Raw genomic sequence first — 128,701 nt, forward strand, 5'->3', positions numbered from 1 at the left:
TATTATGAAGTACTGCATCTTCCCTAATTTACCAATATTTAGGTTTTTATACTATAAAAAACAATATCCCCTCCACCCAGCCCCACAATACACCACTTAGCCTTTTATGGATTCAGGGGGAGCTGGAACCAATTACAATTACATTTGTAGAAATATTTGATGACCATATGGTTTATTGTTAATATGTGGAATGAACAGGTGGGAGGTTTTTCATGTTTTTTAACTGAGAGAGACGAGCACATGTCCTCCACTTATCTTAATATCAACTCCCTGTTCTACACCTGTGGAAGAAAAACAAAGAAAATTCCCATTGTACTTTCTCTGTGGTTGCTGGTGCTTTTATCCACATGTTTTTTTAGAGGCCTCAAGCAGCTTACTGGGTCAATGACATGTGGCTCATAACTATGTACGTACAAGTATACTGCCTCAAATAACGACTTTTATAGTGTCATTCAATCTGCCCCTGTCATCACAATCAACCTTCACCTCCCTGAGGTTTTCAATCAACCCTGACCTGAAAATGTTATTAATTTGTGGCTAAAATATTGGTTATAATAGTTAAATGATTCTTCATTCACCAATGAAAAGGGTCTAATAACCACTGTGTTCATATAAAATAAACATTATAGCGCTGCCTTTAAAAAAAAAAAAAAGTAAACATCTAACAGTGCTTCAATTTGCTTTTTTATCTTCATAATTCCAAAACATTTACCCTTGGAATGTATTTGGAGACTGTTTTGGATCAGTCACAAAATGAATGTAGTGATGTGAACCAATGCGTGTGATGATGTCAAAGTCCCATATTCATAAAATCGATAAAACCTGACTTAAATGAAGAAACAGCAATAACTCTACTCAACAATGACCTTGGCTTGGATGCCTTTTTGTTATATATTAAGACTTAAATTTTCTGGAGCTGGACTAAAATATTGCACAAATGTTTTTTTCCCACAGGCATTTTAATGTCAACATTTGAAATAAATAAATAAAAAAAATGCTCATTATGTTGTGATCAGAAGGCTCACAATAGTGTTTTTTGGGTGAAGCAGGCTAAGTTCAATTTCTGTTTCAACACAATAAATATCACTGTTTAAAAAAAATGCTATGGATTTGCTAAAGGTTCAGTGTGTAGAATTTAGTGACATCTAGCAGTGAAGTTGCATGTTGCAGCTGAATACCCCTCACCTCAACCTCCCCTTCCAAACATAAGAGAACCTGTGGTAGATTTCATTTGTCATAAAAACTCAAAGGTTTTTAGTTTGTCGAGTCTGGACTACTGAAAAAAAATACTATGGCAGCCTCCGTAGAGAGGACCTGCTCCTGATGTAAATATAAATGTGTTTCTGCCAATTCAATTTCTACCAATAGATCCCTTTCACCTAAATTGTACACACTTGACTTTTAACAATTACAAACACTAACATGAGACACATTGTTTTGAGCACATTACTACACAAAAATGCCTTCTTTATAATAGATTTACTGATGAAGTTAGTTTCGCGACTGAGATACCGTCACATGTTGGTGGACAAAAGAAAAGAAAATCTTTTATAAATCTCTGGCACCTCTTTGCTAATAACAAACAACTGTTTAAAAACATTTTTTAACTTATTAGGAAAAAATAGCGTGATACAAGGGCGCCATCTAAAGGCCATGGTATAAAATAACACTGTTGTCGCTTCAGGCATGAGCGTATCATCGTCATTCGTCGGCGTGCACTGGACAGAAACGCTCCTCATCCTCCTTCTGGTCGGAAGAAAAATAAAAGGCCGCTCTCAGTTCAGGTAACAGAGAGTTCCCTTTCCTTCAGACGTGATTAATCACTCACAAATGACACAAAGGATTCTGGGTAAGGGGCGAGCAAAACCATAACACAAACAAGATAAAAACACTGCAAAGCAGCCACACCTTTGGCACGACCAGTCAGTCACAGAGCAAAGGTACCTCATGTTTTTTCATGTAGCATCTGTTGAAATGAACCCCAGTGGTAAGTGTCCCTTTGTCGTCGCTAACGGTGACGCCTTCTTCCCAGACTGAATCACTGTTGCTTTTCCAAGCTCAGTCTTTTTATGGATAGTGCAAATTGAAGGAGGACACATCCCTCTGCTCACATTAGAATAGAACAATGAAGTGACCGTCAAGATGCTACCTGTCAAGAGTTTCTCCAAAGCTTGGTCTCCATGTTCCATCCACTGAAGAATATTTAGCCAGATAAGATTTGACAAACACAAAGCAGAATCCCTTCATAACCTTGAATCCAGATGATGCTGTGACTGAAGTGTGGAAACCAGAAGATATGCTTGATACTACTTTCTTCACTCTAGAAGAGCATCTGGACTTCTATACCAGGCTTCGGGATATTTACATTGTCAGAGATTTGTTAGCTCAAAGCTGAGAAGTGTGCACGGACAGAATGAATATTACCAAGGCTTTCAAGGGAAAGGCAAAACAAACGTGTTTGTCTGAAATCTTATCTGACGCGACACAGTGGAGGTCTTTGGCAACTCAGGAGGAGCAGAGGAACCGTTGGATAAAGAGGGGGGGGGGGCTAATTATGAGTCAAACACTGAAATCGGTTCTTGAAGAAGAGGAGGCCATTTTTCGTGTGTGTGGCGTCAGAGGAAGCCGGCGGGTAACGGAACTTGGCGTAAGTCTTGTCGCTGTCTGACTGGCTGACCCAGGGCAGTTTGATTTTGGTTGCGTGATTTACAATGACGTCGTCACAAGAGCCCACATGGAGGGATCCCAGGCCGTCGATGAAGAACTCTGAAATAAATTAAATGCAATAACATACTCATTAAAACTCAGTCAGTTAATCAGTTAAAAAAAAAAAAAACGGATTCACATTGTACATCAGTTTAACAAAATAAGATATAACAATAAAATCTAGAATTACCACCCTGCCATTGTATGCCTCTACCAACCAGTGCAGCTTTGAGAGGCCAGCATGACCTTCAACATTGACTTTTCACCACCTAATTGGAATCAGTTCATCTGTGTGGCCAGCTTAAAGTTGGTGCCAAATTTGAGAGAATTTCTTTCAAGTGCTTCTAAGATATTGTGTTCACAAGGAAACACATGTGTCATGTCCCAGTGACTTAGACCTTTGACCCCAAGTCCATCTTGAGTCCTACTGAATGTTTTGTCCCAAAATTAAAGAAATTGCCCGAAGACTTTCGTGAGATATTGTGTTCATGGCCACTGGCTGTCAGTGGCCCAGAGGCAGAAAAAGTGTGTCAAAGACTATATGGGTTTGATATTTCACTCAATATCAGACTCTCATAATATAGACAGGAAGAAATAAGAATATCAACGACCCTAAAAATTTGTGGATGAGAGGGGGAAATTTGTAAATTGAATTTCCATTAAAGTAATGCTAATATTTAATTATAACCGTAGAAACGTGTGATGTTGGTAGGTGTGGACGAGAAAATATCCCAGTTTTATCAACTTTGTATGATACAATCTCAGTAGTTAAAATATGGTAAGGCTCTTTAAAGCATAAATCACTAACAGTGTGGACTGATTACATTAATACTTTTCATTACCCTGAAGGAACTCCAGCTCTTATCTTTGTTGTTTGTTTTTTTATCCTTATATCTTTTGATGTCATATGATCTGTGCTCAGGCTCACAATACAGTCTCTTTATTCTTCTGCCGCGCCCTGGGGGACTTTTTTTTTTTTTTACCTGTTCACTCTGCCTCCAGTTTTAAGTGACAATAAATTGTGTTGGTTCACCATTTTACACGTGTCAGAGTTCTGCGTTTTGGGTCTAGTCAATTATAACAGATCCTTTCAGATAGTTTAGTGTAATGTCGACCAACCTTTAGATGGAATGTTATTTATCTCTTTTTGTCTTTGTTTCTCTTTTCATGTGCTATGAGAACATTAAATGTGCCTTTATTCATGCTTACTTTTCTTTCTTTGAGGGCTTTCCATCATTTCACACCTTGTATAATTTTCCTATTAATATGATGAAAAGGTAAAGCGAATGCTCTATAGATTCATTAAGTAAAACTGTATATTGCAGGAAATGTGTTAGCGTGGATTAGTGTGGAATTGGGATGCCACGATTGCTTTCGTCACTATTTGATTATTGATCAGTTATCATTTAAGAAATGCTAATAAATAAAACACAAGTCACTTGCCAAATCTTTGCAGTGTGTTTATTATGGAGGTAAATGCTAGTGTTTCACTGTACTCACCAAGGTGAGCTACTCTGGTGAGCCGCGGGTCAAATCCGACCTGCTGGACTTTGTCGGTGCGAGCCAGAAAGAAGTTGATGACACCGTCAGTGACGACACAGTTGGGGAAGCCTTGGATGAGTTGATGAAATCCTCTCCTCAGGTGTAAACAGTCACCATCCTCCTCCCCTGGCTCGATGGAGATGGTCTGTCTGTAGGTGGCAGTATACCCTGTGGCCTCCCGCACTGCACCACCCACCTTAACACACGCACACACACACATACACAATGATGTCACGGACATCCCTGCATAAGCACCACCGTCGCAGTCATTGAGTTATTTTGTCTGTCTCTCACCAGATCCAGCGTGGTCTTCTCTAAAACATCCACCAGCTTCTCCAGCTTGGTGTTAGCTGTGAAGATGAAGTCGTCGTCCACCCACAGCAGGTACTTTGTGGTTACCTGGGAAACGGCCAAGTTCCGTCCCGCGAACCAACCCTGCGACACGTGACACCAAACATGAGTTTCAAAGAGCCTCGAAAGAAAGAACTGGGAGATGAAAAGCAGTCCTCACCTTTCCAAAAGGCATGATGTAATGCTCGATGTAAGGCCCAGAGATGGTTTGTGGATTTTCGCTGTCATCAGCAATTACTATGGTGACAGTAGGATAATATTTTCTGATGCTGTCGATAAGATCTTGAAGCTTATCGTAACGCAGGAATGTCTTCGTAGCTATGGTAACGAGGGCGCTGACATTGTAGTCTGCAGGGATGGAGAATAGATAGAGCAGAGAGAAGAAAGTTTAACTTTTAACCAAACAACAATAATATGAAAAATAGCTATGACAAGTGCAGGTGTTGTGTTTTACCTCCTCTGGATCCAGTGTTGTACAGTTTAGGCGTGACACCGTGACGGATCTTGATACTGAAGACAGCTTGATGACCCTCTGTCTCAAACTGCACTAAAAGACACAACAAAAACAACCTCATATAATCGACTGGTGTAACTAGTTATAACTTATCTGCTCCACAGTTGTTAATATGGGGTTTGCAGTTTGACATCCGCAAGTGTTGAATCTCTTATTCATGCAGCCTACTAGCCACAATAGATTCATATGAAATGAGCAGCTGCCATATAAAGGCAGGTTTAGTCTGATTTGAATGTTGCCTGTATGGGAAAACACGAATGTCCGTCAGTCGCTCTTCCTGCTATATATATTCTCTGCTTATGCACACTATTTCTGCTCGTGTAACTGCCAAGATGACATCAGAGCCACAAATCTGAGACTGTGCTCGTCTCACCCACCAAGAACTCGAAGAGGCCTTCAGCCTGTGTCTTATTTCCTGGGAATTTACTATTCACTCAGTTCACACACATAGTTCACACACACACACACACACACACACACACACACACACACACACACACACACACACACACACACACACACACACACACACACACACACACACACACACACACACACACACACACACACACACACACACACACACACACACACACACACACACACACTAGTTCAGACAAAGACACACATACATGTAGTTCAACTCTTCACACACACACACACACACACACACACACACACACATACATACACACAATAGTTCAGACAAAGACACACATACATGTAGTTCAACTCTTCACACACACACACACACACACACACACACACACACACACACAATATTTCAGATAAAGACACACATACATGTAGTTCAACTCTTTACACACACACATCTCTTCACTGCATCTGCATAAAAAGCACACGCCTGCAACTGTTTATTTTTCATTCCCTCTCTTTATTTCAGAAGTCTCGCCAGGTTTGATGTTCATCACAACTGCTGGTACAAATTAAAGGAAAAATGTCTGGAAAATTCCCAGCGAGCGAGTGGGCGTGCAATGTTGTTTCTGAAATGTTGCCGGAGTCGAAGAACACAAATATCTCCTCTTTCCACTCCTTTGCTGGTTTTGCAGCTACATCCCAATGATTGCTGTATTGTAGTGAACCATCAATGTGTTTGAACCGAAACTAAAAACACTGTACTTCCCGCAGTGGAATTAATTTTTCCTGTCCTGCTTTTCTGGTGTTCTGAGCCTTTTCATGTTGTCGTGAACATGTCTGACCTGGACAATCTACTGCTGCAGTCTTCATATGTACAAACTCCAGAAAGTGCCCAATTTTCCAGATTATTTCTTCTAAAACTTGTGTTCACTTATTACAGTTTCTCTCTTAAACTATGTTGCTAGACAAAACAGTACTTGTTGATGACGTCCTCATCTGTAGCACACACAAGTAGCAAGTGCTAAAAGAGAAGATATTCCAACCACAACCCTCCATAAAACCAGAAATCTTTACGCTTCATATAAGTAGGGATAAAACCAATGACTCATGATGTGTTGATGTGACGTGCCAATGAGTCGACTTTCAAGTCAGGCCATCTTTTTCCTCCTGTTTCCAGTCTTCATGCTAAGCTAAGCTAGTGGCTGCTGACATGTTACACAGCACCCAGCATTTCACTGTTTACATGACAAAGCACTGAAAAAGCCCATCCTAATATTTTAAAATAAGAGAGATGATACCATGGACTGTAAAAAGAAGATGGACTGCTCCTGAAAAGGGAAGCCAAGGCGTCTTCATTGCCACCTGGTGGCTTGCTGCAGCATAGGTCATAAATCTTGGCTCATCCGTGTTATTGGATGGGACATGGACTAACTAAGAAGTCCAAGTAGCCTAAATTTTAAATAAATGTTTCTGTCATTTTAGGTATATCTTATTATATGTTCAAGTGCTCATTTTTCCTGCGACTCCCTCCCCCGATCGCTACAGACTCAACATGCACAGGATGACAACGTTCGTATCGCTTCACTTGATAGTGGGATCAAGTGGAGACGCATCGCCCATCTTTATAAACAATCTGTGGATGATACAAACAACATGAGCTGTGTTTGAGGCCTCACCTGTGTCGGCCGTGCTGGGGTGAAACAGAGTGTTTGTGTAGGTGACAAACTGCAGCTGTCGGTTCAGGTTCGGCAGGAGGCTGCTCGACAGAGTCATGTGCATCTCGCCGTCACCTTTGACTTTCACCCCGTCTACGTCTGCTGCCATGTTCAGTGTTCCCAGTGTGGCAGTGATGTTTATCTGCAGCGACGTGGAGGGAAAGTAGATTAAACGAAAAGCCTGGGGAGATCTGAAACATGTGGACATATTGAAATACTCACCAAGTGACGGTCTCTGGGAATATCGTGTAAGGCCAAGCCTGGAAGCATATGACAACAATTCACAGACTTAGTTGACCCACTTCCTTATACTGACAGTTTTCACATTAGCCACCCATTCAAAAAAACTCCAGCTCATTGGCGAGAAGTGTATAGTAACTTTCTAAGTGATGCGTTTGCCTGGTTATCAGCCGTTTTAGAGACACATAAATGAATGTATCACATAACTGTGTATTAACACTACTTTGTGATCGTCTTGGCTCATTGATGGTGAGCAGCTGAAGTTAAACAATGTTAAAAAAAAAAATTATTTTTGAAAAACTAATTTTGAAATACTCTCTAGGCTTTTTAACTGTGTTGGTCTGTCTTAAATTGTATTTATTGTTGGACAATGATATAAAGTATCATAGAAGTCTTCTGCCCTCCTTCTCCGTCTCTGACGTCCTACCTGGGATGATGATTGTTTTCAGGGGCCGGACCTCCACCCCCTGTGTTGGATACTGTAAGGGATTGTTGGCCTCTGCTACAATGAGAACATCTACAGCTGTCTCTGACCTGAGGAGACATGTTCACATGCACACTGAGCATGAAGCTGCAACAGCAACATGCAGCCACAAACACAACCGAATAAAAGGACACAAACTGCTGGGAGTGGGTTTAGCTCTTGGAAAAGATAAAATGACTTGCTATGAGTTCTGTCGCAGCTAAAAATAAAAGACCTTGTCACCTTCAGTTTTTGTTCTTGACTGAGAAAAATCTAGTAGTTTAATGTAGGGAGGAAAGAAGATGAGCAATAAAGCCTTTCTTCTTTTTGATCTTTTTAAAAGCATCGCTGTTGTGTTCTGGTTCTATCAGAGCCATACAGACAATTATTTAAATGTTTTTTACATATGTGGGTTTTACTCTGTGTGCATCACCATTCTTCTTCTCTGGCTGTATTGTTTTACAGTGCTGCTCACCTCTTCTGGAAACTCTTGTACTCTTTGGCCCGTCTCCTCTTTATTTCCTCCAGCTCAGAGGCCTCAAAGGCAGTGTCCAGCGGGTGAGCCGACACCCGCGGGAATAAGAGTTGGGCGAAGGGCAGGTTCACTCCTCCACTCTCACCCTCACATAGGCACCCATTACGGGCCAACAAACTGGATGGATCAACAGAGACACATTTATATCAGGGACATCAGGTTTAAGCTCAGGCTCAATCTATAAAATAAATTAGCTGGTCCTGTTTGAACAATTACCTTGCCACAGTATCCCTAACACGAAATGGGATGTTGCCTAATCGGGGGTCTGGTTCTGGGAGCCTCTCCTCCAGGCCTGGTCGCTGCCACACATCCACAGTGGTGTAGGCCCGGGTGGGCCAAGAATGAAGGAGCGCCAGTACCAGAACTATGGATGCCAGGATGGCAAGCAGCACCGTCTTCTTCAGGGACCTCATTCTTAAAACTGGCAGAGACAAGGACGATAAGTCATTGATAATACCATTTTCACATGCCTATATGTATGCTAAAAGAGGTCATGAGGAGATCTTTTCTGAGCACACAGGGAAGATACAAGAGATAAAAACATCACTTTTGTTGAGATTTAGTCACTACAGTGTGCAGTGCAGCTGACATCCCTATTCTGAACCTTGTTGTCTTACTTCAAACATACTATCAGTTTCCACATGCTCACACAGAGGGATGTTGTCATGCTATATCGGGGATTAAACACAAGCAGCTTGTCACTTTCCTGCTGGGGGAGCAGACTGAAGTTTCCAACCAGCTACATGAACCCCAGGGTAAAGCTCAGTTGCAGGAGCAGGTGCAGTAAAGAGCGGAGCATTCCTTATTGTCTGTTTAAGCCCGAGAGACAATTCATAAAAAACCCCAATAACAACTCAGAAATACAATTTCTTGAAGAAAGAAAAGGAGATAACATAATGAACCAACATCCTCTTCAGGATGGTTCCCTTCTGTCTGTTTGCCTGTCAAGTCACCGTCAGGGCGAATAAAACACAAGCTCTTGCATGTCATAGATGACAAGCATCATAGTTACTGTCAAGACCAGAACAAATTATCCGGAATGTCGCAGTTTCCAAGCAAATTGGGCAAACTATGTTGCTGTTGTTTAAGTAAATTGATAAAAAGCATCACAACACAAATAATGTTCTAGGTTTAAGTTTACACTCTTGATCTGAGTCTGGGTGCCCTACAACACCCCATTCTGACTGAGAAGATGTTATGCTGGTTTTGAGGTAAGTGAGCAGAATGCTAAAAAGCTGAAACCAGACAAAGTAAAAATTGCATGTGTTCAAACACGTATATTCTTCTTCCAAATGAGAGCAATATGACATCTGGATATCTGTCGGGCTTTCAGAATAAAAATAGAAAAAAAGAAAATGGATGCTATCAAGACTTATTATTACATATGCTTATTTACTTACCCGTGATTTCTTCATTCATAATCAAAATTGCCTAAACTTGCATGTTCCTATTCACACATATGAAGATTCCCTTTTGCTTTCATCTGGAATTGCCTCTGCTACGAACTGCAATGGCACAATATATCAATTTATTTTTCTAAAAATAGTTTTACTATAGAAAAACATTTCCACATCTGCCTGTGTAATTATAAGAAGTATTCAAAGGAATATTTACCCAACTGCCTCTATCCAGTCAGTGAAAGGGAATCCTCTGTGGGCATCTCCAGGGACCATGTAGATAGTCACAGAAATTGGTGAAGACCTTCCCCATCTGAAAACAAGTTGAAATCAGCTAAGTTAGTAGATTCAAATACAGAGGTAATAAAGGGGTTAACTCATAAAGGCATTTAAGTCATCACACGAAATACAGACAAGCTTCCATATGGTGCCTTGTCAGCTCTTTGCAGTCTTACAGCCCCCAGGAGAGATGGTATCCTATAGGGTTGGGGGGGTTGACCACTGGTGTTATTGTGGCAAGCAGGAAATAATCAATACATGGGAAAGATGAAATGAGAAGCCAATCAACTCGGCTGTTTTAGACTCTCTGTTTTAGACATCCTTTAATACACTATAAATCACATTCGACTTAAATGTCTACAATTACAACCAGAAGTCAGAGAGTTTGAGAATTAAATTTAAAATGACCAAGAGTTACCAACAAATGAATTACTTACTACTTGGATGGTGGATGGTGATAAGAAGCCAAAAAGCCGAACTTTTATGAGCTAAATATGAACCCGAGGGACATGGAGACTGAGCCAGTCATTAGTCTGAGTGTATTGTCCAGTGGACCAAACTGTCATGGACGTAATATATGCAGGCAGCTTTCCACTAAGACCCTTATAAATAATCCAACACATGTGTAAATCAGGCCTCTCAGACAGTGCGTTACCAAACCTTTTGGTATAGGATGCAATGATAACTGTGTCATTTAGTGTCGCACCCAATGTCACCATTATCTCCATTTAAAACTATGGTTGGTTATTGTCCTTGGAATACTGTAATCTGTGATTCATTATTAAACAGAATGAATGAATAGGATACATATTGCACCCAGATACAGCAGGAACAGCATTGTATAAAAACAAAGAATAAACAGAGCAGGTCCAAGGACTGAGCCATGTGGGACACTGTTTGCTATTTGAAAAACATTCAGATTTTATAGAACCTATTGCAACACATTGTCTGGATAATTCTAAAAACAATTGTATGTAATTTCAGCAAAATCAATATTATTAAGGTTTTCTTGAGGAAAAAACATAATAAACTAAGGTAAACCCCTGAAAGATCAATAGCAAATGGGGTGCAGTGTTTCTTAATATCTCAACAACATAATTGTGCAATAAAACACCGGAGTGGTGGCAGAAACAATACTTTGCTTCTCTCTAAAACCTGATTAGTGTGTACTTAAAACAGAGTGAGATTTAAGAATTGAGTTTAGATGGAGATTCCGTAATATTGGCAAGGCATGGTCATTTGGAGATAAACATATTTTTACTTGTTAAGCGTAGCTGTTTCACCACCTTCATGTAATGGAGTCTCATCAGCATCATTCCAAACCATGCAATCTGTCAGACACATACAAAATATCGGGGAGGCATGTTTTTAAAAAGCAAGGGAAAAGTGTATCTTCCCCAGCTGAATATCTCAAGTGTAATGCCAGTAATTAGCCATTAGTCATATCACCGGAAGAGAAGAGATGTTGTTCCCTCAATAGGATGAATTCATTCTGGACTATTAAATTGCCAGATGCTTATTGTGTAATATCCTTAAAAATAAGAAAATGTCAGAGCAATGTATTCAAGTGTCCAGATATCCGGGCCAGCGAGCTTCAATGGCCGGCTGCATATGTAGCTAATAAGCTTCATTGGACCTAGGCCTTTCATCATCATCCTACCTTTTGGTGAAGAAGACTGCAGGGGAAAAAAAAATATCATTCACACAAATCTTGATCCCTCACGTGAAGACACGCATCTCCTCTGAATCAAAGATCCGCTCCATTAAAGCCTTTTACCGACTCTCCTCTTGCCTCCAGAAGAAAAGCCCCACGCCTTTCTCTCCTCCTCACATTTGGTCTGCTAGTCGTCAGACGTTCAGCCCCAAAGCCGGAGGAGACGGATCTGGCCTATTATGGCAGCCCAAAAAAAATCACATGCAAGGGGGGGGGGGCTCACCTCAGCACAAAGACGCGCCCTGTAAAGGCTGCTTCCAGCTCCCGGGCCGCTGCCTGCGAGGAGGTCGGTGTTTCTGGTGAATCTGCTCCTGGGAGCTTTTTACGATGTTGGATCAGATGCGGGGGCATGCGGCGGTGAGGAGGTGCACCAGGCGGCCGCACATCGCAGCGGCACTGCGGGCTGGGGACGGACGCCCCCCCCCCCCACCCCCCTGCAGCAGCTGCACCACACCTCCACCCAGCACACAGCGGTCAATCACCGGGCTCCTCCGTGCGACTCACAACAACACGCAGTCCTCCTGAACTGCACATGACCTGCAGCACCACTCCTGTGCGTGTCTATTTTGTTGTGTGTTGTGTGAAGAGGTCTGGTGCACATGTGTGTCACGCGTGGGACTAAGGAACGTCCTCCTTCTGTTTCTTAACGAAAAACCCTCAAGTTCAGTCTCACATTCCGTTCTATCAATAAATGAATACTGTATTATACTCGTGAAGTGTGGCTGTTTTATATCTTTAAAAACAGAAGGATGCTTTTACCAAATAAAACCCGCATACTTATTTGGTCAAATTAACCACTGCCACTCCCTCATCAATCGGGCCAATGCCAGCCCGGTAACTGTCCACTACGGGTGAGTTTGTTTTGGGGCTCAACAAAGCTGAAAAGCTGTAATATTCGCTTTTGTACACCAGGGCACCGCCCATCTACTGTGTGCCGGTGTTAAAACCCAGCACACCCCCCCGAACAGCAACACTGCTGACTGACTAAAGAGTCGACCAATGGCAGGGCGGCGCTTGTGGCGTGGACCAATCAGCTGCCACCATGTCAGGCCTGTGCTGTGTGTTGTTGCTGTCAGGCTCGCAGTGGGGGGGTGAGAGGAGAGAGAGTCGCTCATCATGGCCGCCTCCTCAGCTCGCTGGCTCCAGAGACTGTACGTCCTCCTGTCGCTGTGTCCCCTGTGTGTCCCCGCCTTCCTGAACCTGGAGGAACTGAACGAGATGAAGTACGGGATCCAGATCCTGTCCGACCCCGTCATGCTGGGGCAGGTGAGCGAGCGGGGGGGGCGGTTTGTTAACAGCTAGCCTGCTAGCTAGAAAGTAGGCTAACGTCAGCCAGCGTTAAATAGCTTCCTCTTGAAGAGTAGCCTGCTTCCCGGCTGTGGCTCGTAATAAAGAACTGAAACTACATGTAGAACATGTAACGCTGGGGTTACAGCTGGAGTCACCGACACAGGCGCGTCAACAGCTGTCACAACACAACTTAGTTTCCCTCATGTCCACCAACCTCCTGTTTCACTACATAAACAATAACGAACCCAAACCATAATAGCAAAACCAGTGAGTTAATACACTGGCAATTACTTGAGTGTCTTTCTGCTAATGTGTGGCATTGTCACTTGTTGTTTTCCTTCAGACCAAGGCAGAGGAGGTTATGATGGTGTCCAGTAAGTACAAGCAGCTGTACGAGTGTCGCCTCCCGGCCCAGGCCGTCAGGTTCCACCAGGATCCGGCCTCCGAGCCGGACTCCCAGGGGTACACCGGACCGGACATCCCAGACCTGCTCGGTCCCATGCACAGCGCCCCCTGTATCGTGAAGGTTGGTCCTCGTCTGCTTATCTGAGAGGTCCACAGGTCCACTGCTGAAGCTCTTTAGATTCATTACACTTTAGGGTTCAGTGTATACGGTTTAGGTGAAAGGGATCTATTGGCAAATTTTATATAAATGATCCAGTAATGTTTTCCCTACTGTGTTTCATTTAAATTGTACGAATTGTTGTTTTCTATACCCTCAAATGGGCCCTTTATATTAAAATACTTTATATTTACATTGAGAGCAGGTCCTCTCTAGAGAGGACGCCATGTTTTTTTATAGTAGTGCTTTAAGTTTGAGTTTTTATGGCAACTGAAGGCTACCACAGGTTCTCTTTCACTAACATGTATTCAAGTGACTGCACCAAAAGCATATTATGGAAGTAATCCGTTCAGCCACATTTTAAGTTTTATGTGATTTAAGGACCACTGTGGTTTGAAAGATAGTTTGTGTGCATTAGGTCACTTCAGCTTCCCAACGGTAGATTGTGTGCTCATCAATCCAGGTTGTGTACAAGGGCAGGACAGAGACAACATACATAAGAATAATACACAGTAGACACAATCTAAATATATATCTGAATACAAGAGTCAAAGTTTGAGCAGCGTCTTGTGTGGCCATCTCAGTGTAGAGACAATCCTGTTACTAAAGACATGTAGTAACTTCACTGCACTGGTCACAGTACAGATGTGAAAGCAGGAAATGGTTACTTAGAATGTCCCGCACACAGATCATGATCTTTTCCAAAGAAAGAATGCAAATGATTCCTTCTCAGCTACACAACAAAGTGCAGCCGATGTAAACTGAAGTTATGCGAGTATGTGGGGGAGGTAACTTGGCTGTGGTTTGTTACTTAACCCACTTCCTAATGACCATTTAAAAAAAAACCAAGAAAAACAAGAATAACAAAAGACTCTATTTTGGTTTGAGTGTCGACTTTAACTCAGCAAAAGTAAAGAACGCAACATTCAGTGGTTTCTACACAGTTTTACAGCACTGGGAGCACTACCATCGCAAGAAATTAATGGAATTTTAAGAAATAAAACATCAAGATTCCTTGAAAAAAGCAGATGCGATATTTAAAAGCAAAAGCCTTCAATATTAAATGAGTGTGGTTGTTTTGAATCTTTTAACTGAACAGGTCATGAGATGAGATGTCTTAAGATCAACTCTGCTGAATAATTTTCTGAGGGAAACTTAAGTGTCATCATAACAGGCACATAACCCAGTCTGGACTAGTTTCTGCTGTATCACTCACACAGACATCAGCACAAATAAATATCTGTTTATTTTTGACAATGTTAAGTGAGTAGCCTAAATACATCGTAAATTTAAAAGTGAATTACAATATATAGAAATGTTCGCTGTCTGTGTTTCCTGCAGACGAAGGACTGGTGGACATACGAGTTCTGTCATGGTCAGCACATCAGACAGTACCACCTGGAAGGTACCACTGTGTTTCTAACATTGTATTTGAATGTATTACTTTGACACAGGAGTTGTCTCTGACAGATGTTGTTCTTCTCTCCTCAGACACAGATATCAAAGGGGATGTACTGTTTCTCGGTTATTATGATTCTGAATTTGATTGGAACAATGAAACAGCAAAGGTAAAGTTGCCTCAGTTATGTGGTTGCATTTTCTTGAACTTCAGCTTCCTGGCATACATTAAAAATGAAACCGCATGATTGTAGATTATGAGTTGAACCTCAGTCGTATGTGGCCTTGTCTAATTGATGATTTAATTCAGTATAAACCTTATAACATTATAGTCTTTGCAAAATAATGTATGAACCTGGTCAGTACGAGCTTATTGTTCAATGGTTTGTGACTTTTGAAGTAACTCAGGTCACTAACATGTCTTTTCCCTCAGGCCTCCAAACAGCACAGGCTAAAGCGCTACCACAGTCAGACCTATGTAAACGGCTCCAAGTGTGACCTGAATGGAACTCCCAGAGAGACGGAAGTCCGGGTGAGTTGTTTAAATTAACGAGACATTTATAACGCATGCTGCCTGTGTGGTTTTGTCTGTTTTCAATGTTTTGTTTAATTTTTAATTTCTGTTTCAGTACTACATACAGATATAAAGTTAAAGTAAAGTTAGTTTGCATTTTGTACTAAATGATGTATCCTAGACAGACTTGGATAACTTTACTTCATCACTTCCAGTTTGTTTGTGAAGAAGGCTCGGGGGACTACGTTGCCCGAGTGGATGAGCCTCAGTCGTGCCGCTATGTGCTGACAATTCACACCAGTCGCACCTGCCAGCATCCTTTCTTGCGGCCACCATCCACTACCAAGCCGCAGGGTATCGTGTGCCAGCCAGCACTAAGTGCGCAACAGTACATGGATTACGTCAAGGCCCAAGTCTGTGAGTTAAAACAATAAATAATAATTTGACACAGCATTTGGAAACTGTCACAACTTATCACTTTGATGTTATTTCCTGTTGAGGCTGGATGCTGGAGCTGAACATGATGTGGAAAAAAGTATTTAAAAATGTAAATCAATGGTGACAACAACTAGGCAGATAAAGCTGTCCAACATGGTTAACATTTTGTATTTTGATTGTGTATGGTTTGAGATGTTCTGATATCAGCATTGGAAATGCCTCCATTACTGCTCGGGCCTCGGAGAATACGCAAATTTATGTACCACCCCTTTAAAGTATATTTGTTTCACCCCTATAAAACAGCAATTTTCTTTTCCCGGAATTCACGTCTTCTTTACCTCTCCAAATTACCAGTTGCACTGCACTGCCACTGGAAAGTAGTGTTTTTAGAGCGGTGAAGAAGTGTAGTGTGAGCCAGAATTGGCTAAATGTCAATTTGGCAATATTTCATGCTGACACGTCAAATAATAAGTAAAGCAAAATGGTGACATGTACCTTATGCAAGACTTTAGTTTCGAGGAGCACTAGCCATCTCATGAAGCATATGAAAGGGTTTTACCTGAACCAAGACACCACTATAGTGATAGCAATCATCAGCTGTTAAAATATGTTGTATAGTTAGTGTTTTTAAAAAAAATATATAGTGGTATCAGATTGGTACTCGGTATTGGCCGAATCCTAAAGTCCAGGTATCTGAATCGTCGTCAGGAAGGGAAAAACTGATATCAGAACATCTCTGTGTGGTGTATGAAATACCGATGTGTGATCTGAAATACAGTGATGTATTTCACTGTGTGATTTTAAAACCATAACAAGTACACGTGTGGGTTTTCTTCCCTCTTTCATTCTTCCTTTCCCTCTTCCTCCCTCCATCCTGTTTCTAGCGGACACAAAGCGTAAAGTAGAGCAGATCTCCGAGGAGCTGAGGAGTCTTGATGAGATGTTGGCTGCTAATGAAGGGGCAGATGGGGCCGTGGAAGTTACCGCTGAAGAGTCATTAACTGTATCCGGTGATGATTCAGGGCCCTCAGATGGAAAAGGTGATTATTTGGACAGTTAATGGGAAAATTACTACAATTGTAGCAATGTATCAGTGCACCAAATAAATGTATTCACTGAGTTATTCTTAATCTCTATCATGTCAGGTATACAGATTTCAAAAAGCCTTTCTTGTGTGACATGAGCTGCGAATTTATTTTGAAACAGACTCTGCTGATGTATCAGAGGATGTCGGGTCCGAGGAGGCAGAGGACTCTGATTTCTGGCAGGGAGTGACAAAGTCAGAAGATTCAGAAACAACTGCTTCTCAACAGGAGAGTCAGGTACAGAAACACTAACAACAAAATGTCCATTAATTATAATCTAAAGTCAATAATATTTGATATATGATAATTATATAAAGTGTTTTAAATTTAAATTTTGTAATCTTATTATAACTGAATGTGCTGAATGTTGTAGTTCTTTTTTATCTATATCCTCTAAGACTAATCTTAGAACTAAGAACACATACACTTGCAAGTATATTATTTTTTAGTAAGTCTTAAGTGAATGGTTGAACCGAGGAACCTGGAACCTCTGTTCAGAGCCCAAATTACCACCAGAGGGTGCTGGCCAACAATTCTCAGGTCAAAATATGAACCTGCTTATCGCTTTTTCTCCACAGACTGCAGATGATGACTATAACTCACTTACAGACAATGAAGTTATTGATGATGTTGATGAAGGTAATGCAATTTAACCGCTTTTGCTTTCTCTAACGCGCACGCACACATGTTTGTACATCTATCTTAGTGAGGACATTCATTGGCATAATGCATTCCCTAGCCCCTTACCCACACCCTAACAAACAAAACTAAATGCCCAACCCTAACCTTTACTCAAACCCTAACCTAAACCTAACGCACTTTCCCAAAATGTCTTCACGCTGTAGGTTGTAGACTCAAAATGGTCCTCACAAAGATATCTGTACAAATCCACTAACACACAGACACATACAATTAGAGGCTGAGGTTATGCCACAATTGATTTGATTATCTTTTGTTTGTTGCTTCAAATAGATTACAGCATCTTATGTTTGCATTATTGCTGTTTAACCTGCAAAGCAAACAACTGTTTAGTGTGTGGACATTAGTTATGCAATTACTTATGTGTGCTGTTGCTCAGTGTTGGACTGTCTTTGAAATAAATCTCCTTTAGTAGAAAAGTTCAACTTTAAAATCATCACTGACCCGGCAGACCTAATGAAGTTTGTCCAGCACCTCAAAGAGAGTAATAGGAAGGTTAGTATTTGACAAGATGTCCATGTAACTTTTTTTTACCATTGTCTTAGAGTTCATTTATTTTTCTTTGCAGTGTTGAATATTGCAGCTCAAGGCTGATTTTTGTGTTTTTAGAAAGATCAAAACCAAGCCAGAAGTCGAGGAGAAAAACCAGCATTAGACAGGGTGACGGAGAAGCTCGGCCAGGAAGAGAAAGAAGAAGATGAACGCATGCTGCAGGATTTCGAGGATAAGATAGCTGACCTCTCTGTGCCGTCTGATAAGATTGAAGAAATAAAGGAGGAAATGCAAAAGGAGTTTGACAACATCATAAATGAGGTTTCTGACCACATAAAATATTTAATTTTGACACAATATTAACCAGATCTAAAACTTAATGTAATTCTTTGCTTTTCTCTGTCTTGTAGGCCCAACAGGAATTGGAGACTGAGGGTCTGAAAGGAGAGTTTGATCGCACACAAGCAACACAAACACTAGAGACGACATTAGACAAGCTCCTTGATCATTTGGAGGAGAAAGACATCCAGGACCAAGAGCAACAAATGGCAGGAGTTCAAAGTACCAGTGATCCGACCAGGGGCAGCCCTAGCCTGGCTCCAAAACAGCCAGGTAACCTCGCTGTCTTTATCTCTTTGGTTTCTTTGTCCACCTCCATCCTCTTCATATCTGATCCATAAGTACAGTAGATGTTTGTCGAGGCATCCTCACACATGGTCCTAGTTTGATGCAAATGCAAACAAAATTGATGTGGTTAGTTAGTGGCCTTTCCGCTGCTGCCTTTGTTGTATCTGTGGGTGATTTTCTGTAATTTAATCAGAAAAGAAATAAGTGAAATCACTCACAACAACAAATGTTATGCTTATAAGAAAGTGTTACCGATTCCACAGTCTTGGCTTTTACCTCCTCCCTCCTGTGGTCCTGCTTGTTGGGTTTTTAGTTGAACTGTGTTGTTTGTCCCTCTTTTGTCTCGTCACCCCCCCAGACCAAGCGGCTGAAGACCATGTTAAGATCAAAATTACTAAGTATAAGACGGGCAGCAGCCCCGATGGGGAGGTCAAAGTTCAGGAGATGGGCGAAGGAGACCCCCAGTGGCAGCACATAAAGGACGTGGTTAAAGAGCAGCTAGAGAAAGCAGGACTGAAGGCCGAAGGTATGAAGGGGGAGTGCCCGAAACACTCAGCGGCCTTTTCTCTCTTTCATCAGTTATCTTGAACTCACTGCTCTGTATTTATATTCTCATCTTTGTCAAAAAACACACAACTCTCATGTTTTTCAAGGTTCAGCCATTCAACAGATACAAATATCATGCTAGTAACATAAAGGGTTTCATATATTTTTTATGCTGCAAGAAAATAAACCCATGCATTTACTGAAGACCAAAATTAGTAGCAGGACATTTGAACAGCGAGCTCTTACGTTAGTTATTTTTTCTTTGAGGGAATTGCAAGATTAAAGGTCATCGTAACAGAAAGCTGAAGCTTATCTTAAAGTCGAATAGAAATGAAAGCTGTCTCATCCATGTGTATTCTTTTTTTTCATCAAATGTTTTGTCTTTATCATTATTCATTGTGATTTATTTGTTTAAACATTTGGCACACATTCTTATTTAGAGCAACATTTGGAAATATTTAATTCACAAGCCTCCTTTCACCTGTTTTTCATACCTTTTTTTTATTTTTCTAGGTAAAATTGAGGTGAAGATCTTGACACGAAAGAATGCAGAGGAGGCAGGTGATCAGTGGTTGACTGAAGAAGATACAAAGTCCTTCAGGGAGCTCCTCATTAACCTCTTGGTAATTTGAGTTTTGATAAATGCGTTTTCTTGGCTACAGGAGGATCTTTGTGGGCTGTAGTGTTTGCTCAGTAAACACGAATTACTTCAGACCTCAGTTCAGTGCATACCTACCCTATCTCAACTCAGTCCATATGAGTCTGAACATGAGTTATTGTGTATTTGTTTAAATGCAAATCTATGTTATGAATAGGTGAAGTCAGGAAACATTTCCAGTATTCTGAAAGATATAAGTTTATAATAAGGGGATAATGTTACACTCAAGTCTCATTTGGCATTCAAAGTGTTGTGTAGGAGTCACTCGAGTTGGCTGGATTCCACTGAAACTGATCATTAATGCAAATGACTCACAGTGTGAGTGCAGTGTTGTTGTTGGCTGCTCACAGGAACCTAGAGAAGTTCAAATACTTGTTCCTTCAATGCAAACTGGAAACAAATGCCAGTGTGTTTCAGAACATTTCTGTAACTCCCCGAAACCAACCATGTTCCCCGTCTGATAAAACATCTTTACAAAACTGGGTAAAACATGTATTCTATGGGGTTACTTGTCTTCACTTGAGACATTAAGGAACAAATGTTAGTTTTTGACAAGCTCTATGTTGTCAGACACAACTGACTTACTGAACTTATTTTAACTCTGAAAATTTAGTTCTGTTTTCTTTCTGTAGTATAAACCAAAAAAATGACCACACAATGTGCTTGATGACATCAACGATGAAAATGAGTAAACTGGTTTTCCATACATTGATTTATATTACCGTGATTTATATTTGCTTCTTAATATCATAAATTCATCTGCCTGCTATCTCAGAATTTCCATTGAATAAGTTTTTGATAAAATTTGCAGTGGCAGTGTTTCCATTAATAGCTTTTGGAAGCAAATCAACTATTTAAATTAATGGTTTTTAATGTAGAATTGAATAATGGAAAATATGTGTTAGTGGCAGTCCTAAAGTGGATCAGTCAAGGTTGTGGTTGATGTCTGATATCCAATCTCTTTATTCCCCAGACTGGAGGCACAGAAGAGGTTTACAAGGAGCAAAAGAGGCAGCAGGAGTTAGAAAACAACTATAGGTTTGTGTGGGGAGAGTCCCAGGAGGAGTCCCAATCATCCAGCACCTCTGACTCTGACGACGTGGACATCTGAGCTCGTTCAGGACATTAGTTGGACCTTCTGTGAATGTGAACTCCTGTTAAGACCAGGGGGAAGAAAGGACTCTGAAGTGCAGCAGCAAATTTAAAAAAAGAGCTGTCATGATCAAATCATTGCTACAAAATTTGGCAGAACTCACCTATTTGCACATTCAGAAAATCTCTCTGTGTTTTGAAAGAGACAATATGTGTCTTTAGTAGGAACCATTTATATGTTGCACAATGAAGCAGCAACGTGTCAGCTGTCCCTGTGCAGCCATATGCAGTTATGCATTTTCCCCTTTTGATGGGATTCAGTTTTGATAGATGGCTCGAAAAAAGCCTTGTGAAATACAACATGTACCTTTTTAGAGATATGTCAGTGAGTTCTACTGAATATTTGAAGTTCTAGTTTCTGTCTGACCTGATACAGCTGATGGAGGGTGGTGGTGTATGCCTCATCAAACTGGATGAGTCATTTCACGGGTGGATTATACGTGAAAATGGAAAAAAGGGACAAACACTAAAGGGTTCATTTTTCAGTTCCTGCTTGTCTTTGAAACTTTCTGACACACTGTGTTTGGTGGTAATATTATCAACAAACAGAACTGTAGATTAAATACGTGTTTGTAAATATGCTGTGGCACTTTATATTTTTTAGAAAGACCAAATTTAAACATCGTTTGATTCATGTTTTGGTTTTCCCTCGGGGTGTTGTGTGTGATTAAAGGGATTCAAATGAAAAACTCTTAAAGGGGTGTCAGGAAGAGAAATCTTTTTTGTGAGTACCTTGTTATCCTTTTGACAAATACTTGCCTTTATTTTATTCACTTATATTTAATTTAGCAAAGAAAATTTAAGAAAGCTAGACAGTCAATCACATTCAGTCTACGAAAATAATGAATCCATGCAGAGCTTCTCTAAGGATCCATCAGAGGTTGGCTTCCAAGGGCTGAATTTGTACAGTTTGAGAATAATTATGGCTACATTGAAACAAAACCTGTGCGTTATCATTGTGTGAATGTGGCTTTGAATGGATTTGTTGTATATCAGCAAAAATCAAGAGGCCCTTGAGTGTCCGGAGTAAATATGTTAAAATTTGTTACGTCACAATCTTGTAACTTAATTTCACTGCAGGAGTGAGTCATATACAAACAGCTTCAGGCATCTGACTGAGGCATTTGTTCCTAATGTCTTCATTAGTGTCAAGATGGTGCATGAGTAAGCAGAACAACATATTTATTCACTTGAATTCGTCATCCAAAACTTTACATTGTTCCAAAGTTTAGTGGCAAATATGATCTGGTGGACACTACTGAGTTATCCAGCAAACACCTTATTTTCAAACCGTGATATCTAACACCAGAGGCATAAAAGAAGATTTATTACCATATTCTTGAATAGGGTGGTTATACTATATTTTTAAAAATACCATGATTTTCTTCATTATCTGACTAAAGTCCATTTGAGCTGCCTCGTACATACATTGGGCAATCTTTGTTTTTTATTAAATAAAGAATACCACTGAGGTCCTCTGTACACCACCCAGCTATTTGTCTTCATGTGTTAATGTTGATATTATTTGTTTCGTCGCCTGTGAGAGCTGAACCCTTCGCTCAAGCCTGTAAAGGCAAAGTTCGTTGTGTTACTAACATGTGTTACTCATGAGATAGCAACTGGGTGTGGATGTTTTTATAGCTCAGTCGTAAGTTTTCTTAGGTGCTGGTAAACCTGGTTGAGAGAGTGACAGTTACAATTATGATGTTACGTGGGGTTATGGTAAGGGTTTAAGGTAATTGTATAGCTGCTAGTTTGTAGCAGTTGAAAAAAAAAGAAAAAACACAATCATATATTTAAGTAATCTTTCTTTTTTTATGCGATAGAATAATATACTACCATGATTTTAGTATTAGAATTATTAGAAAATTTGGTAGAATTTACAGTTTACTAATCAGATTATGACGAGGGATTTCAGTTATTCTGGATCTGCAAATAATAACTATCCCTTTAAAGGGGACTGGTTACTATCCCACCGCTGTAGCTCTGCATATTTAAACACTATACAGGGACACACAGAGTTATAATAACAACTTAAATGAGAATACACGTTATTTATATAGCACTTACAAAAATACTGTTAGACAAGTAGACATTTTGTATCAAAACACTATAAAACATTCCCACTGGATTTTAAACAGTTGAACTTTGACTGCCCAGAGTTGTGTGTGTAGATCCGAATAAAAATGTGGATCTGGTTACACCACAAGTGGTCATCACACCCGCACAGATCGCCTGCTGGGTGTCGGGCCATAATAATGAAAACGTACAAATCGGCCTCTACCGAGGCAGCGGCTCTGCAGGTGTACACAATAGACTCTAGGTGTACACGTGTCCACTGTCCGTTCTGCGCTTTTACTTTGAAACGAGTGACCGGAAGCAGCGGTGCCCCCGGTCCTGCGCTCCGGCAGGAGAAGTTGTGTGTGTAGCGGTGGAGTCTCTTCCTGTTGTCGTGTCAGGTTTCACGTTGTTCTCCTCAAACTAGATGACTTGTTGATGGTCAACTTCAACGTCGTCCGTTCCAGCCGGTCGGGAAACTTCGTGACGCTTCCGGTAGCTCCGTTGTCACGTCAGGAAACCCCCCCCGCTAACTTAGCACTGAAGTTACCGTTAGCAGCGTCGGTGAGATAATGGACTCCCATGTTAGCTAACGCCCGCTGCCCAACACTGTTCCACGGGGCCACTAATGCCCGACGGGATGATTTAGTTTCCTCCCCCTCCTGGTTGTTGTTTAGCGGCTGCTGGGGCTAAAGCTCGCCCGCTGTTTACCACGGTGAGTGTTAGCAACAGGCTAGCTGAGCTAAGTTCCCGTTTAGATGAAAAGGAAACCGCTGCGTCCAGAAGGAACGGACTCTTCCTGTGATAGTTGACGTTTCTCTGAATGATGGAGTAGCGGGTCGCGGAGCTGCTATGGTGTATGCGCTGCCATTGGTGAGTAGAACCACACCTTGTAAACACAGGGGAGTGACAGATCCTCGGCTGGCTCACCTTCACACCGCCATGTCCGGTCTGAGAGTTTCCTGTTTCTTCTTCTTCCTCCTCCTCCTCTTCTCTCGAACCCAGCACCTGCCGAGTTGATCAGCTGACAGCGAGACACCCGATCCAGCATGCCGGGCGTCGGGTCCAGACTCTTCTTCTCCGCGGGGTTCGTGGTCGGGACCCTCACTCTGTACGTGTTCCTGCGGCAGGTGTCGTTCCAGTCTTCCGCTCCGCAGGCCGTCAACTCGGTCCGGGACTATCAGCTCGGGCTGGCTGAGGAGCGCAAGATCTGGAAGAAGGAGGGGTCTGCTCTGCTCAACCTACAGCACCCCCATCAGAAAGGTACTGCTCATCATTACGTCCTGATCCAACAAGATGTTCGTGGAAGGCTTGATGGCCAAAAACATAAATAAAATAATAAATATAAGACATGTTTTTGATCCCGAGTGGAGGTTGTGGTTTTGCCATGCATGCCATTATGTTGATATATATTTAAACTTTTAGTTATATTGCTATTGATTAAAATAAAATTGCAGGGATTATTGTTGTATTCTATTGCCCGTCTTGTGTGGAATCCTGAATCCAGAAATAAATGCATTAGTAAAATAAGACAACAGAAACCAGGGAGTCATTCTTATTCATCATTAAGTCAGCAGCTTTCCTGCATGTTCATCTCTAACTCGTCACTGTCCTTTTTTATTCCCTCACTTCCTCCAAGTTGACAAAAGGAGGAAAGTCAATTACAATGAGGAGGTACAAACACTGACTTTGCTCTTTAAAAGGAGATGCTGCTCTTTCACTGTCCCGTGCTGGACTATGCCTTATTCTAGGGAATTGTTTTTTTGCTCCCAGCGAGATTTTGTGACTAATATAAGCTTATTATTTGCATAGATACCCAGCCAAGTAATACTCCCAACAAGTTTGTTGACAATCACTCTGTACACAATGCCTCTCGCTAAGGCATGTCGAGTATAATAAGCCTCACCCTAACAAGTTCTCGGATTAACGGCAGATAAGGAATCATGTGGTTGACAGGCTGTTGACAGATGCAATCGGCAGCTGAAATAAAATATTCTGATGTACCTGCCGTGAATCACTGCTTCTCTTTTTATATCATTACTAGATCTGTTTTGGAACTGTTGGTCTGATAAAACAAGAATAATAAGACTTAACATAGATATAAGGACATTCTGACGGAAGAGAAAACCGCCCAACCCTCATGTGCACTTGCGATGGCATTTCCATAAAATTATATGACCACTGCACTCCAGTGTTTGAATGCACTAGAGTTGATTAGGTGATGTTTATGTTTTTCTCCATTTACCAGGTGAGGATGGCCGTATTGCTGATGAGCTGTACAAAAAGGTGCGCATTCTTTGCTGGGTGATGACTGCACCAAAGAACTTGGAGAAAAAGACTCGACATGTGAAGACCACGTGGGGTCGTCACTGCAATGTGGTGGTCTTCATGAGCTCCGTGGATGACCCCGACTTCCCCACTGTGGGATTGGGTACAGCGGAAGGTCGGGATCAGCTGTACTGGAAAACAATCCGGGCCTTCCATTACGTCTATGAGCATCACAGCCACGAGGCAGATTGGTTCCTCAAGGCAGATGATGACACATACGTTATTGTGGACAACTTGCGTTGGGTTCTTGCGAACCACACGGCAGACGAGCCAATTTACTTTGGACGACGGTTCAGGCCCTACGCCAAGCAGGGCTACATGAGTGGCGGAGCAGGTTATGTGCTGAGCAAAGAGGCTCTACGGAGATTCATAGAAGGTTTTAAAACCAAACAGTGCACTCACACTACCTCTGTAGAGGACCTGGCAATGGGACAGTGCTTGGAGAAAGTCGGGGTGCTGGCAGGAGACTCCAGAGACAATGAGCACAGGGAGACATTTCACCCCTTTGTTCCAGAGTCGCACCTCATCGGCAAATTCCCCAAGAGTTTCTGGTATTGGAGCTACTGCTACTACCCAATCATAGAGGCAAGTGAAGCAACTTAACCTTTATCAGTATTTGAATAGGCTGTCGTGTTAGGATGACGATCACCTTTGTTACTCAGTTAGTTGTGAAACTGGTTTGACAGAAGGGGCATGTTCAGGTGGATGCATCGTTGCTTGTCCTGAAAAACCTTTTTAGGCGCACCCTGGAGAAACTCTTTGTTTCTACAGTCAGTTTGATTAGATTAACACTCTTGAAATTTGATTTATGTACATGGAAAATGTGACATGTCGTACAACCACAAACTGTTTTTTGTTGTTTTTTTCAGGGTCCATTCTGCTGCTCAGACTTGTCTGTGTCTTTCCACTATGTTGATGGATCAGCTATGTATTTATTGGAGTACTACACCTATCACCTGCGTGCCTTCGGCTATATACATCGTTACCAGCCCCCCGCCCCAAAGCGCTACAGTATCGAGCATTCAGGTTCGGCTGGAGAAGAACAAAAAGAGCTGGCTCCTCAGGTGAAAGGCAAAGGAGAAGGCGTTGATCCGCCCAAGATGGACATGAAACAGGACGCAGATCAACATCCTGCAGCTGGTGACGATCCTCCCATTGCACCAGAGATGAAACAAAAGTAGGACTCTATGGTTGTGTGAAGGGAACATTGTCATTAAGAAGATGCAGAATTGTGTGTTTTTAATCTTTGCTTATTCATTCATTATGAAAATTTTGGCTCATATTTCTACAAAAGTAGAACGGTCCACTTTGATCCGAAGTGTCTTGAGCTGAAGGACTGCTACTAACTTCAACTTGCGACTGCATTTTAGGCTCAAAGTGGCCCTTATTTTTCCAGATTTGTAAGGTGGTTTTTACAATTTTAAAGTTGAGCAATTTTCTGTAGGCTATAATCATTTAAAACCAACCAATAATTATTTCCCAGAGCTACGTTTTGTCGACCACCAAAACCTGATCTACCACTCTTGACTCAAGGCGCAATGAAGTTGTTGACTTAATTTCACACATAGTGAACTATGTGCCTGCTAATGACAATAAATGATGTGTCTTGAACTTAATCAAGTGACCAAGAGGTGAGGTTTGCTGCTACTCCATACATTTTCTGATTATTGAACAAGATTAAAAAAAGATGTTAGATTAATATCTGTGCACTCATTAATTTTCTATCACACTTCAGTGTAATTGTATTGTTACGTCCTTGTTCCATATATAGGAATAAATCAATTTTATTCGTTTAAATGTTGTGGTGCTATTATGAAAGTCCCATTTAATTTATATTAAGCTTTTTCGAAAAATTAACTTAACAAAGAAAGCAACTAATGGTCCTTTTCTTTACCATTAAATACAAATTATATTCTTGATAACTTAGTTTTGTTTGAAAATGTAAAAGGTTGAAAATAGTAAAAATATCTTTGCATTGAAAAAGTCCTAAATTATTAACTAACTATCACTGTAAAAAAGAAGCTAGGTGATATTACATGTGTTTGTTTGGAAAACAAACAACAATTATATGGTTATCAAAACTATTTGCACATTGAGCCACTAGTCAATTAATAATCTTTTTATTTATTTTTATTGACATTTGGGTGAGTAAAGTTTTCTATTAGATCATGTGAAAGTGTAGTAAGAGTATTTTTTTCTCATCACATTTATTAAGCTGAATGGTCGGAGCACAGTCAGCTATGATTCTGCAGCGCTGTCAGTTAAATATAATGAAATATCACACTTATCCTCAAAATAATCCAGGAAAAAAAAAACAATACAAAAACATGGGCTAAATTTCCTTAGCAAGGTTTTTGGATTCCTCTCTATCTCTTCATGGCTAACATAGAGAGGCATTCATGTGACCACAATGCTTTAAATGATAAGTCCTGATGACTGGATTTGAACAATGGAGCCAAAGATTTCCCTCTGGGATGAGACCAGACTGAGGACGCACGGACACGCTGTTATCTGTAAACACCTTGAAGTTAATGCAGTGAATGTTGGTACTTCCATATTGTGTATAACTGGTGTTTTATATGTTCAGTCATCACAACCTTTTATTTGATCTGGGATCCAACGATGGTTGTTAGACGCACCTTCAGCTTGAGAACAGGAAGTCAGTGGGCTGTAGTCAACCAAAGAAAATCTTCCTGGAGTTGTTACTTCTCTTCAACCAATCCATTAGCCTTGAGTAGAAAAAAACCGGTATGTTATCTCTAGATTGATTAAATTGGCCACAGTGCACCCAACCGGCAATAATCCGACTAATTTGATTTTTGTTGGATGATGTTGCATGTTTAAAAGTTGAGTGTCAACCAGTCAGTCAACCACCTTCCTTTCCTTCTTACCCATCCATGGCACATGGTTTTCTATTTGTTTTTTTCTGAAACTGTCTCTGGATCAACACTTCACACTTCCCTGTATCTTCTCCTGGTGGACTCATTAGCTTGTGCCTTGTACAGTATATTGAGATTGTTTGAGTCAACAGCTGAACACATGACTTTGCACTGTGACATGATCATAATGAGAGTGACAACTTTCAGATGGAGCCTATTGAATCCTTCCAATGTATAGAGCATGGCCTTTGCCAGTGGATTACTTGTTGTTCAAGCAAGATTGATTTATTTTATACAAATGTACTTTCAGTAATGTGTATTTTCTAAATGCTGGGCGCGTTGGGACAGAGCCTTTTCTTTTTCTACTCAGTATATTGGATTTATTAAAAAATAATTCTTCCCAGTTTCTTTACTACTTTGTAGCCAAACAAAGATTAATGTTATGGCGGGATATTCATTAATTACCAAATACAGAAGAATATAAAATGAAAATAAAAAATGGCCTCAGGAATCAGGCAGGATTTAGTTTTATGTAAAATTGCATTTGAGTGTTTTGGGGGCTTTTTGGTGCGTTTTCTTTTTAACCACTAAAACCTTTTAATTTCCTTTTGAGTTTACACATGTATGAGGCAACTAAAGCCTATCTAATTTCCAAAAGCCTAGTTTCTCTGTGTTCTTAATCCTTCAGTACATGAGCACAGAGCAAGTAGGAAAAGTCCAGTTTAAACAAGTTTAAACAAATCAACATGTTTTATAAAAATTATTATCTGTTTGATATGGGTTTTTGGTGTCCGATACCAGTAGTATAAATATTCCTAAATGTCATTAATCACTTATAATATTTTCAGGTTAACCATAAACTTTATTTTAATAACTAGAAATGAGTTTGAAAATATTTTTTTACATTAAATGCATCATAAACACATTTTTAAATGCTAATACAGAAAGGTCCACAAATGGCTCATATGCGCAATATTTCCAACCCAAAGATATATCGGTCGGGTTCCAAAAATATGTTCACCCTTGTTTCCAAGTGAAATAAAAGATTTTGGACTGATTTTGACAGTTGCCAATTTTTTTTGCATCACCTTCACTTGCCCAAGCAACTCGTTGATAACTGCCCCATCTTATTTTGGGCTGTCTTCTGCAACAATTTTATCAAAGGGAAAGTTGTACAGTAGAGTATTTATATTTTAAATGTCTATGTTTATATTGACGTCTGAACAGAGTCAGTGTTTGTTGCTTGTCTTTACTTTGTGAGTGTTTGAACACATGTGGGCAGGGTGGTTTTCTGTGAATGGTTCTTAAATCACTATAAATAAATGCATATTTTATTGTACATCCTGTCTTGTTTTACATTTTTTAGTGTAGGTGGTTAACATGATTTTTTGTTGCCTCTGGTTATATAACATAACGCTCTGATTATACAGTAGCTGTTGTCCGCAGTGTGAGAGAAGTTTAAATGGTGGAGCTGCGTCATCTTCATTCGGGGGAGTTGTATCCTGAGTAGAAAGAACAAAATTGGTCAAAAGATGTATCAGCAACTATTTATCTTTTATTTAGGAAAGGATGCAACTTTCAGTTTTCTCACCTCTGCCTCTCAGGATTGAAGAGTCAGCCTCTGCCCCTCTGTAAAGACTTCTGTGTACACACACAGTCCTTTCCTGTTGTTAACAAGGCAGATAATGTGTTCAAACAAATATCCACTCTCATTACACAGTCAACTACTGCCTTTAACAAATACTACAGCAGAAGTCATGTACAAAGGCCTGTCATCCTACTGGGGCACTGCTCCTGCTGTTAGTCTGTTAACTAAGTAAATATGCTTTACCTTAGAGCCACATTAAACACCAATTTGGATTTGGCACTAAAGAACTTCCAGCAGAGACAATTGGGCTTTTACCAGTCGGCCTGCAACTCTACACACTCTGTGTTGCAGCACTTGAATGAATAATGTATAGAATTTGACTGATTTATGTATAAGCTGATATTAGTTTGTCAAAGCTTTAACTGTAATGTGGTTTATGTTGGCCAATAGGCAATGAATTACAGCACAAAAGGCCTCGTATGAAATGGGTGAAGATCTAAATATTGGTGTTGGCGAGTACACACTTCTTCCTCAGCTCCACGTTCTGTAGATTAAAGGCTATGCCAAGCGACCGCATTGTGTACGGCCCTTTTGAGAAAGTCAATAAAAACCTGTTCGTAATAAAAGTAAATGAATAGCCAGTGTGTCAACATGGTACCTTAGTAAAACCCAGAGTCTGGCAGCCCCACTGAGTACATATCCTGGTAATAACAGCCTTTAAGAGACAGGAACAGGGCCGGGTCTAGACAGGCATTTATGAGGGGGCAGCCACAAATCTTGAGGGGGCATTGTGCTTTATTATATTATTATTATTATAAATTGGGATTTAGTTTGAGGGGGCACAACATTTATTTGAGGGGGCGAGGCCCCCTCTTGCCCCTGCCTAGACTATCTTTAAATGCCAAGAGATTATGAAATGTTTTTGGCTCCAGCATAAATATTTGACGGCAAATTGAAGGGAACATCCCAAGCCTCAAGCAGGTTATAAGGTTTGTAGGGAGTTTTTATTGCTTCTGTTACTGATAAAAATGTATATCTTACATGTATTAATTCAAAATTCAACAGCACACAGTGAAATAGTGTAAAATGTTTGTAGTATGTTTGTGAAGTCACTCACTTGTCCTCCGCCACAGCAGATCAGCCAGGATGTCATCCTTCTGTCCTGCATGAGAAGACCACAGCTTTCATTTTTATACCATCCATCGTTCCATCCTTATCTATTTTGTCCATCCATCCACCCCAGATGTGTTTTTGAAAGTGTGCAGTGAGTGATATATCAATCGGGTACTGGTTAAACACTGAATTAAACTTGAGGTTCTTACTTTTTCTTGACATTGGGGCATTTCTGTGTCCTGTGAAAAGAGTTGCATGTTAGAGGAAGATAAATCCAGTCATGGTGGAAGTGTTGTGGATTTTTTTAGTATACAAATAACTCACTGGTTGTTTGAGCAGTACTTCTCCTTCCCATCAGACTCACAAAGCTGTCGTAATCGATGTCATCAAACCTCCTTAAGTCCACATCCTCACAGCACTCTGTGTTAGCCTGAAAGACAAGGTGTCAGCTGTGAGTCAGGTCTGGAGATGGGGGTGTTGTCTGTGTTATTTGAGCCTTGTTGGTCATACAGTACCTCTGACAGGGATCTATAGTTGTCTTCTTTACACCAAGACCTCACAGGAAGTAAGAGGAGGACGAGCAAAGCGACCAGTGAAGCAAAAGTGCAGCAGATTGGAGTTCTCTCCATCACTCTGAAATAGGAAGAAGTGCAAAAATGAGGAAGCAGAAAAGGTGCTCGTAATAACCAGTCTGAGAGTTTGTTTCTAGAGATGGGATCAATGGCAGAACACAGTGGATTGGATTGTTTTTGTAACTTGATTTATAATCTGGAATCGGAATCATATAACATTGTAAAAGGTCTGCAGCCGTTCTTACGCTCTCTGGTAACAGGTTTGATAACTTTGAACGTCAGAGCTAAGGGAGTGCCTCCTTATCCTTCTACTAACCAACATGTGAAGTAGCAATTGGAATTCACATTTGAACACAGAGAAATCCTTTAAGAAATATTTTGTCCGCCCCATGTTTATCAATTAAGTTTAAAAACAGAAGCATCTCTGTAAAATGTAATGCATTTGTGGTGTCGCAGCACTACAAATGACATCTTTCAGACAAACATATATAGATTTATATAGCTATAGGACAGTTTCAGCAATGACTGAACAACCTAATTGAAGAAATGCTTATTAATTATTATTAATGCATGTATTCTCTATCAAGTGTTGTCAATCAGTTTCCCTGATTCTTTGATCTGTAATTCATTCTGTAGTTTTATCAGGCTATACGTAAAACAAGCAGAGGCAGTAGGTTTTAATTGAATGATAGTCTCGAGCCTTGAATTGTTATAAAATTATGCAATTTTTAAACAAAGAAGTATTAAATTTAACATGTATGAACAATAAACTTGAGTTTAAATGGAACCAATCATTCACGGAAGTTCTTGTGGAAATCAACAACTGCTTAACTAAAAGTAATTTAGTTTCTGACATGGCCACAGACACTGTAATCTGAAGCAGTATGGAATATATATATATTATATTATATTCTGTGTGTCTATATACATGTGTTTTTTTACATATATTTATGTGTTTGTGTGTATAGGTGGCTTTGCAGAGAAGCCCCCTCGTCAATTAGTTTATTCATTCATGAAATAAATGTGTAATTACTACTTGTCAAAAAGAAATTAAAAGTAAATCAACATCAAAAAGTTAAAATAACTCAAAATCTTACCTGTTAATGGCCATTAGAAATCTGGATCTGATCCAACCGGTTGACTCTGTGATAAAGCTGCTCTGTCCTCAGAATGCAAGTCTCTGCTCAGCCGCCTCTCGTCCCAATTATTATAGTTCCTCAGCTCATTTGTAATCCAATTAGAGCGCCACCCACCACCCAAACCCCCAGCCCTCACACACATACACACACACAAACACAGACACACACACAGACAAACACACACACAAACACGTTTGTACATCTGTCCTAGTGAGGACACTGATTCACTTAACCATCAAAACTAAATGCCTAACCCAAACCCTAACCTGAACCTAATTCTTAAAGTCTTCAAACAGCAACAGCCCATTAAAAGTGGGTCAGAGAGTGAGGACCGGCCAAAATGTCCTCACTTTTGAGGTTGTAGGTGCAAAATGGTCCTCACAAAGATATTTGTACAAGTCCACACACGCACATACACACGTTGCTTATTAGGATCCCACATAAGGAGCTGAAGCGTATCTCTACCTCCTTTATCTTGAAAGTTGATTTGAACAACTTAACAATACGATCCAACATCTTCAGGATAAAAAGAAGTGAACAGATCAAGAGAACACATGTCGGTTGCAGTGCTGTTAAACTGTCAATAGAGAAATGATGAAAACAAGTGTTTCAACAACAAACTGCAGCCTCCAGAATAACCATAAACATGTAATCAGTACATCTCTCAAACGATTACAACACAAACTGAACATTTTAATCTTCCTTAAAAATATTTTGTGTTAACTGGTTGGGTTTGTCGACACAGTCTTTACACTGGTGCCACTTCATTGGTCAGCGATCCTCCTGTGTTTGTGTAAATTACATTCTACTTGTGTAGGCTTGATCACTACCCGGACCCAGATAATTACGCCGTAGGAAACACTGTAGATGATCAAATCATGGTGTGCATCTACATCTGAGCTGCCTTGAGAGACACACATAATCTTATATTCTCAGCAGGGTGGGTGCACGTATGTCCCAGGAGAAATTGGGTGTGTAATGTGATTCTATGAGTTAACTTGACTTGGGGACTGCAAAAAGTCCTGCCAGCGGATATTGCAGCCCTGTTGGTTCTCTGACTGGCTGGTGTGTCAGAGCAGAGAGCCAAATCACTCCCACACTGTCTGAGTCAACAACCTGTCTCTCCTCCACAAATGTTGGAACCCTTGTGACCTTGTGAAGCTTTTTCTTCCAAACATAAAGACTTGCGCTGTAAAACTATCAAGGTGGTTCAACTTAAAGACCTTGGTTCAAGTTAATATGACATCAATTGATGAGTTAAAAGTTACATTATCCATTCAAGAAAGCTTACCTTCTATTAACAATCATACAGTTCAAGACAATTGCCTTTTCAAGTTATGTAACATAACTTGTCACATATGTTTTTAAGGCAGCAATTGAACTTCAGTATTTAAATTATGTACACTGATATGTGTATCCCTTATTTTGACTAATAATGGCAAGTTTACCAATTTCCTTAAACATCACACTGAATAAACTTAAAACATTCAAAAACATTTATTTGAATTGCCTCAACTCATAGGGTTTGTTACTTCGGGGGATATATTTGAAATACAGATAGCATTCACAACCATCTACAAGCGAGAGTTTGTATCTGGAATAGATCTGCCTCATGTGCCAAGATTCAACATTTATTTATCATGTACAATTCTGAGTTTTATGACACAAACTGCATTTAATCGAACGGTAGACTTTTCATTTCCAACTGTCTAACTGGCTTGGACCTTGAGTTTAGTTTGAAATGACACTGGAACTGAATTGGACTTTAGAAGCAGATGTCTGTTTGGAGAGAGTATCCTGTGGTCAGAGATGATATTTACTTTGCATAGCTTTGCACAAGAGAAACTCAAACTGGTTTGTGTCCATGCTTATAATGAAGACTGGAAACAGAGCCATTTCAGTGCGGCTCTGACAAATACATCAAAAACACCTGTTTACTAAAACAGATATGGACATACCTGTCATTATTTTATAAAAATGTTTATCCCTGATTAACACCAAATTATGTAATAATTTACCAAGAATTGATATGCTAACTATATTTTTTAACATGTTACATCATGTTTTGCTTCTCTGCATTGAGCCATCCTCCTTTAAAACACTACTCAAAACCCATTTTCAGAACTTTGATTATATGACATGTATCTTATATTTGTAGTTATTTGTTTTCTTTTGCCTTCAAGTTTTTATGTATTTGAGCATAGTAAAAGTGTCATGCAAATAAAATGTATCAGTATAATTTCCCAAAACATTGGGAATGTTTCATTACAATAAAAAGTTGAAATATAAACACAGACCCTAATGGGGATGGGTTGATTCTTTATTTATTTATGTTCAGCGAGGAGTCAGACATGATAATTGCACTGGGATGATCAGTGTGGTCGTGAATCATGTCGGTGACGCACTAATACTCTGATGGTTAATCAAACCGCGGCTGTGAAAGGAGCAGTCAGCTTCTATCGGCACATTCTGAGGATTATTGATTGGACTCTGGGGACTTATTCCCATAAAATAATTGGTGTCAGTTCTACTCAGTTCCCAACAGAGATACATGTAAACAGTGATATAATTAACCTTCATATTTTATGACTCACACACCGGCCAGTGTGGTGTGATTTTACAGACGATTAACTGTATTAACTGAAGCCCAATAGGCTGCTTCCTCATATCAAATCTGGATGAAACAGATGAGAACAGAAAGCAGGTTTGATGGCAGGCTTGTGCTTTATTATCTGGCTCTTTACTGTTTGTATCTGAGGCCCTCTAGCTATCAGTCAGACCTCCTTTCCTCAGTGTTCCGACTCCTCCGTCTCCAGCAGGGGACAGTGAAAGAGCGGCTTCTCCTTCTAAAGAGCAAGGTCAGTGTTTGAGAGCAGACAGAGATGAACAAACAGTTGACTACATGATGAATGAAAAACACTCTCTTGTCTCTTATCTTAAATGAATGCATTTATTTATGGATTCAAGATTCCACATTAGAGAGGCATCATTTAGTATGTGCTCAACTAGGGCTGGACAATAAAACGACACCAATAACTATCGCAATATAATTTTCATCAATAGCAATATAACTAAAGGCTCAATATATATTGAAACATTGCTTATGCATATTACAGTGAGGAGGTATACAACATAATTGCTTTAAGTCAGATTTAGAAAATGTTTTATTAGGTGTTTTTCATTCTCTGCTAAAGGAAGATAATCAGTATTTAAACTTAAAAGAAATAATAATGTGACATTTACCCTGATAATTATCAATATCTACTGATTTGAAATGAAATTTTGGTCATATTGTCCAATCCAACAATCCAACAATTGTTCAACTATTCTTTCCTCCTCCAGCCTCTTAATCAATGACTTTACTTGCTGTTGTCAAAGGTTATAGTGACCCTTTAAAAAAGTTTTTAAAAAATTGATCAAAAATGAAATAAAAACATCCAGCAGTCGGCCACCACTGTAACAAAATAATCATGAAAGGGATTATTATCATTTTAGGATAATGAGTAAGAACAAGCAAGTTGCTTTGTCTTAACTTGAGAGAATCTTAAGTTAAATACTTAGAATGGGAAAAAAACTCATAGGCATGCAAGACTTTGATTCTAATCATGTTTTTGTGCTACTATCATGAATCTTCAATGCCTTCTTTGCCTCTGTGGGGCTTTTGTTCATTAATGAGCCTTGTCCTTCCAGTTTAAAGAGAGGGGGAGAAAAGAAACTCTTGAGTAATCTCCTGGAATAAAGCAGTTTTTGTGTCAGGGTTTGTGTAAAAAAGACTGTGAGTGGAAGGAAGTGAAAGGGAGAGAGGTGTAGTAGAAGTGGGAGGAAGCTGAACTGCCTTATCTTCATATTATCTATTGACAATAAAGTTCAGTTTGTTATAAATTATGACCCTGAAAGACAAAGTTCGACTTTTTTTGGTGCTCTGATGCCACCGAAATGGACTTGACTTGACATTTCTGCAGTGTGAGTAAATAAGGCCTCGTGGGGGTTAAATAGATTGATTTTAAAATGAAGTTCATGAACACAACGAATGCTGCTTTAAAATATAAAATAAGGGAAAACTTATTGATAAAGTATTCCCTATCTGTGCATTTACCTCAGATAGCCCCCTTTTTCCTTTCACTTCACTTCAAAAGCTATACAAGAGAAAGATTTGCTCGCGGCATGAGGGGAGATTTATTTCAAGTATTTGGGTCAAAGACAAAACCTACCGACTGCAGAGAGAGAGTGAGTGTGTGTGTGTGTGTGTGTGTGTGATGGGGGGGGGGGGGTTGGGTGGATATCAGGACAGGACAAACAAAACGGCCTTGGAACGCATGGACTCTCCCCACGTGAATCAATATTCAGGCCCTGATCTCGCTGTTGAGCAACAAGGCCAAAGAGAGGACGCTGCTGAGAGGGGGGGGGGGGGGGGGGGTAATCATGTGTAGAGAAGAAGACTCTCATTGGAGGCAAAGAGAAAGAAGATCGTTATGCTTGTTTTTTGGGTAAAGGGTGGGGGGGGAGAAGAAAGAGAAGAAACCAAAAGCATCGTACACACGAAGCCATCTTGGTTGCACCGCTGCTCTCTGGACTGCAGGACTCTTTTCATTAAGGTGGGTGCAGGACAAATAGCTGTCAGGGGATCAAAAGATGCAGTTAGATTATGAAGTTGTGGGTGGTAGAACGTTTATATTTTTTTTATTTGTATTCGGTGAGGGAAATGAGGACATGCACAAATATTTCAGCTTGATGGAAAGGCTCCATATTGGAATGATGCACTGCTCATTCTTACATGATGGGAATTTTTTTCTTTTCAATACAGGTTTTATTTGTTTGTTTGCTGCTTCTCTACTTCTATCATCAAATTACTCAATTGCTTTTTCACTCAATGGGGACGGACGATTCATTTATGAATTCTCTTTATTAAGATTTTATGATATGGAACTCTAGTACAAAGATATTTTTATTTTAAGCTTGTAGATTTGAAGCAGATTGATCCCAAATTCTTCATTTAAACATCAGCCTATAGACAAATAAGTTATTGTGATACTGCAGAGTAATGGCACGTAAAAACAAAAAAAACTCCTGACTCCAACGCCACTGTTTATTCAAAACATAGGTATTATGCTCTCTAAATTCCTTTGTACACAATTATTATTATTGTTGTTGTTTTAATTTTTATTACCACTTTTGATTAAATGTTTCTTTTTGTTTATTATTGAAACCTCGGCTCCTACATAAGCTGCTTTCGGACATACACTGAACTCCTACAGTGGCTCATTCACCAATGCCGTTGGTGTGTTGATTTTCTTTATATTTCAGTGTCTGGTGACGTGGCTCCAACAACAGTGGAATTATGTTCTCCAAGTCAAAGTGGCTGATCGTGATCCAGCTCCTGTTAAATGAACACGCTCTGTGCAGAGTCCCACCGCCTCTGACTCAGAGGAACACGTTGCTTTCAGAAACTGACCTCCGTGAAGCGGTAGAGGAAACCGGCAAACAGGAGCATCGGTATCTCCTGGGATCCCATCTCCAGCTTAGTCTCTCATCGGCTGAAAAGACCTATCCTGTGCCAGTGGTTGTGCATGAAGAGGAGCGAGTCCAGTCTGCCAAACATATGATATCAGGTCTCAGGGCGAAGCTTCAGGTGCAGTTTCAAGATCATCTGCAGGCTCAAGGGAACATCAGCTGTGAGGAGCTGATGTCTGCCAGCACCGTGAACGACCCTCTGTCCTCCATGTTCCCCCAGGAGCTTCTGGGTCTCTCTCTGGTTCCTGTGCTGGTGGTGTCAGGATGCCCCAAGGAGGCCCAGGCCCTGGTGCTGAAGCTGTATGACCTGCTGGGTGTGGCAGATACAGAGGAGCTACTGAAGGAGGTGCAAGATCTGATCGAGAGGAGGTTGAGCAAGTCAGCATCGACATTAGCTGCATCTGCAATGTCGTCTTCAGAGAAGGATCAAGCAGGGCGCCGCATAGACGCTGTGATGTTCAACATCGGGCAGCTGGCAATGGTGGGAGCTGAAACATCTGAGAAGGGGGGACATTGTGAAGATTGGACCAGGGTGAACAGAACCAAGCTGGTGGGGACAGCTGTGGAGGGAGCCACAGGCGGACTGGAGGAGGCTGTGCACAGCTGTGAGAGACTGGGCGCCCTGTGTGCAGGCGTGAGCAGCAGTGGAATGCTCACACCAGGCACGTACAAGGCCGTGCTGAAGAAAAGCAGTCGTATCCTGCCCTCTGACTCTGCAGGGTCTGAATGTTGGATCCGTCGGTGCAGTGAAGAGGAGCGTGCCTCCATCCCTGGGCCGCGGATGAGACGCAGCGCCCAGAGAAGCTGCACTAACAAACGTGAGGAGCGCGTGTACAACGTGGTGGAGTGGATCCCTGCAGTCAGCACCCTCTACAACCTGGGCACAGCGGTGTATTACGCCTCAGTGAACTGCTCCGAAACAGCCAAGGAGAGAGCCATCCTGAGTGCTGTGGACCTGGGCACAGACGCTCTCATGGTCGCCACAGGGGGCACCGCTGGGGTGGCAGGTTACGCTCTGGGTGCAGGGGTGAAGACCGGAGTGAAAGCTGGAGTCAGGTACCTGCTCAACTCCATGAGGCAGGAGGACGACCTGCTGGTAAACCAGTTCAGCTGGGAGGAGGGCGTCACATTCCAGTAGAGGGAGGGATCAGTGACTCAGCCTGTTAAGTTTTAATTAGTTTAGAAGGATCCGTGTTTGTTAGTTGACATGCTGAAGAGTAACTCAATCGGTGTACCAGATTTAATATAATCTAGATTATATGTGAAACAAGATTACACTGTATTGTATGACTCAGTGGATTATCAGCATCACATCTTCAAAGGGGAAAAAAGCTTTTTCTGTTTGTGTGAGTGTGCGTATAAACCTCACTCTGACACAAGTATTCTTTATTGAAGTTAATGACAGCAACTTTCACTAAGTCTGTTGTTTTAATTAAATTACTAGTTTCAAAATTATCTAACCTACAAAATGAAATTGGGTAAAAAGTAGACTACCTTTTGCATTACAGCAGTTGTAATGAATCTTATTTAACCCCAGAATGTGTTAACTTTAAACTGTTGGAAATATATCTCCCTACAGTAACAATTTATCGCATTAAGCAGCAGCATTTAAAGAACAGCAACATTTAAATAGTTTAGATATGGTCTCAGGAAGCTAAACCCTTAAACCCTTTGACTCTGGCCTATATAGTGTCTCCATCCAGTATCTAGTCCATGGCAGTGTATTGGGGCCATTGCAGGTAAAATAAATTAATACAATATAGAGCAGGGTGACTTGGCCAAAATATTATCAAACTTTAAAATCACATTAATGGATTAATATTTATTTTAAGTTTAAAAAAGATTTTTCATCACTTTGTGCAATGCACAAGAAATGTATCAATATTTACATTATAACTTTTGTTATAGGCTATTGCTACTGATGGCATTTATATTATGATTATTCCTTTTTGGTGTTATCACCCAGCCCCAGGTCGGGACGATAAAAATGTAATTCTTATTCTTTTCTCCAGATATTATCAGTTTAATTTTCAGGTTTATTAATGGCCCCATTACACAGTCACACTAACTGGCCATCCCACTTATCTCTGTTATCTGGCCTTCCTCATTCCCGCTGTGGTCTTCCCCCCCATCAAAACCAGGTTATAGTCAGGACAGAAGTCTGGTTACTAAACTTTATTACTTCATATGTTTTCTTTAAATGTCAATAAATTGGATATTCAATGTGTGTGTATTTTTAGTTTGGAAGAAAACTCTGAATAGACTTGTAAACATTTGATTTGTATAGCCCATATTGACAAATCACAATTTGACTCACAGGGCGTGTTCTAACACTGATTGTTGCAAAAGGATCTATTATTTTAATTGCAGGATGCCTCTCAGTTGAAGGCAATTCCTGAAGGTGAGATATTCAATGCACAAGGCAAAAAATGGGTTTGTGAGGTGACAGCGAACTTGATCTTCGACCACTAAAATCAAATCATATTGTGAGTCCAACTGAACTTGGACAAAATTTCAAAGAAATTCCCTCAAGGTGTTCTTGAGATATCCATAAATAAATCCATAATCTACAATATTTGATTTGCTAAAGAAGGTGATGTAGGAATGTGAGTATGATTTTGATCAAATAAATTATAGGTGATCTTAACACAAAACATTTGTCATATTGTATCATAATATCGGACAGTATCATTATTTTCCAGAGAGGCATCAATGTCGACATTATTTTACCGTATTAATAAAAAAATTGTACATTACTGTACAAAATTGGCTGTACTTTAACAGCAATTTGTAACATGTATTTGTATGTATTTATCTATTTTGACCAGCACACTATACAACTGATAAGTTTCTCGCCAGCGATTACTTTGGGCTAATCTATTGGATGAGCAATAGTTGAGAATTCCTAGTCTTCTCTTCGTTTTATTGGGGGGTAGCAGCCAAAGTCAAGGTGCATTACGGCCCTGTACTTGGTCTGTTTGCTTCCCTTCTTCCCCTCCAGCTGAGAAAATTATCACAAAATCAAACTTCCTCTTCTTTGTTCAGTTTTTTGGTAGGTGGCCACCAACATCATTCTTCTTCTTTTTTGATCGGTTCTACTGGTGTGGTTGGATGGAGCAAGCCCCTATACTTCTCCTCACTGTTCCCTACATCAGTTTTTTTTTGTCTAAATAATAAAACAGCCAACATGTACTTGTTGTTCCATGGTCAACATGTTTTGCCATTATACCATTACAATTATTTAGAGACAAGGGCAAATTCCTTTGATGATGCCAAAGACCATAAAGGTACTGCAGGGTTAGATTTCAAAGGAGAAAAAAATGCCTGTTCTTTTTTCGGTAGGTTGCCACCCGTCTGTTATTACCTTTACACAATTACCTTGATAGGTAGGTTAAACCAAACTAAGCCAATAAACTGAAACAAGACGAAGAAGTAAACAGGTTACAGTAGACAGAAAAGACTTGGAATTCCCAAAACTCATTTAAAAGCACAGCAGTTCATTTTAAAAGAACAAGACAGAGAAAAAGAAAATGGAGGACAAGGTCGATGAGACAGATGTGGAATCATTTTTGGCCCGGCCAGAAGTTGAAGATTTCAAATTGCCAGACGATGTGGATGAATATCTCACAGAAGAAGATGATAAGGGCCATGAAAGCCCTCAGCTTCATCATACGTTCGATAGTGAATATCATATCAGAAACGAAATACATAAGATGAAGATATGCTTACATCAAACAGTCGACGTTGCTCAAACCTGGAAGACAGTGCTGAGAAATTCTTATAATTACGACCTCGAACTGATTGCGATGTGTAGAAGAGCCTCTGTGAAAGAGCCATCTCACAGAGCCAAGTGCTGCCAGTTGAGAGAGAAGAGCAGGGTACTGGAAGGGTCACTGATACAGCAGTTTACTATCCTACGGGAAAGAATCTATGTCATCGCGTCAGAGGTGAATAAACTCCACAAGGAGAGAAGAGATTTGCTCACACAAAAGAGAGTTTGTGACACCGAACATCTAAAAATGCTAAACACAAAGGACAGCTTCTATCTTCCAACAACAACAAAGACAACGAATAGGCAAGCTCTTCACGTTGACTGCATACCATACCCAGAGAACCGGTTCCGTACGATGTTAAGTCAACAACTGCAAGTGAAAAACAATCAATTGAGAGACAGTTACGTGCGCTTGGAGAGGAAGGATGAGTTATTAGATGAAAAGGACAGGCAGTATGCGGAGCTGAAGCATAGAACGTCTCACTTGGTTTCTGCAGAACGATTAGTAGAGCTTCCAGAGAGCAAGTTGATAATCAGGGAGCAAAGCAAAAAAATCCAGGATTTAACAGCACGTGTTGGTTTGTACCGACAAAAAGCTGAAGACCACAAGAGCGAGAACGAGAAATTGATTCAACAGCTTGAAGCCACCAAGGAGTTGTACCTGAAAGAAAAAAAGAAGAGCTTTCATACATCATATAGCGCACTTCTCCCACCGATTCCCTGTAAATGTAAGCCTTTGGTCGAAGCTATTCCCAGACCGATTGTTCCTTCACCATTACCAAAAGTGTTGTGCTTCAATCTAAAGGATAAATCAGCCCTATATCCCTGTCAACCAAAATGACGAATTGTGATACTAAAGGCAATTCAACGCATTTTTTCTCCCAACCATCTCCCGTATAATGCAGAGGAGGCAGGCTGGAGCTAAAGCCATGATCTCCATGGCTCTACCTTTCGCCAGAAGGATTATACCTTAGTCTAGAGATTATAAGCCTCAACAATTCCAAACAAAAAGGCCCTCAACTCAAATGTTTACACCAGAAAATGGTCCATTTGTGGCTTGTGTGTACAACTAAACCCATGTTATCCAGGGTATTAGAGTCAATCCACATCATCAGAAGGATCCTGGTTCTCTCAATCATCTCTAGTAAATCTCAGAGGCAGACCGCAGAAAATAGAGGCAACATAATTTTGACAGAGAGAATTTTTGGGTTTTCACCAGGTGCTCTGACTTCCCCACCTTAAATTCTGATTCATGCTATGCTACTTGACTAGTTAGTCGTAGTTAGTAGAGGTGAAGATATTTTTTTTAATAAGAATACAAATAAATACAATAAATTAAATTAAAATATTAAAGTTGTATCCTGTGTTTCTGTACCATTGTCAAAAATATGTCAAATATAAAATAATAATAAATGTAACAGTAAAGGAGTTTAAATGCACCAAAACAAGGCTGGAGATGACCTTCTCAGAGTCCTGAGACAAATCTATATGGGCTGTTGGATCATCATTAACAACAGGACAGAAATGGACACCAAAAGATGTAACTCAACAAGCAAAAGCAGCACTCCAATACGCTGACAGTGTGGCCCACGTTCAACAGGGAAGAGGAGGTTTGGGCCTAGGTCTGAGTAGACCCCTGTATAACAAAGCAACTCCTTCACAGTGGCGAAAATTTTTGGTCCTGCAAATCTGGCGTCAGGAAGAGGTAGCAAGGTGTGCAAAAGATGTTATTAAGCCAGACAGCGCAGTGGATGAAGAGGGAAAGCATAGAGAAAAGAAAGATCAGCTGGAAGGACCAGCAGGGAATGAAAAGCAATAGTTTGTCCTGTGGAGGTAGGCTGCAGGGGTTTCCTTGCAACATTCACCATCAGGTTGCTCAAAGATCCTTGGACAAGCCCTACGCCAGACCATAACAGAAACATCACACACTGCAGAATGCTGCAGCCAATGGCTCTGGATCAAGAGGAAAGATCCCAATTGGGCACCAAGTTGCTTGGGACGCACCCAGATCTGATCACCCTGCCTCAAATGCCATGTCTGCATACCACAGCCTTTTCCTATCATTCACTTTATCAATGGACACATTTTGTCCCTTGAACTGTCCCATGAACTGCAATTGAAACCTCTTCCCTGTTGACGCATACTTGACAGGCTTTTTTTTGCCTGTTGAGTTGTTTATTTTGGTGTCCATTTCCATCCTGTTGTCAGAAATGGTCCTACAGCCTGTATAGTACGGTGTCTTGGGACTCAGAAGAATTCATCTCCAGCCTTGTTTTGGTGCATTTAAACTCCTCTACAAGACTTGAGATAGGCAGCTCGAGGGTGCCATGTCCACACAGGCTGATGTTGCTCAGACATCTTGGGACTCCAAACCACTTTCTCACAGGAAATTGATCATTCTCTACATGTTCTAAACTCTTGTGAGGGGAGCATTGACTACTGTAAGTGGCCACATCTGTTTGGGTAAAAGTCCAAACTGTAGGCACCAGGGCTTCACAACCTCAAAACGAGCCAATCATTTTTTTGGATCATTTTTGAAGATAATTAATTATCCATTGATTTACTCCCACTCAGTACGAATTGTGTTGGCTTAAAAGCTAAACAATGGTTTATATCCAAATTATGAAAAAAAAAAGTTTGATATAATCAATAGGGGTCCAGATTTGTTATACAGCGGGTAAAATAAGTATTGAACACATCACCATTTTTCTCAGAAAATATATATCTAAATGTGATATTGACATGAAGTTTTCATCAGATGACGGTAACAAACCAAGTAATACATACATTCAAAGAAAACCACACAAATAAGTTCAGAAATTAAGTTATGTGCAATAAAATGGAATGACACTGGGAAAAAGTATTGAACTCGCTTACTGACATTTATTTAATACTTTGCATAAAAGCCTTTGTTGGTAATGACAGCTTCAAGACGTCTCCTGTATGGAGAAGCTAGTCGCATGCATTGCTCAGGTGTGATTTTGGCCCATTCTTCCACACAAACAGTCTTCCAATCTTGAAGGTTCCGTGGGCCTCTTCTCTGAACTTCTGATAATTATTTTCACTCCTCTGTCAGAAATCTTGCGAGGAGCACCTGGTCGTGGCCGGTTTATGGTGAAATGATGTTCTTTCCACTTCCGGATTATGGCCCCAACAGTGCTTACTGGAACATTCAGAAGTTTAGAAATCATTCTGTGACCAATGCCATCAGTAGGTTTTGCAACAACACGGTTGCGAAGGTCTTGAGAGAGCTCTTTGCTGTTACCCACCATGAGATGTTTCTTGTGTGACACCTTGGTAATGAGACACCTTTTCAGATGCCTTTTATAGGCAAACCAGCTGATATTAATTCACACTGACAAGGGGCAGGATTGCTTTCTAATTACTGGTAGATTTCAGCTGGTGTCTTGGCTTTCCATGCCTTTTGCACCTCCCTTTCTTCATGTGTTCAATACTTTTTCCCTGTGTCATTCCATTTTATTACACATAACTTAATTTCTGAACTTATTTGTTTGGTTTTCTTTGTATGTATGGATTACTTGGGCTGTTACCGGATTCTGGTGAAAATTTCATGTCAATAGCACATTTAGAAATATATCTACCAAGAAAAATGGTGACGTGTTCAATTCTTATTTTACCCACTGTATATTATACAGGTATTATCATTTTTAAGCTTTTGATCACTTGTTTGTTTAACTTTTAAGACGAAGATGTTTTAACAAATAAATAACAGACCAGACTGTATACGTTTATGTTTATAACATAATTTAGGAAATATGGCAATTTGATGGCCACTTAATTACTCACTTGTTGAAAAAAGAACAATTACACCAGCTCAGTGTCCAAGTGTCATTTTCTCAACTCTACATGTCTTTCAGGCACTTGCAGATATTATCATATATACTGTAATTTTGTCTCTATGGTTAGGCATCCATTTTAATGGAGCACTGTGTAAAGAGACAATTTGGCCCTAAAGCAGAAAAATAGAAAAAATAGAAATATATATATATATGGGTAGTTGACAAATAAGGGTGAAACAGTATTTTTAATTAAGTTCTAATGAGGATTACAGTTGTATGAAATTATAATGTTCAAATGCTGAATTTTTTTAAACTGCTAGTGTTCCGTGGATTTTTTTTTATAATTTCATTGTGGTGTGACGGTACGTCACACCACAGGACATTTTCATCCTTGTGAGTCATTGCTATACAAGACTGACCTTAGCTATTATGCTAACTGAAGAATAACACAGTTTAACCTTAATATGTTTAATGAAATTTTTTTTTACACTTTTTTTTTTACAAATTTTTAACTACAGCCTTCACACTACAGGACTCTCAAAAAAATCACACATTGATTGTCTGACAGAAAGAGTGAAATTTATGAAATTAATCACAGGTTAACAGTCACCTTTCAACATACACAGTACATTCCAACATCTGGGGGGCTTCCTGGTAGTGGAATAAACTAAGGGCCCCTATAGTTGAAAATGTATCTGCCGTTTCAAAAATCGGATTTTCCATGTCACGCCACAGGACAGCATTTGTGTTACGAAAGTTATTTTGCTGTAAATACTAATATACTAGTTTTTTGCATATTAAAACCTAATATTAATAAAGTCATTCTATACAATATAATGCCAAGGCAGTTATTACTTGCTCCAGATAATTCTGGTTTATTTTTTTAATATGTAAGTTTAATGCTTCACCTATGTTACGGTCACACCGCAGGACATTTTGCGTATTCACCTTAAAATATAATCAAAACATAACAGATATTTCATACAAAATCATAAGTTTAAAACAAAGTACCATAATATGCATCACATCCATGTGTTGTTTAAGTGGTAAAATGCATCTAAATAAACATTCACACTTAATTACAGAAAAATCATGCGTCATGTCATCCACCCATATACAGTATATATATATATATATATATATATATATTTGGATGCTAGACATTTCTTTACCAAAAGTCTTTGGTGGAATACATGTATAGATGCAACTATTTCTATATGATCTTACGGGATTCTCCTGAAACTGGAGATACAAGAGGCTGGAAACAACAAAGGTATCTAAGTGTATTTAATAAGGGGCTTTGTGCAGAAAGGATCAACACAGGGAGTCACAAAGATCTCAGAGTGAAGATGCAGGACAGTCAAGTACAATGGTCTTATATAGGAAAACTAAGGCTATCTCTCTCAGCCAATCCAGACTGGTTCTGTAGGCGCAGGGAGAGAGCTATCTCAACACAGACAACTGATTTACATGTTGTTCCTTTGGAGATAAGCACACATACATTCAGTTCCTTTGGAGAATAAACAGACACTAAAGAAGGGTCTGTCTTTAGGTCATACACAGTTCTTACAATTAAAACTGTCGGGGCCATAAAACATTTGGACATGTTCATAAAGTATTTAGAAAGGTTACATAGGTATCTAGACATAGGTCATGAAACATTCAAACAGGTTACTTCTCAACTATAACATAGGTCTCAGCCACATTTAGTAATTTTTCCACTACAATTGATGATGGAAAAGCTTTTTTGGGGGCTTAAATCAATTGTAAGTTCATGTTTCAGTGACTCAGTATGTTAGAGCCTGAATCCCTGCAGAACACTCAGTGTGAGGTGTGTAGTTCCCTAGTGAGTCCCTGTATGATATCACAGACCTAAAGAGAGAGACATAATAAGAGATGATACAATTTCACCTTTTGACCTACATCCTCCAAAGTCACCACCAGGGAACTTTTCAGTTTCTAAGTCTAAGAAATTACTTTCTTAAGTAAATTTTACTGCCATAAAATTTGAAAAACATTAAATAAAGCAAGATCTTTTATATTGCTGTCTGCCGCCATCTATTGGAAAAAATGTGAACATGTGAATGCCAAAGATGGTTCTTCCTCTTCCTCTCTGTACTATAGTCTATAGCAAAGGACTAAGAATCTGTACTTTATGTACTAGATCTTTGCACAATATAATTTCGAACTGTAACAACCCTTCTATATTTTCAGCAGCAATTTCTTAAAACAATTTACCACTTGAGTCTTTATTCAAAGCATCACTTCTGCTAACAAATCACAGGTTTGTTATCAGCATGACAATATTTATGTAAAATTGTTTTTTTCGCTCAAATTTTATACTAAATATTCATATTAACTTGCGTTCAAACTTTTCAATTTTGTTACAGATAGACATTTTTTCATTTATCCAAAGTAGGTACAAAGTTGGCTTCAACAGACATAAAAAAACAATAAAGATTACAGTATAATGGCTTGAAGAGCTGTACTTCTGTCTAATGATTAGATTGTAGAACAGAGAGACTGTTCTTTGTCTGTCTGTCTTTCTGTCTTTCTGTCTTTCTTGGGGGTTTATTGTTGTGTTCCGGTGTCTATACAGACACACACTTACACACCCACACACAACACATCACAGACTGGCCTAATCACTTTCCCTACGTCATTTCTGGGAAATGTTCACACCGACTCTTCAGTAAGTTTCTATTCTCTCATCACGCCCCTTATCTATTGATTGACGTGGGGGCCAAGCAATAACGCGTGTCAGTCTGGGTCCGGCTCGACCAATCAGCTATTGGCCCCGAGCGCGTATAGAAACTGTAGACACTAAAGCGGCCATTACGGCTCGTTGAGCGTCTTTACCTCTGCACATCAGAGCCAAAATGGCGTCCGGCGTTCGCTTCTGAAAGGCGACCAGGGCGGGATAAGAAGATAACCAATGAAACAGAGAAAACAGAGGAACTAACATGCACGCTGGTGCTTGTTGTTTTGCTTCAGCTTCATTCTTCAGCAGCTACAGACAGGAACACGGTCAGAAGCTAAAAGTAGCCATGCTCCTGTTTTAAATGAGGCACTTCTGACTGGACCAGCATCATAAAGTAAGGTGAGCAAACATAAGTGTTAATATGAGTACATGTTGGTAAATGACTGTCATCATTTAAACTGGGCCTCAACTTGCGGTAGTGTGTTACATGCATAACAGCAGCATATGCAGCCATTACATATTATACAGTAAGTAATAGTGAGCAGCCACTGGTCATAACTTGTCTAGTGGTTTGCACCTTGCTCCCTCAGCTGTTGATTACAGACGTAGTTGAACTCACCACAGGCACACCCACTGGTTGTGATATTCTTAGATTACACTCACACAACACACAGTGTGATTTGCCTTTTGTCGTTGCAGTGTTGTTATTTGTATGTTGTGTCCCTGGTTCACCTCAGCATGGCTCAGTGGGACAGACTGACGCAGCTGCCTGCTGGTCTCCAGCAGCAGCTACTGGAGCTCTATGACAAGGAGGCCTTACCTATGGACGTCCGGCACTACCTGGCTGCATGGATAGAGAATCAGGAGTGGTAAGGCAGCTCTGTGTCTTTATGTTGCAGCTCATGTGATCTGCCAACATCATTTGTTTCATGAGTCGTGAAAGGAACATATTTATGTTGTTATTTTTTCTACAGGCAGCGAGCAGCGACGGACTACAACCTGGCTGTGGTGCTGTTACAGGTTCTGCTGGATAATCTGGATATCCAACACAGCCGCTTTGTCCAGGAGGAGTCCTTCTTACTGCAGCACAACATCAGGCGCTACAAACAGAACTTTCAGGTTTGTATGAATGAGACATATTGGGTCAGTTTGCAATACAAATATCCTGAATAAGTCACATCTTTGTTTTGAAATGTGAGGACATCCAACATGATGACATTTTAATCATTATTGTCATATTTGACATTGGTCTAATAACTATTTAAATGTTGTGTGATTCAAGGTAAATGTTCTTGATGAGAGAAATTAAATAAGAATTATCTGATCCAACTGTATTTTGTGAATTTATTGAAGTAGGAAATACAACAGAGAATATAATACAAAATAACAAAAGAGTATAATCGAGAATCTATCAGAATATATCAGAGTCTATATTCCGCTGAATAGGACAGAGTTCTTAACATCACAGTGTGATGCAGGAATCTGACAAAGAGGAGTTCACTCCTTTGGATATTTATGATGTTCTGGTCATACCATAATCGTCAGAAAAGGAAAACACCTTTCATCCATGGTCCCTCCTCCAGCTCCCACACTGCACAATCAGCACTGAATCATCGCCAGTACTTCTGGGCGCAGATATCTTTCTTCTTACAAGGTCAAGGGAGGTTCATGCACAAAAGGTTAAATACAGTTCATGCAGTAGAAAAGCATTACATACCAAGTATTGCGAACAATACAAATTTCCATTACAGTTAAAAAATAAAATAATGTCTGTTTCTTTCTGTTTCTATTCAGAGAATAAAACTGGACCATATATTACATTTAGTTTGTTTTGTGAAAATAATTATGTATTATTTAAACTGTATCTACATCACAGATTTGAACTCTGATATCTATGTGACCCCCCTTCCCTGACAGAAGTACCTCAAAGACCCGTGTGACTTGGCGAGCACAATCCTGTGGTTTTTGCAAAAAGAGAAGGAAATCCTGCAAAGTGCTGATCTGATCAAACAGGTTGCGTACAGATGAGACACACCCTGCTACACATGAGCAATAACACATGTATTATTGCAATAACAGATAGTACAACACCTGGTTTAGCTTGGAATACCTGTGAATTTAACATGCAAACATTTTATCAACTGGCCATTTAGTACAGGAGTGGTAAAGGCACATTTTTTCCATAGAATGAGTGGTCAGTTCTGTGTGTGTGTGTGTGTGTGTGTGTGTGTGTGTGTGTGTGTGTGTGTGTGTGTGTGTGTGTGTGTGTGTGTGTGTGTGTGTGTGTGTGAGAACAGATATCTTGATCAGATACCTTACAGAGTGAGGAGATTTTAGGAAAGTTAGGATATTTTGGTTGCGTCTCACTCTCTGACCGACTTTCAATGGGCTGTTTCAGGACTTAGACCTTATTTTAAGATTACGGTTAAAATTAGGTAGAGGTTAGGTTCAGCGTAAGGGTTGGGCATGTTTCTAATGGTTAACAATAATTGTCCTCACTAAGATAGAAGTGCAGGGTTGTATGTGGGTGTTTGTGGTCATATGAAACACTGATTGTCAGTTATTTAGAAAAGACCACATGCAGTGAAAAACAATCAAAAGGAATCAGTGTGTGGGCTAAATAGTGAACATTTTCCACCAGGCAATGCCATTGCTTTTAACTCCCACTTTGACTCAAAGTCATTCTTTGCTCTGTAACATTTTTGAACACCCTTGTCATTTCCTTTGTTGCAGGTCCAGCTTTTGCAAGTGGAGCCCGAAATCATGGAGATTAGCAGCCAACAGGACCTTGAACGTAAAATGGCAGGCCTAAGGAATGAACTGCAGGTCCAGATTATGTTGTTTATGTTATTATCCTGTGCTTTAATTAAAGTTATAAAAGTCAATATCTTTTACCCCGTTCTCTGTTCCTTTTGGATATAGTGCATGGAACATACAATAGTATGTCTGGAAGAGCAGCAAGATGAGTTTGATTTTAAATTCCAAACTCATAAAATGGAAGGTAAGTGGATAAAAAAGTTCTGATTATATCTGTGTGCTCCCATGATGAGCGGTAATAAAATGGCCTGAATCTGTTTCACATCCTCTTTTGTTTTTGTTGCTCTTGTATGGAAACTCGGAACCCCCCTGTGGAAACTATTAAACAGCTGTTGCAAATGAAGCCGCGAAGAATGCTCAACTCAAAAATCTTCAGTTGCTTGTCAATAAACTAGATGAGTGTAGAAAGGTAACAAGTTCTTCAGTACCACTTTTATTTCTTTGCTCCAATTATTTTCCTTCTTTTCAAAAGACATTTTGTCTCATGCAATTTCCTCTTTAGAGCACACTGTCGGACCTTAATAAGATCCTGGACAGAGCTGAAGACCTGATCGACGTACTGGTGAAAAAGGAGCTGGTGGAGTGGCAGAGGAGGCAGCAGAAATCCTGCATTGGTGCCCCAGACGATGTTTGCCTGGATCAGCTGGAGAAGTGGTATGTTCACCTTAACCTGCTCCACATCAGTTTTAATTTTTGATGTTCACTGTGAATTAATTGCTAGGATGGAGACAAACCTGCAATTATATTAATTTGATTAAATAAAAAAATTAAGACACATTTAGGACTTCAAGTTTCACGCAACAGTCTCCATTTGTTGCTGTTTCAACACATTTTTTTCCCATGGCGCTTGTGAACATCGTCTTTTTTGCTCTCTTGGGTTTGCAGGTTCACCTGTGTGGCAGTGTGTTTGTTCCAGGTGCGGGAGTTTCTTAGTAAGCTGGAGGAGCTCGTGGGCAAAGTGTCCTATGAAAATGACCCTGTGAAGGCCCAGAAACCTGCACTGCAGTTGAGAGCAGATACTCTCCTGAACAACTTACTCAAAAGGTCTCTCTTCAGTTCGTCACTATCTCTTGTTCTTCAGTGCTTTCTTGTACCTTTTGCTGATTTTAGTTTTTCGTTTCTTGTAGTTCCTTTGTGGTTGAGACGCAGCCATCCATGCCTCAGGGTAAAGGACCTCTGGTTCTTCGCACAAATGTCCAGTTCTCTGCCAAGACCAGGTCAGCGTGCCGCTCCTGTCAATCTGTATGTTTAATCTTAACCAGTATAAGTATCAACCCACCAAAATTATATTTATTTGGCTGTAGTGTATTGTGACATTAACATTAGAGCAGTCACAAATAGGTCTATAAGGGTGTTGTTGCCATGTCACTGCAGTGTTTTGCATTAATTCAAATGTGTCCTGCCACAGTTTCATATTATGACTTTAATCTCTCAAAGTTATTTTGGTTCAAGATCTAACCTTTTTTTGTACATATTCATTTTTGAATTGTAAAGTTTCCAGTTTTCCTGTTTAAAAGTCCTAAAACCTCAAACATGACTTTTCAGACTTCTGGTTAAGTTTCCTGAGCTGAACCACTCCATGAAAGTAAATGTTTCCAAGGAGAGGTGAGATACCTCTATTACCTTCACTTCACACAAACAATGACGGCATGTCAGTCAATAGAGTGAGATGGTTTGTTGCTCTCCTGTGGTCACTGCTTTTTTTTCTCCCTCTTAGGGAAACTCCCCAAATCAAAGGGTGAGTGTTTTAAGATATGACTTTAACTACAAGATCAGCCCGTGTTTACAGATTAACTGTAATGAACTTTCACATGCGATGTGAATATGTTCTCACGAGACCTATTGTCATAGATATCGTCGTTTCAATGTCCTGGGAACCAAAACCAAGGCGTTGAACATGATAGAGAGCCAGAGTGGAGGCATGGTGGCTGACTTCAGACATCTGGTGAGTAATGATAAGAGAAAAAAAAATTAAAGGACAACTGAGAAATAATTGTACAAAGTACAAATCCTGTACGAATTTTCATTTCATTTGCTTTTACTTCTTTTCTTTTGTCTTTATTGCTTTTATACAGGTTTATGAAATATAAAGCCTTGATTACTTTGTGTTACTATTTGTAGTGTAACTCCTCTTCATTAGGATTTTTATCCATAAGTTTTTTTTTGTCAACAGTGCTGAGATGTCGTTATCTTAGACCCTAAACGGTTTTCCCATTTCCCATTAAACTCATCTTCTTCACAAAAAATGTCCCCACAAATATTTTCCGTCTGCATCAAGTCACTTTCTATATCACTTTTAATAATTACAAATAACAACACAAAACAGTGTCAGCAACAAAGTAGAAACAGTGCTTGGAAGATAAATTCAGAGCATTCATACAGCCTTGTTTGACGTTGCAAATGTATTGTCTCGTACACTAATATCCTCTTTTTCCCCTTTCTGTCTAATTGTGGTCTCTGTAGTCTGAATATATGAGTCACTTTTCCATTTAGATTTCTTCATTGATTCGCAGTCATTAGTCATATGTTGGCGGCTCTGCCGTTTCACAGTTTCTTGTAATAGCCATTTTACAAGCTAACAAACTTACAAATAGTATTTTAACTAAATATCTGTCAAATTCTGCTACACTCCAGTTAAGTTAAATTACACAGATAAAGTACTGTGCATCTCCAGGGATCAGAGAATTAGTTGTAACACTACACAAACTATTTCCCAATTCAGATTAGTCACCTACATTAAATGATCCAGGCTCTCGCCAACATTTCTGTTGTGGATCAGACTGCTTGAGGCAAGGGCTCAATAAAATTAGGAAATTGAGCAGGTGATAAGCAGCAACCTTCATGGATCTTTGCAGCCAAATTGTATTACTCTGGCTCAGGGGTCTTCATATAAACTGTAAAATGTACAATAGTCAGTCTTTACTCTCACAGGGCAATATGGTTATTTTAGAGTAATTTTGTGTGTTATCATTATTTGTCTGTAGACTTTGAAGGAGCAGAAGTCTGGAGGCAGCGGCAAAGGAGTCAGTGATGTGAGTGGACTCCCTGATGATACCGTCCTTGTTTCAATTCATAATTCATGAAGATGTGAACAACTGAATCACTTGTGTGTGTATTTTGGTGCAGATTCCTCTCTCTGTCACAGAAGAGCTGCACATCATCTACTTTGACACTGTCTTCGAGCTGAAAGGCTTGTCAGTTCAGTTGCAGGTGAGGTTTCCTGTTTCTTCTCTTGTGATGTGGCTTATTTTCATAAAAGAAAATCTTTAACCGACATGTTTACAGTAGAAAAACTGATCATTTGTCTACATAATGTTTTTATCTGATACTCAACATAGGCCGCCTCCCTCCCGGTTGTCATCATCTCCAACTCCAGCCAGCAGCAGAGTGCCTGGGCTTCTGTCCTCTGGTTCAACATGCTCAGTCAGGACCCCAAGGTGAGAGATTGTCAACATTAACACACACACAGGTAGTATTTTACAGTCAAATTCTCCTTTATTACTGTGAGATGGCAATCGGAAGTATATATTGTTAATATGCTCTTGTTTATCCAGGACATCAAGTTCTTTGCCAACTGTCCTGCAGCCACATGGCCACAGTTTGGAGAGATGTTGAGCTGGCAGTTTCTCTCTGCTACTAAACTTGGTCTGAATGATACTCAGCTGGAAATGATCGCCTACAAAATCTTTGGTAAATCCTGCTTTCGTCTTTTGGTTTATTATTTTGATTATTTTTCTGGTTGAGCTGAATTCACTAGTCTGTATGTGAAACATGAAATCAGGAAACACCCAGGGCAGATTTTTGTCAGATGTTGTTAAAATGCATTTTGAATTTTAAGACTAATTTGCCTTATAATTTTGAGATAAGAAAATACTTCAGCAAACAGCCTCAGCAGCACTTTCAATATCTAACATGGTGAGAAATGTTTGCTCTGTCATGCATCTTGGACGTTTTGATACTATTTGAAAGGAATATATTCTTTCACTGATTACCCTTAAGAAAAGAGAATAGAAATTGTGCCCCAACTATTTCGAAAGGTGGTAAATTGATATTCTTTTACCATGGTCTACCCCAATCAAATAAAAGGATGCCCAAAAAATCTATTTCTTGCCTGACCACAATAGCAGGGCTTGCCTTAGAACCGTCAAAGTCTGTGACTGTGTGCTGAAGTTCCACCACAGACTGGCTGGACAAGTTTTTCTGTTTTAAAATTGTGTGTAAATACAGTGTTGTATCAAAGTGACCACAGAATAGGGTCAGTCTGGCTTCTGTCAGTCAATAGGGTCTGGCATCTGCCAGAGAATAGCAGGACACCCAGCATGAGGTGTTCCCAGATCACATTGATTTTCAGATTATGATTTGGATTGTAAGATGTAATTCAGCATCGTTTTTATTTTATTGTAGATTTGATCCAAAAGTGAAATGTACAATAATTGTTTTTGTCAAAGCAGGAAAGCAGCTGAATTATGACAACTGCAAAGTGGGTTGGTCAAAATTCAGCAAGGTAAGAATATTGAACTTTTGAAAATATTTGTAAGTATGCCTCAAGTGATTAACCACAGACCTCAAAACATCCCCTGAATTTCCCCCTTAAACTTCACCTTAAAGCTGACAGGTTCATTTTGGATGCATTACATTACTTTAACATTCCTGTTACCCCTCAAGTTGAATTGTTACCTTGCCTAACACAATGACCAAAACTTACAGATCTAATGATACAACCTTCATACTAATGTTCAGCCACTTAAAATGGCAAACACCAGCTAAACAACATCATGTTAATGATGACATTGTGACCATGGCAGCTGAGAGACACCTCCATCAACCACAGCCAGTTTTCACTATGAATGAACAGGATGAGAATTCCACCTTTAGACCCAGAGCCTCTCAGCACCACTAGAAGAGCTCTAGATTCTTAGTTGCTGTGTATTGTTTATGAATTCATTTTCATGGTATGTATCAATGATCTTTTCTTCCCTCTTTGTAACAGGAGAATGGTCCAGACACTTTCTGGATATGGTATGATGGCATCTTGGTGATGGTGAAAACATTCCTCGAGGACCTGTGGAGGGATGGGTATGTTCATTCTGGGATCATGACTGCCTTTTAGCACATGCACATAATTCCGTGGAAATGGGAGAAGTTTGTAGTTTGAACACGATTTTTTTTATATGTGCTTTAGACTCATCATGGGTTTTGTGAGCAAAGGCAAAGAGAATTCGCTCCTGAAGAAAAAACAGAGAGGCACGTTCTTGTTGCGCTTTAGTGACAGTGTCATTGGAGGAATCACTTTCTCCTGGGTGGAAATCACTGGAACTGGTGAGATAGTTTTTTTGTTCAAAATGATTCCCCAAAATGTGTTTTGTAAGACAAAAGACAAACAACCCACCTTTCTGCTAAATCAAACCCACTTTAAATTTTACTGTATATGATCCTGTGTCTATTTTAGGTGAGCCTTATGTGAAGACAGTCCAACCATTCACCAAAGATGACCTCAAGCAGATCCCCTTCCAAGAAATCATCAGGAATTTTCAGATCTTAGAGGCTGATAACATCCCAGAAAATCCTCTTCTCTATCTGTATCCAAACACCCCTAAAGACCAGGCCTTTGGAAAATACTACTCTGAGAAGAGTGGAGGTAAGAGCACCGTATTTCTTTGGAGATTCTTTTTTCAATCTACTAATATTCATTAATTTAAACTGCCAAAAAGCACAATTTACAATTTGTGGCTCATCTGCATTGAATGGCATGTTTGTTCGCAGTAGTAACGGGTAAATGTATTTATTCAGCGTTGGGGATGAAGATGACACATTACATCACATGCAAACTCATTCTCTTTCAGATGATAGTCCCTACATCAAGTACATCAAAACCAAGCTGATGTTTGTGTCAAAGGAGTAAGTATAGGTTCATTTATAGTTTCTTGTTTGTTTGAAACTAAACTGTTCTGTTTGTGTTTTTTTCATCTTCTTTCCAATTTTCCATCGTTGTTGTTACGTGGTTGTTGAGCGTGGTTATTGTGAGTCAGTTTGTAATGAGAGATAAACAATGCAGTACCAGACAGTGTCTGCACACATGCTCGACTGTCAGCATAAAGTTAATTCGTCTACCCCCCCCCCCCCCCCAACCCCCACCTCCCCTTTCCATCAGAAGATCTTTTCTTTTTTTCTTTTTTTTTTCCTTTATTCCCTGCAAGGTGTCAACAAACAACAGATGCACTCAGTTCATCTAAGAAGCAGTATACCCAGCAACTGGTTGTAATGACTGTTTGTGATTGGTCATGTAGGGACACACTGGAGACTAGGCCACCCATGTCCTCTGACATGGCACAGGGTGAAGGCCTGGAGGCAATGAATGGCATGTCTGGAGAGGCAGCTGGTGAGTCATGGCTCTGCTGTCCCACCCAGCTAAAAACCACGTCAAACCGACAAAGCTCTCTTTTATCACAGAGCTTTGTTACTATTACTGTCTGAGCCAATGACTGTATATGAAAATGGACGATGAGACAGTTTCGTAGAAGTGAATCTCGTTTGCCAGCAAGCAGCTGGCTGGCTGGAATATATAACCAGTGCCCTCTCCATGTTAGTGGATGGGACCTGGGTAAAAATCTCAGTACAGTTAAAATATTTAATATGATGCATGTTCAAGTGTTTTCAGGAATGTTCTGAGCGGCTGAGATTGACTTGTGTTTGGTCAGACAACAGCTGCATCTGAAGTACAGTGGGAAGAGGTGGAAACACGTCATCCATCTTAATATACGGTCATTGGTTTTTGGTCAGTGGGAAACATGCTGTCAACATAGAAGTCAGGAGACAGCTATGCAATTGTTGAACAAATGAACCCACTGTGGCACTTATAATGCATTATCTTAATCTCATGTTCTGGGTTTGTTGGCTGATTCTGCTGCATGCACTACATGTACTGTAGTCTGGTCTCCTGAACTCAAAAACTAACGGGTGTGGAAGTGATAGGGTTCTGCAATACTCTTTTTCTTCTACTTTGTTTTACCCTCTGTTGCTTGGTGCATCCACTGCAGATCACTATACAACTGTGTTAACAAAACCACTACTAATGCTCAGTCGTAGATATCAAAGATAGTTTGATATAATATTTTTGTATAATTATGTGGTAATAAAATGTCAACCTCTTTATTTTTCATGGCTTGAAAAAAAAAATTTGGGAAATAGTTTAATTTATTATTTTAATTATTACTTGTGAAACAGTAACAAAATCTACAGACCAGAACCTCTGTTTCATTTGCTAAATACATATAAAAAATGAAAGATCGTTCCCGTGGTTCTGTGCTGTATTACTTCTGGTCACGACAGGTGAGTTCTGGAAGTTTCCTGTCTCCTCAAAACTGCTCTGAACCAAAAAGAGTTTTAGAAGAATTGGTCATCAGATTTTGTTACCTGTTAACAGAGCCAGGCTGCATGTTTACAATGTTCGTGATTTGCTAAACTAACCAGCGTCTCACTGCAACCCGTGAAAGTAATCTGCATGTATTTCAGTTGTTTTAAAATTGAAATAATATGATATAAAAATAATGCATTAATGACCTTCATTTAATCTAACACTGCATGCAATTCAAAATCAAGTCCTGCTGTTCTGTACACTCATACAGAAACAGTCTGTGTATTTTTAGCTGCTGAGCCAGACTGATTTTTCTCACTCTCATTTCCACAGTGAAAACATGACCAGAAATAATGTATCTTCTTCCTCTTGTCCCCTTTTTGTCCCCTGTCTTTTTCTCTCAGAACAAAACGTGAATCTTCCTCCTCTTGATTCGACAATGGAAACCCAGCAGTCTGATCCCATGCTGTCTGACTTGGTCCCGCAGGAGGATTTGCTGCTGTATCTCAACAACCCCAACCTCTTCCCTGAATCGAGCATCTTTGAATACGAGCCGGAGATGCCAGATTTCACACTTCAAGAATTGAATTGCCTGTCCCCATAATCCTGTGGTATCATTTTCCAAAAAGCACCTGTTATCTGTATTTAACCAAACCATCACTCATCATCTGATTTACTCTCAACTATCTACGTCACAACATCCATGTCTCAGAAATGCACGCGACATAGCAAATCCACAGTTAACAATTAGGTCACTTTAGATACTGTTTTTATTTGAAATACAACTTTTCATAATCCTGACAGTCAATGTTAAGAGTAGCTTTTTAGAATAAAATATTTATAATTTATTTCATGTTTATTGTTGTTGGAAGCCATTGTGAAGCCACAGAGGATATCATTTAGTAAACTCACTGCATTAGTCTATCAGACACCTGCACTAGACCCTCCCACACACCGAAAAAGTTGGATTCAGGGTCCCTCTCTATTTTAAGACAGCCTAAAGAATGCTAGAAAACTGAAGGTTTAATTGTTTTAAGTCTTTCTGTGTTTTTTAATGTTGCTATATGATATTACTATCAAACTGCTTTTATGTCAACTTGCTCATTTAAGTCAAAAATAAAGGTTAATGGCAATACTACATAAATGGATGTTTTTATATTTTGTCAATTAATGAATATTGTTAATGAACACATGTGCCAAGTTGCAAAAAATATGCACTGATTATTTTTCATCAGGTGACCAGAAACACAACTTTGAATGTTGCTCTGTTCTGCGAGTTGGTAACTCGACATCAGAGTCGCATTAATTTTTTTATCAGTATATCACTAATATTACATAACCCAAGACTGATTATTAGACTGATTTGGTTTATGGTTGGTAGGTCAAACTCCATTTGCTTCCCGTGTGAGATGTTTTAAATAGGCCATAATGTTGGGGACAGCATACCCCTTCCTCTGCTGCCCCCCTCAGGTCAGACCTCACACTTCTGAACAAATATTCAGCCTGATGAGGTGGAATAGGTCTACATCACCAACATGAAGTAGGAGGCACTTGTCTACCAACTTCCTATTCACAAATTTACTTAATTTTAAGGTGCTATACTGAACTCAGAAAAATATCACCTTGACCCATGCGCTGCAAAAAGTTGCACGTGTTTTTTTCTATTTGCATGTGTTTTCTGCGTTGAGCTATCTTGGCCACCATGAGTCATCCACTGGGAGCATGTTAACACTCATTAAGAGATGAGTCACTGGTAAGAGTCATAGGTTCCTGTGGTTTTGAAATGAGGCATGTTGTGTTAGACGGGGACATCCAGTGCTGATTTAGTAACAGCACGGGTTTTTTGTGTGATGTAACAGACATCGTTGAAACTAAAATGGCAATCACGCCCAGGCTCGTTGCACCAAATTCTGACAGCAACAGCGCAACTTGACAACAAATTCAAAATTTTGTTCACTATATGAAAAACTAAAACCCTGCCATACTCTTTTCATTCATTCTTTCTACAAAATAAGTCTCACAACTTCACACAACTTAGATTTCAGACAGAGTAAAAGCCTTGTATTACACTAGAATGATATCATCCTGGGTTTTAATCAGGCAGGTTAACATTAGAGGAGGTCAGGATCTCAGAAGCTGTGAGCGGGTCCAGAGGCTGGTGAAGGGCACAGCGGCCCTGGTGAGCAGCAGATGGTAGGCCTGTCGAAACTGTCGGTTCATGACAGCATAAAGCACGGGGTTGATGCAGCTGTTGAGCCACGTGAGGTTTGCGCAGAACATGTGCAGTACCTGTGGGGCGCGGTTCTGTTTGTCGGCTATGTTGAGCAGAATGAAGGGCACGAAGCAGCACACGAAACACAGGAAAACGATGAAGCACATGCGGGTCACTCGCTTGAATTCGCTGTCATCTCCTGAAGTGGCTGAGGGGGAAGTTGATGCTGCAGCTGTGGATGAAGTTGGTGCAGGGGTGAGATTAGGAGGCCTGTTGACTGCTGATGGATTAGAAGGTGTGGCAGAGCTCTGAGTAGATTGGTTGACAATTTTGTAGGGGATAACATCTTTGCTTTGTGACAGATCTGCCTGGCTGCTTATCTCACAGCTACATGTGTTGGTCGTGCCACTGTCTACACCACTGTCATCAGTCCCTTGCACTGAGAAAGCTGGTTTCCTCCTGGACGACCTGCGGCTGGGCCTGTAGCGAAGCAGAGCCTGCGAGGCAATCTGGACACGTTTGTAGATGAGCAGGTAGAATACACCAACGCAGGTCAGACCAACAAAAAAGTAGAGAAAGAGCAGGATGGTGGTGTAGGGGCGACCCCTGGTACGATGGAAGCTGCATGTGCACACCTGTGGCACGAACACGTAGACAGACCAGAGCGGACCGAAGCTGGCCAGGCCGAGCGCCCATGCCGAGGCCAGGAGTAACATGAGACCTCGGTCAGAGAAGACACGATCAAACACAGTGCGCTTTGCAACCAGGAGATATCTGCTCACTGCCACCAGGCAAAGGGTGATGATGGAGACAGAGTTGGAGAGGAAGAGCAGCAGGCCGAAGACGGTGCACCAGAGCTCACCACTGCGCCATCTGAGGTGGAGGTAGGAGTCGACAGAGATAGGCTGCAGTATGGTGCAGTAAAGGAGATCAGCTACAGCAAGGTTGACGATCAGCACATTGAAGCGAGTCCTCAGACGTGGGTCTAAGGCGAAGGCCAGAATGGTCATCAGGTTCCCAACCGTTCCAGTGATGGTCACAGCACATCCCCACAGCACAGCGAAGTACCGGTAGCCCACCACTGAGGGACTGTAGCAGGAGAAGAGGTCGTCCTCTGTTTGGTTCGTGTGGTTCATCAGCATTCTGTCAACTGACAGGAATGAAAATATAGGTTAACTTCCCTGTAATGTGCTCATGGAAAGTTCAATTTAAAGAGAAACCCTGTCCTTCGTGTCCCCACTCTCCGAAGAGGAAGTTACTGAAGGCTGAGGTTTCCACTTCCTCTTGTACAAACTCTGACAAATGTCCACAAACCAGAAATAATTTCTAAACATCAGGCTTCATACTTGAATGAATGAATGAAAGAAATTAAATTAAAACTTTTTCTTCAAAATAAGTTTTGTCTTAAACTAAAAGGTGGCTGCTGCTGAGGGCTTAGGACTCTCAGTTAGTGAAGCATTGCATAACCCAAAGTTAGAGAAGCAGGAAAAACACGATTTAAAGACTAAATGCATATTTCTATTCATTCTATGTAAAGCCAAATAAAAGTTATAAAATAAATCCTATCATAATTTCCTCACCTTCCTTCTATTCGTCGATGTGCATCTGTTGTTCTCTTCACTTCACTTCTCAATCTCTGAATGTCTTGCTTCCCTGCTGATGTTACATTTGTTGTGCATCCCCCAGGTTGCTCAAATATCCTCTACATAATCACATGGTAAGAAGACGGGTTTTTCCATTTCATGTCTAAATTTAGGAAGAGACCTCTTGCAAATTTCCTTCAAAAAGTATAGTTTTTATATTTCAAATTGAGCAAAATGTATTCTGTCTGAGAAACTGGTTTTGTTTATTTTAATTATGTACTTTGTACTGAGTTTGTAATTTTCAACAGAATTCAAGTTTCTTGTAGGAAACGGGTGTAACTTCAGCCGTGCCGGCATTCACTCCTTCTCATTTAATTTATATGATATCTCTTAAAGCTGCAGTATCATAATATAGTACTTTTTACAGTTTTTATTACTTTAACTTTTTACTCATTTTATTAAATTATACTTTTTGTACTTGAGATATGAATCATTGCTACGGAAGTGTGTTGTACGGAAGCGTATTGCCATCATATAAAAAAAAAAGAAGTTCTGTTTGTCTGAGATAATTATCTTGCAAAATCCGGGATAATTCGGTCAGAAAAACTGAACTCCCCCCCCCAGTGAACACATACGTACACATGCTGTATGCTTGCCTTTGGTAATTAAATAAAAATTTTTAGAAATTTAGATTTAATTAAGAAGTTGAAGACATTAGTTTATGCTTCCAGTGTGACAGTAAATGGAGAACTATGATATTTTAAAGCAACTTACTGATTCTTAAAGGTTGTTCTTACCAAATATCTTTAACTGATCCTTAGCAAGTGGCTTCTCCATTATCTGAAATTGTGCCATCCCACTGAGTAAATAGATCCAAACTCTACCAACACAAACTGAGAACATCAGCAGCTCAAGTTCAATAGCAACACAGCTTAAAAAGTTTATTTTGTAGGATTGACTACATTTTTATTTTATGCCACACAAAGGTAAATACAACAGTCAATACCTGTGTGCGGTAACAAATGTGTAAAGCACAACTCTTGTGTGACGTTTTTTTAAAGTTGCTGTGATGAAGCGAAAATGTTATATCATGTTGGTTTCAGAAGTTATCAAGTTATTGAAAATAATAAGAATAGTTTAGAACCACAAAAAAACTATATTTGTTTAACTTGGGATTTAGGATTCAATCCTTAAACAGATTCTATTCCCATCTGCTAAGAACTTTTTTTTGTCTCTCAATAAACAGAGAAATATGTGGATTTACTTTCACTCCTTAAAACACACTATCAATCTTTGGGCTCCAGTGAAAAAGAGTTTAATCCTTCATTAATGATACAATAATGAATATATAAATCATTATTGATCTCGATCCATATGAAAAAAAATGTATTCCAACCAAACATGGGAAACATAAAAAGATTGAAGTTGTTAAAATGCAAAAAACAAAATCCTAACTTTTAGAAATTATGGGTTTTCCTGTGATGGTTTGAAAAGATTAAGAAAGCACTCAACCCATTCCTCACCACTGAGTGGCAGTAATGTGCCCTCTTATTTTCTCAAAAGTAGAATACGCACTTGAAATAATTTCAACAGCCACCGTGTGGTTCTGTGTTGAGGGATTTTCAGGACCCAAAATACAGACACAGGATAAAGTCTGGTAGGTGAAGGGAAGCGTTTTTAATAAGAATATAAAGTCTCTGGTATAGACAGGCAAACAGAAAGTCACAAATTGAAGAACTCCAAAAACAGAAAGAACTGAGCTGAACAACAAGGTAAACCTGAAGAGACAGACAGACAAAGTGACAGAGTGAAGTGTGGACGCAGAGACTGAAAAGACACGGGAGACAGGGCTGAAACACATCAGAGCAGAGACACCGATCACAAGAGCACTGACAAAAGAGAGGAGGCAAAAACAAACCAACACAAGGTCAAGGGCTGCCACGTGAATTCACTCAGAATCAGTAGGTGGAAGTGGAACAAACAAGACTGTGAGCAGACCTGAAACCGAGCTCCAGGAGTGTCAATCAACCTGGAGCCGCATAGTCTGTCACGAGGGGCTCGAAATCAGAATGGATCGTTTGAGTGCACGAGTGAGAGAGTGTGTTTTACTCATATTTAGGGAGTCTGTAAAGACACAAATTTACGTTTAAAAAACATGACAAAGTGCATTTTGCATGATATGGCCCCTTTAAAACTGAAAACAGGAAATAATGAAAGCTCAAAGAGTCACTGTAGATGCCCACACGGATCAGGACAGGCGTTTCTGAGATTTAAATCATGTCACACTGGAGTCACATTCAACTTGTGTCGAACAATTATACCAGTGGATGCAATCTGTTAATCGTTTTTATCCAACACATTATATCAGCATATGATAACATCATATGTTCAAACTGTATTGATTATCTCAGTTGTGCACGCACAATGTATTGACAGGCTCACATCTACATTTTGATAATTCAACTTTTAATTCATCTCTTAATCTTGATTGTTTGATTATTATTTTTTTTAACCTGCTGACCTCTGCCCCTCTTCCTGGCGACTTTTGTCTACCATCATATTTCATGAAGGTGTTGGGTGGGGCAGGGATAGTCGATGCCAGCTGATAACACCTGGGCCTGGTGTTCCTCTCATGCACATGCTCAAACTACCTGTTTTTTATGCTATGGATTTAAATATCCCCAGTTTGCTTGTATAGCACTCAAATGCTCTGTCCTAGTTCCCTCCCTCTTCCCTCCTCCCATCTTCCCAATTCTTACCTTTAGAACAGTTTCCTCATTTGGAGAATCCTTAAACAAGAACGCACATGTGCCACAAGAGCTCATTCGAAGCAGTGACCGACTTGTCCAAGTTTTCACGAACAAAGGCTCATTTGACCACGATGCCCTAAATAACTCTGCTCGTTTCATTGTCAACATCTGATGTTGCACACTTCCGTTGTGGTTATGTTTCCGTGTGTCGTGGCTTTTGCACTTACTGCCAAATGTGAAGCCACTTACCTGTGAACCTAAGTTGACTAAAGTGCTAGACATCACACTTACTAAAGCGTGTTAGTATTTTAACCGTCTGTGCTGTTCATGAGAATGTAGAGCACACAATACAGCTGTTGAGCCAGGTGAGGTTTGCACCAGAACACAAGCAGAAACCACAGAAAACCACAGAAACCATACCAGCCATCGGACTATCTGAGAATTGAAAAGAAAACATCGACATGCATTAAAAAAAAATGTACAGTGTTGAGTTTCTCACCTTAAAAAAGGATGATATGTGCCCGTCTTAATCCTTAGCTCATGTTCAACGTATTTCCTCAATTTGTTTTATCCCTCTGATCATCAAGCTTCCTGTTTTTTTTTTCAGACACTGTTGTAGCAGTATGGACAAGGAAGGAGGGGCAATGGAGATGATAAATTGGACACACCTGCAAGCCAAAAAGTAGGGAAATCAAGCAAAGGCAGCATGGAAGAGAACTGAGGCGTGAGAGTAACGGAAAGATGGAGATCATTGATTAGATGAAACCGTTTCTGAACATATTTGCTAAATGAGGACAAAAAAGAAACAAAATCAAAGTTGAACAAAGAGACAAATGAGCTGATCCCTGGAGCCTGATGACGTGGACTAAAACAAATCTGTTTGACCTTCCAGAAATGGGCCTTGATCTTCTTTGCTAAGTCGGTCCCCGTACTGAAACTCTCCTGGCTTCCACGATTCCCTTTTCCTCTGGATAATTCCCCCTCTCTTCTTCCACTCTCCCTTGAGATTAAAGGAACCCCCCCTCCCCCCCCACCCCTCAAACACACACATTACCTCAGTTTTCCACTCTCCTCTTTAACACGCACAGAGGCACATCGCTCTCCACTGATCAGACTATGAGAAACTGAACTGAAGGCAACATACAAATGTTTTTTTCGGAACACACACATAATCTCATACTACAGAAAGAACACAAATTAAGTGGATTCCATCTTTCCAGAGACACAAGACAGTGTGTGTGTGTGTGTGTGTGTGTGTGTGTGTGTGTGTGTGTGTGTGCTCTCATACATGTAATTATAAGAGAAATGAATTCATCAATCAACATTAGTTACAACCATAATCTCGGTTTAATTATTTCATTTTAACTGAACAACTAGGAAGCCCCAACATATACCTTTAATCATTATAATCTGCATTTACAGTAATGTTTCAATACACATCTCGTAAATAACAATTATTACATTTGTAGACATTTCTCTTTATTGCAGTTAACAAGAAAAGTTAGCAGGAGTGCTCAAAGTATTGCTACGGTTTCCATTTCCTAAAGTTTCCCTCTAATGTGTCACAAGCCATTATGACAGTCTTCACTGGCAGAGTCAGGATCATGTCGGGTCGGAGTACACAAGGTAGAGCAGACAAACTAAACATATTTTACTCCACTACAGGCCTATAATACTATCAAAAATCATGTGTTTTGCTGCTGTTGTGTTTTTTTAAGTATTCATCTGTGTATGTGGTCCTTTTCTGTTTCTTCTCTATCATAATGCTGGTGTCTTTCCCACTGTTTCCTCACTCCTCCAGTGTGATTGTGGTGAAACTGTGATCTGTATCAGCGACTGTGCACAGAATGCAAATATACCTGCTACTTAAGTCGTAAATGAACTATTGCCCTGCTCTTCTCACAGTGTTAGAAACTTTTCCATTAATACAACAAAGCCATTCTGTTTTGTGCAGTGTGCTGCGGATGGAAGAAAAATAATTATAATTTTAAATGTATTTACGCCTTTTAAACATGGATGTCTCACCTCTAACTTTTAATAACCTTGCATGTTTTTTTTCATCTCTTGTTCTGTTCTGTTCTTAATTCCTCCAACATTTCTCTATTGTGGACTGTGAGAGTGAACACTTCATCACAACTGCTCCAAACCACCAAAATTGTTGATGAGTGCATCAGCAGTTTTAAGACTTGACGTAATTTCTACACCTTAGCTGTTCCTCTTTGACTTCCTGCTTCTATCCCACTGAGGTAAATATAGGCCCTAGTGTGCACATACTGTACAATGTTTGCCGGTTACTGCAGGAACATTAAATTGTCGGAACTGTTTTCTCTTTATAGGCCACAAAAAAACAGAACTGTACAGTGATACAATCCACTATTCTGTGACGCCTACAGTATGATACTAGCTAACATCAGAGGCAGCTGCTATATCTAACCCAGCACATGTATTTGTTAACATGGATGCTTTTAATAAATAATGAGATGAACATTAAAATCATAAAAGAGGTAGGGTTTTGAGTCAGATAAAGTGGATCACATGGTAGATGGAGATATTTACGTTGCTGATGCTCAAGGAATCCCATTCTTGATTGAGACGTGTTTAAGTTCCTCGTGAAACTATCTGCAGAGTCAGTCGGAGAATTGTCAGACAGTTAAGCAATGAAGGGAAACTGGGGATGATGGGAACATATCGAGTCTGAAATATTTGCGATTTGTCGGTGGTCTGCAACTACAGTATGCGCCAAGAAGAGTCATATTTATGTCCACTGAGCCACAGCAGCTGATCTGGCTCTTGGTGGCACATGGTTGCAGGCCTCCTCTTCACAGTGTGCTTCTTCCTCGCTCCCCCTGCCATCAGTAAGGGGAGAACAGGATCGGGCCATGTGTGGTGCGCATGGGGCCTGGGGCCGGCCTCAGCAGGCCGAGGGCTGTTCCCTGAAGGAGGTGGTGATGATGGTGGGAGGCCGGCCCAGCAGAACGTAGGGCCAGCTGATTGGAGGTTGCTGCGGCTGCCATCGCTGCAGCGACAGCCAGGTGATTTGGTATAAGTCCACCCCCAAGAGTTTTTGAAAGTTCCTGTCAGAAAGTCAAAGAGGTTCACGTGTAAATATGACAAATAATAAGCTACTGGTACATTCAAGAGTTTTCTTTGAACTTAAATGATGTAGTTTGTATTAGAGGATGGAGTCCCAACTCGAGCCCAACAATTCTACAGATGGTTTTCAGTCGGGCTCAGGCTTTGTCATGTCTGCCAAACAATAGGCAGAGAAAATGTGAAGAACTATTTATCTGGGGTTTGTTTATGTATGACAATGCAACACATGGATATTTAAGGTGATAAATATTCATGGGCTACTTCTTTAGCTTGAGATTTATGGACGGCAACAGCAAACCACCGCTGCTGTTAGTATTCATCCCAGGAGTGCAACTGAATGCTCAAGGAAATGCAGATAGATTTGCATAATGTGTGATAAAACAATCAACCAATAGCACAAGTAAAGAATACTTGTTTTGTATGTATGTACAGTTGTATGTACAGTTGGACCACACATATCCACATCCTCCCACTGTCCACAAATTTAAGCCAAAATACCCGGGAGACAAACATTGTCATCTTGCTACAAAGACATAATTTGAAGCCAGTATATGTGCTTCAGCAATGATGGGATGGAACAGCCAATACATGTGCTCGACCAATCACGAGTCAGTCTCGGCTGTCAATCATGTCATCACCCCATTTTATAGCAACAAATAAGAAATTAAAACAAACTTAAAATGGTCACTTGACAAGCATCACTGCAATGAGAATTACTGTAAATGACAGAAACCATCTTTTTGAAAAATGTAACTGATCCATGTTCTACAAACCGCCAGCCACTAGGGGGCAATCTAGTGGATTTGGCTTCACTTTTTGAGAGCTGTGATGTTATCCATCTTTATACACAGGCCATGAAGTGAAGCAATGACTGTTGAGGGTAATTTAAAAGGTCCACACACATCTGTATTCAGGGTAAAGAAATGCTACGGCCATAGTAACAACAACTGCATTACATCTGTGGAGGCTTGAGTTGGGAACCTGTCATGTTTTGGTTGTACTCAGTGACTATTCACCCTGACTCAGGAGATATAAGCTTAATCTTATGGGAGATAATTAATAAACATGGAATATGAAACAAACCGAGGCCTCACCATAAAGTCTGTGCGCTTCTTGTGCCGACTGAGAAGAGGATTAGGTTTCCCTGCAACTCCATCTCGATGCCTCCGGCTCGATATATGCTGCAGCAGAAAATGAAAAGGGAATAGATATTGGATATTGTGATTGTTTGGGAAATAATTCTTCACGCTCCACGGGTCTTTGTGCAAGTCTCTCACCTGTTTAAGCTGCAGCTCAGAGTTGACTCTGACATTGCAGATCTCACAGTGGAAGGTGCGTTCCTGAGTGTCGGGGTCTGAGGACAGCTCCCCCCCCTGCTCCGGGCTGGGTTTCGGACCCAAGCGAGGGTAGGCCTTAATAGGTCCCAGTCCACTCCGAGCCTCCAGAATGGTTTTGTGCTTGGTACCTGGAAACAATAAAAAAAATAAAAAAATGGTATGGCAGTAATTAAGGCTGTCACAGTGAAGCACATATACTAAATACTAAAAATGCTACATTTATTGACCCAATGATGAGATTAGTTCAGGAAGTAATTCTGAACCTCAGTTTTTAAGCCAACATCGGTGGAGTCCGTAAAAAAAATTACAAAAAAGAGGAAATTCTAACATATACCATTTTCAACTCTATGCAAATCATATGATATAATTGAAACCTCCAGCTACTATTGATTGAATTGATCATTTTCTGTTATTTCATTAAGTGATGGAGACGGAGAATAGTTTGAGTTTTTATCCCAACTTTTCTGCATGCAGTCAAATCCCTCTTTTTTTAAAGCTGCCATTATAACCACTAAACGGCAGTAATGTACTGGCTTGAGTACTTTAAACTTAAAATGCAGAATGTGCAGCATATCCTCTAAAGAGACAAACTTAATCTAAGACAGCAGATGGCACGACGCTGTTGTTTGTAAAAGTATATTTTCTTTCAAGCCTCTGCACACTCTGTGTTGTAATGTACTTGAGAAAATATGCTTTCTCTGACAAAGCTGCTTTTGACTTACCTTTGTTATGTGCCTCGAGTTGTGAGAGGGAATTAACAGCCACTTTGCACAGGGAGCAATAGAGCAGCTTCTTGGCTTTCTCTTCCTCTGACTCTCCTGAAGATGGGCTGGGCGCCGGAGACAGGGAGTCAGGAAGAGCCGCCGCTGCAGGATCCGTTGGGGGGGTACTGAATGTGGTGTTTGGGGAGGGAGAGGACGTTAAAGGCGAGCTGGCCGAAGGTACGAGGGGAAACTCTGCCTCTGCCAAGCTCAGTGTGGGTGTTGGGAGGCGGCTGGGGGTCAAAGGTGACTCGTTAGAGCTGGGACAGGTTTGGTAGACATCTGTAAATGGCAAAAACAAAGTTTTGAAGTTAATAAATGATTTACACGCTTGGCCCTGGATCGTCATGATACAAAACTCTGACAACATGATGCTGATCTTTCACGGTTTAACACTGTCTAACATCTGGACCTGACGACAGCTCATTTTACATGTTTAATTCAAGATCAACTCTAATCTAACTCTAACGATGTTTCCAATCTCTGGAGTCTGTAATGTTGACAACGTTTTAATAAATCACATTAACACTAACTTGGTGTAGAAATTCTTTAATAATCACCAGCTCACCAACACTCCTCTCTGGTTAGTTTCTATCACTTCATGCAGCAGCTGTGTGAAGCAGCTGTGCCACTTTGTGTCAGATTCCTGTATGTGTGTGTGTGTGTGTGTGTGTGTGTGTGTGTGTGTGTGTGTGTGTGTGTGTATGTAACCTCACATCTGAGTTGATGCTCACCCTGCTTATTAGGATCAGGCACCGGGCTGGATGGCGAGGGTCCTGGTGGGGAGGGGGACGCAGTCGGGGGAGGGGCCTGTTTGTCTCCATCTTGGAGACGAGCTGTCTTGGACGTCTCGATCCCCTTCACCCTTCGAGCGTGCCGGTTCCCCTTGTAGTGGGCCTCTGCTTGGCTCTGGCAGGAGCATGAGACACATAAGAGATTTACATGTGATTCATTGACTTTGGATCATTATTCATGTGCAGGGGTGGATGCTCATTTCCACTTTATATTCCATTTGTCTTGATGACACCCGTATAATCTGAAGTCAGAAAACGGTGGTTATGGTTTTCAGTTTCTGATGTGAACTTGTAACATTGTTGCATGAGTAACCTGCTGACGTTTCAAACCATATTGGCTTCAATAAGTGTTCAGCTAAACAAACTCCATCATTTGGCACCCTGCGTTTTCGGTGCATTACAGAATATAAAGGCTGCAGCGCGGTTGAGATGTGCTGCAGAGGTTGTCAGGGACGAGTGTAGCATCCAGACTATTCTCATCTTCCTTCACTACTGGTTTAATCACTGAACTGGCTTACTGAGCTGATGATGATTATTGAGTGGTGGGATTATCTAAAATGGACTGGCAAGTGACAGTTGACAGTCAGCCACAGAGAGAGAGAGAGAGAGAGAGAGAGAGAGAGAGAGAGAGAGAGAGAGAGAGAGAGAGAGATAAAGATCAAATCAAGAAAAGATTGCATCTGTGTGTGCGTGTGTGTGCTCTTGTACAGCTATCTTTGTGAGGACCAGTTTGAGTCTTCAATCAACGGAGTGGGGACATTTTGTGAAAGTGAAGACATTTTGGCCAGTTCTCATTTTGTGACCCCACTTTAATGGACTGTTTGGGGGTTATGACGTCATTTTAGGATTAGGGTTAGAATTAGGTTTAGGTTAGGTTGTTAGGAATGCATAATGCCAATGACTGTCCTCACTGAGAGAGCTGCACAAACGTGCGTGTGCATGCGTGCGTGCTTGTCCTTGAACGGTATATCATGTAAGAAGATCAGTTTAAACTGAGGAAATATGAAAAGGTGTGGACATTTCAGTAAGTACTTACTGCCGGTATTAAGTTGTTGCTGCGGTTTATTCCAGTTAATCATATCAGAGACAAGTACTTATTATTTGGGTTGCCTTGCATTTAATAAGTGAGTTTTTTTTAAATGACGACAGTGGAAGTGCGACTCCAGTGTCAAATAAAGCATGTTCTTCTACATCCAACGGGATTTACACATGATTACTAGAATGGCACTCATAACTCCGCCAATGCCCGACAGTTCCCTAATGAACCACGTTTGAAATCACTTCATCAAGATCTTTGTAGTGAAAGTGAAAAAAAAAATCTGGAATCCGCTCCCTGATCCAAATTTAATACGCTCTCCCCAGACATGCTTTCACCAAGTTTTGTTGAAATCTGAATGGTAACTTTTGCGTAATCCGGCTAACTCACTAACAAACAAACAAACAAAGGTGAAAATGTAAGAAGTAGAAAGTACAGATATTTGTGCTCAAATGTAATGAGTAAAAGTAAAAAGTTGTCAGGAAAATAAATACTCAAGTAAAGTACAGATATGTGAAAAATCTACTTAAGTACAGTAACAAAGTATTTCTACTTCGTCACTTTCCACCACTGCAAACAAACAAAGGTCATACCCCACCCCTCTGCAAACAAATGAAAACAACATTTACTTGGCTGAGGTAACTATTGTAAGCTTGAGGTGTTTGAAGATTGTGGTTATTGCAAATAAATGTTTATTCAAATATATTAAGGCAGCTAAAATACAGGGTTGTGATCCTAGGAAAGATTGTGGTTATGGTTAAAAAGGTGTGTGCTGGGTGCCAACTCTTTCCCTGCAGTAAAATGTTGCGTACACACTATACCAGTCCAGTCTAAATCACGAGGTGCAGAATCGTCCAATATGTAAATTCTTCCTCGAGACGCTGGGCGGGTGCAGAGAGACCGTCCCAAGTCACATATGCATGTCAGCATGAGATGAAATCAAACTAAAGCGTGAAGTGTTAGAGCACAAATATAGTTTCTCCAAGCTCTTCACTAATACAGTAATACAAGACCGTGTGTGCGTGTGCGTGACTGTATGAACATGTGTATGCACAAGCAGCGAACTGCTGAGATTAGACAGGTTTCCGTTCTGTCAATAACAAGGCCGTGGGGCCCTTCACAGAAGCAGAGGGACCACGGGGACGTGTCAGGGATGCCTCTGTAAGCCTCAGGTATTAGCTGTCAATGATAGTTACCCATATAGCCCTGCTCCTGATTGGAGATGACAGAAAGGCAGATATAGCTCTGCCGGTGTAACCCAACTCCTCTGGCTGCTGCCTCCCAAAGCCCCACAATTAGACAAGGAGATGAAGACCCACGAGTGGATGAGCGAATGACAGCACAGAGCCTGAAAGTGAGAGATACTCGATGCTCCCTCTGCTCGTTGCAGGCCACACGATGTGCTGCTGTCCTTCTAATTCTCTTCTCCCTTTCTGCAACCACCAATTGTTTTTTTTTTCACACTTGAGCATTGATACTTTCACTCCCTGCGACCTTCAGTGTCAGGACTTAAAAAATCGATGAAGGTCTGCCATCTAGTCAAGCATAAAAGGCCGGGCAGCCTCGGAGGGCGGGGGGGTTGAGACCAGACGCAGCAAAGACAATCGGATGTAAATGAGATCAAGGCACCTGATCACTGGTGTTAGGAGGAAATGTGAATAACGCGGAAATATAAACGACGTTTGGAATAGTGGGTGAAATGAACTGAGCGAGAGTGTGACAGAGCCTGTGAAAAGAGGGATTAAGACGAATGAGGAAGCAGAGATGGGATTTAAGGGGGAGAAAAATGAGAGCAAGTGAATGTCCCTGAAAATCCTTTTTGTCTCTAAGCAGGAAGAGCTTTGATGTTTTATCTATAAAGTGACAATGGCACAGAAAGCAGAGAGCTGGTCGCGCAGCCCGATCTACTGTACGGGGGGGGACGGGCTATAGGAAGCAGTGACAGGGGGAGGGGACGGGAAGAAGCTGGTGAGGTGGAGAGAGAGGGCCATGGGGACAGATGATTACTACTGTACTGTACTGTACTGTACTGTACTCCCCCTGCACAGAGGGAGAAACAGAAAACACGAAAACTGACGAGGAAAAAATTGAGAGAAAACTCTGCTGCCTGTAGCGGACAGTAGACATGAATGAAACATGAGTTGAAGAAGAGGCGGATTGATCAGAGCGAGAAGGAGAGAGGTGTCCGGCATGGTACCGCAGTGGTGACGGTGCCTAATGCAGCATGGCGTGACGTCAGCCTTGCAGCAGAGCCGAACACTGGCAGGCTAATCTGTCCTCTGTGGCCTGAAATGAATTGCAATGTTGTAATTACAACGTGGGGAGCTCCAGTGTAGCAGCAGTGAGAGGCACCTGCTTCTCAATGGCCTTTATCTAGCAGTCAATCAGCATCTTTTGTGGGAGTACCTGAGAATTCCCTTTAAACAACGCCCCTCCCCCCACAGACACATATGTTACCGCAGTTGATGTGGTTCATTTGGGTCTTGATGAAATGTCTGAAATGTCTAAAATGATACCGCAAGGATCATTTTAAAACAGCACCCTTTTTACCCTGTCTAAAACAGCCCTCCTCAGATTGACCTTTTTTGAGCTCGCCATTGTCGTGTATTTGAAGCCGCAGTGTCTTGTCGAAGTCGGTGTTTGAAGAGAGGAGACCGCAGACCCAGTACTCACATGTATACAATGTTTATTACAAGAAGTTCACAGGTCAGGACAAGCTCTAGAGACTCGGAGACATCACACATGACATGACGTCGGCTCAGAGTCGTAATCCCATTCGACGCCCTCTAGCGTATCGTTTCTGACATAGAGGAACCACAACAGATCCCGGGAGTTGTTTTTTTCCCGAGTTTTTGGGACGGTAGACATGCCAGATACCCAAATTAACGTGTAGAAGCACTACAAAAGTGGAATTTTCATAATATGTCACCTTCAAGTAAAATATTGGTATTATTTTAAATAATTCGGTGGATCGTGATCCAACGAAGACTCGGTGAGAAATAATGTGTTTTTCTGCCTCTGAGCCCCAGCGCAGCCCCGGACAGCAGGAGTAATCCAAACTGTAAGCAGAGTATTCCTTCATTATTAAAGAATGTCCTGCGTGCTTGAAGCCCCCAGTCTCTCAGGTTACTGTGGACAGTGGTGTAGAGCTGCAGCGGAGCAGATGCACACCGCGACTCACCAGCAGAACAGCGAGCTGGACAAACAGGTGGCTCCGTATGAAACCTCTCACAGCATAGCGCCGCTGTGACCCGAGCCTGAGAAACTCTCCCTAAACATTTTCCGACATCCAGTGAAATCCCAGGCAATGTGTAGATATAGACACGCCGGGGTAAATTGAATCACTCCACGCGCATGTACACCATGTGAGAACATGCAGGTCTGAGCAGGGGGAGATATAATTAAGTGCCCCCTCACTCAGAGAGAGAAAAGAGCAGTGTTAGTACAAGTTTCATATGACTCCCCCCCCCCCCTGCATGTGTCCTTTAAACACCACTGCTTTTAGAGTGCAAGCATTTAGCGCTTCATCACTGGAGTGCGTTTATATTTTTAGATTTGCGTATCAGGCTTTTGTTTGATTTCTACTCATGTTTAGGTTTGAGGTGGGTCGTCTGGGGGGATTTTTCCCTCTGTAAAAGCCATTTTAATATTCATGAATATATATCACTCAACTTCACACTAGATGGTAAATTGTACTACATCAAAAATTCAGCTCAAATAATTTGCCCTTTTGACTCTAGAGACTATGATGTAGAGCTGTTTTTACTGTGGGACAGTTCGGGTGGTCACACACTTTCCTGAGGCAGATAAATCAGAAATGTGAATCATGTTGTGGAAATGTGCAAATCTAAAATTCTCCATGCACATACAATGTACCAGGACTCATACCACTGCTAAGGCCCGACAGTTGTAACAGTAACACTCTTAGATATCAGCTCTCTAAATATGTGTGATTTTGTTGTGTAGGCCCGTCTCTTATTCACTGGGAATTGGTGAAAAGGTCAAAAATGCTCTATTTTGCGATGTTGAGAAGAGGAAAATAAATTCTTGATCTGCCCTCTGATCCTGATCTATCCCAAAATTAAATGGGTTATTCCCTGACCCATACCACATCCATCTACCAATTTTCATAGAAATCCATCCTGTATCGTTTTCGTAATCCCGCTAACTAACAAACAAAACACAGATTAAAACAGAATCTCCTCTGCGGAGGTAATAAAGTCATCAGTCAATCATGTTATCCAGTAGCTGGGTCTAGGATATGCGCGTTATTATTTGTTTTTCAACTTCAGTTAACACTACAGCCTCTTTAACAGGGACACTCAAATCATTCCTCTAAAGTTTCATCACTTCTGGCCTCTTCTATTTCAGTCCCCTCTTCCCGTATGTTGGCCCTGAACCATCTGTCACAAATGAAATGCAGAAAATGTGCTCCATCAGGTTTAAAGTGGCTCTGGGGACGAGTTTGTGTTAGTTAGAGTTCATCCTGCTGCTTCTTCCTCAAACATTTAAAAACCCTCCATTAAAATCTCATCTGAGGCTGGGGACCCCCCCAAAAAACGTTCATGCAATACTTGAAGGCTTGCTATCAACACTAGCAATTTGTTTTGCAATCCAGGTCCACAATTTCTGTCAGCTTCTATTCGTACATTCTGACGTTCCTTCACGACTCGGATATAAGAGTGTCAGAATGATACCGTGAGCTGTTTGTATACATGCCGGATTTTCCTCCATCTTCCTCCCCCTGATCTCGTTTCTGGAGAGGCTAAAATTGGAGCTGAGAAACTGTGAACCACATTTTCACCTGCTCCAGCTGTACAGTCAATCACCAGCTATCTTCAGGTCCAGCCAGCAAACATTTTAGGTCATGATTTAATGTGTGTGAATTGTGCTTGTGCAGGGCTCTGGCCCCCGAGGAAATATCAAAGGATGATTTGAAGGCAAATTTCCTGAAAGGTTGTCTTCAATCGATCTGTTTATTAAGCTCCGCCCTCCCCTTGGTTATTGTTGCTATGCCTGTCGAGCCTTCAATCCTATATGCATGAGGCTGCATGAACCAGTTGAACATTGCAGATTTACCACTTGAACACGTTCATTACTTTCTATCTTTCTGTCACCATATTGTTGCATCCTCTTCTTTTAAAGATGCATAATGTTAAACGGCACCTGATAGCAAGTGAATTAACACAGTTAAGTTGTTGAACACATTGAACACATTCATTATTTTTTAACTCTAATTGTCTGGTATTTCTATTAGAATATCTCTTACATTGGGATGGATACTTCGCTAATGAGTCTGGGATTTCAGACAGAGGTGGACAAAAGCATTTATCAGGTTGACATGATACCTGTCTTTGTGTTGTGGTCTATAGCTAGTAGTCTTAATATTAATATTACTACTTAAGGATAAATGTAAAACTGTAAAGCTATCATGACCCTATTTTTCTTTTTAACCTAAACTACTTTGTTTTAAAGGAGCAGTTATCACTGTTAACATTGTACGAAAGAACGATTTTAAATGAGGTCTGTGTTGAGAAAATGTTATCTCGGGTAACGAGTAGAGGTTGCTTGAGAGTCCAGTTGCCTGATTTCTTATGCATCCAGCACACGCTTCGACAAAGTAAGGAATACTACACAGTGAGTGTGAATGAGGCTTTTAAGACTTCACCTGTAACCCCACATACCTAAGCTGGTAGGATTTTCCTCTACAAAAATCTGCACATCTGTGAATGTGATGCATGGAAGGCCACAGAGCTAAAAGCTGTCTTGGCAAACTAATGTGTGCCGGGCAGACCTGCAAGTTCTTTAGTTGGCCTCAATGTAATGTTAAACATGGTAAACATACAAGTATCAAAGACGCAGCCACAAAAATGTTCCCACATTCCCCATTCGAGCTTGTTGAACTGTCATCAGACTGCTGCTGTTGGGTGTTTAGCAAACAAGCAATAGTTGGATATTGTGTGTAAAAAAGCAAACCCAACACGTTTGAGGCGTTCCTACCTCTGAGTTGAAGCGTATTTGGCAGACGTTGCATGAGATGATTGGTCGTTTAGTCCTCACCATAGGTGGCCCAAAGGTATGCGTCATGATAGCCTTCTGGACAGGGTCCATCTGAGGAGGGAACACCCAGAGGTCACATCAAAAACTCAACGCCACAGGAGAAACAAGGAGGGCGGCGTTTCAGTGTTTGTGCTGACTGCAGTGCACCAATGGTTGGACATAATGAATGCGGATGAAAGAGGAAGGTGATGTAGAAAAAGTGCAGGTGAATGACAGGGGGAGCCGTTAGCAAGAGAAGGCTTGTAGATAAAAAAAAAAAAAAGAGAGGGAATTGAAGAGGAAGCAGTGATTGATGTGGACAGGAGGGTGTGTGTTTCCTCAGCAGCAGCTGGTGCCGCTGTCTGTGCCGGAGTTCTTGGGTCTCGTTCAAACGCTTTAATTCATGCTGGGGTTAGAGGGGCCTAATTACAGGCTCGCCACACATTTGTACTTTGCTTGGCTCCAACAAAACCTGATCTACCCGACTGTACAGGGAGATTAGGTTCTAATTGCAGGAAACAAATTAAATAGATAAATATTAATAATAATATTTATAATGATGATATTTAAATATATAATAATCACTGAATATTGTTGGTAACTGAAAATATATAAAAAGTGTGTGGTTAAGTGTGTCAGCCTTTTCTTATCAAGCAGCAACAGATCAACCACATCTCAAGAACTAAGGACCATTATAACTTTAAAACCCTTCGCGTATTCTAAAAAACTATTCTTATTGGTCATCATCTGGAATAGTGGCTTTAATATTCATTTATTATTAATACTACTTAATGTTGCGTTTTGCTTGATACACCTATGTTTTTTGTATCGTATATTTTTAATTAATTTGTACTTCCACGTGATATGCGCCTTTGTCCATTTTTACGTCATATGGTTACGTCATTGATTCATGTATGTTGTTTTAGTTTAGTGTTCATATATTATTGAATGCTGTACATGTTGGACTTAAGTACATATGTTAATTAATGCTTAATAAATAAATAAATAAACATACATATTTAAACTGAAACAATAAATCAAAGTAATACAAATATGTATGAATATTATGAATGTTCTGAATAATATTTTATAAACATTATATTAATCAAAACAATAAATATATTTTTAGAATGGAAGAAAAATACATTGCAACTTGTCTGACAAATACCAACCAAGACATTGTGAATTCTTCTCAGATCAGGCACATCAGATGTGTACAACATCATATTATAAAATGTTCACTCCTTCATTTTGAGATGACTCGAGTTGACTCTCTGACCCACTGGTGGAGTTCACCAACTCAGACGCTGGGTGTTGCCCTCATTAAGCAGCCAAAAGTGCACTGCGGTTTTACGCAGCCTCTCATCCTCTGCTCAGACTATGAACGAGAGACTGTTTACACTCTCAAGCTCCGGGCACCAGGGGAAACGGTGTAATTGGTCTGAAAACTTAAACTCAGCTTGAATCCATTGTTAGAAATATTTATAGACTTTACCCTACTTTTTTAAGTTGCATATTATTTCTAACTCGTGTCCAGCTCACCTCATGTGCAGTGTTTTCCACATTGAGACCTTCATGTGTTTCTGTGCCAACACAATGTGTAGATGTAGACATGACTGTGTGTGAGTGTGTGTTTGTAGATTTGGAGTAAGGATTTGAGTGCATTAACTCCAATGGAATATGTAGGTCTGGCTCAGTTCTGTTTGAAATGATATTTTATCGACCACTGAGAAATCAAAAACACTTTGTGATGAGTTTTCTTTATACCTCCATCAAGGACGTTTTATTTCCGTCTGCGTTCTTTGATTATCAGAGCAGGACTTTTCAAAAAACTAAGATTTCCATCAAATTTTGTGAAAAGGTTTGGTTTTACCCCGGGAAGAACCCATTACATTTTGTTGTGGATCCAGATCAGGGGGCAGATCCAGGATTTGTACAATTAATACTGATGACTAAAGAGGACACTTGATTTCCGATTTCTGACTTTTTAGTGAATAGGTTTAGTGTCTTGCTAATAAATCGCTGTTTCTCTGGACAGCAGATTTCTCATAGTCCGGATAAAAAATGGCGACGTTGTCTTTCCAGCCAGAAAAATGGTGACAGAAATGGAGACACAACACCGGCGAAAAGATCGATACAGCTGCACAGGTTTTTGTAAGTCAACATTATTCAGTGCACATTAAGCAGCAGCTGCCACAGCTTATTGAGTGTTTGTGTCAGATTGCCCTTCTCTGTGTCCGTTCCATGTGCTGGCTGAGCTTGATCTTAGCCTTCCATCACAGACAGCAGTGTTTTAGACATGTTAACATTTTACTGTGCAGTCAGAGATAGATTTTAATATTGGTGCACACATAGTGGCACAATCAACATCCTCAAGAGAGTAGGATGAATCATAAAATTGCCGAAGGGTCATTGTGTTTATGTGTACGCAGATAAGCTGATTGTGTGTGTGTGTGTGTGTGTGTTTTGTGTGTTTGTGTGGTGTGTGTGTCCCTGCTTGTCGTCACACTGACCTTCCCATGAAACCCAATCTGGAAATGAGAAGGAGTGGCAGAAAACGCTGACTGTCGAGAATACAGCCTGTGCCTCTCATACAATTGATTAGCTGTAACTCATTTTATTGCAGTAAAACACTTGCCCCCGCATTTTCTCAATTATCCTGAAACTCACTTCGCTGAATAAAAAGTAAACAGCTGTCACCTTATCATTTTGGATTATACAAAATAAATCATGAGCACTTTATCACTGGTCTGCGCCGGAGGCAGCACCGCTCCGAAGCCACACCTATACCAGCTCTGTCCTCTGTTAAGAAGATAACAAATCCCAGACGCTGCATGTTAACACTTGTGTATTTGTGCATGTGTGCAGGTGCTACAGCGCCTGCTAGCACTCACTGTGTTAAAGTTGTGGAAGAGGCCGATGCTTGCCGGGTGAGGAGATTCCATGGGGAACTGGAGGAAGGGCTTCATGTCCAGGGGGGATGGCATGACACCCGGGCTCCTGAGGAAGGCAGGGACCGGCCCCGGTCGGTTTACACTTCCTGTGGCAAAGAGACACACACAGGGAAAAATCATTAAAAAGCTCAAGTGGAAAACAACGACTGTTTGGACAAAGTGTTAGTAAAAAGAGAATAAATATAATATCACAATTGAAATCAACGTCTGTATTTACCTCTAATGAAGAGGTTATGATTTCACCCTGTCCCTTTTACTTGTTGATTAGTTTGTTTGATAGTAGGCAAGATTACACTTAAACTACAGGATTTGTTAACGCGTAACTTGGAAGGATGTGGAATAGGTCAGGGAAGAACCCATTCGTTGCTGAAGATCCAGATCAAGGGGCGAATACCAGCAATACCAGTTTTTTCTATATTTTCACCATTTTCCCAGGGAATAATTCATGGATCTTACTGAAAATCAGGCACATTTAGGGAACTGATATCTGTGAGTGTGTGAAACTCGGGGCAGCTTGATTGGATTTAAGGAGGCTGCTTGGCCTTGGTGGAGGTTGGAAGTGCTATTGAGTGTTTCTGTTCCATTTGGAAAAGCCTTTTTCACTTTCTTGCCAAGTCTGATAATGTTCTCATATCAAATGATAAATATCTCTGTATAAGTAGTTAGTTTAGCTAGGCCCAAAGGCTGGAAACAGCTTGTGTTTACCGGGTAGAGGGAGGTTATTTTTCTTGGTAAATTACTTTTTAGGACACAGTCCCTCATGTGTAATTTCCTGTTAGTAAGTCAACATTAATAATACAGGTAGGTGGATTTTCTTACAACTGGATTCAGCTAGTCTATCAATTCCTCCATTTCCAGTCTCTATGCTAATTTCAGCCAAGCTAACCAGCTGCTGGCTGCAGCTTATAGTTGAATTGCTATAATTATACAAACACTGTGTACAGGTGCAAGGCTGTTGATAAGAAGACATTGAAAAATGACGATTTTGACCTGAAGAAGATCTGACTCGGATCAGAACGTTTGTCTTATGCGTTGTGTGGCTTGGAGTCAGTGTGCAGGCATTATATTATTCATTGAATCATTTTATATTCACTCCACAGAATAGGGAATGTCTTAATTTTCTTACATAACAGAGCAAGGAACTGAAAAAGCACATTTCCTAAAGTGCTGAACTATTTCTTTAAAGCTCAGCATCATATCAGAACAGGTGTCATAAAAGTAATAGGCAAATAAATCTAATAGTCTGTTTTTTCTCCTGCGTCATTTTCCCTTGTTGAGCGCCACCCACACGTCTCTGTCTCCGCCCCTCACTGACTTTCCTCAGTAGTTGCTCAGCAGCAGTGAATGCCTGCTCTCGAGGAGTTTTGTGTGATGGGCAGTGGGGGAGCTAAGCTCCTTAAGCATCTGCAGCTGGGGCGCTGCAGATATCCGCCTTTTCTACATTTCTCCCTCTGTCTCTCTCTCACTAAGCATCGTTTTCTATCCCCATTTCATGGTGCCTTACTCTGTCTGCCTGCCTCTGTATCCCTCATCTGTACTTCTCCTCTCTGCAGCTCCGGTCCTTCTTGCTGTTTTGTTCCTCCTTGTCCTCATCCTCTTTCTCTTTCGCTCTCTCCATCCTCCACTTCTGCTTCCCAAAGTTATTCTCCTCTTGAGCATAAAACCAGCAGGGTGCTTCAGGCCAAATCTGACTCTGCAGAGAGAATTTCTATAATCTCTTCTCTTGAGATTATATGCAATCGTCGATCTTTATTGCCTCCACTTTGTGAGGACTTCTTAACAGTTTTGTTACATTTGAAAAGAAAAACTGGTCACTTGTCTAAACTGGAAAAAGAAAGGCTATTTTGGTAACAGCAGGGACATAAAGAATGTGCTATCAGAAAGAGATGGAGGGGAAAGTCTCTCCTGGCATTTCTCCGACTCACTGTTTCAGACCTGAGGTTGTGGCAGCTCAAGCTGAGCTGTATCTGTTGTGGTTTGCTTTCGAATGTGCAGCATGAGAAGGAATGAGTTTAGAGGGGAGGAGGAGAAATCAGATAAAAGTGCCTCCCACTTTTATCTGATTTATAAAATTCATAATTATGGCTAAGGTGGCAAACGAGAGAAGGTTGTTGGTTTGAATCTCTGTTGCAGCCGGTGTCTTTCTGATTGCATGTTCACCCCGTATCTGTGAGGGTTTTACTCCGGCTTCCTCTCACAGTTCAAAGACATGCAGATTGGGGTTAGGTTAACAGGAATCCTGTGATACACTGTCAACCTGTCTACAACCTCGCTCCTCACCCAATGTCAAGTGGGATCGGCTCCGTCCCCCTTACGTCCCTCAAAGGAGAAAGTGTAAAGATATTGGATGGATAGATGGTTTCCTTATGCACAATCACCTGGAACCAAGAATTGTAATGAGCTCTTTATATCTACATCCGGCCAGTGAGGGCCTTTTTTGTGGAAAACTAAAGGCGACTGTAGTTTCTCCTACACACTTGGATGGGGAGCAGATGTCCTTAAATCCTACACACAGAACCTCTAATGAAAAAAAGACTATTATTTCCTTAAACTGTAGTTTGTATCAAACATTAGTCAAACGGGAGTAAAAGGAGCTTTTACTGGGGCCTACTTTCAGTCGTGGATTAACACAAGGCTGTATGTGTTCATAGAAGTAGAACTGTGTTTGTCAGGGTTGCACAAAATAAACTATAGTGCCCATGATCACCATAATACGGTGACATCCAGTGTGAGGGTTTTAATGGAGATAAGATGAATAAACATTACTATGCAATACTTGTTAAAATTATACATTCACAGTTGAATTGGGTCTTTTCACAGCATTTGTTGACAATGAAAAATATACATCCTCACTGGACTTATTCTCCCACCTCCTTCAAAATTCAAGGTGAGCTCATTTTGTTTCTGTGAATTCTTTGTTTGATTTGGCTATTTAATCAGAACAGAAAATATTTCTTAGATGCAATTAAAAACAAGGTTGACAGGGAGATGATGGGACAATAAAGCATCAGTAGAATAAAAGGGATGAGAGGTATAATTATTGTTTCCTCTTTGGTTAATAAAGCGTAGTGGTGTCACGCCTCTGTTCAAACCACAGCTCGTTTTACGCCACATTACAATGTAAAGGTCAAAGCATGTTACTTTTAAATCAGCTTTTGCAGCGCACACACTCACAACCAGGTGATGTATGTGAAGTTGGCACACAGTGTTTTCAGCGTCACATTCTGCACCATCCTGCAGCGTAGATGCAGTGTGAGCGCAGCAGCAGGATCCCCCGACCTATCCTTCTCCTGAGTGATTTACAATGACATCAGATAAGTGAACGCCACGGCTCCTCAACAGCGACCACGCAGCACGGGAGAGCATTGATTGGACACATTCTCAGGAGCGTTAAAGTGTTAAAGTGCTGCCAAACTCTATAAATCCAGGGCTCGCCGCCCATTGCTCCGTCTCTCCTCTAAAATGAACAGACAGCGCTGTCTCACCCAACCCCCTCATGTAACTGCCCGTTTTTTTCTAATGCAAATGTTTGGGTGAGAAAAAGATCAATGTCTGTGTAATAGCTTATTGAATTTTTGTGTAGATTCTGAGAGAGAGAGAGGGAGTTGGACAAAAACGAAGAGACGCAGAAGGGAGGGGGGGAAAAATGAGAAAAACAGACAACGGAGACAGAATCTTATCATCACAGTGGATTTCCCAAACCCCTGTGTGTGTGTGCACGCACCAATATGCTGTGAGTAAGACCTCCTAAATTGGCAATTCATTTAGCCAATTTAGGAGTAATGATCACAAAGGTAATGTCAATGTCAGTGGCGCCGCCGAAGCCTCTCAGCATTCCCTGCCTGTGCCTCCATCTTTGTGCTCCATGATGGGACCAGGGGGGAAGGGGACAGGAGACTGACTGGGTGACATGCTGTCTAACAGAATGTCCTCTGATGAGGGACAGACACACAGCTGGGGCCCTCGAAAGAGAAAAAAGGGACAATTTAAGAAAAAGAAATGCAGCCATGTTTAGTTGCAATCCCCTCAGCTCTGCACTTGCCGCAGGATGTCAGCCGCCTCACATCTGCATCTAAATGGGCTGCTGTTCACAGATGACTCTGAAATGAGCTCCTGTGGTGGATTAGCCCCCCCTATGTCTCTCTGAGGGACAAAGACAGACTGAATCTATACTATGCGTTTTCATTTAAAAATAAACACTAAAAGGATCTCTATCCACACAAGCATTTTGTCTCTTTATCAGTTTTAATCCTCATCCATACCAGCCAGGAAACACATATTACTTGACAGGTCACGTACACTGGGTTTGTGTGCCAGTTCAAACAGGAATTGTATCATTGTAAAATACAAAATGTAACTGCAATACAGCTGTTAGCAAGGACAACCGGACATTGATAATGCACTTTGCGTTCTACACTGGTAGCTGAAGCTTGTTTTCTTCCAGAAGGGGGGGGGATGTGTTAGTCTGACGAATGAGTAAAGACCGCGTCGTGTCTACGTCATTCTCCAAACATCTCGGTTTCTGCCCGGCCCGACTTCATCGTTGGCAGTATGGATGTAGCCACAGATTATAGTGGCAGCAGAAACCAGTGGATCTACTGTGTTTGCGTTTTTCTTTCTCCAAACTTTCCGTACACAACACTTTGAAAAAGAGAAGTAGTCACACAATGACCCAACATTTGGTGGCAGATGACACTTTAGGTGTGTCGTTGATCATCATTAGTGTAAATGATTTATCCCTCCTGCTTGTTGTGTCGTTGCAGGAATGCTGAGCTGTCGTCTGCCACCTTTTAGCATAGTCAACACAAAGTGATGTCGCACAATTTAGTTGAGATCTCCCCCGTGTGGCTTGTGTTTGAGGGTCTAACCTTTAAAGAGCCATACACACAAACTTTGTGGTAATTGCAGGCGGGGAGATAGCTGTGTCTTAGTGTCGCATGCTGCTACTGTGAAGGACTGAGCATGAAATCCAATTTACTGCAGCCCGGCTTACCCTCGAGTCACAGGCAGCTATTTCAACCTAAGCAGGGACAGACGACAATGCACGCACGCACACACACACACATTCACACACAGCCCTTTGTAGCCTGAATATAAAATGCTCTGAAAGGAGCAAATTAAAGGCTCGTTGCTGATTAAGTCTGTGTTGGACAGTGTGAGATGTGGACAGTGAGCAGAGGACATATAGTTGAAGAGCAGAGCTGAGGACCAGTGAAGGAGAACACAGTTGATTTCAGTCTGCACTTTGTTTTAATGATAGATGCTCTGTGCCCCAGTGGTCAGGCTTAAATGCTGCCTCCCCGAGAACTCTCAGAAGTCCTCTCTCACTGGAAACTCTGTGTGTGTGTGTGCGTGTGTGTGTGTGTGTGTGTGTGTTTGTGTGTGTTTACGCATTGCTCTCGAGATCAGCCAGTCTTGCTGCAGCCCCACACTCAAATTTAATGCTGTATTTGTAATAATTGAAGACTTCAATTTTCCGAAGAGATTTCGCTCTGCTCTCATTAACATTAAAGTCATTATGTAATGATGGTAGTTCATAGCTTTGTTTGTACTGTTTTCCTCCACATTTCCCATGCAATATTCTGTCTGTCTCTCTGTATTGACTGATTAGGAAACATTATTATTATCGAGAGGTTAATAAAAAGCCATGATTGTCAGGCGACGCGAGAGGAGCTGGGTAAAAAAATTATGGCATTGGGGTTGAGTGAGTCGACTTGATTGAGTGAGGAAAGGGGAACTGAATGAGGAAGGGGAGACGGGGGTGTAGGAAATCACCGGAGGAGGGGGAGGGAGCCGCATGTTTTGAGGTGAGTCCAAGGTGACTCCGAGGAGGTAAAGAGCCATGTTAACCTGCAGGTTAATTTACAGGGGAAGGCGGTTATACTCCACACGGCTGAAACGGCTCCTGCTGTGGTGAAAGCAGGCCAGTCAGTACAGCAGCATGTGAGGCTCAACCTTTGGCTGTCAGATGCAAAATGTCACACATGCTTGAAAACAATTTTGGTTATTTTGCAGCTCTCCTCCTGGGTTGTCTCAGCGCCACATGACATTTGGTACATGGGTCTGCTATGTTACATTTCTGATGTGCAGGATATTGTGTTGTTTTAATTTTGTTAGTACAAACTACACGTCATGTAACAAACTATGTCTTTATGTTGCATCAGTGTTTCTTTGTTGGGATCTCATGAGGCAAAATGGGGTGGATTTTCTGCATTGAGGCAATTTGTCGGGTTAGCACCCGGGAATATTTTGCAAAAGGATCAATATTTCTGTTTGTTTTTGGTTTCTTCAGACAGGCAGTGCACATGACAGCTTTGCAGATGTTGGCTGTAGCTATAACCAGTAATGTACGCATTTGGTTTGTGCTCAGCTCAGATCCTCACCAGTGGCATGAGTTTCCCTGATGTCTTTTTTCTCAGATCTGTGCATATTTTTAAAGCCGAATCTGAATAAGTGCAATTTTTTGCTTGGGATAAAAAATAAATTCAAATACAGATGTGTCTTTGCCTCTGTTAAAACAGAGTAATCATTGCTAAATTTTCCTTTGTGGTCTTAACATACACAAGCTGCTTTCAGACATACACTGAAGTCTGGACATTTTCCTGAAATGATCCGGAGGGGCTGCATGTGAGAACACCGATGTTAGAGTCTGTTGCTCTGGACATTTTGGGGAACTTTTCCTCCCGGCTCCCTGGTGAAAAGAGTGAGCCCATGTGAGCTGGAAAATTGACAGCGAAAAAAGGCGGGGCGTGTTGAGGACGTGTCTAACATACAGCAGACAAGAAACTGGAAAAAACAAACACAAAAAGAATACAAATATCTGTGGAGGAAAAAGTTTCAACAAACACGTAGAAGACGGCGACAAAGATTTCAACTTGGATCAGGAACATTCAAACAAGAACACAAGATTGAGTAAGCTCTGAAATGTCCAAACACTTTCCTGTTGTTGTGAACACATCTGCCTCTGACCTGCTGAGTTCTTCATAAGTGAAAGGCCAACATGTCCCTAAAACTGCATAACCAAGATCTAGTGGAGTCTTAGCTCTTCCTAGTCAACATTTAAAATAACATTGAATCCAATAGTTATAAAACAGAAAAATACAAAGATCCGTGACCAAATTGACGAGCACTACAATTTAAGACATAGAAAGCACAGTAGGCAGTGAAGGTTGGATTTGAACAGCATATGTATGAACCACAGTTGCACTGAATTTATCCTCCTGTGAGTTCTGCTGTATGAATGTTAACATGCTGGATATTAATGGGTTCTTCTTTCATAGAGAAGCATCTGCCTGCTCTGTAGCTCCTCTCAGGCTTCAGATCTTTAGGGACGTGTTGGCAGATTCCTGAACCTGGTGATAACTTTATCTTCCAATATGATTCATGATGTAGCACAGTTTGAGTCAAACAGAGAGCTTTATGAAACAATAACCACACAGGGTGAGGAGATCCACCGTGTCAACACTGCCCCTGCCCCACATTATGACTCTATTTGGAAAACAATTTACACACCTGCTGGAAACTGGAAGAACACTGTGCTGCACATACAGACCCACAGAAACCTGATAATGAAAAGTACACAACGAAGCTCGCAAACACACAAAAGCAAACTCTTAAAATAAATGAGCGCACACGCACGCAACAATGGCATCTGACATACAGGAGCCAGGTGCATCTCCCTGTCATTTGTGTTCAATAGAGTACACACAACCTCAATGAATACTTGATCCTCAACAAACAAATTATAATAGAGCAAATTGAGGACCTAAGCAGCCGTACTACATATATCATATTGCTGTGTCCACAGAAGAGGAAATTACAGGCTATAATTCTGGACTGGTTTGGAGCCTGAGGGACAGAGTGTGGTTTAATTCTATAGCGTGGAAGTCATGAAAGGACATGCAAATGCTATACTGGGTAAGAGTCATGCTGTGGTCTGAGGCACTTCAGGACAGTAAACAGGAAACAACAAAGAGACTCTGCGGACTGCCTAGCCTGCGCAGGCTCTTCTGGCTATTCTTGGCATCCTTAAAACCGGTAAATGACAGATGTAAATGTTTTGTGCTGTAAGTGTCAAGGCCGTGGACTTCTTTGATGGTCAACAATTCGAGCAAAAAAAGCCTATCCACAGGCATGTATGAGGTTTCCTGATCATCAGCCGACTTCCTTACAAAACCATTAAATATTGAACAACTTACAAAAATCATTGATGTGATTATTTGCTGATCGTTCAATACTTGCACAAAAAAAACCTACTGGTTAAGATCAAACTCTACAATAATTATTTACCATGCTACTGGCCTGACTCAAGGGATGGTGGTGACAGACTTTCATGGTTTTCAGACTATGCATCCTATACATTTTGGAAATCGATTTATTTTTGGTGAGCACCACTTCCTTGCAGATATTTGTGTCCCTGAGCAGCGGGTGGTGCAGTGGTTGGCACTTATGTTAGATGATGAACTATCCTCTGGGGAGTATGGCAAATATTTTCGGGCTTCCGGTGTACACAGCGGATATCCGGGCCTAGACCACATCTTCTGTTCACCTTACACTGTTTACCGGCCAATTGGTTTCAACACTGGTACTTTGTGAAGGTGTTTTTGGTTCAGACCACATTTTGGCTAATCTTTATCAGTGATCTGCATGTGGTTGCAAATTAATTAAAAAGCCGATAGATAACATGTTGCAGGCAACGTGTTCCACCTCTTTGAGAGCATCAATCCTCCTAGCTCAGGTTTATCAGGCAAATATCATGTAGACTGATGTCATGTTGAGGTTAGTTATAAACCCTAATTGAATCTACGCCAGCTTTGATTCCCCAAAAATCCCCCCAGTCTTCTCCTAAAGATGTCTGGTCACACAACCTCATTACATGACATTTTCCATTATTTGTTGAGAGAGATGAGTCCAAATATGTGTTCCTTTTCACCTTTTGTTGTTGGCATTAAGACAAACTGCATTATTTTTCTTTTGAAGGCAGTTTGTCTTAAAAATGTCTTAAAATACTGAGACTATCGTCTGTTGGAGTTATCCAACCTTCTGCTCTTTGTGTGCCAGTCCTGGTTTTGTTGTGTGCATTAGGTTCAGGCTTCACAGACGTATGAGATATGTGTCAGTTTGTCAAACACACAGACTGACATGCACGTTACATCATTTTAAATGTCAATACTTTTCATCCCTCACCGCAAAGCCTCGATTTAAAGGTCACATTGCTTTTCAGCAACAACATGGATCCGTAATTCTTCAAGTAAGGGTGAGGAGATTTTGACTGTTTACGTGCGGAGGCACACAAACACACACACACACACACACACACACACATTTGTATATACGTATATATATATATATATATATATGACAAAGAGAGAGCTAGAGAGAGAGAGGGATGGAGATATACTGGCTGAGTGAACAGTGATGCAAGCCATTAAGTTTTTTTTTATAGTGCCGAGTGAGGTCTTTGCGTCAGAGGAAGCCTTGGCCCATTTTTAAATAAATAAAGACCTCAAACCTCTGGGTCTGAAATATTCATCATAGAAATCACACAAGAGTTACTAAACTGCGTTCCACTCTGCTCTGTATCAAGGGAGATGGGCCAGCTTTAGCACATTTCTTTCAGTCTCCACCACTGATTGTGTCGACGTATTTGAATTTTTCCTTCTGTTAAAAGACACAAATACTGCATTTAGACGGCAGTGGCTGCGGCTGGAGATGCAGCGAGGAAAGGTTTTGCTGGTTACGGACGGCGAGTGCAGAGTTTCAGCGTTCATCCCTCCTTCTTTGCTTACACTGTCCATGTTACTGAGGGGAAAACTAATACATTGAATAAAACCCCATCACCCCAAATTGTGGGGATTATGTGTCAGTGTGTTTAGTGTCTAAAGCTTCTGCACCAGGATAGGGTTTATACCACAAGCCCAAGTTTAAACTCAGATCACAGGAAGAATCAAGCAGGGGTGAGAGCAAGCTAACAAACGTAAAGTGGTCAATATCGAGTCAGCACACACGTGTACATGGACAAGGTCGTTGCGGTAAATCTAATCTACTGTAAGACGAGAAGTAAGCATCATAATCTGTAAATTAACCAGAGGTAAAGAGGTTGATTGTGTAACATAGAAAAAAAAGCTTATATTTTACTATTTTAACAAAAATCCAATTCAGGACGTATATGTTATTCTGCTGATGCCACAACAAACGTCCCGTTCTAAACTCTACAATATAACAAAACTGATAAGAATGATGTTCACAAAATAAAATAAAAATATAATTTGCACATAAATATTTGTTTCCTGTAAACTCTAACCTATTCCCACTTTCAAGTTGTTTCAATTTAATAGTGGCTTTCAATACATTCTGATATCGTATGTGTCTCACTTGATTCAGTAGATAATAATAAGTTGTTTTAAACCTTGATCATTATGAAGATATTAACTTTGAGCTACTGTCTGATGTTCTGCTTCATAATGATGCTTGTTTAATGAAGCACAGGATTAAACTGAGATGACGGATATTATTGACTCAACTCTCAAGAACTACGCATGAAATGAAATATGACCACCTCTTATCATATATTCATATAGTTTAATATGTATTGAATTATCATATAATGTTGGCATACTTAATTAAGGGTCTGAATAATTGAATGCAGTGAGTTTTAGGTTGAAAAAACGATGAGCTCCCTTTAACAGCAAATGAAAAAGACCTAATCTCTCTCCGTCTTTGGACATTCTCTGTGCTTTTGTACTCAAGCGTGTGTGTGTGTGTGTGTGTGTGTGTGTGTGTGTGTGTGTGTGTGTGTGTCTGTGCGTTTGTGCGTTTGTGTCTGTGTGTATCTGTGTGTGTTTGTGTGAATGTGTGTGTTGCTCAGTTAGTAGTTTTTCAGACATGCTATCTGTGGGATGCTCTTGTCTTCTCCTGTATTTCCATATTGTTATTTCCTACTCAAAATATTAAATATGCACAATTGGATCCATGAAAACACCAACAAATTCAGAGGGAAACCCTTTATCACACACTGTGTCACAGTAAAGTGATCTAGGATATATCTAAGTTGGAGACATGCAGCCAAAAGTTTGTGCCAGACATGACCTTCTTCTTGACAGTAGAAGGTCATTTTAAAACAAAAAATAAAATTGATCAATTGGAGCAAACAAAGGTAAAGAAAAAAGCCATCCAGCGCTGTCTTACCCAAGATCATCCTGTATCCTTCCACTGTTAACTTCTCCTCCCAACGTTCTTATCTTCACGCTCGACTCTTCTCCTCCTGGATCAGCTGCTGAGGTGTCTAAAACCTCTGGTGCCCACCTCTCTGCCTCTCAAAGCTCAAAAGTGCAGATGTGGAAATGACATCCAACACCACCCCCTCACTTTGCATCCCTTTACCCTGTGCCTCTTCTCCTGCTCCGTCTGCCTGCATCTACATGAGATGCTGCTTCTCCTTTAGAGCTTGAGCTCGGCCAGCTGGAGCAGAGTAGTGGAACCAGCAGCCGTGACTGCAACACAACAAGCACTCAATCCTCTGCAGGGCAGCCTGTGATTTATCCACTGATATGTGTTCTCTCCAGCAGGAGCAACACCAGAGAATACAGCTGAGATGGAGGCTTGCCTCACCGGAGGAATCTCTGCACCACAGCAGAGACTCTCTCTCTCTCCCCCCCCCCCCCCCTCTCTCTCTCTCTCTCTCTCTCTCTCTCTCTCTCTCTCTCTCTCTCTCTCTCTCTCTCTCTCCCCTTCTCTATGTGTCTCTCTCCCTCTCTCTCTCTTTCATATTTTGGGGTTGGGTATAACTTAAAGGCACCTTGCATTCCTGACCAGTGATTGGCTGAAGGCTCGGCCAATGAGAGCAGACGGTGCTGAGCTTTTTCTTGGGGTGTTTGAATAAGGAGGCAGAGTGATAATGCTGCTGTCGATTCTGCTCTCCCCTTCTCTCCGTCAGCCTTCTCTGCCGTTTACGATTGATGACCCTTTTTTCTCTCATGTCCCTGAGTGTCTCACTTCATTCTTTGCCTCGTGCTTCACATCAACGGCATCTGAAACATGACTTGGGTACATTAATGTCTCCCCTCCCAAACATCCCCCCCTCTTAAATCAGAGCTTGATATCCCCTCTGGTCTGCCTTTATACCTGTTTTCACAGAGATCAGTGGAATACTTAGAATATTTGCTGACACTGTGGTTGCCGTCCCAGACAAGGGTGAGAAAAGAACCAAAAGAAAAGCCGACACATGAGGTCGGATGCAGACTGACAGCTCTGGAGACTCGATGAAGCGTTGGCGGGAGGGGAGGAGAGATTGAGCTTAACGCAGACTGACTTGAGGATGAAAGTGTGAGGTGAGGAAATGTGGAAGATGTGGGTAAACGACAGGATGAAGGAGGACGCTGACAGCTGTTTACAGGCGGAGGCAGAGAGCGCTGGATGACCTCAGAAACTCTGCGTACTACATGCACATCTGTGGTGATATTTACATATTTAAACTCAAACATGTCACCAAACTCTTTCCCACAAGATCAGGCAGCGATGTCACATGAATCCAGGTCGTTAATTTGACATAATTTAACATCGTAACAGAAAATAAATACATATAAGGTGCTCTGTGTGTGTGTGTGTGTGTGTGTGTGTGTGTGTGTGTGTGTGTGTGTGTGTGTGTGTGTGTGTGTGTGTGTGTGTGTGTGTGTGTGTGTGTGTGTGTGTGTGTGTGTTTCAGATAAGGTTTCCTCATTAGTAGACTCAGGCTGAATAATGCAGTAAGCCGTATTGTTGTGGTCAATGGGCCAGGTGCTAATGTGGCTGTCTGAGGTTGCAGGGCAGACACAGCATGACTTTAATGGATGTCACCATGGAAAACTGAAACCAGACCTCTGGACTCAGGTGACACACCATCCTGCATGTGTGTGTCAGTCTCTTGGGGGGTAATGGCAAAACTAAAACTGGTTCTCGCAGGAGCAACACTGTGTTGGACTCGAAGGGTCATTGCTGGACTTACTGAATAAAGAGCATTCAACTGAAGCTGTGAAAGAATGAGCTTTTACTAAACTAGTGAGTCAGGGAAATGGTTTTACCTTAGCAGTGGAGATGTTGGTCTATGAGGTTTCAGGGGGATTATGTTTTTTGGGCTTTCTTTTCATCTATTCTTTTTCTTGGACTCAAGTGGAAAAAAGTCAAGGTGACTTGTGAATGCGATCAGACACAAGTTAAGGGGAACTTTTTACAATTGGGTACAAATGTTCAATTGTACTTAGCATTTGGTGGTCAAAGGTTTAAAGGTCAAGGTCACTGTGACCTCATATTATCGTGAACATCAGTAAGACCTGCATTACATCTGGCACAAACCTTAACTAGGACTTGATAATGATTTAATTAGAAATTGGATGGTCAAGTTCACTGTGACCTCACAAATACCCAATAAAAATGGAAAAGCTCTGTATATTTATAGTCCATATAATTAGACTCAGATAATCTGATGGGGATTGGGTGATCCAAGGTCACGGTGGCCTCACAAAACACATTTTTGCTGGCAGAGGCAAACAACCGTGGAGTGGTAATTCTAGTTTGTGCATGATATTAATTCCTTTTAGAATTTAACATTCAGCTCTTCAAAAATTGAAATTTTTAGTTTATATATATAGTCTATATGTTAAAGTATATTTTTTAATTGTTTTGATATGAAGAACCACAATGACCTTATTAACAGGGATCCAAGAACCTTTCCTCTTTTCCTCTCTTTTAAAATGTTTTGTTCCAACTACAAAAGGCAAAACTTTTAAGTGTTTGTTAGAGGTTCATTTATGTTTAAAGGATCAGATTTGTTGAAGTAGTTGCCAAGCACGGCTTTATGGTTACATTTTGACTTATTCATGAGACAAAAGACCAAAAAAACAGATTTCCACTAGAAGGGATTAACTTAGTGTCTAAAGTACGATATTTTACAAAAGAATAACAATCTGGTTAAATAAATAAGGTCTGATTCATCGTAAAACTTGGGAAAATTCTTCCTTAAAATATGAACTCACTTCTGGGTACCAGGACCTTTTGGATATCTATGTTTTGATGTTTGTTAGTGCTGTAGTTCACTGTCTTGTGAACAATGCAACATGTTTTCCAAAAGTACCAGAGTACAGTTAATGTACAGAGGGAATGGAGGTAGAGTTACAGTCTCAATACAGTCTATACAGTATTAAATACAAATGTAGCGTGCCGTGTGTGTGTGTGTGCGCACACTTGCGTGTGTGATTATTTGCATGTGATCTCTTACCATCCTACATCCTCATAGGTCCCCAGGAGGTCATAATTCTGTCGACAGGCTTGTTAAAGTCTTATTTTAGCAGTGATCATTAACAGTGAGGTCTGAGGAGTCCTGCCAATCTATAAAAGTCTTTATCTGATGTGAAATGACTGTAAGCTTGTGTTAATTTTTCCACTTACGTGTTAAAGAGGTCAAACAAACAAATATGAAGATGAGAGCTACTTATGAAAGACTTAACTTTTCTCTATCCTGTGAAATGACTCAGTCAAACTGGATCAAGAACTTCCGGAGAAATCCTGATTATAGTGAATGTTGTAACGTTTCATGTGTTTCTTAACCAGTTACATTGCGGTCAGAGGTTTCAGTTGTTCAGAGCTGAAGAGGACTGAGGCCCAAACACACTGACCGAGAAGCAGCCAGCTGTGTTTGCTTGTAAATCAATTTGACACTGCGAGTGCACTGCAGCCAGAGCGCATGCGGCTGTGAACTGCACCTCGGAGATTAAAATAGGTGTTGCTAGAATGCGGGCAGGGAACGAGTGTCTGGACATAAATACACTCACACACTGGACTAAACACGTCTCCGTATTGTGAAAACAGAAATTCATATAAACAGGGGGTTTTGTTGGAGATGGGCTCTACTGGTCCTGGTTTAGGGCTCCGCTAATACTGGCACATTTTTTAAAAACGAATTAGATTTCCCTCAGTTTCTAATTTATCTTTTTATATAAATACTTACTGCTGCGAAGGAGATTATGTTTTCATCAGAATTAGTAAGCAGGATTATGCAAAACTACTGAAAATATTTCTATGATACTTGGCAAGTGGATGTGTTATTTGTCAGGAGATCACCCATTAAGTTTTTGAGCAGATCCTGATCATGGGGCCGATACAGGATTTTCTCTTCAATTTCTTAATTATTGTGAGACAGGACTTTTTGTTTGATTTCTGCGAGAATAATTTATGGATCAAGTGAATTTAAATGTGGTTTCATGAGGGGAGTCAACTCCATCTGCTGAGGAAAGCAGGGAGAGTGGTTGAAAGTTCATCGAAACGCTACTAAGTGACTTAAAATCAAGATTTCTTATAAGTTTGTTTAGTCAAACTTGTCAAAATAATTTTCCACATGAGTCGTTTCGCAGGAAGCAATTTAACAAAATGAATGTTTCATGACAGCCACTGATGACTTAATCATGATGCCTGATGGATTCCTTTGCAAACCTCACATGAACATGTTATTGCTCAAATTACTTGCTTCTTTATTATAACCAGACACATTTCAACATATATGACCTAATAAAAATTCCGCATGCTCGAGGCAAAGAACCTCAAACCAATTAACCTGCAAAAACAATAAACGTTTGCTTTTTTTCAGCAGTCTATGCTGACACTGCACAATCATTTGAAACCTAAAATGTAAGGACCTGCACAATGAAATCACAGCTCCCTTTACTGTCCTGGCAGGTTTTCAGCCACCTACAAGTCCTCAGGGAAAGTTTGCTCCTTATTTTGCAGTTTTCTTGTTGTGTTTTTTTAATCCAGTAGCAATCCCACTGAGGTTACGTTCTTGCACTTTTTTCCCCCTAGCGTTAAAGTGGACAGACAATGCCCTCCTTATTCAGGCCTAATATAACTTTCTTTCTCCATTTTCCCCTGTTCCCCCTCCCTTCATTCCATCATTCCTTCCCTGCATTGGAGCGATGATGTATGTTAAAGGTCGGGGGTCAGGCCAGGTCTAAATGCAGGGTGTTATCTGACTGACTGAGTGCTGATGTTTGCAGGAGACTGCCCTTACTTTCATCAAAGAGAGAGAAGCCTTCAAAGCCCCGTGTTAAGACTGTCACTCGCTCTTTATTTCTGCTCTGAATATTGCAATAATGAGAAGTTTCAGGGCTTATCCGGCCATCAAAGGGGGAATGCTCACATGGTGGGTGGTTGTGCTTTGCTCAATGGTCGGTTATGATCTTACCTGAGCACCACATTGGTCTCCTCTGTTCTCCTCCAGATGATCCCGTTGCCCTGTCCAGGAGACACTCCAGAGGTTAGTGTGTCAGCCAGCGTTGAGTTAAAACAGGCAGAGGTCCTCTTTGAACCGAAAACCGTACGCTCACGTTAATGTGGAGCGATGAATGAAGAAGCACAGAGCCACATGAGTGTAGAGCTCAGACCAGTCAGCTGGAGGGTGGAGAGGGAAAGCCTCTGTGCAGGCAGCCACATGTTCACAACAGCAGCTGCATCAAACATCAGGCGTCTGGGGGTTCAGCCTCTTCATCTTCCTACAATCACTTCCTCTCTCAGTTTTTCCCCCATGCTGCCAACTCATTCCAGGGAGCTGAAAGAAACAAGTGCATTAGATTCCACAGGCTAGTTCTGCTCCTCAGGACTGGGGGGACTTAATATGTGAGGACAACTGGGGAAGGAGGGAGATGCAGGCCGAGAGAGAGTGTAAGGAGCGGGAAGGGCAGGATGGTGGGGGGTGGGACACGGTGACGGATCAGAGGGTTGGAGAGGTTGTGTTGTTGAGGAAGAGGAGGAAGTTGTTGAAATTTGAGCGACACGAAGGAGAGGAAGAATATCTTGATATGGTGAAGTAAAGTGAAGCATGATTGTGGGATTAAACACATTTTTTTGGTTTGTTTTGAAAATGCGTTCTTATGCCTAACAGCCTTTTGTCTCAGCTGTGTAAAACAAAACTGTTTCTCTAATGTGAAATGTGACGTAGTCATGAACCATTTAAACCGGCTCTCAGTAAAGGACATTTCTCCATCAAGGCCCACATTTAAATTCATTAGATCGTGATCTTTATTTGAATTCACAAACTCATGAGTTTCAGTCCATTAAAAATGCCTCATTAAGATCCATTAATTATTCCCAAAGAAATCTATGAAAATGTTGAATATCTCACAGAATTTAAAGTGGACAAAAAATCCTACCAAAGTATTCTGTTCAGTAGTGTTTGTGTCATTCTGCTTGCAAACAAACAGACATGTAGGAATATGTAACATATGTATGAGGAAAACTCTACTCTATGGATGATTTCATAATCGTTTAATCCTGTGGTTGTAAATCTGACAAACTTTGTTATTTACTTACAACTGTGCTTTTATCGTTTTATTGACCCTACTGCTCAACTAGTAACGTGTATAACTGATCAATACTACAACTACAGAGTAAAAGACTAAATTAAAGTAACTCTGATTGGTCGGGAAAAGGAATTAGCTTAAATCAAAACTTTAAAGGGAAACAAATATTTTTGGGTTTTCCAAAGTTGCTTTATTTAACAATAGACACTTGCCGAGCACTTTGTTGGGGAACACTTACACCTGTAGTTATCCAGTCACCCAATCAGCCTTGAATTCTGGTGATGTATAAACCTATACCTGAAATCATGAATATCTGTCCCTGGTGTTTCCACTGCCCTCTACCTTTATCTAAAATAACAGATACTGTGAGACAGTATCAGAGACTTCATCTGGCCGTATGTTTATCTATTTATTAAATATCTCTGGGTGTTTTTCATTCTTTTTGGGAAAGTTGCAAATAACTGAGCAAGAAATAAATTTACATAGAACTGTCAATTTTGCTGTAAACAGCTGATTCTATTAACATACAAGTCATGGGCTGTAAAATCAAAGTAAATTGCTGAGAGATGCTGAAATTCTCCACAGAGCAGAAGGGAAGAGTTTGGTGATAATTCTTCAATTCAGTCAGGAACACCTTGTCATGATTTAACCATTTATTGCACAATGGGAACACAGTTATGCTTGGCGCGGCTGGCTCCATTCTTTGGATGTTCCCTGGATTAGCCACGTAGCATGCTAAGATAAAACAGGGAACACATGCAAAACCTCCCATTGGACGTAGCAGGCCGGATACATTTGTTCAAGATGAATACCATTTACCACAACCAGGTTTGGAGGCCAGTGTAGCCGAGCAGGGATCAGTGAGGAGGAAGTCGTATTTAAATGGATCGCTTTGTTAAGAGAATGGGCTGTGATTGGTGAGTGGCTGACGAATGAACTAACGCAATGCTTCATTACTAGCAAGTCCCTTCATATATATACAGTTATTTTACTGTTAATATAAAAATGTTGATTAGTGCAGCATTTCCCTATATATTCCAATGTCCTCTCTTCCTGTGAAGTCCTTTAATTTTTCTTCTTTCTTTCTTGTTTAGGTGTTTCCAGACATCTCTCCAGCTGATCAAATAACAGTTTGGGACCCCTTAAATCTGGTCACAGTGATATGGTGTCTTTTTTGGATCTAATCTCTAGCAGATCTCTGAGGTACAACAGCCAACTGATCCACTGCAAGTCCCAAACACTCAGAGAACCATCGTGTGTTTCAGTTTGTCGTCCAACGAACCGGCCAACGTGAGGCCCTGGGGTATCTGGGGTGATGGAGGATAAATGTTAAAGGCTGTGATATGAACACAGTTGCACAAAATTCCCGAACATGATACTGTGGGAGCCTCTTGTGTGAACATGTTGATTCCTCCTTTGCTGCCATTTAAGGCTTTAATTGGGATCGGATATCATAAATGTGCTTGCAAGTGTCGTTTCAGAGAGGTAGGAAAGTATTAGGTGGAGGATCAGGACAAGATGGCCCGAGGTGAGATTGACGCATGGCGCAATGTCGACTAAATGTCAGTCGAATTCTGATGTATTCTAAAGCCAGAACTCTACGCCCCCTATGTTACAGAATATGGAGAGTGAATGTAGGGTTAAGTGCAGCCCATCAAAGCGGTATGGACAGTTAACCGACATCCAGTGTGTGAAGAGCTCTCGTGTAAATGAGACATAAAACCAAGTGTTTAATGTGTGCAGTAAAAACAGAGAGGGCTCCGTCCTGTCAGGCTTGGCAGGGACACTCCTGAGCAGGAGATGCCTCTGCAAAACTCTCGTCCCAGTTTAATGTGAGGCGGACAGCTTCTCGTTCATTTCATTTACATTATATGGACACAGACATAAACACGCACACACACACACACACACACACTAAGAGACACAAACACCTTCTGGCAACACACCTCATAGGTGTCATGTTAAGGGACTGTGGGGAAGGACAGCAAACTGGTGGAGTAAGCACATTTCACCAAGAGCACACAGTTACACACACACACACACATACACAAACACACAAACACACACACCCTCAGGGTCGTTCTCTCTCTAAACTATTCTCTCTCTCTCTCTCTCTCTCTCTCTCTCTCTCTCTCTCTCTCTCTCTCTCTCTCTCTCTCTCTATCTATCTATCTCTCTCTCTCTCTATCTCTCTCTCTCTGCAGTACGATATTTACAAGACTTCTCACCATTACAATCATAAAGTCTCTCTCTGATCTATATGTGGCTCATCAATGTTTGCATACGTCTCCATTACCCTCGACACGTGGAACAGTTTGGAACGACAGAGCGGTTCATTCGAGCAGCAAATTGAAAGGCTGCCGGCCACAAACACGCAGTTAAAATTTTTCCTGGCGCCCTCCTCACCTCACTGTTTTCCTAAGTTGACATTTGTCTCACTATTTATAAACATAACCATACAAACACTGAGGCAGGGACATACAAGGTCAATAATCTGAGATTTGTGGTCTTCAGTCGTTCTTCTGTTGACAGCCTGTTTTCTTTACAATCAATAACATTCCGTATGGAAATTATAATACATAATATAATATATATTGATATAATGTATATAATGTATATATTATGTATTATATATATGTGTGTGTGTGATCACAATACATACAATTTGGTGATAAAACTGCCAGTCAGCCTCTTAGAGCACTCCTCTAGTTTTCCATTGAAATGTTGTCTTTCTCATTTTATGAATGTTTATATCAGTGACTCTTTTTTCAATTAGTCGATACAGTGTGTGGCTTCAATAAAAAGCTGCTGCTGTTTCATATCTGATCCCTGGAGTCGCATTTACAATAAACTTTGTGTTGACAGATGGCAACAGAAATTCAGCTCTCTGTTTTTCTTGTAGAACTAAAACAATTGAGTGTTGGATTCTACGTTTTACATCGACATCTTCATCGAACACAATCATTTGTCTCATAATCTATGAAAGAGAGTAGAGTCTCACAGACTCAGAGAGAAATTTATCAAACAATAACGTTAAAGTCCAACATGAGTTTTACTCCATCTGGTACCAGTTGTGTTGTTTGGCTCCTGCTCTTCCCTTTGTGCCAGCAGTACTGATGAGGTTTGTCTGTTTTTGTTCTTCCATTTTCCATCTCAAGGATAACAGCATCATCTTTCCTCCATCCCTCTTCCCTATTAGCCTTTGCGTTTCAGTGCTTCTTTTGAAGATTTAATCAGTCAGATTTCCTTGATAAATCCCTTTTCATGTCCTTTCACGGTAAATAATTACAGAGTTTGATAGGATCGCGGGCCGGATGGAGAGGACAGCATGCAGCTTCTGATAGAGCCGAGTCCCCAGGTACCTTCATTAGCCTGATTATTCACATCCAAACACACTGCATCATCGAGTTTACATGTAAATAGGTTAATTCTATTCCCACTCCTCACTCACACTGCTTTAACAGATGAGCGCTCAGAAAACGGTGTTTCATTCACTCTCTATCGGCACCATCACGACAATGCAACTTTCATGACAGACGTGTGATTTTCTCTGGGAGGCCTGTGAGTTTGTCCAGTGAAATATGTTTAACACACTGAATCTTAATCACATATCAACTGCAGACGACCAGAACGATAAAGGAACATTTCACCGTACTTCCAATGCAGTAGGCCTCAGTTTGACCGCTCAACTGCGGTATGGTTGTGTTATGGGGACCTCCAGTGGCTAAATGCTCATCTTTCATCCAACCAGTGGTTTTGCTTTCACCGCCTGGGGGCAGTGTGATTCCACTCCACCTTTCCATTCCACCTGATCAACAGATTTATTTCTAACGAACGCTTCCTCGGACAGTCAGGTCACTCCTTGTAGCCTTTAAAGGGCCCAATATCCTGAACTTGATTTAACTTTTATCTTATTGCCTTTTATTGTTACCTTAGTGTTGAGCACTGTGTGATGCTCTGTTTTGTTATAAGAGCACAATAACTGCAGGCTTTTGAGTATTAGCGATGAAGAAGTGCTGCCCCCGCTGCCCCTCTCCCCTCAGGATTAGTGACTTAATGCATCCATTCAGACACTGAGCTCCGATCAGCTGCTTAATAATGTTTTATCCCAAATTACATGGCCATGTGCACGTGATGCATGCAAGCTAACAGAGACATATAGACTGCATATGCATAAACATACATTTCCCCTGAGAGATCTGCTCCATTTTAACCCAAGTAAACAGTTTATCCTTTTTTATTTCTTTTTGGAAATGTTTTACTCCTTATATGTTGAATTATATCCCTGCCTGTGGACACATTTTATGTTTTTGCTTGTTTAATTAACCTGCTTTACTAAAACTGAAAGACAAAAGCTATAAAATGCAGATATTTGGCACTGTACCAATCCCAAATAATGATTGTCCTTTGAAATTTTTACTGATCCATAAGACAAGATACTCCAAATGTCTCGTATTTAGTCGAGGAGCGGCCTCTCTGAGATTAACTATCTCTTTTACATAAGTGTCCTGGCCTATATAGAAGTAGCACATAAGATATATAGCTCTGCTGCCATCGTGGGCTCATTCAGATAAGAGTCACAATCACAGGGGTCAAGGGTCAAAAAGGCCAAATGCACCCCTCTCTTTGTATTGGGTGCAAAAGTCCCTCTTTCAAAAGACAAATGGGTTTTATTTTCACCCTAAAAACCGTCTCCGCTATCTTTCATGTGGCTGAAAAAACATTATCCTAGTCGGTATCTGGGGAATTATCCAGGGTCTCCAAAGAGCTGTTTTTGTTATTCATCCTGCGGCTTCAAGTTAGTAGTGCAAATGTACTGCAAACACACGCACTCACACACACACACACACACACACACACACACACACACACACACACACACACACACACACTGGCTTATACTAATCCTTGTGAAAACAAAGCTGTATATTTCTCCCTTTGCAGGTCAAGCGCGGGATGTTCATCAGCATGTTTATCAGGATTATGAGCACTTTATCCAGAATACAACGTCTTACATTACGCTCACTCAACATCCACTGTTTCACATGGACAGATTGTACAGAAATGTAAATTTATACCGACTAAATGATGATGCAACTGATGACCATGACCCTTTCAGACCATTCCCACCAGAGAGCCCTGACCCAGTGTGACCTTGTGACCCCTTCGGACTGACCTCTCAGTGGGTGGCCTGCAAACTGACCAACGTCCACCATCAATCACAACAAGTGGCTCTTCTCAACTGGGTGAGATCTTTGCAACTTGTTCATATAGTCTTCTCCACTTTTACATTCAGTCTTCTCTACTTTTACAGTACATTTTCAAGCTTATTCAATTGCTCAGTTTTCCACCTGTTTCTATAAAATGTTTCCCCATTACTTTTTAATCATTAGATTCTCTTCTGCTTCTCAATCAAATAAAGGGGGAAGTCTGGCATCTCCTATGCAATTTAATTTAGTTGTAATATATTTGCATGTGCCTGATTTGTCTTTGCATGTGTTTGAAAGGTTATGCACATAAATGTACAGACAAGTTTATTACATGTGTGACAATTAAACTGTGGTCTGAGTGGAGGCCAGATCAGGATTAATGTACTACCCCCAGTGTCTGTAAGGAAGGAAGTCTGTCTGACCGAGCGGCCATGTTAATCATAAATCTTTATCTTACAATCCTGCCTCGCACATCCGCTCTTTCATTAAAAGACGGGCGAAGGATTAGTGCAGTTAAACCCCTGAGATCTGTGGAGAGAATTGAGGAAGAATGAAGCGAGTAAACAGGATCCCTCAGTGTTGATGGTTGATAAAACTCTATCTATCTCTCCATCTTTTTATCTAGAAAAATAATTCATGGACTTATTGAACTTTTAATATTTTAATCAACATCAACTTTTCCAAAAGAAACATAATGAAAAAAAGACAAAGACATGGTATCCAATACAAAATCTATTGGAAATTCGATCCTGAGAATGCTAGGGCATCTACCTGTAGAGTGCAAAATAAAAAATACCTAACAAAGAAGAGTGGACACAAACGAAAGATAATGCAAGAGACACATTTTCAGTCTAAGAAACAAAGAAAAAAGAAGCTCTGACCACAAACATATACAAAAGGAAAACCAGACAAATGAGAACAAAATTCCATATACACATTATTAAATTAGAGAATAAATAAAAAATACTTTAATTTATGTAGAATATCTGATGGTACCAAAGCTACAGAAGAAGTGCTGATATTACAGTAACAGAACATCTGATCAAAATGGCCGAAGCAAGATTTCCTGTTTGGACTTGTGGAGTCTTTTTTCTTTTGGTCATCAGTTTTTAAAAACCATTATTGGTTTGGATCAGGTTCAGCAGAACAAGTTCTCCACACATTTGAAACCAACAGGCAGACAAGATGGATCCCTCTGTGGTAACGTCCAAGAGACGTCAGTGTTCAGACTGGACTCGATCAGTCAGGGTGTACCGAGGTGTTGACTCTGCTGACCCTCCTCAGTCTCTGTAGATGGAGGTCATATGTCGGGGGGGCATGTGCGGTGGATGGTAGGCGTCATATGCCCCTTCTAAGTGTACGTCATAGCTGCTCTGAGGCTGATACAGGCCCTGGTCCAAGGGGGTCGGCGAGTAGTGGTGTGTGGGTGGGTAGTGAGGTGAAGGCTCCTGTTTGGGCACCAGGTTACTGCTGATGCTCAGAGGGGGGGTAGGAGGGCCGTCATAGGGAGGGGTCCCCACGCCACCGCCGTTATACTCGTGTGGCGAGTGATTCTCGTACGCTCCCCCTTTAATCGCCCTCAGGTGAAGCAGGTGAGCAGAGTCAAAAGTGCCATACGGCGGACTGGGCAGACCCGGAGAGGAGTAGCTCCCCACGCCTCCCAGAGGAGCAGGTGGTGCCCGGACACCATGTCTGTCCTCAGGCCTCATCCCGCCGCCAGAGCCAGGTCCCAGCTGCAAGCAGCCCGCTACCAGGTTGGAGGTGGGCTGCGAGAGGCCCTTACACAGCGTCTCCATGAAAGCCCGGCTCTCCGTGGACACGCCCCCCTCCAGGGCCTCGGACAGAGCGCAGATGTAGTTGCGGGCGAGTCGTAAGGTCTCGATCTTGGACAGTTTCTGGGTTTTGGAGTGACAGGGCATGATGGTGCGCAGGCTCTCCAGAGCATCGTTCAGACCGTGCATGCGTGAGCGCTCCCTGGCGTTGGCCTTCACACGCCGGGCACGGAAACGCTCCACCCGAGCTTTGGTCATGCGCTTTTTCTTGGGGCCTCGTCGTTTGGACTTGTTTTCGTCCTCCTGGCCTTCCTCTTCGTCATCATCGTCTTCATCCACATCTTCGCTGCCCATCTCCCTGTCCTGTTGGTTTGTTTCACACTCTCTGTAGTGATGTGAGGAGACTGACGCGTCTCCGTCAGGGGAGCTCATGTCTTCATCCGTCCACTGCAGAGGGCTGACGGCCTCCTCTCCCTCACCTTGTCTCATATACGGTTTAATCATCATAGTAATCTATAAAATAAAAGAGAAAACATTACAGATTAATACTTAAGAAAATCTAGAGACATAAAATCAATTTGAGGTTTCTATCAGCACTGTAAACCCTTTGTGTTTTTGTGTTCTCTGTACTTACTTAATCTGTGGATTAAGTTTCTGGGGACAGTATGAAAAATGCATTTCCCACTATAAATGTATTTAGTTGTATGGTGTTACAGGATATCTGCCGTGCAGAGTGGTACAATGTAAATTTAGTATTGTATTATTATACTTCTATATTAAACCATAAGATTTATGCAGATTTTTGCAACTTTCCAACAGCGGGGCTCACATACGCAAAATTCAATCAGATTCTTCTTCTCTACTGTATAAATAACCTACTTTTTATCAAAGGAAACTTTTTTGCCTTGTTACATTATCTGACAGGTACTAGTTACCTTCCTCGTTTAGATTTCACTTACAAGCACAGAGCATGTTTTATGATGATGATGAAATATGATATATTTAAAAACTTTGATTTCAACCTGTCCTAAAGTTTTGTTTTTTATCTAGTGTGATGATACAATTATGAGGTCAAATATCACAATGGAAATTTACACCAAGCTGAAGCTCCAGTTGTGTTCAGTTAAGGATAAATCAAACAACAATAAATATTCTTCAGTTGTTTAATGTGAAGGGTTTTTACATATAATTAATTTATAAGAGTCAGGGGTGTCCTTAAGTCCTTAACTCCTTAACTTTAGAGTCTGTGGGTTTATTAAAGTGCAGAAGGTTTTCTCTCTGTAACTGAAAACTAACTCTAGTTGAGTATTTTATAGAATAAAGTATTTTAAGACCCAATGTGTTTAAATTTGAGTATAATATTTTGAGACCAATAGAAAAGGACATGATTGAGTATTTCTCTGTGGGCCGTGTGGATAAGACAAGGAGTTGGACCTATACGTGATACAGGAAAGTTACAGAAAATATGATATAAGTGTTAAACTTAATAATAATATGTTATATAGAGTCTGACTTGATAGAGTCCAATTTGATTCTCTGTTTCAGCACCGGACAGTTCCCACCTCAGCAATAGCCACTTCTGATTGGTCGAAGCCTTTCACCCTTTTATCTATTTGTTTTTAGTGTTTTTCTTTATGTATGGTTATTATCTGCTGTCCCTTCTCCTCCCCCCACCCCCAGCCTCTCTCTGGGGGTAATCCCGGTCACCTTGTGGAATGGTAATGCCCCTGCGGGATAAAGTCACTGACAGGACTCCAATCTGGGCCATCGCAGGATTTGCTACGCGGATGAAGCGGCGACCATGGGATTAAATGAAAGATCGACATCCCCCAGATCAGTGACACAGGACTCAGATTGAATTGAAATAGACTTTTCCCAAAGAGCCTGAAAAAAATGACGTCTCGCCACAGATTGCGTGCGTGAGCAGCTATTTGCTAAATGGCGTCTGAAGTATATTAAGATAATCCTTTTATGCATTTTTCTTTTTTCATGAGATCAATTCATTTATGGCCTGTTGACTTTAGGAAACCAACGCTGTAAGGCTTTTTCAAAAGTAAAGAATAATGTAGAAACTAATAAAGCTGAAATATTAAAGACATGTATTCCTATAAGTTCCATCCTCTCTTTCATATAAATTAATAAATGAATAAAAGGTCCACTTTACCTGAGCTGATGAGTTCCAGAACTTATTAAAGAAGTTGTTTCTCTGTGTCCATGAAGTGGCGCCGCACTTTGCTGCTGTCACTGTGTCAGTGCGGGTCACTCTGCGGGAGGATTTAACCTCTGCGTTCAATAAGCTCCTCCCCCCTCAGCTGCGAGGATGACGCACCTGAGCTCGCGCGCGTGGCCGGCCCGTGGCGCTCCAGGCTCCGCTGTGCGCCGCCCGTATGTGTGTGTGTGTGTGTGTGTGTGTGTGTGTGTGTGTGTGTGTGTGTGTGTGTGTGTGTGTGTGTGTGTTCCATGTATTACTCATGTTGTGGGGACCTGAATCGGTTTAAACGCAATTGGGACATGTCTTCCTTGTTTCTTGATGCAAATCATAAAATGTTAACTTGAAAACATGTCTAAACGAATTTAAAGTAAAGAATAGGGGTTGAGCAAGGTTTAGGCAAGGTTTAAATTAAGGATTAAGTTAAGGATTAAGTTAAGAGTAGATTAAGGTTAGTTTTTCTTAACGTTAGGTTTAGGTTAAGGTTAGGTTCAGATTAAGGTTTAGCCAAGTAGTAATTATGGTTAAGGTGTGTTTGAGTTTGTTTGTGCGTGTGTGTGTGTGTCTGTGTTTGTGTGTGTGTGTGTGTGTGTGTGTGTGTGTGTGTGTGTGTGTGTGTGTGTGTGTGTGTATGTGTGTGTGTGTGTGTGTGTGCGAGCGTGCTGGGTCTTTGTTACTTTGCGGGGGGGGCCGCCAAATCCGCAGTACGTTTGCATGGAGCAGAGGCGAGACGCGCTCAGGCGGCTGAGCCTAACTGTATGTGACAGCTTGAAGTTGCGTGTGAGCAGGTGTTTGCTCTATCCCCTCTTCCAGCCACCCATCCCTCTGCACCGCCAGATACAAAGGCTGCTGAGCAAGTTCATGTCACCCAGGAGGAAGCACTGACCCCACGGTAGAGTTTGGTCACAGGAGGTGTGCAGAGACATGGGTAATATGACTTTGGGACTCATTCACCCCCCTCCTCTCTGGAGCTTAAAGCCTCATGCCCCTTTTAAATGTTGGCCAAGGAGACACATTGAATTCATGTGTTCACTTGTCTTTCAGTTTTAAAAGTTGTAAAATGTATTGCGTATTTCAGATGATAACTTGGTTCAAGCAAGTACTTAAGCTGGAAAGTCCACACAAATCTCACTGGTTGTCAATGATGATTTAGTGTTTTCACAAAAACAACACTGGAATGTCACTGAAAGTGTTTGTTGGACCTTAGGAATAGAAATAGGCCACAAGAAGTGACTCCATACACGTTTTGATTACCCAGTGAATCTCAAACCAATGGATTTATTTATGTATTTACTTATTATAAGTTAAGCATTATAAGAAATTTCTTCCTAAAGTAATGCTGTGATATTCAAATCATATTTCCCTTGTTATATATATGTATATATGTATATATATATATCTAGGTACAGACCTTTAAATGTTAAGTATATTTCGAGTTGCCTATTTTTAGTATTTTAAGTTTGTTCAGTATTTGAAATTGCACAACTTTCAGGCCCGATAGTTCAGAGACACCATGATGTGAGAGGTTTGTGCTTGTTATGTCACGAATTTTAAAGCTGCAGGTTGTTATGAAATGTGTGTGGGGGGGGAAATGACAGGAACTCTTTACCAATTTTATCACGACAGTAACAGTAACACAAAAATAAATGATCTGCATTGATATAAATAAATTACTATGCAAAACGTGATATTGACAATGATTATTTTTGTTCATTTTAGGACCATGCACTATCTAAAATACTTGGTATTTACACTTGAGCTCTAACAGAGAGGCTTAAGGTAAATTACAAGGTTATCTGCCTGTGCTCCCATATGTGTGTCTCATTCCCAGTTCATTCCCAGGCCGCCCACCTTTCCCGCTGCTCCCCCGCCCCCTGGGTCACTGCCATTCCTATTCCACACCTGCAGCCTGAAATGGGAATACAGAGCCTGGCCTCTTCCATCCCCAGAGTGGATCTAGCAGGGGAATATAATTGCTGAGGCCTTGGGTCCCCATTGCATATATACGCACACACAACAAAGTTTGTGATACTCAAGTACAATATAATCTGCTCTTTATATTGTTTTGGATGTACGAGTTGGATCGGAATCGGATAAATAACAACAAAAAATTGTTCCTTTTTGCCCCTTCATTGTTCTTACTTCCAGTTTGACCCACTTACTGCATGTCGTCCATTCTTCATGTTCTACAAGTGGTGCTGAGCAGAAGTGTACGTGTGTCATAATGTCCCCAGGTCCCTCAGTGAAGGCCACACATGATGAGTCCGTCCTGCAGATGGTCTTCTTTTTAACACGTCTCCTATTTTCACGGTCCGAGGCTCAGATGCTCATCTATTCTCCACTGGCTGCTCGGCTCACTCAGCATGGTCGCGCTGCTCAGAGGAGCAACAGTCCCTCCCTCGCCCTATCTAGGTATGCTTGGGAGGTGGGGATGTAGTTTATAAAAAAAAAAGAAAAACGAAGGACAGATAAAACTTCACTCCAGTTCACACACAAACATGACCTTCCTCTGAATCCCCAGTGTTTCCGTGTGTGGTAGTGGGGAAAAGATGGCTTTTTCCATCTGTCATGCTGGAAGTCCTCAGAGACATGCCAACACTGGAGCATGAGGGGCATGTTTGTCAGTGTATTTGTGTGTGGGTGTGTGTTCACGTGTGGGGATGAGGATAGATAACATTTACTTCCTCCAATATCAGGAGCCTTGGTTATACTGTGACTGCTGCAATAGTCCAACAAGGTCACTCCAACAGACCAAGCCTGCACATGTCTGGATCCACTTGAAACTTTATTCTATTGTAACACCGGTGACAAAGCCGTCAGCAAATTGTTTGGAAAGCCAACAAAAACCTCCAGAGAATGAACGTTGCTCTGTGTTTCATGGTCTCCCATCAACTTTACAAATGGCCGGCACCTATAAGCCAAACTTGAACCTCCCTCCAGCCCAGCACCGACCCTGGGGAGACAGGGTTGATGTTGACCATGTGTCCTCCTGCTAACCATCTCATTGATGGACCTCACTAGTGGGTAAAATAGATACCCCCCACTCCGCCTGAACCCCTAAACCCCCTTAACCCTGCCCTAAACCCTCTGCTGGCCCCCTGTTGTGCGTGCTCATTGGCTGACCGCCTTCAGGCGTCCCTTTTCCACGGGTCCATTGTCTGGCCCCATAAGCAGCTTTGTTTCTGCATGTGCAGCTGGGCTAGCCCGCGCAGCCATTAGCCGCAACACGCCAAAGGGAGAGCGGGATAATATAATTACAAAACAAAAGTCAGGTGGCTCAGGGGATCTGCCGGGAGAAGCCCATTTGGGGGAGATGCGAGGACATGCTGGCGGGTGGCCAGCTATAATTCGATTATGAAGTTGTGTGAGTGACAAAAGAAACAATTGGATCTTTTTTTCTTTTATTTGCCCCACTGTGATTTAATTTGATTCCATTGGGGCTTTAAAAACGAGGGCAGAGTGAAAAGAGAGAAGATTTACTCTTCTAATTTCTGGAGTCACCAGCTCAGAAATTGTACGCTTGTCGAACAAAAACTGCCAGAGAAATTCCTCCCTGGGCTAACTTTATTGTCATGTTGCCGTAACACTCGAGGCTGCATGTGAGGCCGGATTCAGATGAATTGCTGAAGGCGCCGGAGTTCTCCTGCAAACCGACTGGTCTTGTGCTCTCGTTTTGCATGAATGAACACAGATCGGTGGACAATGGGATCAGTGGCAGATCCATCTCCTGTAATACTTTCTTTAAACAGGGCTGCGAGTGTGTCCCCCTGTTCTGTCGGCAGACTAGAATTTATCCTGTTAGTCACCCTGGATGAATGAAAGGGTAAAATCAACCCCCATCCCAGCTGGACACACACGCACACACACACGCTGGGGAGTTAGACACACAGCTTTATGGACAGCTGATAAGAGCAGGTTTAGCTGGTGGCTACTGTTCAGAGCAGGTCAAGCAGAACAGGATCTGTTTATGTCTTTTTGTTTCTATGGTTCATACCACATACGACTGATTTTTTTGTGTGGTGTTTTGTTTTGTTTTGCTGTTAAGTAAGACAATAAGCGATTGTGTCAAATGCACACATGCTCTTACCACTGAAGGGTTGGTGTCAGTATTGTGCTCAGAGCGTGTAAACGCCCATCTTTTGCCCCATTAGGCAGCGTTCGATCGTGCCCCTGGGAGAGCACAACATTCTCATGCTCTGTAAGACTGCTCAGAAATGTCCTGTTTACTGTTTTATTTATGCAATAGTCAAGGCAGGTGTCAAAAGAAATATTTGAGGATATACAGAATATACATATTACTTTCTACCAGTGCAAAAGTCTGTTCTAAACCTCTTTGTTTGGAATGTTCTGTTCTCTTGTCCTGTGATGATCGTCTGTAGCTACTTCAGAATTCTTTCTTGTCATAAGTGAGTCCTCCTTTCACAGTCTTACACTGTATAATTTTGTTATTGTTTGCGTGCAGGTAGTTTTGTACAGAGGATTTACGAACATGTTGCGAATCGATATGGTTTCGGTCAGTGAAGTTAGAAAAAACTCTGTGTTCAATCTACCTTGTTTATGTGCTAGGAAGATTTTATTATATCTTTTAATAAAATGAAATTGATTTGATTTATTGTCTATGGTTTATATATAACTTTGAAAGATTTATTCAGCTGGTTTTATTTTGTCATAAATAAAAATTTTCAGAGATTTGTTAAGCATTTTACTCAATCTTCAGACGCTTTTACTTTGAGGACAAATTTCCAAATTGCCAAAAGTTATTCTATGAATGTTGTTGCCATGACGGGGATAAGCACCTGTGCTTTGTGCCTGTGTCTCATACGGTGAAATAATGTTCAAACTATCAAATAACCTGCCGGAGACCCAGTTGCCGACCACGGCTGTGGTTTATCCAAGGATGTAAAAGAAGTAATTTACAACTGGCTTTGCAAACTAAGGCACACCGCCCAAATGACTGCTATAGAACGCTGGTCACCTGTTTTATAAAATTTTCATCAATATTGAGGAAAAATGGCACGTCCACCTCACACCAAATCTGACGCTGCACTTCCCAGGGCCACACAAAATACACATGCTAAGCGGGAAGCCAATAAGTTGAATGGTTCGTCAGATATGTGTGTACAGACAGATAGACAAACGTTTGTTGAATTATTAGGTATATAGCTTTATTACATCTTGTTGGGAATGAATACCAGCTTGTGTTATATATTCGTATCACCCCGTAGCTCTTAACTTTTCAAGTGAAATATGCTTCATACTTCACTGAGATACATGCTTCTGTTGGGAATACTGTTTCAAAGCGTTTATATAATGAGTCTAATGATTGACAGAAAGACTTTCATTGTTCATCAGATTGAAGCCTCAGGGGGATGAAGGAAAGGCAGAGGCGATGAACTTCTTCCCATTCCCATAGGTAGTTTTGTCCCAGGTGTAGGTTTGGATGATAAGTGGCTTTCCTCCCAGGCTCAGACGACACCTGAGGATGACAGACATTGATATAAATCAAATAACGAATCAGGAGCTGGAGCCTGAGGACGTTGGCGGACGCGTAGATGTACTCACTGTTTTCCGGGCCGTGTGATGTAGCAGAGGCTGTAAAGGGCAAAGTCAAATTCAGGGCTGCAGCCGATGACCGCAGATCCGACCTGCTTGAAGTAGCCATCCCACTTAAACTGCATCCCCAAGACATCAGGGTATGTCGTCCACTGAGAGCAGATGTAAAGAAAGTAAAGGGGATGCTCTACAGATCACAACGTAAACACCATATTCGGGTCTTTATTGTGGATGCTTACAGGCCCATTGAAGCTGTGGCTGTAGTAGTTCAGCTTCCCCCTTTTTTCAAGAAGATAAAACTGGATCCAGTTGTGGAAACCAGACACTTTTCCTCCCTTGACCTCTCCTGTCCCGCAGAAAGTATTTTTCAATGCACACATGAAAAAAAAACTTATGTTCAAGACATCTGTGGTGTTTCCAAGACAGACCTGCAAAGATGTGTTCAAAGCCACTGGAGTCCATCCTGCCGTTGTTGCGGGAGTACAGACCGAACCACATCATCTTCAGATCATGGAGGAACTCTTCCTCCGATGCATAGACACCTGGAAATGCAGAATGTTATTCTCGAGCCCTACGCCAGGCTTTGGGGACATAGCTCAGTAATACAAACAACATACTCTTATAACTTCAGATTTTGAGTGAGAATATTGTTCAGTACCGCAGTTGTCTGTAGCCTACATCCATGGGTTAGTTTCAAACCGTGGCCAGCATTTATTTAAATGTGGCAAACGATTAAACGATAAAAACACAAGGATTAAATAAAAAGTTAACTCACTGACTCACATCCCTCAAGTACAAAGGATAAAAACAGGTGTAACCAAACTGTTAATAACTTCTTGCACTATCCAGATCAGAGGGCGGATCCAGGAATTTAATTTACTTTTCTTTAGCATTGGGACATAGGAAGATTTTTATATATCTTCATTAATTTCCCAGATAAAATAATTCATGGATCTTTATTAAATCCAGAGGACTGTTATCTATGATTGTGTGCAATTTGGTGCTTCATTGAATTGAAGGGGACTGTTGCACACTTTTTTTTCGATTTAAAATGTTTTTGTGGAATTGCACCGCCTAACTTGCACTACTAAATAAACATTTGTTCTTCTTGGCTTTTTCCTCGAGTTGAAAATGTTTGTCTCAGCTGATTTTATTTTTTTATGTTATATCTTATTTTATTTGTATTACTTGTACTCTGATGTATTACGTGTCACTGTCTTGTTGTTGTACCTTATACTTGTGAAGCACTTTGGACAATCAAGTTGTTTTAAGTGTGTCCAAATAAATAAAATGGACATTGGCTCTTATATGTGCTATTCTAGTTTATCAGTAGAATGGGTGACGTGGGGTACTGGCCTGGGGGGTGCACTTGTCTCAGTTTTGTCTGAAGGTGGCCATATAGTGTTGGACTTCACAATACTCCAGCAATAACAACACCCTGCACCATATGAGCAGTGCTGAATCAGCATTATACATGGACCTATTACCCTTTGTGTAAAGGAAGGCAAACAGCTCCCTGCCCAGCTCGGTGTTGGACATGGCCTCCTTGATGAAAGTCTTCTGCTCAGCGAGCTGCTGCTGGCTGAAATTCTCGTCTGTTCCCGTCATCCTGAAGTAGTTGTCCAGGACAGCCACGAAAGCAGCATATGTGGGTCTGGAGAGGAGCGCCCCGTCCACGTAGCGGAACAAGCTGGAAATGCAAGCACAAACCCCAGATGACACAGATACGGAGCTAAATACATCTAGATCAAGAACAAGAGGACCAATGAGAGGATGCTGCGCTAATAAGATTGTCTGCTCACGGCCGAGAGGAGAGATCTTTCTGCGAGCTTGTCTGAGAGTTGGACACCAAAGCCTGAGGGTCAATGATCAGCTCTGAGGCTGTGGCCTTGTTTGAGTCCAGAGCATAAAGAACCTCAGAGATGGCCTTGATATCAGCATCGGTGATCACACCGCTGCCACCTCCTGCATCACCTGTGGAAAATAAAGATATAAATGGTTCAAAATGATGGAGATTTTTGCTTTTCTGTACCCAAAGTGGAATTAACAGTGGTGGAAGGTAACACTAAAACAGTAATATGGTAGTTATAATACACACTAAAAGGGGCCACTCCATATTGAGTACTTTTTAAACAATCCACTTAAATTAAGTCTTTTTTTGTTTTGAACACTCCAGCTTATCTACTGTGCATTATTACTATGTTGCTTACTGTAGAAAATTATCTGATTGCTTCTACAACTACTATTAAAACAGAGGGAACAGGTGAAGCTGAGGAACAAGAAATATGTCCAACATGTTATATAGCACGACAGTGGCACCTGCTGGTCATATAGTGAAAGAAGTTTTGACCAGTGGAGGCTGGTTGCATAATCACCAGTGGTGGGAGAAGGTAATAGGATCCTTGAGTTAATAACATTTTTCTGATACCACAATGAAAAATAGTCCACTTAAATTAAAAAGATAGATACTCAAGATAAATACGACGTGCTACGAGAAAAAAAACGTTCTGGTAATATTTGAGTTAATTCTTGTTCTTTTTTTGAATCATTTTTTTTGTAAAATACTGGTGAATTTTACCTCACTGAGCTTAAAACAATTGTTTACCTGATGAAACCATTTAAGAAGTTGAGAGGGAGAATATCCCTTTGCTGCTAACAAGTCATAGACATCTGAAATACGACAATTGACCCCTATTCTTGACCATTAGTTTGATCCCTAATATTCTTAGATATTTTAGAAATATATTTCATGTCTCTTATGTGAGAATATTTTTAAATAACTAGTAACTACAAATGTATGTGTTGTGGTGAACTCCATATATGTCCCTCTGAAATCTAGTGGTGTACAACTATATGGTAAGAAATTTAAATATTCAAGGAAATTACCAAAATTGTCAAGAATGTGGGTGTGCATATTTATCATGTATACTTGTAAATGCATTTTCTGCTGCAAACCAAGACAACACATATACATAGTCATTAATTAGAGTGTGACATGCCCAGATAAACTGAATGAACAAACAAACAAAACAAAGATTTAAGTTATTTTCACAAACAACAGACACTGGTCTAATTGTTAAACTGCTGACTGCTCACATTTCCACCATGTGAAAGTCACCAGGTGTCATATGAGGCACGGGGACAGTGATAGGATATAGTACTGCACGTGGGACGAGGTGGACAACAGGGGAAACGTGGTGGGTCTTACCTCCACAGAGGTCTGTGTAGTCGCTGCAGCAGTTGTTGTGCTGGTCGCACTTGGAGTTGCAGTGGCACTTGTTCTGAGAGTTGTAATTCTCGTTACATCTGCCTTTACAAGATGAGGCTTCACCTGGAGAGAAAAAAAGCAGACATGATGAGAGGCAAGATGCACAATGGTAAATCAAATGTTTTCTACAGGAGTCTAAAATTTGTAATGATTAATTGAAAAGCGGGAATTTGCTCCTGGCTCTCACCTTTGCATTGTTCTACGTAGTCTGAACAACAATCTCCGAAGCGCTCACAGGATGTGTTACACTGACAGGAGAACTTATTGTCGTTTCCATAACCACAGCGACTCTTACACGAGTCCAGGGAGTCTGGTAACAGCGAGGGAAGATTTGAATATGTTAGCAATGCAGTGATATCCTACATATGTTAAATAGTTATTGATAAACCTGTAATGTGGGTTATGGTGATAATAGAACAGAATAAATCTCTTACTGCCATAACCCTGACAGATCAGGGTCACACAAAGTGTGAGGAGAGCGATGACCTTCATCCTGACTCAGCAGCTCCTGAAAACAAAGCAGACTGATGGTCAACGTGTGTTCTCCCTTTTATAGCAACTTTCAACTGACCAATACAAACACATGACTCTGAAACCCAGCCCACAGGTCTGAGTAGCTTCAGCGTTACAAAATACAAAATACACTCTATAAGGGGAGACATAAGCTGCTGTTTATTTATTTATGGATCCATGAAACAAACCCAAACAAGGTGGAAACTTGTTTTTAAAAAAGTGTCTTCACTGGGAAACTGTACAGCTGCTCTGAAGCAACAGATGGTGATTAAACATATTGATAAAAGATCAAAGAGTGTGAGCTGTGACCATAACAATGATTTTTTTTATAGATTTATGTTCATAAATAAATATGTATCCATTGAAATCAAAGTACATTTTTATTTTAACAGTATATTGCGTTCTGTGGTAAAGCAATGACATCCAACATAGAATGAAAGTTTTTAAAAGTAAAATAATAGTCTCTCTGCTCCCATTGCCAGATGTTGTATTTCACAGGGTTTGTACAAGGTAGCTCAGATAACCCAGAATAGCTGACCTAATGTCCCAGCATATTGAGATCACATGTTTCTCGTAGAACGACAAATTCCACTCGGCAAGATGCAAAGAGACAATATGTTCAGAGGACTTAAGACGTAAGAAAAAAGTACTATGTTGAAATTATCTGTGCTTTTCTCTCTAACCCACAACAGAAAACTACACATTTTTCTTGGAATTAGCCGACAGTGCAGTTTGTCAGAGTTGTGGTGTTTGTCTATCTCAAAATTGCACATACACTTTGTACCAAGTAAGAAAAGATGGAGAAAGTAAATTCACATTTTTTTAATACATTTTAACTGATCATATGTATCGTTTCAGGTTAAACCACCAGGTCACTGTTAAAAGATACTGTTAATTGAAATTTGAACACTAGTAACAAATGCAAGAATCAAAGGTTGTTCTCACATAGAATGATTCACAATCATTTATCATAGACTGACTTGCAACACTTTGACGTGAATTTTTTTATTTGAAAGAAAGAATACAAGTACCAAGAAGGCCTCTACCATAATGTTAATATTCATTATTATTTTTTTATTTTTTATTTAAATTTTTATTCATATTTAATTTGTAGGACAAGACAGTTGCTGGAGAGTTGTACTCCCTCCAGTGCTGTGGGGGGCGCTAAGCAGTGATAACAAACCCCCGCACGTCGTCTTGTGTGTCCCTTCCCGGCTTCCTGACACAGCGTGGATTTCAATGACACTGATCTTGCATGAGCCCGTTCACTTCCACAGGGTGTGATGATGTCGTTAACCTTTCTATTCAGAACAGCAGCTCGGGATGTCACAAAGGTGAGCAGGTTCAAACTGTGTCCTAGTGTTTGTCTCGTACCTCCAATTTGATCTGACAGTAGCTGCTCTGCTTGTGAGCTGCTGTACTTCAGGATTTACCAGTCAACGTCACTGGGACACTTTCAATGAGGTGTCCTGCTAATTCATTCATTTGATGTGATGTTAATGTAGCTGGAGATCTCTGCGATATTTGTCTTCAAGTGTTAATAGTTGTGCAGGAGGTGTGGTTCATCTCAGGGTCTTCTGCACACAGGGACCCTCTGACCCTGTGACACTGTGGCTAACATATTGTTTTCCTCAGGTCAGCCTGGGCCAACATGTCCAGTCCCTACACAGCAGCTGTCAGCTCCTGGCTGTGGACAAAGCCCTCCTGATGAAACTGAGGAAAAACACCGGCTACACTTTCACTAACTGCAAGAAAGCACTGGAGAAGTTTGATAATGACACAACACAGGTAACGCCTCTCCTCTTAATCAGCCTCCGCTCTTCCAAATCAGGTGTCTGACAATAAGACAATGTAACTGCAGAGCTGCCAACTTTTCAAAAAACCTTGGGAGTGAGATTTTGTCGGGGGTGACCAACATTTTGCCGCGCACGCAGCCACACACGTTGGTGGCTCAATTATCAGGGTATGGGAATTCATTTGGCGTTGTACCCAATTTTGTACCCTGCATTCTGCTGGTTTGTGGGGCACAGAGTCGTTGATAGGGGCGGCCGACTGGAGAGGGACAACATTGGTTACATTCTGTGAAGCAAAGACAAAGCTGAAGGTCCACCCCCAGGAAATTTTGGTTTAAGTCGATGTTATTTCCTGCATTCTAGTGGATTTTTGGGTGGTATGCTAAAGATGTGCAATACTTGAACTTATTCTGATTCATGTTCATCTGATCATGACTTGTAGGGCCTTCTAGACTTGAGCTGAACATTCAACCAGAAAACTATTGTTGTGCCTCAATGACTGTCTATGTACCACAATATAGCCTTATTAATAGACCTGTGTTTAAGATTTGACCAAGGTAGGTTGATTGACATTTTGATTACAATGGTATTCACCTATTCTTAACTGAAACCTAACCTATATTGTTAATAATTGTATTCTTAAGAGCAGTTAATGATTTCAAATAAACAATGCTAACAACGATATTGATGACATATTTTATATGATATAAATTATCAAATATGCATCCCATACTTTTTATTCCCCTTCTATTGTCCTGGAGTTTTAGTTGACCAATTTGACCAAACACTTTATTAAATGTCCCCCTCTGCCCATCCCCTGCAGCCACACGACACAAGCAGTCATACAGATAAAACAAGAGGGGAGGGGCACTACGTATCCTCCACATAGGCTTGAGTGGAGAATACTTAATTTACCCTCGACACCCGTCATTGAACGGAGCAAACAGCGGAGACGTTCTTGAGGATGGATGACATTAAATTAATAATTGAAGTGGAGAAGTAAAGAGAGCTGTATGATCCTCAGCACATATGAGACAAAAAGACACATGTTGGGACGCTGTTGCAGTTAATGTTGGAGCAACAAGTAAGTATATGCTTGAAAAAAATGATGAAATGCCGTTTTTACTGCAGGCTGATAACAGCAAAAGTATGTGATATTATTAGTGCGGCGCATCAGCGTCCGGTGTGAACAGCCAAGCGCCGGCGCGTAAGGGATTAGCGCTTCGGCGTGGCTTCGGGTTGCTTGGGCGTCTGGTGTGAACCCGGCGTAACTCTTCTTCTGTCGCTGACTTCGGGACTCTTCTACTCTTTGGGGGAAATTGTCTATGCAGCGTAAAGGGCACTCCTTAACGGCATCTACCATGGCCCAAAATTGTTTTTTTTGGGGGCGTGAGAAATTGGGTGTATGGCGTGAGTGCGTGTGAAAACATGCAAAAGCGTGACAGTTGGCAGCTCTGTAACTGTGGCTGGAGAGGTGGAAACCAGCTTTCCTGAGTGTGTGACTCATTTCTCTGACTTTCAGGCAGAGACCTGGCTCCACGAGCAGGCTCAGAAGGAGGGCTGGAGCAAAGCCAACAAACTGGAGGGCCGCAAAGCCAAAGAGGGTCTGATCGGTCTGTTTATAAGAGATAGAGCTGCAGTTATGGTGGAGGTAAGGAGTCCGTTACTGACATCGTCATTTCAGCTGATCGGGGATGACTTTGGCAGACTGTGATTTCTCTTGTTTTTCTTCTTGTGTTTCTCACGCAGGTGAACTGCGAGACAGACTTTGTTGCTCGCAATGAGAAGTTCCAGCAGCTGGTTAAAGATGTGGCATTTGCCACCTTGGCTCACCATCAGAGTAAAACCAAAAGCCAGACAGGATATATCAAGGTACGGTCACACAAAGTTCTTTAAAGGTTCAGTGTGTAGAATTTAGTGACATCTAGTGGTTAAAGCCATGTAGCAGTTGAACACCCCTCACCTCAGTCTCCCCCTCCAAACACAAAAGAGAACCTGGGGTCATCTTCAGTTTTATAAAAACTCAAAAGGTGTTTCGTTTGTCCAGTCCGTAGATAAGAAAATGTAAATATAAAGTATTTAAATACAAAGGGCTCATTCTAGGGTGAAGAAAACAACAATTTGCACAATTTAGATCACACTGGTTAAAAAATCCCTAGGATTATTTCATATTTCATTCATTCCAACAGATCCCGTTCACCTAAATCTTACACTCTGGTCCTATAACTCAGTTTAATTTAAAATACTTCATCATAAAGTGATAGGCTAATATCCTAGATATAAAAGAGTAGAGCTGATCACAAATGCAACAGATGTCAGTGTGATATCTATATCGAGTCGATTTCCAAAAAAGTAACTTTACCTGAGCTGTGAATGTTGATGTGCTTCTGTTTTCAGAGTGTCCTGCCAGGAGAAGAGTTGTGTAAACTCAGTGCGAATGAAGGAGCTTCACTTGCAGACCAGGTGGCTCTTACCATAGGTAAATAAGTTTTCTTCAAAGTGAAGCTTCTCAGTTCAACACTCTATTTGTTTTAAAACCTGAATCCCTCATGCTCCATCTACGCCGTTAAGAAACAATGAGACAAATCTCATCATTGGAAGTAGACACTCACCCACGATCAGGTCCTCTGAGAAGTCAGACTGGTTTGGGCAGAGGTAAATGGAGGAGGTCGGGGATGGGAGGAGTAATGGTGAGACACGCATAGAAGAAGAAGAAGAAAACATGAGTTAATCAATTGCTTTGCATTTTGTTTAATACTCTGTCGAGGGAATTTCACCCAGACATATAACAAATGCTGTAAGAACTCACTGAATCAAACACCACACATACACAAGTACTTCGTTTTTACCTGCAAGGGAAGTCCGTACCTCTGAGAAGGTCTCAGCCAACTTTAACGGTACTTCCCTAATACAGTGTATTTATTTACATAGCTCAGTATTACAACACATCATGCGTGGGCTTTTCTAATTTCTCGATAACTCCTTTGTCTTCAGGGTTTTACCTTATTTGGCATTACCACCTTCTGCACATAGCAAAAACAACGTCTATGGTTTCATAACCATATCAGACAGTTCCTCAAAAACAGCAGTGGTTAGTCAAGCTAACTCTGGCGTAAGAATGTCGCCACACAGCCCAGAAGCTTATTTTAGCATGTTCCAGACAATTATGCATAACAACTCCAACGCAGGGTTAAATTCAGTTCATGATAACTTATGTACAATTATTCCAACATACTATCTCCACCTTGGATTCAACAGACCTCTCCACATCAGTGGCAGCCAACTTGGTTGTTAATAAAAATGCATTCCATGTAATGTTATTGGGACATTCATGGTTAAAACACATTTCCCTTCCTTCCGTGTCAGGTCGCCTTGGTGAGAACATGTCAGTGAAGCGGGCGGTGACGGTTGGTGTCCCTGCTGAGTGGCACATAGGGTCCTATGTGCACGGCGGTGTGAGCAGCCAGACTGAGGTAGCCATGGGGAAGTATGGCGCCCTGATCGTATTCCAGGGTGGAAAGGAGGCAGAGCGTGAAACTTTAGGTCGGAAGCTGGGACAGCACATAGTGGGAGAGGCCCCTGTGTCCCTGGGCAACATGGACGACCTGTCCTGTGGGGAAAGCGAGACACGTCTACTGCCTCAGACCTTCCAGGGAGACCCTAGCCGGACAGTAGCACAGTTCCTCAGGGGTCAGGAGGCTCGGGTGTTAGACTTTGTCCGATTTCAGTGTGGAGAGGCAGCCAGTGAGAAAACAGAATGAGAGGAGGGGAATTATTTATCCAATGGGTTTTGTCCTGTGTCTTTATTTCATATGAAAAGTATCAATTTACCATGAAACATTCAGACGGTCACAGATGATGCATTTAAAAGAACAACAACCATTGTAACAAACAGTTCTTCAATAAAATGTTTCTAATGAAAATGGTTATTACTAATACATTCTTTTTAAATCAGTGAACTCTGCTTTAATTATTTTGTCCATATGAACTTCTAAATCAAATTAAACAAACATTACCACCTCACGATCAGCTGTTTAACAAATTAATGTATCTGGGTTTTCAATTCTAAAGTGTAGTTTATTTCTTATGCTCACATTAATATAATGAGGTAAAATGCAAAAAATTGGGAACGTTTTTGCAGATTTTATTGTAAACAAGGGTCAAATATTTTAATAGTAGTTCATACGGCTCATATTCATCTATCAAATACTAACAAACACGCTCTGTTTGGTGAATGTGCCGCGTTATTCACAACAGTTGTCTCTGTGACATTTATCTATGTGATAAGTGCCACAGGAACTTTCTCTCACCCCACACTGACCCAGTAAGAGAGGAGAGCTGCTAAACCCACACTCAATCCAAAATACATGATCACCAGTGTTGGGGAGTAACGGAATACATGTAACGGCGTTACGTATTTAGAATACAAATTATGAGTAACTGTATTCCGTTACAGTTACAAATTAAATAGATGGTATTCAGAATACAGTTACATTGTTGAAATCAGTGGATTACATGACGGTACTTCTCTGTTTCTCGTAAATCCACCGGCGGCAAAGCCCCCAGGAAGCAGCTGGAGACCAGGGCTGCCGTAAGAGCGCCCGGGCCCCCGGCGGCGTGAAGAAGCCTCACCGTTACAGGCCCGGGACCGAGGCTCTGAGAGAGTTCCGTCGCTACCAGAAATCTACGGAGCTGCTGATCCGCAAGCTGCCCTTCCAGCACCTGGTGAGAGAAGACCGACCTGCGCTTCCAGAGCTCCGCTGTCATGGCTCTGGAGGAGGCCAGCGAGGCAGCGCTAATAATATCACCCGTTGACCCAGTAGTATAAAAGCATATAGTCACTTGTTGCTCCAACATTAACTGCAACAGCGTCCCAATTTAATTTCATCCATCTTCAAGAACTTCTCCGCTGTTTGCTCCGTTCAATGTCGGGTGTCCCCCCCCCCCCCCCCTCTCTTTTTATCTTTATGACTGCTTGTGTGTCTGTATGGAGGGGGGCATTTAATAATGTGATCGGTCAAATTGGTACATTTAAAACTCCAGGACAACAGAAGGGGAATACAAACTATGGGATGCATGCTTTATCATTTATATCATATAAAATATGTCATCAATATCGTTTCAAATCATTTTTCAGTGTGTTTCCTGGATATGCTCGCGTCAAGCGCAAAAAAAAATAGACCCGACGCCGAAACGATCGCTGCACGGCGCTAGGTAGCCTTGGCGCAGGGGGGGGGTTCAGCCTCCGGTGGGACCGGCACAGAGGTGGGAGAGGATGGGAGCCGGACATCCAGCTGGCCCGCCGCATCAGCGGAGAGAGAGTTTCAACTGCTGCTGCTCCACTGACTATAACAACGCCGCAATCATACACTTAAAAAATGCAATACAAACCGGAAGTATTCCAAGTATTCAGAATACGTTACTCAGATTAGTTAATGTAATGGAATACGTTACAGATTACATTTTTGGGCATGTATTCTGTATTCTGTAACGGAATACGTTTTGAAAGTATCCTTCCCAACACTGATGATCACACACACTCATTCATGGATGCCTGCAAGAAAAACGGGTCCTTACAGATAATCACATTCAGGACCTGAAAGGGCAAAGAGGGTTTTTGACACAACCAAAAGCAAAGTGTGAGTAATAAGGGAGGGAAAGACTGGAGGGAAAGGAATATTTTCCCAACAAAATCTTCGCCCTAACACAGTGACAGACGGCTTGGCTGCACATTTGATGAAATCTGAGGCAGAATAATTAAGCTCGAGGTGACATTTCACACACTGTGTCCACTGTGTTTACATAATTTGGCAGATAACAGCATCTAGACTGATTTAAATGTACAGCATACAATGATTAGACTAAAGTGACATAAGAACATGAGATCTGTTACCCGACAAAGGATTAATTTCAAAAAGTATGAAAGATGCACATATGGGAACACTATAAAGGTCTGTTGATCATTAGGAAAAGTGTTTCTTTGAATGGCCTCTCAGTCTCCCATCCTGCAAACGAAACCCATTTATGAGCCTGACTGAGCATGCTGCAGACGCCCTTCAGCACATTATTAAAATATGTTCAGCTTCATGTGGTCCGCCCTTGTTTTCGGCCACTAATCAGGCCTGTTTGATCACGGCTGAGCTCTATTCATCATGAAGAGTGAAATGTTTCCTGTAAAAAAGCCTTTTTCATACACCAAGAACAATGTGTGTTTTATTTTAGAGACTCAATTTACGGATTCCGGAGACAAATATGTGTCAGACATATGTCAGATCTGACAACCTCCCCCTGAGGCTGAATTTAGAAACTGGAGCAGTCTTAATTTCAGTCTTAACTTCACTTTATTTATATACTCTTTATAGTTTCTTTCAGTGAAACAAAGGCATTTCAAATCATTCCATATCCCAGCAACCAAAAACAAGAATCATATAATAATTAAAAAAAAATCCGTCAGTCAGTTTTTATCTCCATCTTGTTGTGATGACACTCATCTCAATTTGAAGTTGATCCGATGAAAACCCTGGTACAAGTGTATCAAAGAAAAAATGTGGAATATGGCCAAAATGGCCACTAAATGCAAAATAGCAGGCTTCCTGTTGTGTTTTTCCAATTGCACCAAGAGACTTTTTTGTTTGTCTGGTCATGATACACCTGTATATCGATTTTTGTGAAGATAGGTCAATGGGAACACCTTCCGGGGGTCTCGGGCTGTCTCGGGGGGCACCGTTGAGCCATTTTGCGACGCCCATTGAAAATTCCTTCAGAATACGTAAATTTTCACCACTTTCTAACTTTCTGCAAATTTTGGTAAGAAGTTGAGCATGTTAAAGCCCTCAAAAAGCCAATTCATTTGCCTGAATAATAATAATAATAATAATAATAATAATAATAATAATAATAATAATAATCCTTACAATTTCAATAGGGTCTCACCAGACACCTTTGATGTCTGTGCTCGGGCCCTAATAACTAGGAAGACTGAAATCAAAGGATTCATGGTCCATGTATGTCCGCGTTACAGAACATCGTGTTTTAATGGCGTGTAATCAAACTTTGACACCACGCCACGGTCACACCGTGTGATTAAAAAAAAATCTGTCAGTCAGTTTTTATCTCCATCTTGTTGTGATGACACTCATCTCAATTTGAAGTTGATCCGATGAAAACCCTGGTACAAGTGTATCAAAGAAAAAATGTGGAATATGGCCAAAATGGCCACTAAATGCAAAATAGCAGGCTTCCTGTTGTGTTTTTCCAATTGCACCAAGAGACTTTTTTGTTTGTCTGGTCATGATACACCTGTATATCGATTTTTGTGAAGATAGGTCAATGGGAACACCTTCTGGGGGTCTCGGGGGGTCTCGGGGGGCACCGTTGAGCCATTTTGCGACGCCCATTGAAAATTCCTTCAGAATATGTAAATTTTCACCACTTTCTAACTTTCTGCAAATTTTGGTAAGAAGTTGAGCATGTTAAAGCCCTCAAAAAGCCATTTCATTTGCCTGAATAATAATAATAATAATAATGAACAACTTCAGGAACAACTTAACAAAAGCCTTGATAAGAAAAACAAAATGTCACTGGCTGTTTTGTCCTATTAGCACACATGTTTAACACATGAACGAAAACACTGGAATACATAGAAGAATACAGCAGCCCGCTGTGTTCGGCGGACTCGAACAAGGACAGACCTGCAGCCACTTGTCTGCTGGATTCAGTTTCTTACTTTCTTTTGTTTTGTCACTCAGGTGAAACTGTGAGACCGAAGTGTTTCCACACTTCAGCAAACGGGTAAACACCCCACGGAGTTCAAACAACAGCTCGGGCGGTTGTTTAGAAAGTTTGGATGGAAGTTTCCAGGCGCTAGCATCGTGTGAGGCTGCTGTTCGTCCCGGTTCTGGTCGGATCCACCCAGACTTCAGCTCCGTGTCTGTCACCGTCACTTCTCAGCACAGGAACTCACGCTGCCTTCACAGGCTCCCACCAGGCTCCGACAGATTAGATCTGAAAGTCAAATCGACCACCCCCATTCGTTTGGGCTACTCGATACGCGAATTTAGCTATCTGGTTGTCCAAAAGATACAACATTCGTTATGCTAAGTGTATATTGTTGTTACATTTATGAATGAAAAACCTACTGGTGGCTTATTGTCCACTTCCGGCTTTTTTCTTTTGACATTCTTGAAAAAGTAGAATATCCTACAGCACCCAAAGGCAGCATAACAAGATGCGGTTTAGTGTACTTCCTCATTCTGTCAAACCAACAGCAATGACTTCATTATAATATGATTGTGTGCGGTACATTTCACACAGTGACTAACAACAAACCTAGTTTCACAAGATTTCTATGTGGACTTAAAGAAAATGTCCAGACTTTACAGCCTGTAGACTAAAAAGGTAAAAACTGTCCAAAATTCACAATTAACTTTTCAACGAACAATAAGAAAGTGTTTATTTCTGACTAATATCTATGTCTGTTTATTGAACTGTTCTGTCACCTTCGCTCAATATTTTTGTTTTGAGCACATATCTGCAATGTTTGTTAATAAAGTCCTTCAAAAACATACACACAAACAAAAACAACCAAAACAAAACCACAACACTAGTGATTTCAATAATAGAATACACCTGTATATCGATTTTTGTGAAGATAGGTCAATGGGAACACCTTCCGGGGGTCTCGGGCTGTCTCGGGGGGCACCGTTGAGCCATTTTGCGACGCCCATTGAAAATTCCTTCAGAATACGTAAATTTTCACCACTTTCTAACTTTCTGCAAATTTTGGTAAGAAGTTGAGCATGTTAAAGCCCTCAAAAAGCCAATTCATTTGCCTGAATAATAATAATAATAATAATTAAAGCCCTCAAAAAGCCAATTCATTTGCCTGAATAATAATAATAATAATAATCATTACAATTTCAATAGGGTCTCACCAGACACCTTTGATGTCTGTGCTCGGGCCCTAATAATAAGAAGTTGAGCATGTTAAAGCCCTCAAAAAGCCAATTCATTTGCCTGAATAATAATAATAATAATAATAATAATAATAATAATAATCCTTACAATTTCAATAGGGTCTCACCAGACACCTTTGATGTCTGTGCTCGGGCCCTAATAATTAAAATTTTAGGGCTGCAAAGCAGCACTGGGTGGGCCCGAGCACATCCATTTTGAAGCGTTGCATGCTTTTTGTCTGAAAAAACAAAAATAACCAGTTCTGAGAGAGAGAGAGACGTAACCTTTGCAAGACATAAAGTTTCCTTTGATCTAGGAAGACTGAAATCAAAGGATTCATGGTCCATGTATGTCCGCGTTACAGAACATCGTGTTTTAATGGCGTGTAATCAAACTTTGACACCACGCCACGGTCACACCGTGTGATTAAAAAAAAATCTGTCAGTCAGTTTTTATCTCCATCTTGTCGTGATGACACTCATCTCAATTTGAAGTTGATCCGATGAAAACCCTGGTACAAGTGTATCAAAGAAAAAATGTGGAATATGGCCAAAATGGCCACTAAATGCAAAATAGCAGGCTTCCTGTTGTGTTTTTCCAATTGCACCAAGAGACTTT

At 40.9% G+C, this 128,701-nt stretch overlaps 11 protein-coding genes across 15 annotated transcripts; 5 read left to right on the forward strand and 6 right to left on the reverse strand.

Annotated features, from left to right (window-relative positions):
• Positions 1–2,517: 2,517 nt before the first annotated feature.
• Positions 2,518–10,123, reverse strand: b4galnt1b (beta-1,4-N-acetyl-galactosaminyl transferase 1b). The gene is made up of 11 exons (XM_061070297.1): positions 10,059–10,123; positions 8,661–8,865; positions 8,385–8,561; positions 7,874–7,980; positions 7,429–7,466; positions 7,168–7,348; positions 5,054–5,146; positions 4,760–4,947; positions 4,543–4,683; positions 4,207–4,444; positions 2,518–2,766 (listed from the first exon to the last, which is right to left on the reverse strand). The coding sequence occupies exons 2-11, from the start codon at positions 8,855–8,857 to the stop codon at positions 2,549–2,551; spliced, it is 1,578 nt and encodes a 525-aa protein (XP_060926280.1). The 5' UTR covers positions 8,858–8,865; positions 10,059–10,123; the 3' UTR covers positions 2,518–2,548.
• Positions 10,124–12,896: 2,773 nt separating this feature from the next.
• os9 (OS9 endoplasmic reticulum lectin) lies at positions 12,897–21,992 on the forward strand. Of its 2 annotated transcripts, none has more exons than XM_061069535.1 (15): positions 12,897–13,100; positions 13,468–13,650; positions 15,028–15,091; positions 15,178–15,254; positions 15,518–15,616; positions 15,814–16,015; positions 16,921–17,076; positions 17,243–17,358; positions 17,700–17,760; positions 18,233–18,315; positions 18,430–18,633; positions 18,723–18,924; positions 19,298–19,465; positions 19,999–20,108; positions 21,117–21,992. In XM_061069535.1, exons 1-15 carry the CDS (start codon positions 12,951–12,953, stop codon positions 21,252–21,254), a joined length of 2,013 nt encoding a protein of 670 aa, XP_060925518.1. In that variant the 5' UTR covers positions 12,897–12,950; the 3' UTR covers positions 21,255–21,992. The 2 variants fall into 2 exon arrangements, with proteins under 2 accessions (XP_060925518.1, XP_060925519.1); XM_061069536.1 differs by having other exon boundaries at positions 18,236–18,315.
• A 1,678-nt stretch (positions 21,993–23,670) lies between these two features.
• On the forward strand, positions 23,671–29,899 carry c1galt1lb (core 1 synthase, glycoprotein-N-acetylgalactosamine 3-beta-galactosyltransferase 1, like b). The gene is made up of 4 exons (XM_061069537.1): positions 23,671–24,226; positions 24,359–24,616; positions 25,602–26,266; positions 26,551–29,899. Exons 2-4 carry the CDS (start codon positions 24,403–24,405, stop codon positions 26,860–26,862), a joined length of 1,191 nt encoding a protein of 396 aa, XP_060925520.1. The 5' UTR covers positions 23,671–24,226; positions 24,359–24,402; the 3' UTR covers positions 26,863–29,899.
• Positions 29,402–33,042, reverse strand: tac3b (tachykinin precursor 3b). The gene is made up of 7 exons (XM_061069538.1): positions 32,931–33,042; positions 31,777–31,894; positions 31,586–31,691; positions 31,471–31,500; positions 31,266–31,310; positions 30,152–30,224; positions 29,402–30,062 (listed from the first exon to the last, which is right to left on the reverse strand). The coding sequence occupies exons 1-6, from the start codon at positions 32,942–32,944 to the stop codon at positions 30,175–30,177; spliced, it is 363 nt and encodes a 120-aa protein (XP_060925521.1). The 5' UTR covers positions 32,945–33,042; the 3' UTR covers positions 29,402–30,062; positions 30,152–30,174.
• A 4,414-nt stretch (positions 33,043–37,456) lies between these two features.
• Positions 37,457–40,706, forward strand: apof (apolipoprotein F). Its single transcript, XM_061069123.1, has 2 exons — positions 37,457–37,567; positions 38,277–40,706. The coding sequence occupies exon 2, from the start codon at positions 38,311–38,313 to the stop codon at positions 39,619–39,621; it is 1,311 nt and encodes a 436-aa protein (XP_060925106.1). The 5' UTR covers positions 37,457–37,567; positions 38,277–38,310; the 3' UTR covers positions 39,622–40,706.
• An 8,280-nt stretch (positions 40,707–48,986) lies between these two features.
• stat2 (signal transducer and activator of transcription 2) lies at positions 48,987–60,065 on the forward strand. Of its 4 annotated transcripts, none has more exons than XM_061068988.1 (24): positions 48,987–49,155; positions 49,456–49,625; positions 49,731–49,875; positions 50,674–50,769; positions 51,490–51,582; positions 51,679–51,757; positions 51,903–51,982; positions 52,076–52,227; positions 52,459–52,617; positions 52,701–52,790; positions 53,119–53,178; positions 53,291–53,311; positions 53,425–53,518; positions 54,558–54,605; positions 54,700–54,783; positions 54,912–55,010; positions 55,128–55,263; positions 56,022–56,077; positions 56,564–56,649; positions 56,756–56,892; positions 57,023–57,211; positions 57,417–57,471; positions 57,861–57,952; positions 59,332–60,065. In XM_061068988.1, exons 2-24 carry the CDS (start codon positions 49,495–49,497, stop codon positions 59,529–59,531), a joined length of 2,382 nt encoding a protein of 793 aa, XP_060924971.1. In that variant the 5' UTR covers positions 48,987–49,155; positions 49,456–49,494; the 3' UTR covers positions 59,532–60,065. The 4 variants fall into 4 exon arrangements, with proteins under 4 accessions (XP_060924971.1, XP_060924969.1, XP_060924970.1 ...); XM_061068986.1 differs by having other exon boundaries at positions 49,494–49,625; XM_061068987.1 differs by having other exon boundaries at positions 48,987–49,150; positions 49,494–49,625.
• Positions 60,066–61,048: 983 nt separating this feature from the next.
• Positions 61,049–62,764, reverse strand: gpr84 (G protein-coupled receptor 84). Its single transcript, XM_061070574.1, has 2 exons — positions 62,720–62,764; positions 61,049–62,289 (listed from the first exon to the last, which is right to left on the reverse strand). Exon 2 carries the CDS (start codon positions 62,279–62,281, stop codon positions 61,049–61,051), a length of 1,233 nt encoding a protein of 410 aa, XP_060926557.1. The 5' UTR covers positions 62,282–62,289; positions 62,720–62,764.
• Positions 62,765–68,324: 5,560 nt separating this feature from the next.
• On the reverse strand, positions 68,325–81,519 carry LOC133000550 (zinc finger protein 385A-like). Its single transcript, XM_061070497.1, is given in 7 exon segments — positions 68,325–68,594; positions 69,660–69,746; positions 69,843–70,030; positions 70,625–70,858; positions 71,398–71,572; positions 78,494–78,604; positions 81,427–81,519. Coding segments are annotated over 7 exon segments (1,158 nt in total).
• A 23,781-nt stretch (positions 81,520–105,300) lies between these two features.
• LOC133000618 (neurogenic differentiation factor 4-like) lies at positions 105,301–106,299 on the reverse strand. Its single transcript, XM_061070565.1, has one exon. It carries the CDS (start codon positions 106,297–106,299, stop codon positions 105,301–105,303), a length of 999 nt encoding a protein of 332 aa, XP_060926548.1.
• A 6,859-nt stretch (positions 106,300–113,158) lies between these two features.
• Positions 113,159–122,007, reverse strand: endou (endonuclease, polyU-specific). Its single transcript, XM_061069940.1, has 12 exons — positions 121,978–122,007; positions 121,741–121,768; positions 121,491–121,531; positions 117,257–117,330; positions 117,010–117,132; positions 116,763–116,885; positions 115,357–115,528; positions 115,042–115,244; positions 113,983–114,096; positions 113,794–113,900; positions 113,564–113,706; positions 113,159–113,477 (listed from the first exon to the last, which is right to left on the reverse strand). The coding sequence occupies exons 4-12, from the start codon at positions 117,312–117,314 to the stop codon at positions 113,363–113,365; spliced, it is 1,158 nt and encodes a 385-aa protein (XP_060925923.1). The 5' UTR covers positions 117,315–117,330; positions 121,491–121,531; positions 121,741–121,768; positions 121,978–122,007; the 3' UTR covers positions 113,159–113,362.
• On the forward strand, positions 118,575–123,051 carry tsfm (Ts translation elongation factor, mitochondrial). The gene is made up of 6 exons (XM_061069941.1): positions 118,575–118,669; positions 118,971–119,123; positions 120,651–120,779; positions 120,878–121,000; positions 121,526–121,607; positions 122,495–123,051. The coding sequence occupies exons 1-6, from the start codon at positions 118,619–118,621 to the stop codon at positions 122,887–122,889; spliced, it is 933 nt and encodes a 310-aa protein (XP_060925924.1). The 5' UTR covers positions 118,575–118,618; the 3' UTR covers positions 122,890–123,051.
• The last annotated feature ends 5,650 nt before the right edge of the window (positions 123,052–128,701 follow it).

The sequence above is a fragment of the Limanda limanda genome, chromosome 4, assembly GCF_963576545.1.
Source record: "Limanda limanda chromosome 4, fLimLim1.1, whole genome shotgun sequence".
NCBI lineage: Eukaryota > Metazoa > Chordata > Actinopteri > Pleuronectiformes > Pleuronectidae > Limanda > Limanda limanda.

Excerpts from the sequence above, each read along its gene's own strand:
- endou (XM_061069940.1), bottom strand. The coding sequence starts at position 117,314 with ATGAAGGTCATCGCTCTCCTCACACTTTGTGTGACCCTGATCTGTCAG. Across the intron at positions 115,245-115,356 it reads AAAGATCTCTCCTCTCGGCC|CTTGTTCCGCTACGTGGACG; the intron begins GTGAGCAGACAA and ends TTGCATTTCCAG. Across the intron at positions 113,478-113,563 it reads ATCACACGGCCCGGAAAACA|GTGTCGTCTGAGCCTGGGAG; the intron begins GTGAGTACATCT and ends TGTCATCCTCAG.
- apof (XM_061069123.1), top strand. The coding sequence starts at position 38,311 with ATGTTCTCCAAGTCAAAGTGGCTGATCGTGATCCAGCTCCTGTTAAAT.
- os9 (XM_061069535.1), top strand. The coding sequence starts at position 12,951 with ATGGCCGCCTCCTCAGCTCGCTGGCTCCAGAGACTGTACGTCCTCCTG. Across the intron at positions 13,651-15,027 it reads GCGCCCCCTGTATCGTGAAG|ACGAAGGACTGGTGGACATA; the intron begins GTTGGTCCTCGT and ends TGTTTCCTGCAG. Across the intron at positions 18,316-18,429 it reads TCAAAGAGAGTAATAGGAAG|AAAGATCAAAACCAAGCCAG; the intron begins GTTAGTATTTGA and ends TTGTGTTTTTAG.
- LOC133000618 (XM_061070565.1), bottom strand. The coding sequence starts at position 106,299 with ATGATGATTAAACCGTATATGAGACAAGGTGAGGGAGAGGAGGCCGTC.
- stat2 (XM_061068988.1), top strand. The coding sequence starts at position 49,495 with ATGGCTCAGTGGGACAGACTGACGCAGCTGCCTGCTGGTCTCCAGCAG. Across the intron at positions 52,791-53,118 it reads CAGTTCTCTGCCAAGACCAG|ACTTCTGGTTAAGTTTCCTG; the intron begins GTCAGCGTGCCG and ends ATGACTTTTCAG. Across the intron at positions 55,011-55,127 it reads TGCTCAGTCAGGACCCCAAG|GACATCAAGTTCTTTGCCAA; the intron begins GTGAGAGATTGT and ends TTGTTTATCCAG.
- tsfm (XM_061069941.1), top strand. The coding sequence starts at position 118,619 with ATGATGTCGTTAACCTTTCTATTCAGAACAGCAGCTCGGGATGTCACA. Across the intron at positions 120,780-120,877 it reads GAGCTGCAGTTATGGTGGAG|GTGAACTGCGAGACAGACTT; the intron begins GTAAGGAGTCCG and ends TTTCTCACGCAG. Across the intron at positions 121,001-121,525 it reads GCCAGACAGGATATATCAAG|AGTGTCCTGCCAGGAGAAGA; the intron begins GTACGGTCACAC and ends TTCTGTTTTCAG.
- c1galt1lb (XM_061069537.1), top strand. The coding sequence starts at position 24,403 with ATGCCGGGCGTCGGGTCCAGACTCTTCTTCTCCGCGGGGTTCGTGGTC. Across the intron at positions 24,617-25,601 it reads ACAGCACCCCCATCAGAAAG|GTGAGGATGGCCGTATTGCT; the intron begins GTACTGCTCATC and ends TCCATTTACCAG. Across the intron at positions 26,267-26,550 it reads GCTACTACCCAATCATAGAG|GGTCCATTCTGCTGCTCAGA; the intron begins GCAAGTGAAGCA and ends TGTTTTTTTCAG.
- tac3b (XM_061069538.1), bottom strand. Across the intron at positions 31,501-31,585 it reads AAGTACTGCTCAAACAACCA|GACACAGAAATGCCCCAATG; the intron begins GTGAGTTATTTG and ends CTCTTTTCACAG. Across the intron at positions 31,311-31,470 it reads TGCCCCAATGTCAAGAAAAA|GACAGAAGGATGACATCCTG; the intron begins GTAAGAACCTCA and ends CTTCTCATGCAG.
- b4galnt1b (XM_061070297.1), bottom strand. The coding sequence starts at position 8,857 with ATGAGGTCCCTGAAGAAGACGGTGCTGCTTGCCATCCTGGCATCCATA. Across the intron at positions 8,562-8,660 it reads GTTAGGGATACTGTGGCAAG|TTTGTTGGCCCGTAATGGGT; the intron begins GTAATTGTTCAA and ends TGATCCATCCAG. Across the intron at positions 7,467-7,873 it reads GAAAACAATCATCATCCCAG|GCTTGGCCTTACACGATATT; the intron begins GTAGGACGTCAG and ends ATATGCTTCCAG.
- gpr84 (XM_061070574.1), bottom strand. The coding sequence starts at position 62,281 with ATGCTGATGAACCACACGAACCAAACAGAGGACGACCTCTTCTCCTGC.